Source organism: Sinohyriopsis cumingii, chromosome 2 (assembly GCF_028554795.1).
Source record: "Sinohyriopsis cumingii isolate HCF-2022 chromosome 2, ASM2855479v2, whole genome shotgun sequence".
In the NCBI taxonomy this organism is placed as follows: domain Eukaryota; kingdom Metazoa; phylum Mollusca; class Bivalvia; order Unionida; family Unionidae; genus Sinohyriopsis; species Sinohyriopsis cumingii.
The window spans coordinates 69,072,956-69,216,829 of record NC_142962.1 but is presented as its reverse complement, the minus strand read 5'-3'; the positions used below and the strand labels follow the sequence as shown (position 1 = coordinate 69,216,829).

At 35.4% G+C, this 143,874-nt stretch overlaps 3 protein-coding genes and 1 long non-coding RNA gene across 5 annotated transcripts; 2 read left to right on the top strand and 2 right to left on the bottom strand.

The window, feature by feature from the left end:
- Positions 1–6,026: 6,026 nt before the first annotated feature.
- Positions 6,027–24,940, bottom strand: LOC149805109 (splicing regulator SDE2-like). Its single transcript, XM_089947434.1, has 7 exons — positions 24,726–24,940; positions 19,336–19,450; positions 17,710–17,821; positions 17,082–17,251; positions 14,658–14,817; positions 8,357–8,726; positions 6,027–6,673 (listed from the first exon to the last, which is right to left on the bottom strand). Exons 1-7 carry the CDS (start codon positions 24,828–24,830, stop codon positions 6,449–6,451), a joined length of 1,257 nt encoding a protein of 418 aa, XP_089803560.1. The 5' UTR covers positions 24,831–24,940; the 3' UTR covers positions 6,027–6,448.
- An 11,335-nt stretch (positions 24,941–36,275) lies between these two features.
- On the top strand, positions 36,276–38,944 carry LOC149805108 (disintegrin and metalloproteinase domain-containing protein 10-like). The gene has a single exon (XM_089935923.1). The coding sequence runs from the start codon at positions 36,342–36,344 to the stop codon at positions 38,709–38,711; it is 2,370 nt and encodes a 789-aa protein (XP_089792049.1). The 5' UTR covers positions 36,276–36,341; the 3' UTR covers positions 38,712–38,944.
- A 27,119-nt stretch (positions 38,945–66,063) lies between these two features.
- Positions 66,064–132,143, bottom strand: LOC149805107 (phospholipase DDHD1-like). 2 transcript variants are annotated; one of them, XR_016417606.1, is made up of 15 exons: positions 131,559–132,143; positions 127,245–127,403; positions 126,026–126,154; positions 118,495–118,633; positions 115,799–115,914; positions 107,084–107,190; positions 104,952–105,063; positions 103,753–103,829; positions 100,905–100,972; positions 94,183–94,258; positions 91,579–91,728; positions 79,048–79,294; positions 77,925–78,080; positions 66,643–71,027; positions 66,064–66,609 (listed from the first exon to the last, which is right to left on the bottom strand). XR_016417606.1 is itself a non-coding variant. In XM_089947415.1 (14 exons), exons 1-14 carry the CDS (start codon positions 132,019–132,021, stop codon positions 70,879–70,881), a joined length of 2,148 nt encoding a protein of 715 aa, XP_089803541.1. In that variant the 5' UTR covers positions 132,022–132,143; the 3' UTR covers positions 66,064–70,878. The 2 variants fall into 2 exon arrangements, 1 of the variants encoding a protein (XP_089803541.1); XM_089947415.1 differs by having other exon boundaries at positions 66,064–71,027.
- Positions 132,144–138,922: 6,779 nt separating this feature from the next.
- Positions 138,923–143,470, top strand: LOC149805106 (uncharacterized). The gene is made up of 2 exons (XR_016417605.1): positions 138,923–140,603; positions 142,805–143,470. It is a non-coding gene; the product is annotated as an uncharacterized LOC149805106 (long non-coding RNA).
- The last annotated feature ends 404 nt before the right edge of the window (positions 143,471–143,874 follow it).

The window sequence follows — 143,874 nt, the reverse complement described above, 5'->3', positions numbered from 1 at the left end:
CACCTAAATTAACAAATCTGTGGATTCTTAAGTGGTGCTAATTTATTCCTAATCTTAAAGAAACCGACAATGATGAAGTAGACAAATCTTTTGCAAGGATTCTTGAGACATTGGAAAAATTCACCAATGCAGGGCCATAATAGATAGATGCATGGAAGTTCAGCTGCATATTTTCTAGGGATGAAATGATACACAGCCTGCAATACATATCGATACACTTGATGGTCTTTCCATCTCTGAAATGGAGGTGTGCCCCTTTATGTATGTTGACATAATGGTTGTATTTCCAGTATGCAGATTACAGATAGAGATATAGTTATCATATTTTTATTTGCAATTCTCATCAATGACAAGAAAACAAAAATACTTTCAGACTACCTGTTGGGTGTCAGTGAGTTTTATTCATTGTTTTAGGCCATTTAATGGTGGCTCCATTTAATTCACTTTAGCTGTCAGGCCCATTCTTTTGCACTGCATGAATGCTTTGAAAACAATTACCAATTTCATGTCTAACTTAAACTTGGAAGGCATTACAATGTTATCTTCAAAACAGTATAAATAAAGCCGTTTCCTTGTGCAAAGAAAATCTCATCTTGAACAATTCTGGGCATGGGAAAAAGGATGAATACCAGCAAAATCTATGATAATGTACTTCCTGCAGATGCAACAGACTGATGTGGCCACAGGTACTTGTATTTATTAGTGATGAAGGAAAACTATTGAAAACACCCAGTCATAATCTTTAATTTTTAAACATTTGTTACACAAGGTGATAAACTTCAGCTCTTTGAAATCTGACCCCTTGCTGATTCTGTGGTAATTTTATTTATTCCATCAGCACCTTCATTCACTGGTTAAATATCCTGCATAAAAAGAGAAATTCCAAATTTGTTCATCATGTACAATTTAAGTAGAGATGCTGCCAGGATTTTATCTTAAGGGGGACTTTGCCCTTTGTCAACGAAAGAAGGGGAGAATAGAAAAGAAGGGGGGGGGGGAGAAAACAGTTTTGGTTCAGTATTTACCTAACACTTCAATATCCACTTTTTCAGAGCTCTACTGAAATCAAAATCTTTAAAAGATGTTACCTCAAGTTGCATAAGTATTAATCCATTAATTGTTTCTGAGCATACTCTGTTCCTTATCTGTGTATGAATGTTTTTCTGTGCTTCCTTCTGAAAGGGCATATGCATAGCTAGCTTGGTCAGCTTGAAGATATTGGGAAACCAATCTTTGTGGCTGTTATTTAGAATTTTCCAGAGCTCACAGATATTACCATTTGGATACATCTACTCCAAAATAGGATTTTTCACTAACACAAACTTATTACTTGAATCATTAGTTTACTGACAACTATGCCAGATTTCTCATCTGTTCCATAACGTTGTATTAGGGCTTTTAGGCAGTCAGTGCCATAGTCTGCTTGTGTAGATTGAGGTATTCAAATAAATATCTTTACTTTTTAATTTAATTTTTTTCATCCTTACTTATTAAATTTATCTTAACCCTGATATGGATATATGGTTTTGTAGCATATGATTCACTGGGCTAAATTGATTGATAAAAATATGTAAGTTGCATTCTGCTTTTAAATTGTCTGTATTTTAATTAGGCTCAGTATTCTGCCCTTTCTACATTTAATTCTGAAATGCCGCTGAAAGGGAGACTGTTATGCCCTCTATTTTTGTCATCCAACATGTACATCTGACTCATATTTAACAACATTTTTGGGCTCAAAATCACTCACTGGTATCTCTATTAACAATTTCCAAGCTCCAATAATCCAATACACTTCACAACTTTAAAAATTATTGTCAACATCACTATCGCCAGCTGGTATTTGGCGAATGAAAACTTAATGAACCACACCAGGAATCAGACATTTTTTTTTTTAAGGTGGCCTGTATTTTATACATGCATTTGTAAAACTTATTTCATGCGAGGTTCCTACTACACCATAACACTTATTCCAGGACACAATGTGCCAATCGAATTAAGTTTAACAACGATTTTAGTCTTACTTGAAGACCACTGATGTGTTAACTGTTGCCTACCCCAGAAACAAGTCACAACAAGAACAGTTAAATAAAAATTGTATACTTCACCGAACACATTCTCATATGTGTGACTTTTAACTAATTTGTGGGAGTTCTCGCTCATCACTGTCCTCCAAGTGTGTGAATTCGTACATATTTTGCACGATTCACACAATCATACACCCTGATAGCATCTCTGTTTAAGTACGTTATATCACAATGACTTCAGAGCAAAGTTTCTTTGATGCTTTGCTAGTACTTCCTGTCTGTCATGCAGGGAGTAAGGTACACTTATTCCTAATTGGTAGTTATTATTTAACCTTGACCAGAACAAGTACAACCACTGTTAAGATCTGAACCTAACATATTTCACCATGTGATACACAGATAGTGTAGCTTTCAAATCGACCAAAGTAGACAAGATCAAATTAAATGTTGAAACTTTGCATAAAATTGGTTATTAAATCATGAGTAAAGTACTTTATTATATTCATTATGTATGTGGAACACGTTTGGAATGTATCCTTTATGCTGAACATGCTGTTGGGTTGAGATAATTAGCATGGAATTGAGGGGGGGGGGGCCAGATTATGAACTATGTCACTTTGTTTGAATTTGCAGATGGCGAGTATTCCCAATAGTCTTTTTCATTTTTACTAATAAAAATGAGTGCCTAGGACTGCAGATGCTGTTTCAGATGAATTCTTTATTTAAAGAATAAGAAAGCGAACTATTATAATTATTCATAACTGCTGAAGACTAAAATATGTTGCATATGGTAAGTATCACTTTTTATCAATTTTCCTTCGCTTGTATTGTTCCAGCAGAAGTATCAATGCATCACTATATCAATGAATTGTTTCACCAGTAATAGTATCCTATCATCCTATTTGCGGGTCAAGTAACAATGCAGTGCAGGCATGTATTTCATGATGAGTTACGATAAATATAAGAAAATCCAGACAATCAATGTTTTGAATGGGTGTTCTCATCTGTATTCTATCCTGTGATCAATAACCAGGACCAGCTGGGTGAACTTAAGTTTGGCAACATTAAATTCCCTTTGCAAATTACTGACATTGGTAAGTTTGTGTGACTTAATACATGTGGGTCACAAATTTGAACAAATAATATACAGGTTTAGTAACTATGATGATGGGAAATTTTCATGCACATATAATGGATGTATGTTTTTAAAAAAACAGCTAGTTGAGGAAAATAACTGTTACTGCAGTCAAATCCATGAAAAATTGCAGCAAATTTTGATGACAGAACTCACTAAGAACTTTCTGAAATCTGCTGAAGTGTGACAAAGAAAACAAAAGTACCATATACATGAATCATTTAGAATGTCTAAAATTCGTGCGAAAAATATTCAGTCAAGTACACTGTACACTTAAGCAGCAGAAAAGTCCCATGCAAATTGTGTTACACTGTAGTCACATAAGAATAGCAAACTGAGTCATGTTTCTTAACTCACTTGAGGTTACAGCAAAACGCATCAGACAACAGTTTTCTTTCCCCCAAGACATGATTATGATATTTGATAACAGTAGTGAATTTTCTGTGGACACTTATTACTGGATTTGTGATGGAGCTTTTAGCTACACTAATACCAAAGTTCAGGATCACTGTCACATTACTTGCATGTCTAGCACATGCAACCTGGAGTTGCAAATATGCCCAAATAAACAAAAATCCCTGTGGTGCTTCATAAATTGCGTGGGTTTGATGGTCACCTGATTGTGCAAGAGTTTAAGTTTTGCTGTAGCACTTAGATGGTGACATACATTCAAATGAATACAAACCTGTGTACCACAGCAACCAACAAGTTTCAGAAAACTTTTTCAAACCCATGATTGTTGTTGTTGTAGGGTTTAACACCATTTTTCAGCACACAATATGCTATACATGGCGGCCAGTATTAGTGGTGGAGTAAGAACCCGGGAAAACCCCGGAAAGAACCACCGACCCACGAGAAGCTACTGGCAAGCTTTCTCACATACCCACATTGACTGAATCCGAGACTCGAACCCATGCAGACAGAGGTGAGATGTCAGTGATCTGTAACGGACAGCGCTTTAGACCACTCGGCCACTCGGGGCACCTCAAACCCATGAACAATGCTGTGTTAAGCAATACTATGGAGAATCTTTAAAAACGGATTTGTGTTGGCCTTGTCTGTGATAGTGAATAAGTTAAGCTTCAAAAACTTATTGATGATGCAGCATTTGACCCAGCTTATTGTTGACCCAAATCTTCAATGGCAGACTCATTGCCATACACAGTAAAAAATTTAAACTGAAGCTGACAAAGCCTGTTTACACTGGTGTGTCTGTGCTAGACTTGTCTAAACTGTTCGTGTACAGTATGGTGACAACATGCGGGCATGTGTAAGGCATCACTGGTCAATGAGTTTGACATCTGCAAGTATCAGCACTGTTTAGTAATGAATATAAAAGAGTTGTTGGTATGTTCAAAAATGTGTGCTTAGGCAAGCCTATCAAGGAATAAATGGGACTGCATCCAAAAGTATACTGAATTGTTATTGGGTCTGGTCTTCCCAGTAGATCTGTAGGATCCTGCAAAAACATCAAGGTGGCAAAAGTAGTTTCACTTGTGATTGTGCAAAAGGATGCTTGGCATGATATACAATTGTATGTGGAATATCCACACAAACAATGCAAATTTGCACACACAGCAATCAGCCAGTCAAAGAAACATCAGGTGGGTGTGCATCATTGCACTAAAGTAAGTTTGTCCCCTATGGACACCAAATGGTGGATATTCCCTGATGGAATTACTACTTATGCAAAAATTAAATTTGGTGCTTGTTCAATTTCTGCAGAATGATTTCAATTCCTCTTGCTCAAATTGGGTGGAAGAGCTTCCAATGGCTGGACCGTAGGTACCAAATGGCAACATGTTAGCTGCCTCCGAGTATCATCCCAGTCCAAGACTGTAAATACATTGATGGACTGTACTGGGTTAGTAGCATATTGAACACATTCAAACTCCCACTGTTCTTACATATACTGAACAAAATTGTTTCCTGGTGGGTCTAACAGTGGCGGGTGTAAAATGATTTTGTATTGTAAGTAAAACTGGTAGTCTTTTGTCAAATTGCTTCAGCAGGTTAATACAACTGTAGATGTGCTTTCATTATTTAGTTCTTGTATGACTAATGGACAATAGTTACTTAAGTACTGTACAAAATCTTTCAAGTATAAAAAGTTGGTTATGGAAAAAAGATTAATATGGTAGTGTAATACTTCTCCAAAAAACTCCATGTATAAACTTATATGACCATGAGATAAAGCCACAAAGAAAATAAATAATTATATGAACTTGTCCCAAAACTTAATATGTCCTACACTCTTCATAACCTCTAATCCATCCGATCAGCAAAGTTACAATATATTCCATCCAGTCATCATTAATAAGAAACAGCCCTGAAAGGAATGCACATCATAATTTGGTGATCTGACAAAAGTAAAGATCATATAGGTATCAATAAAGTCTTGCCTTAAAAACCTGATCCTGAAACCAAGTTCCAATACATACACTGTAGGATCCTACAACGCTACCTGGAGTCAAAATGTGATATATTCTTGGGTAAGACATTGAAATACTGACAATAACATTCCTAACAAAAAATCAATCACCCCACTAATGAAATGAAAGAAAAAGAGATAATACGACTATGAACAGCTGAGCTATGCATGTGTGCACTGGTGCTTTATGCCGAGTTAAAGTTGATCTACTATACTGTGTACTTCTTACAATCTTGTATTAAATACTGTTTATCTGCAGGATTTATTTGCAAGATATTCTCTCTACCCAATGAAACAGATGATTGTTTGAAGGTGACACTTTATAGGTTTACTACAGTATATATATATATATATATATATATATATATATATATATATAAAATACATGAAGGAGCTTGGAAAGGATACATGCATAGAGAACACACAATTCATGACACTGTTTTAGGTGACCGTTTTATTTTACTGATAAGGTATGAAGTGGCATGAATTTTTTTTTTGAAAAATAGTTTTTATCACACATTGGTGTCTTCACTTACATGACCATTCGATTCACTCAAGTCCTATAAAAACTCTAATGAATTACTGAAACTTACTGTAATAAGCGATGTTACTGACGGTGAAGCAGACCAAATCTTAAATTTTTTAGAACCATCCACCAGTCTGAGACTTTGGCAACAGTAAACTTCCAAATGATGAAAAATCAATGGATATTAAGACATTTTTAAGAATTTAATTGTAGCAGTTTGTCTACTAGTTCGGTCCTTAAAATCTTGTAGAAATTTAAATGAGATGATATCCTTAATCCAGTCCACTTCAGTTCAAATATCACCCATGTTCAATGTAAACATTCATCACAGATCATTTCTTTTTGCCCTTTGTTGCGTTTGTTGGTTTAGCCAGAATGGATGGGTCATACTGATCTGGTGTCAATCCTTTGACAGAGAAAAGTCTTTTGCCCCTTTCCTGTATGGTTCCACCACATTTAAGACCCCGAGACATCAGCTCAGCTTTTAACCTCTCTAGGCCAAGGGCTTCCAAATCTTCAGGGCTACCAATGGCTTCAAGATCTATTGGTCCTGTGTCCTGAAAGAAGAAGAAAATACATCAGTGTGCTATAGCACATATTTATAAAAAAACATTGGATTATCTTTCTCCATAGTCATTTCTCAGGATTTCAGTTCCCGCATGTCATAAGAAAAATGCTGCAAATTTCTATTGTAGAAAAAAGTCTGGTTCCAAAAATTGTTTCACTATCTGTAATATTAAAATATGAATTCCATAGAATGCAATGTTTCACCTGCTCTGCTATGCATATCCAAAACCCTTTAAGTACAGCATGAAAAGTAGATCACTGTGACTTACTTTTGCCCGTGGTAACTAGAATCCTCCAAAATGAATACAACCATCATGGCTCAGAGCTGTACGTACAATAGTGTTAAAAAATGCAAAAACTCAGTCATGGAAAATGAAATGTATTCTCTGTGACCCACTGTTGCCTGTGGTCAGTAGTTCCCCACAAGTTGAATACACCCAACAAGTTTTATGACAGTATATACAACAGTGTCAGAGAAACTGAAGCAAAATGCAAAAAATTAGGTAATCACTACAGTGAAAAAATTGTTCACTATGACCTACTTTAGCCATGGTGGACAGTACCCTCCAAACTGAGTAAGCCCATCAAGTTTCATAAATATATAGTCGGAGAAACCAAAAAAAAAGAAAATATAATCAATGTAGCACAAATGTAGGTGACTGTTATCTACTTTTGAAAGTGGTATAGAGTATCCCCTAAGATAATTACCCCAATCATGTTTCATGTCAAAACCTATAGCAGAGAAAAACAAAATGGGAAAGTTTAATGTTGATGAAAATACCATCTGAAAAAGATTTCTGTTTCAACTAAGCAATGTAGGCAAAACAATAATTATGCTGAAAATTAAATCATGCATACCAGAAATACAACCATCTGTGATGTTTATATTTATCCTTTGATTAAAAATTACTTTGTGATCTTAAATGTGTCTATATAAACACTGTCCCAAGCTCTTCTCTAATTTATTCATGTACAAGAGCATACAATATCAATATCGTTGTAAGAGATAGAAGACAGGATGCAAAATAACCATTTTAGTTTTAAAATTTAACAAATCACGAACATTTTATTTTTGAAAAATAGTGGAGTAGTTCCTCAAATTTGAGGAAATTCTCATATTTTGCTCAGAGATAAAACTCATTTAATGAAAATTAAAACATTTTATGACTTTTACATGCTGAACTGTTCTGTTAAAATATAACTGTAAACAAATAAACAATAAGAAAAATATTCAACATCTCAATATAAAGAAGAAACTAAGAATTGTTTAGTGAAACTGGGGTCAAAGGAGAACACAGTTCTTCAAGTTAAACTTGGCATTATTAATATTAAGCCAGCAAAAAAAATCAAACCAGAACAAGGAGAATCTTTGCAGAGTTATAAAATCTAATTCTTACTTGAGATAATTTTACTGACTCTATTCCAACCAATCAAAAGTGTCTGTTTCTACAATCTGAGTTACATTTCCAAGTCTGGAGTAACATTCATTGCTTGAAATGTTAAGTAAACTTTTAAGATGGAAAGTTATGCTGGACTTAAACTTTTTTCTTTTGTTGGTTTGGATCTTATTTTATATACAGGACTCAGTTTTTTAAACTATGTTGCCCTGGGCATCCATTTTGTAAATTTCATAAAGACCTCTGAAAAATAAATATCTTTTTAAATAATCATACCTGTGATGCCTTGCCCTCTTTACTGGTTCCAGTATTTGTCACCTCTCCTTCTAGAGTATTGTTTTTCTTCTGCAGTATTCCCTCAGTGGAGTTTATTCCATTTTGTTCTCCAAAAACAGGAAGAAAAAATCCGTGTTTCCTATCTCTTTTTTCAACGATGTGTTCTGTATCTTTTATCATTTTTTTGTTTGACTGTGACCATAGCGATTCATCATCCTGCTGAGGTTCAATGTTATTCTGAGACCTACTTTTGGTACTATCTTGTCCCAAGTCATTACTATGGTCAATGAATGAAGCATTTGAATCATTTCCCTTGTTTTCTTCCTCCTCACTCTCTAATTCACTTAAATTCTCCACATCAATGCCAATCCTGGAACAAAATAAATGAAAATTCAGTTTATAACATCCATATTTATCTGGAATTAACAATTTAATAACTACCTAAACTTTACAACGGCTTCAATAAGGCTCCCCTCTAATCTCCATTACATAAACTGTTGGCAGATAGCTCAACTTTTCTATACACCTATGCCAATGGTTAACATTTGACCAAAGCAAAAATGTCTCACCAAGCTTTCTTAGTGATAAACATGAGACTTTAATGACAAAAATGTAACAATTGTTCAAATTTTAGTAACAGCATAGCTTGCCACTTGGAGCAAAGTAAATGAGATTTTACACTTGAATTTTAACAAATCCTAGAAACTGGAGTGACAGAAAGAAAATTTGTGAAAGATTCAATCTGGAAAAGCTCTGAGTTTTTCCCTAGTGGAAGCTGAGCAAACCATTATTTAGTTAAATCACATAATTATCAAACGGTGAGAAGTCAGAGTACATGTACTAAAAAGACTGATTTAACAGAATTACGTATATATGAAAATCAGAATTTGATGTGACTCGTCATGCTGAATGTTTGATGAAATATCGTAATGCTACCATTCCTTGTTGACATTCACCTCAGTTCAGAGATAGGCCAGACATCTACATCAATATATCCTTATATTGATAATTACTCAATATCATTCAATACTATTTTAATACTTGATGCATCTTCTATTGTTGTGACTTTGATCAAGAGATTATACCATACATGCCAACCCCTGGCGAGGAAAAAGTGTAATCCAAGTGGACAAAAGAGTAGTTAGAGCAGAAAAAGAGTAATCCATTTATCCCTCTGGACTTTTAACATCAATTACTGCTTCAAGTTTTCGTATATAACACTTTGAGCTTTAAAAAGCAATAGACTCTCATGAGTTGTATTGCATTTCAAAACACTTTGTACCAGCTGAGACTATGAATGTTTTGCACACTAGTAGAGCACTAAGTGCTGGGTTACTGATCCTGGATCTGAATTCAGTTTTATTTTTGTTAACAATACTGAACAATCTCTCACAATTATGTTTATTCAAAGCATTATCAAGCAAATAAAAAAATGTTTTCTCCAGTGGAATCTACTGTTAATTCTGGTAATGAAAGAAGAGCACTCTTACCCTTTTTGTTGTCAAAGTCTCTTACACAGACTCTAAAAAGAGTATGGCTATTTAGCTCTTTGATACATATGTAGCAAAGTTACCCAGTGCAGTGTGCTATAAATAGAAAACATGTTACCTATTCTATTCCATACACGTAGGCCTGCCCGTTAACTGTGCAGTGTATATTACGTTTAACAGCAATTTTAACCATTTTACATTTTTGGTACACATCTTTTAAGTACAGAAAAATTTAAGAGTAAAGTTCGATCGTTATAGCTGTGTAATTTTTTTTCACGGAAGATTTTTTTTAATGTGCTTTAAAATCTTGAGAGAATTCATTCACTGTCAAGTCAGTAAAGCCGCTTGATCAACCGTAGCTGCCATTTCTCATACTCAAAATTGACAAGTTCTTTGCATCTACATCACTAAGTCATCTGGGTCTGTCGTATTATTGGGATGTTAATAAAAATGAGAAAACAAATTATTACTTATTTTGGGAGGGGGATATACCGAAAACGCTTAATCCGAATACAGCTACGTGTAATTTAATGGAAAAAAAGCGTAATGGTTGGCATGTATGGGTAAACCCATATAGTTTTCTAAGAAGACATTTACCCATGTTAAAAGTGATATATACAAACCTCAATCACATGAAAGCTTATTATTCTAAGCAGGTAAATGAGTTCAATTTCACTTAGAAGTATGATTTGTAGCAGATGATGGCAAATGCAAAATTCCTGTACAAAGAGGCAATGTTTGCAAATAATTATGGGTATTTTTCTGCAGAAGCAATTTTTTTTTTCTAAAAAAAGAACTACTTCAGGGAATGATTTTTTTTATAGAAAAAGGCACAAAACATTACAATATAAAAAACTACTTTATTGAATTATTATCTTGTAGCATTACTAACAAAATCCAAACCTGACCACTCCAGTGGCCTAATGATCAGAGCACCCGCCTCGAACGCGGGAGGATGCGGGTTCAAATCCCGGCCAAGTCGTACCAGACTTCTAAAAATGATAATAACACCTGCCGTACTAGGCGTCCAGCATTAAGAGGTTAGTGTTAGGCCTGGTGTCAGGACACTGTGACTGGGTGGGACATCATGCTACATGTCTGCAGCATGATGCTCCAGTGCTAGACATTACTATAAATTGTCAGACTGCAGACATCGTAGTGATAGGCCTGAATTGTTTTAAAAGCTACATTAAAAATACAAATCACACACACACATACATCAAACCTGATTGTTAGACACTCATTACTGGTTACGTCAACTATTCATACCTGTATCACGTGATAATGTGTGGATTTCAAGCCCACATGCCAATCAGAAATGGGAATTTGCATTAGTATTTATCCCACAAAGAATCTATACACAAAGCAAAATTACAGGAACTTTTGGAAGAGTCAAATGTGCATGTAAGAGTCACAATAATTGATATATAAAGACAATATAACAATGTACAACTTAGCAAGAACCACCGACATGTAAAGGTACCATGCGAATAACAGTTCCTATTAAACTAGTTAAAACAAATTTCTTAACCAATCATTGAAGCATAAATGAAGTCACAAGGACCGACCTTTGATTAGGAAAGCCTCATCACTGTTCATTCAGTGTTGTATTAGAGAGTGACCAGATAACAGAAGTTGCTCTAATCCGAGATGCAGGTTAATGACCTACATTTTGCAATATGGCGCAGTATCAGCCAAGCTGGATCCAGGGCCGTAGAGAGCTATCATTAAAATTAAAAGCTGTTTGGCCCAGGCCCCAGGGATATATCCCCAGTCCGCTCCCCCCCTTCAGCCCTGGCTGGATCCATACAAACAAAAGCACATTACCCTACAAGTATTAGTGCATGAGAAGCAAGCATTAAGTAACACAAGACTGAACCAAATTAGAACTGACTGATGCCTGAACAGATGACAGCAACATCATGAATCCTTCCACATATGGCATTAAGCTCACAATACCAAAGAGACCCTAGTGAGGAAAGATGATTTATCTGACTGATACCTGCCTTAAAGATGAATTCATTTGGCCACGAAATCTAGTTAGCATAGCTGACAACCCTGGAGTACAAAAATACTGACTGCTTATGATAAAATACTATTTACAACATCTACAACCATTAGTAAAATAGGACAGTACCTTCCATAATTATTTAATGTCAAAGATGCACGTGCTGCACTCTTGCACCTTCTGAATGGGCACCCTGTTCCATTCTGATGCCCATTTAGAAGGTGCAAGAGTGCAACACAGACTAATATCTCCTCTGCCATAGTGCAGTAATGTGTCAGATATCATGGAAAAATAACTTTTGATGTTAAATGGTGCCAACTTTTTCTCCTTGCAGAGCCAGAGAAAAAGGTTGGCCAGCTAAGAATCTGAGGCACTCAAAAGAACAATGGTATTGAAAACCAAGCCCTGAAAACACACCACTTTCTCTCATAAGCCTTTAGAGTGGAGGCTCTTTTGCTCTTGAGATTCTCTCCACAATCAAGGGTCTGATTTCTTTCTCTCCCAAGGCTGTCCTGACAAAAGCCAAGCATTAAGGAGACGTATGCCTGGATAGGGGTGAAACTCCTGTGACCTTGTCTATTTGAGAAGACTTAGTATGGCCACAATCTTACAGAGTAGGTCTATCGCTAGCTCGAGTAGATTAATGGCTCAGAGTCTATCCCATCTAAGATGGGCTATCAGAATTATCCTAATATTCTGACCCCATATTTTCTGTAATAATATCAATAACAAGACCATGGAGGCAAGCAAAGACCCATAATCCCCTCCCAACTGATTGACAGCATATCCACATCAAAGCTTCAGGTCCAGAACCAGTGAGAGCAAGGTGGGCTGCTTGTGGTTCCACCTTGTTGCAAACAGGTAAATCATGAGACACCCCCAAAGCACATAAATCCAATGAAAAACCAGTGGATGAAGGTTCCATTCCATATGAATAATCTGACCCTGTCTAGACAGAATATCGACTAGAACACTGAGGCTGTTGGGAATGTGATTTGCATATCGATCTGAAGTTGGTAATACCAACAAAGAAACTGCTTAAAAAAGCATGCAGAGACCTAGCAATTCGATGTCCCCATTTGAAGAATTCAGGTACCATTAGAGTTGTTTGAAATAACTACCATCAGAGTCAATCCTTGCAGAGCTGAAAGGTGTTTATGGCAGCTTTCACTTCAAGAAGGTTGATGTGACGAGGCTATTTCCCCAGTCCCCATTAGCCACTGACCCAATCAAAGCCCAGCAGCAAGTCAGCTCTCCCAACACTCATGATGTCATTTGCAGTAGGAGTTTCTCCAAAGAATTCCTGTCATGAGCCAACCATGGTTGGGCCACTGACAGGAATGACTGTACTTTGTTCATGATACTGACCTTCTGGTCAAGTGTATTGGAAATAGAGTGCCACTGAGCCATCCAGAACTCTCTTGCTGAAATCCTGTTGGAAATGTACTCTACGAGTTTGATGATCCATAGGATGCAGACACAAGGGAGATGTACAAGACTGCAATTGGTTACAAACTCCATATACAGATGGACAAAATATTGGGTGGGTGTAGGTTGGAATTTTCCCAGTTCACTAGAAAACTGTGATGATTCAAAAGGGACAGATCATTTCTGTCTTTGAGGAACATGGTGACAATGCAATCCATAATCTTGGTGATGACATAAGGGCTGATATTTAGCCAGGAGAAAGGCCTGCCCAGTTTTCAGAAGTGCTGAAGCCAGTCTGGTCAGCTTCCGTACCAGTTGCTAGAGAGATATATTCTACACTACAATTTCCGTCCCAATATCCATGTGTAACTGTTGGCTTAATTATACTGATGGATCCTTCACTAATATTCCATCATTATGTATATAAGAAGCCATATGTCTGGTAAACAGCTGGATCTATGACTAATATCCCAGCAATTGAGTCTGGGATAGGAAGGCTCAACTGGCTTTGGCCTGTATGGCAACATGGTACTATAAAAAAAAATATATCCCATGTGTCATGTCTTGCAGGCTGAAAAGGCCAAACTAGGACTTCACTGGGTGACTGGACTCCTAAACATAGGGGAACAATTCCAAATTGTATCCAAATTTTCTGGGATCATGAAAGATGGAAAGAGAAATCAAATTTGGACTGGTCAGAAATTGCAACTCTGTCTCCTGCATCAGTCAACATAAATTTTGCTGAAGGGCTGATGTATCCAACAAAAGTATGTTGATTTGTGCTGTCTAAACTGACCAAGTCCAAGAAAGTGATAAATTTCACAAAATATTGCTAAAGTAAAAAAATAAAGTTCCCACCTGTTTGTGAATAAATATGAATCCAAACAGATCTAAAACTTTCAAGGAATGGCTTGAATTTCACACCTCAAGACTTGGATTTAATAGAAGGCTTATTTCTTACTATGCTGTGTAGGAAAATGAAGCTTAAAAACTGGCAACACCTAGCACTGGAAAAAGGTCACAGACAAGAGTTACTGCTCTCTGTACATATGATACAGACAGAAAATACATATTTTCATCTTTAAGTAGGTCTGGATTTGGGAGGTATCAGGCTTATATATATCCTAATGTTAGTGTAATTGGGGAATACATTACAAGGAGAAACAAAATCTTTCACACAGCTGAATTTAGGTCATTAACATTATCAATTTTTATATTTCTATAATGGCTGTTCGAGTACATTTATTTTGGTCCAGTAAATAATTTGTGTATTTGCCTAAGCAAGTGGATTTTAGAGATTTTTCAACCAAGGCAGACATGCCATGAAAGTCTAGTGGCTAAGTTAAAAATAGCTGCACTGAATTTCTGTACATACCACTCTGTCTGTGTCTTCAGCTTTTTATTTCCCCTTGTGTCTAATTCCTCTTTCCCATTTTTTCTCTTCAGGCTGTGACTCTGATCTTCTTCAGATGAATCCCCTGATGATGCAGTGATCGTAGCAGTGGCTGACCGTTTATGCTGGAATTTCTGTAAACCTGGTGAAAAAATGTAATCCTTATAATGAATCAGTTATAAATGGATCACCAAATGTCTTCTGATACACGAAAACATTTGGCTGATTCTGTTTTCATCACTAGTCTAGTGTTCACATTTTAAACTTCAGTATTTTTAAACTTTTGTGAAATAAAGATTGGAACATTAAGGGAGTAAACATTGTTATGCATTTTAATGTTACATACATTAGGCATAAGAAAACTACATGTTCATTGAATATAAAGACCTACAAGGAAAAACATGAAGTAAAGCCATTTTCAAATGTGAATATAACAATTTCTAATCATGGTTTTAACCAGTGACTTTTTTTGGGTTTGCCGCCCTGATTCTATTTATTTTATCTGACAACCAGACATTCTCACCCACCTCCACCCAGGATCTTCTAAATACCCCCCCCAAACCTCACAATGTTTCTGATGTGACCTGTCCTTCATTCACTTGTTTGGTGTTACATGTATAATCATTAAAGAGCTTGTCTTTCATTGTAATGTCTCTTAGAAATTTACTAAACACAGATTATTTAGGACATAAAAATGACTACCTGGCTACTAAGTGCAAATTATATTCTGCTTTAAATCCTGCAAATGCAACTGCACAGAAGCAAAATATTTCATTACATTTTTATCAAACATATTAACTCAAATATCAGTATGTTTAAGACCACTATTATTTCCAAAGTAATATAGTGTTTCAGCAGCAAGTCAAGAAGCTGTTTTTTATGTTCAGGATTATCATCTGGTGAATGAAAAATTATAAAACAAAATGGTAATATGATTTAATGACCCTACAGTTTACTCAACATGAAGCTGGAAACAAATAATTAGTATGAAGAACTGATAGATAATGTGGCTTTGTGCTTGGTACTCTTGATCTATACCTGAGAGGTTACAAGTTTGTGTCATCTGTTCAAGAGGCACTCCACTGGCACAGATGACAATGAAGCAAATGAAAGGCTGGAATAAGTATTTGTCTATCACACCTTCCCCACCAACAAGCAGAGATTTATTCAAACTATGAAGACATTTTGTAATTTAATTTACTCTTCAAAATGAAATACTGTTGCTGGTCAAGTAACTCACAATAAATGACTACATCATACTGTGAACCAAATACCAAGCATTTTTCTTCAATTCAGAAGATTGATGTCTCTGTGTAAAAATCCAGTCTAACAATATTGTCTGTGCCTCATACTTTAATGGTAAGAAAAACTAGAAAAAGCATATGTGCAAGATGTAACAAGTATGGCAAACTAGTCTAACTTCTACTGTAGCAATTGACAGGGTGCTTGTTTGTTCATTTTTTATAAAATGAAGCATTCAGATAATAACAGACATTAGCTTTTCCAGCGAAATTACAGTAGCGAACATTATTTGTGGAGATAATTATTACCATGCCTGGAAGTAATTCATGTTAGTGATGTAGAGTAAAGGGTTGAAATGTATGCATGGTACCAGATACAAACTGAAAGCTGTTTTGTCTGGTGAGGGTACACTGAATGTACAGATGTGCTCGGTGGACTGTATTTATATGGATAAAATGAGTGCTGAGAAACCTTTTTGCTTGAGAACATGAACAAAAAGTACCCAATTAGTTTTGTAAAAATCTTTTATGAGTGAAATACCCAAATGTTATATGTGGTACTGATATACCTACCCTGTGTTTAAAAGTCATTAAGTAGATAACTGAAGTTGTATTGCAAAAACTATTTTCTTTTTTCAGTCATAGTTACCTTGACCTTACAGAACCAGCAAAACCAAACCTGTCTGCATTTTCATCCCATCAAAAGATGAGGCTGAACTCAATGTGTATTTTATTTTCTGTTTGGATTTTACTGCTGCTTTATATTTAATTCAAGTAACATTCTTCACTGGCTAACAAATCTACTCTCAAAAGAGAAAATGGATAAAAAATGTTATGATTTGCTTAATGACTACAACAGGCTGTAATAACAACAGATTGCCAAAATTAAATTAGTGATACCTATATGTATGAACAGCAATGGCTTGAATATGCATGTACTTGCACCCAATCCATGAAAAATGAAAAAGTAGATGAAAAAAAATGGAAAAATGATGAAATATAAAATTATAACAAAACAAAAAAACCAATAAGGACTTTCAATCATTTTTTTCAAGTGCTTCTTTGCAATTTATTTAATATAGACAAAACACTGTCCATCAAAGGTAAAAGTTGTTTCACCATGTATATTGTGCCAAATATATGCTGCAAGTATGCAGTGCAGTACCTGTCTGCAAAGCATCCATTTGGTTCTCAGCTACAAGTGACTTCTGTTTATCATACTTGGGATCATCAAACTTGTGATTCTGGACTGCTCTTCTGCGTGAAATTCTCTCCTCTTTCTGTTGCTGTCGCTCACGTTCTCTTTCAGCTTGTTTGGCTAGCCACTCTTTTAACCTAGAACATTAGGATCATGTAGACTTTTAGTTTTGAAAAGAATCAGATTTTTAAGCCTGTCTTTAAACTATGAGACTTGAATCAAACATAACAAAGGGATTGATGTCCAAAAAAGACTCTACTACAATCCAAGGCAAGTCCATTTCTCTTATTTTTGAGACTGTTGAGTGCTGAAACCATCTCTGATATTCTGCAGCTTTAGCTTTAACAACATGTTTCTTCCACAACAAAAGAACACTGATATGTGAGAGATTTGCAATATTTACCTGAGAGACAAATATTATCCTTGCTAAAGCACTTTTGAACTAAATTTTCTATACATAAAATTTAAATATATGCAAACTATCACTATCAGATTCACAACTGACAAAAATATTTGTTGAAAACATACACATTCTGTAATAAATAACGAATACAAATACTGGTGTGTTACAGTAACAGTACACTGCTATACATACTCTTTTTCATTTTTAACATCCCGCATTCTTCTTCCACTCAGATCACGACAGGCTTCACGATTGGTGGTTTTTTCTATCTGTGCACCAATAGCTCGCAGCATGGAGCCAAAACCTGAAAGTGACATTAACAGTAATTAACCATCTGACAACATTAACACTGAGCTGCCTAATGCTTATGAAAAATATACAAAGAAAAGAGAGTAACACCAAAACTTATGCAAATTATCTGTGCCAATGTCATTGATCAAATGGGAGTTGAATGGATTGTCTATGACTTTAACTGGTTTAAGTCTATCCTTTATCAGATGCTCTCTGATAAAATGCAATTTACTCAAGTATATGAAAGCAAACTCCAAAAGCAAAAAACAAAATAAAAATCTAGGTTATTCAAACCATTTTTCCATTGTTATTTTAACAAGTAATCACTGTGATACTCTTAATGACGACTTATAAATGTCATTTGAGGTAGAGAAAAAACTCAATAACACAAAATGACAAAACAATCTGCAAGTACCTTAGTAAAATAGCACTTAGATACCAGATGTCTGTATTTCTCTGGAGTAGAGAACTAGATACAGTGAAGACTACACTTTATGAAGAATCTCAACCATAATACTTTTACAACAACCCTTTCTTTTAGAAGAAAGCACTTATAAAATCTGAGTCCATTTTTAAAAAATCTGATACAGAACTAATGTACAGACACAATTTTCAGATGGCAAAACATTTAAACAAAAACAACAAACTTCATAATAAAAACTGCAATTCTTTGCCATGATTCACTGATGTTTGCCTTACAATTACAGGGTCCAGTCTAGAACTTAATGTCAGGAGGGGATTATACCTATCCCCATCCATTTGAAGACAAAGGTAAGTTTCTATGTATTAGAGGGATTTATTGAAGAAATAAAGGTAGGGTTACAAATATAATGTACATTTTCATGTATTCTGTTTATTTTAGGGGAGTTTAAAAAAAATTTTTTTTGCACAAATTGCACAATCATGCTCTCTAGAACAGACCCTGTAGTTAAAGTTGAAAAGCAGTGTAATTTATAGGGATTTATCTACCAGTTTTAAAATGAAGACTCTGATTGATGGAACTCAGAAACTGAATGCATTGACAAAAAAACATTTTAATTTTAAAAATGTTTGCAGTTAATTCACACAAATTTACAAAACATTTATATATAATTATCTAGCGTATGTTACTTTTACTCCTGCTGCTTTAGTATTTTCAAGGCAAATCACTTCGAATGTTTTTAAACATTCTGACTAGGAATTTGTTACTATCACATTGGAAAACAGAAAATGTTTGACATTTTTTAATGAACACAGGAAAATCTGCTTTATTTTCACGGTTCACAAACTAAATAAATGTTCATTTCTGTGTTAAATCAAATATTTACATACTGAATGAACAATATTCATAGAAAAAGTAACACTGTTCAATAAGCAATAACAGTCAAGGAATGAAGAATTAAGTTTAACAAAAACTAAATTCCTTAGTGCATCCCTTAACTTGTACACCCAATAATCACACATATTTTTCCATGTGAGGAACACTGAAACTACATTTAACATTCGAGTGCCAAAAAAGATTTCTGAATTTTTACTTCAGTTACTAACCTCCTTTTCCTCCCAACAATCTGGGTACAATTTGGTACACAGCATTTGCCTGAACAGGATCATCATCGGACACCAATCTGCCATCCTTGATGATATAAACATCATCATGGGGTACCTGAAAAAAGAACATTCTTGTTTACAAATCTGTACTTTTAACACTCTACAAAATGTAGCTACTTTGTTAATAAATTAGCATACTCTATTGTATAACCTTCATTCTTGGTAAATTCAACATGTTTGGATTTGAATACTGGCAATTGCCAGGTACTGGTCTAATAATACCAATACTATTCAACTCTAGTATGGATTCATAATTCTGCTGATAATATTTCTGGTGTCAAAATTATGACCTGGAAAATCATAGCCCAAATTCTGTTTCATATACAGTATATATTAAACATTTTCCTTATATGAATACACAAAGTCTGGTCAAAAAATATTTTAAAAATATTAATGTAATTAATAAGATGTGCATTTAACCTCTGACACACTCCAAGGGATGGAAATAAAGAAAGACAAAAATTATACCCCTCTTACCAATGATTATTATTTGTCAGCATGATTACAAAGTTTTGTGAGATTTTCACTTAAAGGTTTCAGCTTGGATGTGGTAATATATGTACCTATATATGTATGTGTGTGTGTTGTTTTCATTCTCTGATTTGAATGATGCCCTCTATTTCCCAGTATGCATATTTGCATTTAACCCTGGTTTTGAGCAATACTTTATTTTCAAGTAGAAATTTTTCTATCTATATTATAAACACATTTGGTGCATGTTTAAAAACTATTCATATGCAGTACATTTTGGCAGTATGACTTAAAAAGAGAACAACAAAAGCTACACATTGTAATGAATTTTAACTGTAACTAGATTACAGTATTATATGTGCAAGTTAATACAAATGCTTAATCAACTACCTTTAATCAATAATATTTCTTTTTACTTTCTAAAAGTTCACCATAAAATGGCAGTTGAAAAGATTTCTAACCTTGTTTAAAACAACCCCTGTATCATGTACAGGAGAACAAATGCATGTCTTTCAGATCATAGTTTGTTCTAATTTCTTTGTTGCCAACAAAACTTTTCAGTAACTGTTCACAGACAAAACAATGAAGAATTAAAGTCAATATACAAATGAACTCTTCCCCCCCCATAACAAATCAACACAGCCAACATGCAAGTGTATGTATATTTAGAAAGAATGGTTTTCTTAACGTAACCACATACTTTATAGCCTCGTTACACTAATCCATTGATTGGATTGAAAAATAATGTTTTATTATTTGTCTATGTACATGGTGTAATATTAGGCATTGGTTCAATAGTATTTGCTGTTTTTAACTTTCTTTGTATTTTCCCAAAAAGAGGGAATTCAGAATAGAACCCTGACCTTACAGTGTCTCTAGAATTCCGCAACATAGCATTATCCTGCATGTTTCTGACAAAAAGGAATGCATTTAAAGCCATGCCTTTAATAACGTAATATTTAGACTATGCTTTTATGAATTGTAGATTTTAATGAATATATTTGCTCAATGGTTCACGAAAAGAGACAATCTAATCAAGTGGTACTTTCCAGACACAGTGATGTCTGCCATTATTTCCAAATTCCCATGACAGGTTCACTTACAGTTCCAACCTAAATTTAAGAAGAAAATAATGTCCATGCGGCAGTTAAAATATTCATGCTACTGATTCTATTCTAAAAACCCAAATTACTATTTACTTAAGTTTAAGTTTTAAAACACATATTTGGATGTTTTTATCATCAAAGGATAACTTGCAGATATCTGGCAATACTTAAGTTGCTGACTTGCTCAGGAATAGGTTGATGGTCAATCAGCTATCAAAACTGATGCTGGTGAATGTGCAAGAGTTGGTTTGTCTGCAAAATTTATATCAACACCAATTATTTGATGGCCTGAAGCCTATATCTTGCCTTGTGCTGTAACTTAACACTGTAACTAACCTGGTCAAGGCAAGAAAGCATCTCAAAAAGGACAGTCATTCACTTTCACATTTTTTCATTTCCAATTTAGTTCAAATACAATAAACTAACTAAAACAAGAAAAGATAAATAAATGCTGCCTACAGTGCATCTTCACTCAATGACCATCACTTTCCAAACAATTAAAACCAGTCTCAAAAAAAGCAGAAATGCTATTTCTTTATTTATGTATATAAAAAGACGATTCTGTATCCTTTAAAAAATAGACACGTTTATCCCATGTTTTGAAAATCTGTAACTTGGTTTTACATATCAATTTGTTGCACGATTTACAAGTTAACTTGCCCAATGGTCAGGACAAACTCAAATTTAATTCAGGCTGCTAAAGTTTGTAAAGTACTTGCCCATGGACAGGTTTAAAATAAAAAATGAGAGAAAGAGTTCAGTTCATAAAACTTTAAGTTATGCAAGTTGTATGAACTGGGATCTTGGCATAGTAGATATATCAATATCTTTATCCCACTGTTCGCAAATATGTCACTAAATAATTCATGAAAATAATCACTGTCAACAGTAGCATGTGGCTGTACAGTTATTGTTTACATGCTACATGTACTCATACTGACCAAACTGAAACAACAAAATGTAATCATATTGCTGAGGTTACCAAAGGGATAAGACTATTCCATAGGGAAATGAAAACCCATTCAATGTAAATTTGTCAAATACAGTTTTGCAATATGCCCTACTTCAACTTCCTTCACCGCTAGATACTCAGTTTCAAGAGATTGTAATGTAAGTTTCATCTGCATTTTATATTACCATTGGTAGCCATTATAAGCATAAAAATAAAGTTACTTTTTCAATCTGAAAAGGAAACTTTCACAGCACAATCAATATGTTCCAATCACTGACCACTTTGGACAATGCAACAATCAATCCAAGTCCATTGTTTTTATTCAAGTCTGACTTCCTTTGATGAATGGTGCACTGTTTTTATTGACGACTGTAGCCAGCTCACTTTGATGAAGGGTACAGGCATTACTGAAGTCACCACAAAAATGCAACTCTGGAGGACCAAATAAATGCCAGTTTGTGCAAGTTATGGCAACATTACAGCATGGCAGCAACATCAATAATTGTTTAACCAAGGTGGGGTTGGAAAAAGGCAGGTTTTCAACATAAACCATTAGAAAACAAGGGACTGTTCTAGTTGGGACCCAAGCTGTTTATATATGTAATAGGTGGATGGCAAAATTCAAAGACTTGCCAGTCTTGCTTCAGCCACCTGCTTTGTGGAAAAATGTGTTGATCAGTTAGCTGTGCTGATATCTACAATGAAAGAATTCACTGGCTGAAAGACCCCTTGATGCACATGTTGCCATTAAAAGAGTACATCAAAATAACATGATGCAAAAGCTGGGCGGGCAAGTTCAAAGACTGACTGGCGGCTGGGTGGGAAAATGTACTGATATTTACAGTGACTGAATTCAGAGGCAGAAAGACCCAGAGATGTACAGTACATGTGGTCATTTATAAGAGTACATCAAATAAACTGCTTTAGCTTTCATTATTGTGTTCATTTCTGAATTAAGCGGAATAAGCAGTGCACGTGACCTCGGAATCAAGATATATTGACACTTAGACAAAATGCCATTCACAAATTTGGATAAGTATTTTGGGGTTAAATGGCAAACTGACGAAGATTGTAACGAGTTCAGAAGAGTGCTAAAGTTCTTAAAACTGATAGTTTGGATGGGACAGTAGCACAGTGTAAGAAAGTGTGTGATGCCTAGCTTAGTGTTTGGAATAAGTCCTTACTTGGATTGACCAAAGTCAGTCTCACTCTGATAGACAAACAACAGCTATGTTGGTGTTATAAAGAATGTAGAAATGAAACTCAATGGTAAGCAATAGTTCTTGTAATTTCATAGCTTTTTTGGAGGGGACTGCAAATTTTGCTGGTGGAACTCCTATTTTTACCAAAATGGGAGTCCTGAACTCATAGTTTTAAAATCCTAGCAAGACCTCTGTATACTTGGCTTAGGTGCAAAGCTGAAGATTGTAAATCTGAAAAGACTGCAACAAAAAGGTTAAATCTTTGGGATAACTCTGAATGCATAGCTTTCACTACTGCAAATTTAACTCAGGACCTTCACCACCCAAGCCAGTGCACATACATATGATATCCAGACTGGCTTAGCTACTGAAAAAGCAAGAGAGAGAGAGAGAGAGAGAGAGGGAGAGAGAGAGAGAGAGAGAGAGAAAGATTAAGTGTGGTTAATAGAAAATCTGCTGGGAATAACGAGATTTGCTGGTTTGGAATGGTCTGCATGGTATTCATAACAACATTCCCAAAAGCTGCTAAAGAGAAAGAGAGTGAAAATTGTTACAAGAAATAGTCAAGTATTACATGTGAGACCTCAACACTGATATTTGTTTTGGGCATCAGGGTCTTACTGTCTAACGGTGCTGTGTAGCGTGTTTTGATGTTGACTAATATTGTAATGAAAGCCACATTTTCAGAATATCTCACACAACTGACAACTAAAATAATGACACTTTTCTACAAAGTAAAATCATAATGTCTTAGTGAGACTTTACTTACTCTGATGTCTTTTCTCTAATAAATTCAAATTCTCAAAAGAAATGGACCTGTTTTCAAGTTAGTTTCATTGGCCTACATTTCAGTTGGCTGTAAAATGATGAAAGCCAAAATCAGGTAAGTTGAAATATTATTTAACGAAATGAATACAAACATATTATGACAACTGGAATTGTAAGCAATGTTTTGTTTTGTTCAAGAAACATCCCACACATGAACCTACTTTCGCATACCTCAACTACCATCGCATTTCAGCAAATTCAAATGTCAATGGAACATGAAAATGCAATGTTGATATGGGCTGCCACGTGTGTGAGATATTCCTGAAACTGATTACTCTTTCCAATATGTCAACCGATATCAGAACACAGTCTACAAGCCCCTTATTTGGGTTGTAAGACATAGGAATAAAACAAAAATAACGTGCTATTTCTTACACTGTAGGACTAGAAACATACATGAGATGACATAACTTCTAGTACAGTCCAATTTTACATGGAATCAAGAGTAAACCAGGAACTATAGTTTTCTTTCCATGTGTACGTTAGTACTACAATGCAAGACATCGACCATTTGCGGCAGCCTAATAAAAACTCACAAATATCAGGATTGGCGTATTACATTGTAGGACCACAGGAGTCTGACGTTTTATCAATAAAGTACGGCGAAATCTCTGACATGAAATTACCTTATCGGCAATATAAATGTTCATTTTGCCGTACTTCACTGATAAAAAGTCAGACTCCTGTATTCATAACGTTTTAAATAACATAAAGAAAAAGAATACACCATCCGAAATTAGGGAGAAGCAAAAAATAAAATACAAGTGTTACCTTATCCAAGAAAATTCCACTTTTGAACGAACCTATGTTATAGTAATCACTAGTCGGTATACAAACTAGTTTCCCTGAGAAAACATGTCGCACAAATACTGACATTCTAAACAATTACAGATACAATTCAGGCGTGGTAAAGATTCGTTAAAAAGAACTTCCTTCAACTGCGTTTCACTCTCACTAAAATTTATTTTTTTACCAAACGACAATCGGAATATCCTCGGTTATTTCTGCATGACTAAATTTAGACTGGACCCCTACATGGGTCTCACCTAAACACATATTGTACTGTAATGGACAGTAATGGGAACAAAAATACAGTAATGTCCATTAAATATTGTAATTTTTATTGTATGGGACTTAAATACATAAATCATAAATAATAAATGTGGTTGTTATATTGTTTTATTAGTGTTTATACTACGCTTTAATGAAAATAATGTCAACAAAAATGGAACAACTGTCTCTCTCACTTTCTCTCTTAGGCCCGAATAAACAGTACCACAGAAAGAGTGAAAACAACAACCTTTTTAAAATTTAAAAAATAATTTATTTTCCTGGAAAATTCTGTAAAAATAAAAATAGAGAAGAACTTACGGTTTCAAGAACCAAATCCAAAAATAATCTAAGAATAATCCACGAATTAAATTGCAAAAGTCATAGTAATATTTGTTCTAATAATTTCAAATTCGAATCCTGATGTAAAATCGAAAATGGATGACGATGACTTATGCTGTAGTCAGTACTGTGTTTATCTACAGTTCCTTGTAGAAATACAAATAATGGCACTCCAGTGTTCGAAATCCAAATTAATTTTGTAAGCAATGTCTTTCCAAAATTTATGTGAGCACTCCTATTTCCAGAGAATAAAGAATTAATCCTTTTGAAATCCAACTGATCTGAAGAATTATTATAGCTCAAATCTGGCTACAACAAATTAACTTGACATCAGTATGAAAAGCCCCAAACTGAGAAATCTCTCTCAAAACAAAGATTATATTGTATCATAAGACGCAGTTTCGAAATTCCCCCAAGTTGAGAAATCAGAGGGGCGTCACATGATCATGTTTATATCACGTACGCAGAATATGGCCTTGATTAGACCAATGATTTTATTCCCAGAACAAAATAAAAAAAGTGTTTACTGCTTAACCCTCGTAGTCCCATCATGACCTTGACAACAACCAATCATTTTAAAATAAAATATAACTTTGTTAACTAATTTTGAATCCAGGTCAGAATTTAGATCAACAGTTGGTGTTTATAAACTGACAGTCAAGGTCAAACAATTTTCTGAAAAAGTACCATCTCTAGTGAAATACTTTCCATTATAATAGAATAAAAAATTTAAAAATGACAAACAATTATATATATATATATATATATATATATATATATATATATATATATATATATATATATATATATATATATATATATATATATATATATATATAATAAATTACAAAAATATTAATGATATTATTTCTGCAAGTAAAAAATTAAAAAGACGGCATAAAAATTCAGCTTGATCTAGAAAAAATCATTTGTGTTTTTGAGTTATTACAAGCACGTAAATTTGAAGATAGATATACACTACCAGCGGAGTATACATTTATAAAGCAGATCCAACAGGCTATGTTCCAATCTTTGGCTATTGTGAATGTTACAGAAGTTACAAAATTCTTACCTTTCTCAAATGTGATTGAGAAAATTAGATCAGAATTTGCTCAGGAATATGAAACGAAAAGAATTAACACGTGTGTGAGACAGTTGAAAAAGTTTATGTCAGATAACAAGGACAAAGTTATTAATGAAATAGTAAAGGGGATTTTGAAAGTGAAAGTAATGAAAATTTTACTAATGAAAATGAAAATTATGGCAACTGGGGTAATGGTTAATTATCCTTTGACTTTATTCTACCTGAGAAATAAAAAAATATAATTTGACTAGTGTAATTTGTTTCTCTCGATAATTTGAATATACCCATGAAATCGTTAAGATTTTACGTAGAGATTAATATTCAAATTTTTAATTCATCAATTAAATGTCTGGTCTGGTCAGTAAGTTTGAAATTTATTATTGATAATAACGGATTATGACATCGCAAATATACTGATTTAATCGGTTCCTGTACGATCAGGAAGTACATGAGGTGTAAATGTGTATGAAATATATCCTTGCTGAGCCTAATTAGATTTTTCAAGATCTATTTGATAGCTGTCATCAGTTGCATCACATACAAGATTGACTGCGATTGGTGAAGTGAAATACAACGACATCCACCGTACGGATCATTGTTATGTTTGAGAATATTTGCTGTTAGGGCTATTTTTGGCCACGACTCAACAATTTTTGTAAAGTCTTCATTAATAAGATGGTTGACTGATTTTTGTTAGTTCATCAGTGAAAAATATTATGATCGAGAATTTTTTTTTTACTGTAGTATTAAATAAAATATTTTTGGGTTTCTCCACTTACTTCATCAAAAATCACATCTGCAACATTAAGCCAGTTGACATAGTCAAGATCTGATATAACATGATGTAGATGTTGTATTGGTTCGATGTTTTGTTGTTTTACACCGTTATTATAGCATTGCGTGATATTAGAAAATAAATATCGTAGGTCACCAAGCACACGTGTGTATTCAGGCTTAATATCGTCAGAAAAATAAGTTCGAAAAATCTTTTTTCATCGATAACTGATAAAAGGTTTCGTCTTCAAAATCATATATTGTTCTTGCTAAATTAAGTAGTTCTTTTTACCATCAGATGAGGTAAAATAATTTCCAGGACGAGAAGATTATCTCATCTGATTCATCTATCGTTATCCATGGGTATTCTTTTCGATATTTTGGAACAATTTAAAATATTTTCTTATCCGTGAGGAAATCAGCAAGTTTTGGTTCTGGCGGTCCTTGATAAACAGGTGTTTTCTCTAGCCATCCTAACATACTTCTGATCGATGATTGATATATATCTACAGCATAATCTTGTGATTTTATTTATATTGCAGTTGATAATGTTGGTTCATGAAGGTGATAGCTATTTTTGATTCTTTTCCTACTTTAGATTTGATTCTGCGCTGGAATTCATGGTTGATTTGTTCGATTTGATGCTACCTGCATTTATACTCACAACTTGCCAATCGGGAGTTCCATCTGGTTTATTTTTATTTGCAAATACCAGTGAATTATTTGCTGGCAATCCACCAAATGATTTTGATCTGATATTTAGCCAACTGTAATATACTCGTAATGGTGCTAGCGTTATTTCTTTCGCTGGAATTGCAGTTGGAAAGTTAACACTAAATTCTGGATTAGTTGAGCTCACTGATATCATCGTAGTTTTTGACGGAGTTGTATGAAGTATCTCGTTTTCAGTTGAGATTCTTATTTAAATCCTGATTTTCTAAATCAGATGCCATCAAATTATTACTGCGTTGTAAATTTTAATCATCTCCGTGAACTCAAAATCTGATATTTTTCCATCACTATGGCTTGTTGATAATACCGAGGATAATCTGGTGTATACTAACGACGCTGCACACAATTTTACTGTGTGCTCATGCAGTTTTGGGTATGTGCATGTACATATTTCTTTGCGATGATATTAAGAAGGTCAGCAATTGTTGTTGCAGCTGAAACACAGATTGTTACAACTGCTGGTGCTATCACTAGCGATGGTGTTATTGTTAATAATAATACACCAATTCCAGCGATAACAACAGACGCCCAATATACAATTATGTCAATGACAACTACACTTTTGCGATATTTTTTACTTTTACTGTATAAATGTCAACCATACTTGTTAGGTTTTTTTGGGGGGGGGGGGTTTGCCATTCACGTGCTTGATTGCATCTGTAATGTTGAACGTTGATTGGGGACCTTATTTTATTTCAAATAGGTGGGAATTTAGCAACTAATTCAAGACACCAATAACAAAACACGGGGTTGCACCACTTCAGGTTCCACCACTAATATTCTCGTCGTTTTGATCCAACATAGCTAACACACATCCAGTAAACTCGTTAATTGGATAACGCCGTGGTATTGTGGTGGATATCGTAAATGTCGTAGTACCAAGTACTGATAATCTGTATAACCCGTCACCTCAGCGCAATGTTTAATGGATTTATTGAGTGGTGACCATAATGATGATCCAGATGTTACCGTATATACTATACGATCGGTAGTTATTTTATATAAGAGAGCTTAATGTCGATGTCTGGTGGATTTCCAAAACATTCGTTAATGGCTCTATTTATGTTTCTACGAAAATTTGTAAACTCTTGTACATGAGTAGAGTATTCAGATCTAAATGTGGTCATTCCATTGTTGATTGTCATTAATGAGTTCATTATCGGAATGTTGCTATTATCGACATACTTCTTTATTGCAGCATCATCGCTTGATTCTGGTTCTCCAAGACCAGTAATTTTATTATTAGTCATATCGAGAGAACCAATCATTGTATCACCTTTGGTTAATAAACGATCATTGATCCCAGTTCTGATCATGTTGATGCTGTCTACATGACTTTTTGTTACCACATCATCATCTGATTTTGGTTCTCTCACATTAATAATTTTATTTTGGCTCATATTGAGATCGCCATACATAATACATCCAATTCTTCTGATACGTCCAGCAAATTCTCGCATGACTGATATACTTGATTCACTGCTTCCTCCAAGTTTTTAATTTTTTACCGATTTTAGTAAACACTAACAAGTTATCTTCTGTTGCATCTGGAACCCGCAGAACAGTATCTGTCAACGGAATATTACTCGTCTTTAATCATCCTTTTTTATCTTGAAAAACAACGAATTCATTTTAGTCCACATTTGCAAGACTCGAAAGATTAGTGAGTTCATCCTTGACCTCGTCAAGATTGCGTATTTAGGTAAGTTGCCTTGCTGAGTCTTACTCGGGCGAGAAGATCTTCCGTAAATATCTACCATTATACTATAATATCTGTTTAAAACGATGTGGCTACTAGTATACTCGTGCACGACTTCATGAGGTGGTATTGTTGATGATGACACAGCGTCAAGTACAGCAATTACTTCACGACCACATATTGTCGGATCAGTTATTGTTTGTGTTGGTAATGTTGAATACCATACTGGAGTTTTTATTGTGTTTACGCAATTTAAAAATTCTTTTGGTGGAGCCAGTCCATACGAATCAAAATAAATAATTCCAAGTGGATAAATTGCGTATGCAATCCAATGAGTACCAGGATCAGAACTATAGTCGAGATTAATGATACCTGTTTCAATATTGTTTGGTAATTGATGACGCATAAAAACACCTCTGAAAATTGTAATATTTAATTTTTTAGCAGCATAGAGCAAACAAAAGTTGACATTGGACGGATTAACATATCGATAAGGAGTTCCTGGAAGTCTTAGATCTTCCCTATTTTTTAAAAAATACCTTTCCTCTTACTGTATCTATTGCTTAGTCGGCAAGTTTACCAGCAGCGGCTCCAGCAGCACCAAGTGCAACTGTTTTTGCAATAGCTGGAGCATCAGCAGCTAATAAAGCTGGTATAACTGCGAGAAATGGAAATATTCCGCCGGTTTTAATCGATTCTTTAACTGCACCAGCAGAAAGATTGAGTTTAACGCCTGTTTTTGATTGCTTGGCGATTTTGAAATATCTAAGTTGACGTTCTGACGATGATAATTTATTTTGACCACCTGTGATCTGATCTTTTTATAGCAATATTTTCATTCCACAGTTCTTTGCTGAATATGATTGAAGTTTTTGAATCTGACCCGGAGTCAGACTGACACTTATATGATGATATGACAATAAATATCGTAAGTGATTTAATTACATGTTTTCTACAGGAGCATCAATAACTCTCATTCGTCCACCAACACCTTCAAGTAGCATTGCTTTGTCTGAAAGTATAACAGCGATTGCTCTGTAACCAGCAGCAGGCCGTCGAGCTACACGGGCTCGAAAATGTATATCAACGACAGATTGCCTGAATAAATCTAAATGTTCCAATGGAAAGTAATATACTGGATATAATGCTGTGAAATCCCCGCTGAGATATCTGCAAACCAGTGTCAACATTTTGATCACGCCCCATAAATGTCATCAACCGATGATAAGCACGTGCAACATGATTTTGATCAAAATAATTACAAAACTTTTCCAGACGGTTCTTGATGTTCGTTTATCCCTAACGCAACTTCAGAAACTCCAAGTGTGTCAGATACCATTGGATTTCGTTCCTGAATCTATTCTAGCATTTTCCTGAAAAGCACTAAATATATGTCTTGGTGCAGAAACTCATTGCTCTGTTGCTACTTGCCATGTAAATAACCAGCCGCATTACTTTGAACGCTATATGTTGTCATTGTCAACCATGATAACAATGATTTACAACCTTCATTCATAAAAGCAAATAGTTTTTCTTCTTCAGCAAAAGATGGAATCATTACCCGCATCCACTGTGACAGTTTTTTAAGTATTACTTTACCAGCATCAACTGCGTTAGGTCGCCAGATTGCTTCATTGTCGGTGGCTTTTCTTACAAGTACCACAGCGTGTTTAGCTCCAAATATAACTTTTCTAACATTTCTACAAAATCCAAGGATATGTGATAATGGAATCACACATAAAAAATGTCTTCTCCATTTACCATTGATCTACGTGCGGCAAATCCTAAGTTGAAAGTTTCGTTCATCGATTCATCTTCAGTTCCAGCTGCATTTAGTCTCACGTTTCTACCCTCGGGGTGATCAGTGGTATCCTTTGCAAAGATCACTGACGGGCTAGCTGATCTTGTATAATCATATGAATATCTTGCAAGACTAAATATTGCTGTGGCAACATCAAAATTTTCGAGACACGATTCAATATTTTTTCCGTCAATCATGTATATAGCACTGTTAAATAATGCCATGACACCATTATTAATAAAACCAGGTCGATCTAAAAGTCCGTATGCTGTATCATCTGCTTTCAAAAGTCTACCTTCTACTTAAATAAACCAGAGGCGTAGCTTTGATATTTTGCGCCCAGGGACGAACTATAAAATTGGCGCCCCAGCCCCCTCCCCGTTTAATCACATTTTTGAATATTACCCTTATTTACTTATTATAATGTAACGTTGTAAGCCACATTTTGGCGCCCCTGTACCTTGGCGCCCGGGGACAAATGTACAAATGCCCCCCCCCCCCCCCAGCTACGCCTCTGAAATAAACGCTTCAGCATGTAAAAAATATGTTTTTATCTTGAACTTGTAATTCGATTCGACGACGCTGATTTGGTACACGTGCGTCATAAGAATAATACCGATAATCGCGTATAGATTCATCTTTAAGAACTGGTACATCCATATCAAACGAAGGATCGAATATACACTTGAATATTTTATTATAATTATTATCGTCTAACACGAAGACCACTTCCTGCTATTAAACTTGCTGTTGTATTTTTTTCTTTTTCTGACTTGGGTATATTAGCCAACTCTGTTAGGTTTTGATTTGCAGCTTGATTCATTATTTTACAGATATTTGCAGGCATAATTTCAGTACCGGGTAATTTTACTGGCTGTGGTTTTCTTTGTACTAATCGAGCTAATCTTTCTTTGATTGCTGAAAATGCTTTACCAGTAACATTACCAACAGCACTGATACCTTTATCCCGATATATCATGTTCAGGTTTTAAAATATCTGTGTTTGTAACTATAATTCGCAGAAGCAAATGCAGCAAACTCTTTTAATTTTACAAATCGTTTTACTGTATTAATTGTTTCTGGGGTAAATTTATCAAGCATTTCAACTTTTTCTTTTGGTTCTGGTTTTCCTCCAACAGCGCCTTTAAGTTCTTTTTCATGAGACGGTGGTGGAGGGAGAGCGGTGCTATTTCAGCTTGAAGATCTCTTAAAATCTTTTTTGTCTGTTTGCTTCTTCTTGCTATCTTTTCAGTTTGCTCAGCATTTTTTTTTTATGCCGGAAGAAAACTCTTAGTCACTTCTGCAACTCTTTCAGTAACCTTTGTAACAGGTTTAAAAAAGTGTTCTTTTTCTACAGCATATTCAAGTTGTGCTTCTTGACGTTCTTGCAGTTTTTGTTTAAGAGTCATCCCAAAACTCTCTCTTCATTTAGTGTATTGTTAACTATAAAGAACACGTTTTCCTTTATGCCAGATGGTACACGTGGGAGTGCACTGTGATATTCATTTGGTTTTACAAGCATCAATGTAAATGTTATGTCCATAAACTTCCCATTCTTCAAAGCCCCACTGTGATGCCCAGCAACATTAAACTTTCCAGAATTCTCAAAAATTGATGCTGATACATTATTAGTTACAGAAACACTGTCCCAACTGATTCTAGTGCTAGGTCATTGGCGTCATATTTGTGAAATAGGCTGGTATATCTGTTCGAACAATTGACGTATGTTGAAACATTGTTCCTTGAATGACCACGAGAAGCCACGGCGACGTTTCGGAATCTGCCAAAACCCGTCATCTGACTGACGCCTAGGTGTGGACGTTTCCGTGTTAACGTAACGTTCAGGTGTGTAATTACTGGGATGGTCATTGATGTCTAGGATACTAGGTAACGCTGTGAATTTACTTTAGGGTCACTGACGGTTGGGTTTTTGACTGGCCGTTCACTGACGGTCGGGGAAATGATTGGTGGTTCTCTGACGATTAGTGGTTTACTGATTGGTGGTTTATAGACGGTTGGTTTTTCACTGACGGTCTTGTACTGATGGTCGTGTTAGTGACTGATGGTTCACTAATGGTCGTGTTATTTGATGGGTATGTCATTGACATTGTTTTCAACCAAAACCACGAAATGGTTAGGGGTCCATCTTTTTTTAAATTTTATTTCTTTATATTTTTTACCAAAAGAGCGCTAGCTGGTTTGATTACATTGCTCCACATCACTGAAATCACTGAATTAGCCAATGGAAATGCAGCTTTCAGAAATTTTAATGGAATCAAATCGTTCGGCATACATTAATGCTCCTAAACCATACTGCCCTGTCTCCCAAACGCAAATATATTGGACACCATCTGATAAAAGTAACTATTGTGCCAATAACATGTCATCAGAACGTGACCTGTAAGAAATAGCTGTTCACGTAGGATAGTTGAGATTGGTATTAGGACCAGTCGACCTGTCGGAACCTAAATTCATACTATAAAATAATACAAGGAAGGACACTTCTCTCCTTTCTCGCGCGACCTATTTAAGAATCAACCCTGACATTTTTTGCTAGATTTCGCATAGCGTAATAAATGTGGTACCGATGTTTAGCTCAGGTTTTCGACTTTGTATGTCTATCTAAAGTTTGGCTTAGTATCCTATCTTTAAGGAATGCCAGATATGGCCATGATCTCGCCCGCTTAATATGCCAATGAAATCCTGCTGAATGGAATGCTGTTCTCTCATTGGTTAAAAGAAAATGACGTCATGCATATAATTATAACTTATTTTCAGTTAGCTAACGAGAAGGCAGTATTCCATTCAGCGCGTTGTTCTTGCATATTAAGCAGGTTCTATCATGGCCATATCAAGCAGTAGTGTGGGAAAATGGTCTGCAATTCCTTTAATAAATGAGCTTCCTTCAGGAAAACTGTTTTAGTGTAAAGTTTGTTAGTTAGGTATGTAATATGGCCCACACTTATTGGTATCTCAGAAATTAAGATCTTGTAGAGGTTTTTGTTCGAATTAAAATTTTGTATTATTTATATAATTTCTCAAGGTAAACTTGTTTAAATTCATTATTTGTATCCTTGTTACTATTGTCCTTAATAGCCTTGATATTCTTTTTCTAAAAATTAAGCTCTCATATACCTACTCTTTAATTTATTTTAAAAAAATTATATTCTTTATATAGTTTTCACAAGATTTGCCTTATTTATACAGAGTGTATTGTGTAAACGTCATATGCTTAGCATATATAGCTTTGCTTAGTGCTTTGTTGGTATAAGGTCATGGTTTTCTACGCGGGTATGTATGTTTTATTGGAGCATGTTTGTTTATAACATTTAACAGAACTGTTTAAAAATTAATGTAGTCAGAGTTGACAGATTCTTGGTACTGGAAGACAGGCAAGTCAATGTAGCATTTTGAAAATCATTTGCAAATCATTCACAAAAAAATCCTTGACAATTCTAGATATTTTTTAGGGCTGCGGAGTGCATTGTTTCTCGTAGCCGAGTAAAGACCATATAATGAAAATCGCTAATACCAAGAGCCACATTTAGGGTATTAATACATTGGCTTTGTTTATTTGTAACGATGAGATTAACACACGATAGATTGTTTCAATTCTTTAAACACGTCTGTTCTCTAAATAAGTGTGTCTGGCAAAAAATGTTCTCTAAATAAGTGTGTCTGGCAAAAAATATCGCAGATATCACATAAGCATCGAGATTTGCAAAGGTTATGGAAATAAAAATTTAGGTCACCAGTAATAATAAGTTTTCATACTGTATCAAACTTGTTATTGATGGGGGCCTAGACACGCTAAAGATGAACCGTCTAGTCTTATTTAGATTCAGTTGATAAGTAATCTGCTCCGGGTGCTCAGATTCTTGTACTTTGTTTTGCAGTTTGTTTTTGGGATTGCTGTGAACTCGGTACATACTATGATCATCATTTAACAATGCACATATAAAAAAACTCTGTGTGGTTCCAAGATTTTTCTAAGATTTATAAACCGTTTCGATTTATAAGGTATGACAGAATTACGTGAGTGCTTTGCAGTTTATAGCGGATTGGTGCTAAATTCATTACATATAAAGGTTCTCATCAGAAGACACACATGTTGAAAAGTGATTGTACTTATACTATTTTTTTTTTAAAGCCACGTTAGATGATGATGATGATCAATAATAATAATAATAATAATAACAACAATAATAATAATGATAATAATAATTATACTACTGCTGCTACTACTACTACTACTACTACTATTATTATTATTATTATTATTATTATTATTGCAACTTTGTCAAAAGAATGAGGGTAAAGGATTGCATCAAATTTGGAAGATTAAACTGAAATTGAGAGAGAGAGAGAGAGAGAGAATATGTATTTAAAAAAATAGTAGTTTTAAAGATGTGCAGTATGGTGTCTGTTGCGGATTGCCTTCAGAGAGTACATGGTTAAACACTATACGATGATTAAGAGGCATGATTTCCGTGTACCGAATTATTCTGTTTAGGGAATTAATTTTTGATCGTCTGTAAGTGTCGGTGTTGCATCTTGGACGCATTGATCAAGAATACTGTTGGTCTATATGGCATTTCCGCGTCAAGTGATTAGATGTTTTGTTCGGGTACCGTTTAGTACTCGTTCTTCTTTGTGGTAGAAAATTAGCTGCACACAAATGATTTTACAGCGGTCTTTTTTGCTATTTACACCGTTTCGCGTTCAACCGTGAACTTAGACAGGTACCCCGACTTCTTATAAAATCACATATAGGATGGTTATCTATAGACGGGCTGGGAACCAGGCTACAGTGAATTGACTAAAAAGTTTCTTCCCGGCTAAAATTTTAGAACGCTGCAGTAAACTTGTTTATGGATATCGATAGACAGCGTGTTGATTCTGATAATGTCGAGAACACACATATTACTAATAATCCTATTTGATGCAAACATTTTATTTTCGCAACCAGATTGGTTACTGAACGGCACCGTTGCCAGAGTGACGGTTGATAGTGTACATATTTACATAGATGGTCAGTTATATGACAAGTATCTTACATTCGTCGCATTCGATACAAACTTTTCCTTTGTTCTACGTCCGAGTGACCTTGTAGATCGCAGGACGTCTGTGTCTGTTAGTGGCGAAAGGGTGGAGATTTCCAACTCTATTTTTGAGAAAGGAAGAACTTATAATGGTTTCTCGAGTGGAAAAGAAGAAAAATTGCGCGCGTCTTTCAAAATAACAAATTCAGAACTCGATGGCATCATTATATCTGGAAATGATACTTTATTTGTCGAACCTTCTTTCCGATATGGGGTTGGGAAAAATACGAACTTGAAATGTATAGAAGCTAACACAGTTGAGTCTTGTACATATGAATCACTTGTTTATCGTGCGCAAGATGTAAATGAATCTTTTAATTATTTGAATGAATCAAGTAGTAGTTGTGGTGTACAAGAAAGTACAGGACGGCATTTAGACGTAGGAAACGTAATTCAAATGGATGAGCAGCAAAGAGTACGTGCAAAAAGAGCTACACAACCGACACAATGTACCTTGAAAGTTGTAGCTGACCATTTGTTTTTCCAGAATATAGGACAATCTGATGTATCAACAACCATAGCTGAATTACAGTTCCTCGTGTCTGAGGCTGACGTTATTTTCAGAAGCACCGATTTCGATGGCAACGGCAAAGGGGACAATATTGGGTTTTCAATTGCTCACATTGAAATTTATCGTCATGGCAATACATACAACATGGCTGATGAAAGTATGGATGTTAACAAATATTTGAACAAATTTTCAGAATATGACTTTACAGATGTTTGTCTTTCTTTTGCATTCACGTACAGAAATTTCCAGGGAGTTCTTGGCCTAGCATGGGTGGCTAGTTCGAACCCATATGGAAATGTTGGGGGCATTTGTCAACACCGGGTGTCCATACAAGGTGTACATTACAGCTTAAATTCTGGCGTTATTACATTGAACTCCTATGGAAGTCGCAGTTCCAGATACAAAAGTGCACTTACGCTGACACACGAAATGGGACATAGTTTTGGAAGTCCTCATGATGTACCCTCAAATCCATTGTGTTCACCAGGTTCAGAATATGGGAACTATATCATGTATCCTTATGCAAGTGATGGATCAAAACCAAATCATATTGAATTCTCTCCATGCAGCATTAGCTACATTTACCCAGTGATACTGAACAAGGGGTCTTGTTTTAAAGTCAACTTTGGACCTGTTTGTGGAAATGGTATTGTTGAAGGTGGAGAGGAATGTGATTGTGGAGACCAGAATATTTGTATGGACACGTGCTGCACTCCTTCTGATGTCCTCCCGAGTCCTGGCTTTGATCCGCCCTGTACTTTTAGACGTTCGAATAATAAAGTTTGTTCACCCAAAACTCGTCCCTGTTGCACTGAAAACTGCCAATTTACTTCGCTGACTGAACAAAAGGTATGCCGCGTCAAAACAGACTGCAAAACAGAATCTTTTTGTAGCGGTAACAGCAGTACCTGTCCGGACTCTGACGTAATGCCTGAGGGGACGCTTTGTGACAGTGATACAAGGATTTGTATGTTAGGAATGTGCCGTGGCTCGATATGCTTAACAATTGGACTGACCGCTTGTCAGTGTGTACAACGTCGATCAGACTATTGCCTTGTTTGCTGCTTTTCCAAAGATTTGCAGTCCTGTCAACCGATGTCTTTTTTTCGAGGTCATGATATCTACAAGCACCCTGGTGAGCCATGTGATAATTTTAAAGGATACTGCGATAGTCAAGGATCTTGTATTACTGGTGACATTGATTTTACCATGGACAGGGTGACTCGTATGTTCTCAAAGGAGGCGATGGAAGATGTGAAGAAGTGGTTCACGGAATACTGGATTCACTTGGTAGTTGGGTTAGTCACTATTTTTGTGTTTACTGCTATATTCGTGTTCACAGTTAGGAAGCCCGACGATATCCACACGAATGCATACCTCTATGGCAGACTCGCTAGGATTCAGCGGGAGGCCCAGATTCAGAGAGAACGTCTAGCTTCTGCCATGAGAATTTTGGAGAAGGAATTTGACCAGAAAATGAAGACAAGAGGACCGATGAATCATGTCCAAGCTATTTCAAGGCTTTCAGTATTTTTCCCCACTGCTGAAAAGGAGAGCTTGGAACATGTGATCAGAAAGAGCTCATCAGAAGACATTGCTGTCAAGACTTTGCTGATTCAAGGATACCCGTTGCGTCGCCTCTGTGGGCAAATAGATATTTAACAGACGGTTATTAGACAAGAATAACATCACGTTTGTTTTGTGGAATCAGCACGAAACTAATTTTATCTGTTTCGTATTTTATCTTTTTGTATGTATGTTGCTTTCTTATTAAGCAATCATAGACTATCGCGCTGTGCTTCATGATTGCAAAGAGAATGATTAACTAGAAGTACAGATGGGTTAATATTAACACTTATACTGCTTGAACATACTATAGTCCTAAATCTCCAATATTCGATAAGTGTTAAATATTTATTTTATTAAAAGAAAAAAAAACTAAACAACATGTCTGTTGGATTATTATTTTCACATATAATCCAGTCAACCAAAATGTACTAAAATGTATAGATGTTTTTTTTCTTATGTGTACGTTATCCATGTACACCGTGGTGGATCGAGCAGATATTTCTGTGCTTTGTCCTCCGATATCTATTGGATTTCATCAGTTGCGTCCATTAGTATGTAATGGCAGTTATTTAAACCTCTTGGGGGGGGGGGGAACTTGACGGGGTTGTATATTTTCGTATATAGGCTACATCAGTTTTACAGCACATGCAGATTTGTTGCCCCCGCCCCCCATTCCAAATGATGCAATTGTGTAACAGCGGTGCATTGTACATCGGCCGACAGTAAGTTTAATTTCGAATGTATGACAACGTTACGCTGCATCCAGTGAAATTCACACACCCGATCCACAGGAAAATCAGACGATCTATCAAGGTGTAGATACGTTAACATAACTGAAATTTGGCTAGCGAAGATGATAAGAAGTGAGAATATAATTTGCGTGTATATATTATAAAGGACTTATATTTTTAGTTCACTCAGAAATAAATTATACACAACTGAAACAGTGCAAAATTTGTCAAGTACGACTTCTATGTACGCGAATGTTTTGAAGTAAGACCAGTCTCTGGAAAACTGGTATTGTGTAAATCCGTCATCGCTTGCAGAAAAAGACATTGATTACGCAAACCACTAAACATGTATCCAAATTTCACACAATCTAGTTGAAAAATTTCTGATGTTAATATTCACATGTAATTGTTGAAAACAATTAAATACCATCACCGCCAAAAACGTATTGAACATAGGACTGCAGTTGGTAGTGCATGCTAAAGTTGAAACAGAAAATGAGGCATTTCTTTTAATATCAAGGCGTTAATCATGCAGACTTGAGATTAAAGACAAACAAGGAATATTTTTATATACGAAGCTGTCTGGAATTTATCTTATCTATTTGTTTACTGGTGGAGGATAATGGTATATTATTATTTTACATGATCGCAAGTATTCAGCTGTATTGGTTGACTGGAAGCTTAAAATCTTATTGGAAGAATAGAAATTGTCCTCTAGGAGACTTTCTATATTGATTACAACCTATTACATCGACTGTAATTTACACTCTTGTGTGCTGAGTGTCATATGTAGTGGAATTCCATATAGGTTCGACTTAGGAAAGTACTCGATTGTATTTAAACACTTCTTGACCCACCCACCACAACAATTCAAGAAACAAAACAACCAACTGTATTTGGAAAAAAGTGGGAGCATGATAAATTTACTGTAACATGCAGGTAGAGAGTGAAATAGAGAAATTTACCGTAGTAATCATGTAGAGTGGAAGAAATATTTACTGTCGAATGGAGAATGTAGCATTCATGCCCGGCAGAGGGGAATAGACTGTAACGTATAATCTGAACGGAAGAGAGAATTATTTAGCCTGTGGAGAGAGAGAGAGAGCGACTGACAAAAGATTTTCTTCGATTGAATAATATTTAAAGTCAAGTTTGCGAACACATTACATGACCCCACAAATATCTGCATGCCACATTAAAATTTTTAAAGCGTTTTGGCACTAAACTTTTTATATTCATGTGGATGGATAGGGTTTTACTTTAGAGCTTGAATGTTATGAGTCTATTCATGATTGAAATATGGATAGACAGGAAGAACGTGTTTAAACATTTTACGTTCCGCATACATTTTTTTCCACACAAAAAATGAAATAAAATAATAATAATAATTCACAGCACACCCTTTCTCATCCCGGCATGCAGTGATCAATGGAGCCAATATACAGACATAATCCTGTTGTTTTCTATATTACATTGAAATAGTACCACACTGTTTTCCATTTTTTAGTAGATACGTTACGTTTTTTATTTTTCGGATATGCAGTAAATTAAATTATTTAACCATGTCAGTGCTAGGATCAATTTGATTATTCTGCTGATAACTTAAGAGACACTATCAATGAAATTATTGAATGAAATTATTGCATAATAAGATTGAAGACGCTGCACTCCTTCCACATTTCTTCTGCAGTACTTTAAAGACTGGATTCTTGTTTATTTTTTAAGGTTATGCTTTGATAATAAACCATAAATCATTTTAATTTCGCACGTGAAATATACAAATTATATAATCAATGTTAAGTCTGCGTAAGATAGGACTGAAAGCGGAATTTGACCCAATTGTAATATATACAAGCAAAGTATGTCTGTCTCGCGCTGAATATTGTCTTATCTCTGGCGAAAGGTGCAATAACATGTTTCTGATCACTACATTGACGGAAAGTCGTTTAATTTTGTAGTTACTGTTAACTGCTACTTAAATTAGCACGAAAAAGTTTGGCGGTTGGAAATATTTAAGAAAAACTGAAAGTAGATAAGAGTAAATAACGATAATTTAAAAAGTTCTAAAAAGTATCGGATTTCTAAGCTTTTTAATATTTTTTTTAAATTCCTAAAAATTTTAATCGGCGTGTTCAAAAGTGCAGTTTTCGGCTTTTATGCATATGTTCTGATAATCCCAAGATGGAAAAAATTTGGTTTGGTTTTGTGGGGTTTTACGCTATTTATCAGCACATACTAGACCTTACATGGCGGAAAGTATATTTTGTGGAGGATGAACAACCCCTCTCCCAAACCCCCGAAAGAACACAGATCCACGGGAAGATACTGGCAAGCTTTTTCACTTACACTTGTTGGCCGAGTCGTGACTCGAACTCGCGCAGACAGTGGTGAGATGTGCGAGTGATTTATAAAGGCGAGCGCACTTGACCACAACACTGTGATATCTTTGGTGTCAAACACAGACTGGCGTTGAAATCGCCATATAGCAGCTCGCCAGATATGATCTGATGTGATGTGATTTGGATTTTTAACGTAGCTTTAACAATTTTTCAGTCATATCGCTACGATGTCTGCAATGTGGCAGTTTATAGTGATGTCTAGCACTGGGGCATCATGCCGCAGACATGTAGCATGATGTCCCACCCAGTCACATTATCCTGACACCGGGCTGACCAGTCCTAACACTAATCTCTTAATGCTGAGCGCCAAGCGAGGCAGCTGTTAGTACCGTTTTTGTAAGTCTTTGGTATGACTCGGCCGGGGATCGAACCCACGACCTCCCGCATCCGAGGCGGACGCTCTAACCAGTAGGCCACCGGAGCGGTGCGCCAGATATGAAAAGCGTGATTTTGAATGAGATTGTCACATGGTGGAAGCTCGGTTTTCCAGCTAATGAACATATACAATATTAAACACAAAATGTAATTTAGTAAATGAATAATCAGACTAAAAAGTATGTAGCGATGCATGGGGATACGTTGAGAAAATACACTGTCGTTTTCAGAGCCGACAAGGGGTGGGGTGGGGGACCGGACATATATCCGAACAACAATTTTTAATTTTGTTTAAACAAGAGCTAGGAGAGGTCCGGGTGCTTCTTACTCTAGGGCCCGTGATCTCTCTCTACGGCCCTAATCGTATTGTTCACCAATAAAGAACTTTACTGAACAAGGCACTCATATTCACAATTTTTAAATGCCACGCGTATATATATATATATATATATATATATATATTGTAACACCCCGTGTGTTATATATCGAAAAGAGAGTTCAAGACTTTAAATGCTTTTTATAAATAATAAAGGTGAGATAGAATATGCTTTTCAATATCGCATAGTGACTTTACATAACCACAGTGTCCGTCACAACACTGTCAACTTTTGTTAATATAGATCAGACTTAATTGTCTAAATGCCAAAAGACAAACGTTATAATACACCATATTATGGTGAAGTTAATTCTATTATTAAATTCCTGTGTATATTAACAGCAAAAATTATTAGATTGATTGTATTACATTTTGGCACAGTAGCGTGATCTCAATAAAAAAAAATCTCAATAATTTTTTATATAATTAGTACTAGTGTACTTGAGCAGTGTGGTGGGAGATAGCAGTGGCTTTATAAAGAATTATATAATAATTATAAAGCATTTAAATTCAATAGCAGTCATGTAATAAATCTATTTAAAATTTCTCATAACACTTTGATTCAGTTTTTGGATTTTAAAGTGCCAAAGTTAATATCGGTTATGTAAAAATGTATAAGTGATGGTTTTAGAATGCATGTCCGAAATTCTTTTCTACTTAGATATTCATACTTTGCCGCTCTGACAGCTATCTGCCAGAGCACTGTCTGCGTTCATATTTACAGGCTGCTATTCACGTCACATGACCTTAACCAACCAACGTTTGTCCTTCTCAAGGTTAGCCATGGCGGTAACCGAGTCAGTTGTTTAAACTGCATGGAAAAATCCCACTGCACACAAACTGTAGACAGAATTAAGTTGCCCTCTCAATGTCCGTGGTGTGCGTTTTCACTTTTAATCTGATTTATATATTCATAATGCGATTAAGTAGAAGTGAACGAAACGGACAAGTGAATTTCGATGCGAATCGAACCAGAGTACAACGTACTGATGATGAAATGAGTCGTAATAAGGTTAGAAATAGACCCTACCAAATACATACTATTTCGCACATGAAAGTAAAATAACAAGTTCTACATCACCAAGAACTTACAAAAATGAACAGTAACATTAGTTCTAACTTACTGTTCAACAAAAGTCTGACAAGATAAATGTGATTCTTCGGCTGGGCACATTGATTTCATCACTATCCTGCATCTCCGCTGTTTCGGCAATAAAACTCCACCGGATGGTTGAAGTCTCTAATTTATGGACTAATATCATAGTTCTGGCTTTGATATTCCAAAATCATGGAGGGTAAGATAATTCATTTCCTAAACTATTCATGAGAAATTTCAGCACGACACATGCATGGTCCAACATAATAATAAATATGGCACAATAACTGCTATTATGCGAACTTCTTTCCACTTAATGATGATATCCCAGGGCTTGTAGAACTGTTGATGTCTCTAGATGAATTCATTTACGATTTCATTAATACTTACGACAAGAGTGTGGCAATGCGAGGACCAGAATGTCACGGAATTAAAACAATTTATTTATTGAATACATGTATTCGGGCTTCGTTTTTTGTGTACAACGATGCCCCAGGGTGATTTATGTATATTGCGTCGTATTTCGAAATAGTTCAGATTATCCCATGCCGCACGTGCGAAGTGTTCTCGATGGGACGAACCGATGCCTACAATGCACAGACTGTCTGTCTATAAATACCTCACCGTACGTAAATTTCTTTACAATACGGATGATCTTGTCAGCCAGCAGTCTGCTTTAAGGACTTGCACATATTCAGCTGTAGAGCTGTCTAGTGTCTGGAGTGTCTAATGTCCGGAGTGTCTAATGACCGGGGTATCCGGAGTGTCTAATGTCCGGGGTGTTCGGAATGTCTAATGTCCGGAGTGTCCAGAGGGTCTAATGTTTCGAGTGTTTCGAAGTGTTCTGAGTGTCCGGAGTCTGTAGCAGCCGCGGAGCTGAAACAAAGTGTACTGATGGCGGACTGTGTCTCCGTACATGTAATTTGTTAGCCGTGGGCTAATTTTGGGGTTCGTAAAACCCAGTGTATCTTTCGGGACTGTAAAGATAAGTTGTACATCTGTCCATCTTTTCATCACCATAATTTCGCTACCTGAGTGAATGCATTTTACTACATGAGTAAAATTTTACATCGTTTACTACCTGAGTAAACTATCCATCGTTTCATTGTCAAATCGTTGTGAACCATTCACCCCTTGTCTTTGTATTTGCAAAATTTATTTATTTGTATTTTTCATCTTTAAGACTGTGCGTTCTCATGTTAATTAAATCCAATATTTGGATTATATATACACGCACATATTCATAATTAATTGCTCATGCAAGTCATCCATTATTAAACATATTTATCTCATGGTCAAAAGTGTTCTGTTGTGAATCCGAAAATCCCACCCGGTTATCTTGTTACACAGAGCATGGTTTTATACTCACATTTAGTATAAAACACAGAGTACACATTTATAAGAAATGCAAATGGCGATCTGAACAATGGTGGGTGGGTGGCATACGTTCAAGAATGGAAGAAGTAATTCACACGCGGTAGATGTTTTCAGTGACAGATAAAAATGACACTATCAAATACGCCAAAGTCTCGTATGTCAAACATCATCTCACATCTCAACGTTTAACATCAAATAATCTTCACATTAATTCAACGATGTTTGTTCAAGCAAAACTCCATTCACAATACCATTAAGGTATTACAAAATAGTGAACTGCCTCGTATTTTTCTGGCATGTTTCATGTTTGTACATTATCATTATTAGTATTACTATTGGAAAAGGAATGTAGTTCCTATCTTCCAGCGTTGACTTCTCAGAGAAACCATTCACTAGCATGTGATCGTCTCCTTCTCTTGGAATTTCTTAAGCTGCCCTCTTAATTTGCTGCTCCTCTTGGCTCTTCATACCTGTCGAGAAAACTGAAATAATTTTAACACGCACATAGTTACTGCTACTCAATTTGTGATACGTCTACTTCTGTGCTGGAACCAAACTGGCATCTTCATTACTCTATACTGCAACATACGGCCAACGTGATAAGCTTTTGCTGGTTGTTTCCTCGATTTCTTAACTAAATAAGTTAAATTGTCTATCTTCTTTGTGATCAGATAAGGTCCTTTCCATTTTGGAACGAACTTCTGATAGATTCCTACTCTTCTTATTGGATTGTGCAGCCAAATTGCGTGTCCAACTTCAAATAATCTCTTCTTTGCCTTTAGATCCTAGTATTTCTTCTGGTACTGGGAACTGACTTTACGATGGGTACGAGCGATGTGGTGTGATTCCTTCAACCTCGACTGAAGATTTTTGACATAATCTGCACTTCCAATTTCAGTTGTGTCCAAGTTGTTAAACTCCGTCGGAGTACCTATTCCTGCCTTCGTTGGTTATGTAATTTCTCTTCCCAAGGTCATCATGTTTGTTGTAAATCCAGTACTGGCATTAACGGATGACCTATAGGCCATCATTACTTGTTGGAGATACTCATCCCAACTGTGTTGATTCTTTTTAAATACATTGAAAGCATAGCTTTGAGAGTCCGATTGAATCTTTCAACAGTTACATTCGCTTGAGGATGCATGCTGCTGGTTCTCGTCTCTTGATGTGAAAAAGAGCACACATTTCTTGAAATATCTTTGACTGAGTACCCTGATCAGAGTGTACTTGAAGTGGGGTGCCAAACCTACTAACAAAGCAGTCAACAAAGGCCTTTGCAATAGTTTGAGCTTCCTGATCTGGCAATGGATAAGCTTCTGTCCATTTTGTAAACAGGTCACACATGACAAGGATATATCGGTATCCATTTTTTACTCTTAGGTAATGTACCCAAAATAAACAATGCTACTCGCTCCACTGACTCTCCAGCTAAATATTGGCCTAGTGATGCTCTGAGCGATCTCTTCGGTGTTTTCATTGTCACGAAGATATCGCAGGTTGTGCAGTAGCTATCTCCCTTCTCATATTTGGCCAGTAAAAGCTATGCTTGATTTTCTCAAGTGTCTTTTTCACACCCAGATGGCCAGCCGATGGAACGTGGTGAAAGTACATGAGTACATCTGCCCTCATTTTTGTCGGGACAACAAGCTGGTAATGGGTGGTCTTGCCATCTTCACTTATCCATTTACGGTACAGCAAGCCATCCTTCAGGTGTAGCCTATCACAACTGCGCCATAACATCTTCAGCACTGCTGGAATGCCTGAGATATTTGACCAGTCAGGTCTGCCAGAACCTTCTTCAGCTTGAACCATGATGATTGCAATATTGGGATCCTGCAGCTGATCTTGACGTATGTCGTCGCTAGACCATCCCACCATAACACACTGAGAAGGTTTTGGACCATCCTCCTTACGTGCCTTCTAAGCTCGAGCTGTAACCCTCACGAAGTCTAAATCGTTATCTTGTACAGGGAAAGAAATCACATCTAAACTTTTCTTCTGACTGTTTTCGTTCGGGGAGATCTGAGCAACGTTGGAGGGAGTACCGGATATCTGAGATATTGGTGGTGACTCATTCTTGTAATTTGAGACTTCAAAATCATCATCAGAAATTCCGTCAGATTATTGTTGCCGCCGGCAAACAGCGCAAGGATTTCAGGATAATGCATCAGCGTTAGAGTGCTTCATACCAGCTCTATGAGTCACATGAAGATTGTAAGTGCCCAGTTCTTTCATCCATCTTGCAACTTGCCCCGTTGAACATTTCAGATGTTGTATCCAAACGACTGCAGAATTATCCGTGCGTATGAGGATATCATGCCCATAAAGATAATGATGAAATTTCTTTTCTGGTCACACAGTTTGAAACTTCATGCTTATTAAAGGCTTTTGTCATGCAAACAATTACCCTCGCATGTCTATCTTGCTATTGGGAAAGTACAGCTCCAACTGCATCTTTACTAGCATCAGTGTCTAAAATAAAGCGAAGCACAGGTTGTGGGTAAGCAAGGATTGTAGCAGTGGTTAGTGCTAGTTTCAAAGCACCATAGGATTCCTGGCACTCTGTCCACGCAAATTTGACGTTTTTTTCCCCACACAACTTATGCAAAGGTCTAGCAGTATCAGCAAAGTTCTTCACAAAGCGTCTGTAACAAGAGCATAAACCTCAGAAGCTGCAAACTTTCTAAGGATTCTTTGGTTACGGCCACTCTTGAACAGCTGATATTTTATCTGGGTCAGTATGCACGCCATCTTCAGAAATTGTATGGCCTATGAAGTTTGCACTGCGTTGGAACAAGATACATTTCGATGGTTTCAGCTTCAGATTTGACTTCAACAGTCTCTTGAAAATGTGTTCCAAGCGTTCCAAACTCTGAGAAAAGGAAATCGTTGGTGTGAGAATGTCCTCCATGTATATCAAGCATTCCTTCCACTGCAATCGCCTTAATATATCTTCCAATAATCTTTCAAATGTTGAAGAATTTCCAGCAAATCCAAATGGCATTACAGTAAATTGGTATAGGCCAATGCCGGTTGCAAAAGCTGTTTTCTCTTTATCGTTTGGGTCTAAGCCGATCTGCCAGAATCCTGAGTTGAGATCCATACAATGAAACCATTTCGATACACTTAAGGCATCTAGGCATTCATCAACTTTGGTAATGGATAAGCAGCTTTGACAGTTACACCATTCAGTTTTCTGTAGTCTACGCAGAAGCGTGTTGATCCATCTTTCTTGGTAACCGAAACTACAAGGGAAGCCATGGGACTCTTTGATAGCCCAATAATTGTCTGTTCCAGCATTTTCTGTAGCTCTTGCTCTTCGACTTCTCGTTTCCCAACTGGTTGTCTTCTTGGTGGTTGGCGTATAGGGGCTGCGTGAAAGGTATTGATGCGGTGCAACACTCTGTCAGTGCGCCCTAGATCATCTTTTGATTTGGAGAAAACATCCTGATACTTAATTTGTATTTCCAAGAAGGCTTGTTTTTCATTATTACTCAAATGTTTGGATCTTCTTTGCAACAATTCTTCTAGATGTCCTGGCACCTTTCCTGGAGCATCATCTGCACTGTTCGTAAGAACTGTAGCACATCTCTTGTCTGTCGTTTCTTCTGTGTATACTGATTCACAAGAGCCCAGCTTCATATTCGGGTTTACACTTTCTCGACGTCAGAAGGGTGTTGTCAGTAGTTAGCTTAAAGGGGGCATCTAAGACAAACTCCTATTTTGTATTAGGACGACATCATGATTACCCCTTCCAGCCCCCATGATAGTCTAAATAAAATTCGAAAACAACTTTTATTGAGGTAACAAAATAGGGTTGGCTTAGATAACGCCCCTTTAAGCTAACTACTGTGCTTTTATATATACTTGAATTCACTGGCTATTTATATTATTATTTTACACAAAATTACTATTCCTAGTATTGTCATAAAATTTCAATCCGCTATCAGTAAATCACTAGGATTTAGAGGTCACATGTCTGACTGCTAACGTGAATGCGTTATTATAACTCGCTGCAATTTTACCAAAAAATCGATAATTGAATATTTCACACACACGCTGTAAGGATGGTCTAGTATAAATTTTAGATCATTCGCAAGAGTCTGCTTTCACAATGGAGTGTCTCTTCATTGTTTACACAGCCAATTGCAGCGATATTTTTTAAAAAAATTTCAGCTTTTGATTCTATATATCTTTCATCGTCATGTTGAAAGAAGTACATATTAATCTTACCACTAATGAGAGAGCTAGGCTCTAGCATTTTGATAAAATTTCAGTGTGAGACTATTGATTTATCGGCATAACATTTTCTTAGTTTGTCATCCTCTGTGATCTTTTTGTATTTATTCTTTGATATTGGGTTATAAAGATTATCAGCAGCACAAGAAAGCCAGTCTGTAACCCAGCTTACTAAAATAATCTGAATTTTCTGTGCGAACCAGAGACAGCTTTATCTTATTTCTGTTTTTGAAATATGTCCAGTACTTTTCATTGCCAAGCATAATCTTAATATGCTTAGCTAGGTAAAGAATTCTTTTCATCTCTAACGTGGTATCTTCCACTGTAATATCTTTCATGTTTCATATTTCACACAAAATTTTTACTATCCTTATTTTTTAAATGAAATCGCTAGCGATTTTACATAAAATTTACTGAGTATCATTTTTTTGTATTTCGCAACTCTGTTCGGTATCATATATACGAAAAAATTGTCGTTAACTCGCAGTTCCTGTTTCAGATCTAACATTATAAACTTTTCACTATTGGTATAAGATCGAAGATGATTAAGAATTGTATTATAAGTAATATAGTTGCTATTTTACAAGGCATATTTTTGTTCTCGTATTTGGCCCGATCATTTTATTCACCGCTGATAACACAATACATATTCCTGGCACTATGAACAATAACGGAGTTAATGGCCCCCCAATGAAATAATTCCGCTCGTTGTTAATATCATAGGAATATAATTCAGTACGCTTATTATTTTACTATAAATTTTCTAGCTTGTCTGACACGGTAGAGTTTTTAATACGGTAATATTTATAGTATTTGATCAGATCGTTTCTGTCTTTGTCTTGGAGACCAGATGAAATATGATTGATGTCTATGATTTCTTTTTTCGTCATTATGAAACTGTTTCAATAATTATTTAAATTGCCGTAGTACAAGTATTTTCGGCGGAAGGTTTATCAATCAGAACACAAAATGTTTTATTGACAGGATCGGCAAGAAACTCTGTACTTACCATACACTTCAGATGAGATATACTCATATCTGAGATCTGTTAAAACTGAAGATGAAAATGGAGGTTTTTTAAATGTCGGTATTTCGGTAATATTATTTACTCTATCACGATAACTATGTTCTGTTTCATCGATATAACTAACAACATAACATCACTGTCCCAGCTTAAAATTTGTAAGTTCTAGATGCTGCCTGAGAATTGAATATGCTGTCGCAAAACTTAACAGACCGCAAATATCTCCTTGCTATATATATATATATATATATATATATATATATATATATATATATATATATATATATATATATATATATATATATGACGGGTACGTTTAGATATCCAGCAATCAGCTCTTTGACATTTATGTATTTTGCTTCGATCAGCAAATTTCCAGCATCTTTTGTACAATTTTTCAACGCATTTGTTTCAGAAATATTATGTATTTCATAATTTATATCAATAACAGTTTTTACAGTTATAATATCGTCAATCTCTTGATAAAATATATCTTGTTCGACATCATCATATAACTCAATTCTAGACTCAATTTCTGATGCTGTGTTTAGTGCAGCATTAATGTGACATATGTCATATTTTTTTTATCGCCTGTGAGCGGGTCTATCGGAATTAGATATGCTGTTGTTAGCAGGTTAGTGTAAGTAATGTTATCTACAATTTCTAACATCGTCTTTTTATCGTAAGAGTCCATACCGAGTACTCGAAATACTAGACGTTTAGCAAATGTGTCATTAAGCTAAGAAACTTGTGTTTCCTTGTTTCAGCCAGTTTGTCAAGGTCGTCATGAATCTTCTTTAGTCGCTCTTGCTCTGATTTCTTACAAACATGAAATTTTGTTTTTACAAGGTTAGAGTTATCGATCATCAAAACATTTTCTTATTTAGCTCAATCAGTTTATTTATCAAATATTTTTCAACTTTTAATCGTCTTTCCTAGCACTCACTTACAGGACATAATTTGCTAATTATTTCAAAGTCTGATCGCGTATCTCATTTGAGGGCCTCTCATTCATGAAATTCGGGCAAAGTTATTGCTGTTCTCGTTTAAACCGGGTGACCATAAAGTTATTTTTTTCATTCTAGCAATTATATTTATCGTTCTTGCCTCCTCAACACGTTCTGGGTCTAGCTGATCAAATCAGCTATTTCCATCTCCGTTTTCGGGTTTAGTATGAAATTATAACGCTCGTTTGCGGCTCTGATCGAGGCTCTGATCGAGGCACGATTAATAGACATTATATATTACGATCATATTAAATCGTCAAGTGTATATATCTAAACATCGACAAACATAAGTAAGGGGTAAGGACCTCTAGTGAATACAACATAAATCCGGAAATACGATTTCTTATTTGTCGTAAATTGCGGAGAAGTAGTAAAATGACTACTTATTAAATTATTCAGCGTGGTCCAGGTCGAATCATCATTTGATCACTGTAACTGAAAGTTATAAATACTTCCAAGACTATAATTTAATTTATTTTGATCCTTGAGTTTGATGTTTCTCCGTCTGTAATCCTCTATAACCCGTCAAATATAGGGTTGTTAAACGCAAACGCATACTGAGGATCATTTCCTTGATAATAACTTAACGCACGTGCAAGTAAAACCCCAACGATTATTTATAGCATCAGCCAGCTGTGGGATATGACCGACACTGTTTTTAACTCCTTTGTACTACCACCGATCGCTTGTAATTTGGTAACACTGTCCACGTGCTGTTTATTGGTAAGATCGGATGTAGAAACGGGTACATACGTAGAAGTTATTTTGTTAGCAAACATATCGATCGCACCTGTAATTGTGCCTCCATATTTTTTAACATAATTAGCATCTGTTATAGTAATTGTACTCGCTGATGATGAACTTACTTCAGCGTCCACATACAATTTATTTGTTAGATCAACTGGGAGACTGAACTATAAGTCGTTGTTATTTTATTCGAGCTCATGCTAAACATGCCAGTCATCATATCACCGGATGTTGCTACTCGTGATGCAATATTCGTTGCTATCATATCGTCGATGTAATTTTTATTTGTTAGATCTGATACCGCTGATGGGATTGCCGTGATTATTATCTTTTTCGATTCTATATCTATTTTTCCCACCATACTATCACCGGATTTTATTACAAAGTTATCCTTGACAAACTTTACATTTGTTACAAAATCGTTATTAGCAAAAGTTGTTTGATCAAGTTGACTATTAAATATTAATTCCCCCCCCCATATCTATGTTTCCAGCTATCGTCCCACCAGATTTTTTTTTATACTCGTGTTGATATTTCTAGTCCTCTTTCCACCAGTTATTGACAATTTACTATTGCTGACCCTGTTAAGTTGGGCAAAACCTACTGCTTGTTAGTTATCTGCGTCGATAGGTGGGTATGTTGTCTCAAAGTCTTTCCACCCGACAATGATAGCTCACCATTACTGACACCATTAAGTTGTGCAGAACGTACTGCCTGCTAGTTATCTGCGCTGATAGGCGGATATGCTGTTTCAAAGTCTAGCACTCGCTGACCTGATATACTTAAGTTACCTGTCATTGTATCTCCAGAATTTTGATATAATTTGTTAAATTTGCGTCGGTCGTAGTAGCTGTAGTTTCTTTTTTCGTTGAGCTGTCAATTAGTGTACCATATGTTGTGTAATAGCTCATTCTTATTATTACTGCGAAATAAAATTTTGTGAATACCTGGTATAGAATGAGCATTATCAACTTTGACACGGAGCGCTTAATCAGACATCAGTATAACCATGAGCTACCGGATTGCCATTACCTGATAATAGGACGAACTGGATCGGGAAAAACTAACTTTCTGACGAATAGGAGATCAAGCTGCTCAACAACTGTAGCATTATAAAAAATTGATGAACATGTTGATGGTAATGAAGAATATCTGGCCATGATGCATGAAACGATTACTGATTTAACAGGGGAAGCTAAATATCAAATAGATATTACCGAATAAAGAGACTTTGAGGAGAAGTTGTTTGGCAAGAACAAAAGGACAGTTGATGGTGTAACAAATGGGTCATGATAAGATAGATAATTACAAGAGAAAAAATAATGAAGTGGCTTTTGATAAGCTCAAAGAATCTACTAATCACGATGACGCATGAAAATATTTTAATATACACAGACAAGGTATTATTGCTGATTTTTATGATAATATTTTATCAGGCATAAGAAAAAAGGAAAAGGTTTTAACTACAAAATAGCGTTATTAGAAAACTGAGCTAAATTTTTTGACGAACTTAGAATAGAAAATAAAACAGCCTATGGTCTGAGGATCTTTAACTCAACCGCTGCAATAGTTGACCAATTGCTATAATTAATATCATCAAAGGAAGCCGGAAATATAAGCACATAAATCGACAAGAAAATTATTGAAATTTTAGATAATCTCTGATCAAACGGTTATCTAACATTGGATGAATATTATATCTTACCTCGTGATTTAATTTACCTATCAGAAAAATAGGAATGTTATCAACTATATTACTGCTTTATTCATCACAGACTATAGCGGACAGTGCAAACTTCTCTGTTATTTATACTCCACCAATCGAACTAGACTCAGGGACGCAAACGTCCCCAATGCAAAATGAAATAGGTTTAGTTTCATCTACTGCTTGGCATGCTGTGTCAAACATAAGAACTAATGACGATTTCACAAATTTAAAAGATCCAGCCAGCTGACCCGGTTTGGATTTCTGTCAAGATACAGCAAGCGCTTATACTGTTTCAGATATAAATAAAGTAATAAAGTTATTAATTACAGCTAAGGTTGAATCTGCATCAGACAATTTTGAGCTCATTCCAAACTATATCACATTGCGTACCAGAATCACGTTGATAAACAATTTTATTGTTGATAACAGTACCGCCAATAGCATGGGGCCGTTATTACGTTTTGCTCGAAAACAATAGTTTCTAATCACAAAATGCTTCAATTTCATACGATAGCGAATTACCCGTTGATATAATAGAAGTAAATACGATTTTAATAAACTGCTGTATTGCCAGCGGGTCCCACAAGGCACGTGGAGATGTTACTTCAAACAAACTGAATTATCTTAATGCAATTGCAAATAGAGCTGATGCTGCTGCTGATCTAGCATAGTGAGAACTTTTCTTATTACAAAGGCTTTATCTCTTGGATATACTGCACCATCTGCAGCCGCAGATGAGGCTACTAAAAGACTTCTCTGATATTTGTTTGTAATTTTCTTAGAATTACTGCATCAGCTGGTGCAGCTGATGGAACTGCAGTTTTAGCCATAGTAAACAGGATAATAAATATAATAAATATTAGAAATGGAGAGTATAATGAAGGTTACAGTAAAATAAGAACGTTTACAGATAATTCACATCAGATCACAATGATGCTTCCGCTTAACACACTATTTGTATTTTGTAGAGACTACAATAAGGTATTTATAAAGTTTGATAAACATACACTTATACATGACCGAGCTGATCAAAACTATTGTCAGATGCAAGATGGTGGTGTTGATGCTCAGTTTGTAATTTCACGACAGGCGTTGTGGACGCCACGTGTAGTTCCATCAGTAGAAACTGAGACGATGCTAACATCATTCACAAAAAAATACATTTTATGCAGAATAAAGTTTATCAAAGCACAATACCGAATTCGATCAATAACATATGGCGGATAACAACATCACCAAGTGAGCAGTTACAAAGGAATGCATTTATTTTGTTTCAACGACAGAATAGACGTGGAAGTCAGTTTCAGAACAATTCTATATTTGATAGTCCAGATGTCAGACGAATATTTGTCAGAATAAATTCTATGCAGTATCCAGAACGAGCAATTGAGTGTAATTTTTCAGCTAATGCTGCTGCACTAGCTGACAGAGACGTATCACGTGCATATACCTATGGAAGCTACGCAAAAAAAAAAACAAAAAAAAAACATGACGCTGATAGCTGATCTAAACTTTATTTCGAAGAATTTAGAACACTTTATCCTATATTTCAATTTCATGTCAGTAAGTATAGCGAACGAGCTATCGAGTCACATTCAGACATAGAAGTCATATGGTTACTTGGACAGGCTCCAGCTTTTGAATTATTATGCTTACGCGCTAATTGTATATGACAGATTCTTAACGATAGATTAGACCAAAGGCAGGTAGACCGTCCAAGTCTAAATTCTAAATCCTAAGCACGTGGATTATAACTTTATCAAACAAGCGGTGGAATGTATTGATTTTCTGATCAAAAATGACTACCAGGTGTTAGGTCCTCTGCACCTTACAATTTTACCAGACAATCGGGCGGAATGTATTGATCCCATAACAAGCGGCAGACTGACTGAATTACAAATTTTATCGAGCAGAAAAAAATAAATACAGAATGAAATACATTGTGCATGAAGTGAATTTATCGCCAGGACAAAATAAAACATGAAAACAAGGTATTATTACAGTCTGTTTCGCTGAGGATATATTTCCGAACAAGATCGCAGAGCGATCCACCGCCATCAAAACTAATGCTGACACAGCGGAAAATCAGTAAAATACGACAGGAAACCGTTTTATTTTAAATTATCAGTAGCGCAAGTTACTGCCATGTCCAGATCGCAATCAATCCGTGGAGGATTTCTGGGACCGGCGCTGACAACTATTGCAAAAACGGTATTCCCCAAATTATGGACAGTGCTAGGTACCCTGGGAATAACTGCTACCTCGGGTGCCATAACCGGGGCCACAAAGTAGGCTGTGTCGGGTGACGATATCAAAGCATTTTACTTTTGTCTAATGATTATAAATAAAAAATGCCCAAAACACGAAGTGTTAGAAACGTAAAGCAGCAAAGAAATACAACACAACTATAAAAAAATAAACGAACTGAAAAGCGATCCAAGGTGGATTCAAAGGTCCGTTGCTAGCAGGAATAGTGGGAAGTCTACTTCCCAATTAGATGGAAATATGATGTGGAAGAGGATTAATGCTACCCTGTACCAGGAAGTAGATCGATCTGCGGTCCATCCACTAAACAACTTTGAGATCTTAGATAAACTTAAGGATGTCAAAGGATTTCAATGAGTAATTTCTAAAGATTAATTATCACCTCTCTCTCTCTCTGCCATCTCCAGCAAGCTGTGTAATAAATATCCAAAATTTCAACGACGGATCTGGCAAGCTCTTTATCAGTACAATTATTTTCATTGGTTTGGGTTACCTCCCTCTGAGTGATATTATCTAACAGTACGTGATACGTCCCAAAAGTAAAAAAAAATATTCAATTATTCGTCTTACAAACTACAGCCAGTTGGAACTGCGGCTTGTGGACAGTACTGTGTTATGTTTATCAAACAAATGTCCCAGTCCGCTGGCGGACCAAGTGATTTTCTAAAATTTATCTTACAATTTACACCTAAACAAAGCCTGGAAAACGATAAAAATGCAATTGTATCTAACAAGCAAATATAAAAATGATCATGTCTTTCCTGAAGTGTCGAAGTATAACGGAAAATGCAAACGTGGGCTCGGAGAACCCCACCATAGAAACTACTAGGAATAACAGACTAATGCTGAAATATATCTGTACTAAATGTGGCGGAAAAAAGAGTATGTTTCTCATACGTGACTCACTATTACCTGGAGATCAGGAAAAATGCCCAGCATTCCAAAAACTATTTTAGTCGACGATTAAATTATAACAAAAATGCAAAGCCAATTTGCAAGCAAAGCGTGTATATGTAAAGCTGACCATGATCTCTGTATAGAGCCGGATAAAATAGTAACTTATTTTTAGTGTTGTAATCAATGAGCTGTAATAGAATCTGGCCTAGATATTTACAAGTTAATTGGAAATTACCGAAACTCAACCATTGATGGACCTAGGGCGATAAATCAGCCCTTCACCCGTGATGAGATTGATTTTCGGGTGAGGGGCTGATATCACTTATTAATTAAAAACTGCAATTATATGCAATCAAATTTGGCTGCACACATTGATGTATATTTTATACACTTACCGGTATTTCTCGTGGCTGTGCAGATACCATCGACTGAAGGGTTCTTTTGGTGACATGTATATTATTTTTCCGGAGAAAATCATGTTTAGTGACTTGTAAATCCACCTGGAATAGCACAACCATCAGCCATGTGGCCATTTTGAATTTCGCGCTTGATACGGCTATTTAAGTGTTACCAATTACCGGCATGTGTCTAAAGTGTATGCGGGTTTGTTCCGAAATGATTTGCATGCAGCAGAATTGCATATTGTAATGAACAGATGAACTCAGACTCACAACATCGTCCATCAGTATCAACACAGATTTGTGGGGCTGATTTATCGGACTAGGAAAGACCCTGTCACGCCATCGTTATTCAGGGCCTTGGAATCCGCTCGATAAGCTAGATGAAAAGGGTAATCCTATCATGGGGGAAAAGCTGTACAATCAGGTCGATGAAATTTCAATGCGTCATGATATATGTTACCGTGACAATGAAAATGATAAATCTGATTGCGACCGTATTATGCTTGATGAGCTGAGTAATATTAAACCTAGTAAAATAAGAGAGCGACTTGATCGTAAGCTAGTCCAAGGTATCATTGGAGCGAAATATAAACTTGGACTCGGTAATTTACTATATGATAATGGAATGAAGACCGGTCACGCACTGGAGACGCTTGCGTCTCAACTTCACAGACCAAAAAAAAATCTCGACGGAAGGTTGTCGCAAATTCAACCGATGGCATATGGGTAATAGATCTAGATGATATGTCAAATATTGCTAAGCACAATGAAAAAGGTACCTGATGAATATAGTTGATACTTTTAGTAAATACTCGCTTAGTGTACCTGTTACAGATGAAACAGGGAAAACTATTACTGGTGCGATGCGAGATATTATTGTCAGCAGAGAAAGAAAACCGAATAAAGCATGGACAGATCATGGAGCAGATTTTTTAAATAAACAAGTCAAGTAGTTTCTGGAACAAAATAACATCATCAATTACATTACCGGAAATGAACGGAAAACTGTCGTCGTACGCTAAAAGAAAAGATTTACAATCAACTTATAGCCAAAAACAAAAACAGGAATGTTGCCGATCTGCCAAAGATTGTGTCGGATTACAATAACACTAAGCATAAAACACTTGGAATGTCACCATATGAAGCTGTAAATAACCCAATACTGGCGAACGAGATTATGTACCGAAGACAAGTTTAGCGTGGGTGATAGAGTTGGGATTTCGTTAGTGAAGAAAACGTTTGCAAAAAGGATTCACTCCAAACTGGTTCGAGGAAGTATTCGTTGTGGATAAAATTTTAGCAACATTACATATAACTTATAATTTGAAAAAATCATTAGGAGAAGAAATTATAGGAAGTTTCTATGAACAGCGGACAGAGCAGGATATATTTATCATCGAGCAATGCAAGTGACAGCAATAAACGATTAGAAACGTTTGGTTAAATGGAGATTACGGCGACAGCTTTAATCGATGGATACCTACTTGTGAAATCAAAAATATTTGATTAAATCGCTAGCGGTTCAATCCAGTCGCTATAAATCTTTTCGTATTTCAAAAGGACAGACTTACATTTCACTGGCCTGCACAACGTTATCATATATTGTCTTCTTATTGTTGCTAGTGAGCACCATCCCATAAGTTAAAATTCTTAACAGATAATCAAATTATATATTTTTTCGACGGTCATAAACTTTTAACTGTCCACGGTTCATAAACGGCTTTAACAACTCCCAGAATATCTGATGCTCAGAGACAGTAAAATTAAACTTTTTAATCTTTTTAGCGAAGTGATATTTTACATTATATCGTGATTTTGTTCATACATAAACTTGTTCATCTTCTTGTACTTTATCTAACACATCAGAGAATTTATCCTCAATGACAGGATACAGATACGTTTCTATATCAAATTTGAGATGTTAAACATGACTGTTATTGGACTTAGTCGAATTCTTATGCGCTGGCTGATTCACCGTATCACAATCGATATCAGTGTAAAAATCTAACAGTCTTTTTGCAAACAAGAATTTTTTGGAGACATCTTATACATACGATGTTTATTTAAATTACTGTAATAAAATACCGGAATAAATAGGAAGAAACTTCAGAGCTAAAATCTTAAATATGAAATTGCTATTCAACGCTGTCAAGTTGTTTATTATTTTAAAAAAAAAACAAAAACCAGACAAAATGTATGTGAATTTTCTAGTTGAAAACAAGCATTTGTTTGAGACATCTTATACATACGACGTTATCTAAATTACTGTAATAAAATACCGGATGAAATAAGAAGAAACGTCAGAGCTAAAATCTTAAATATGAAATTGCTATTCAATGCTGTCAAGTTGTTTTTTTATATATATATTTTTTTAAAAAGACAAAATGTATGTGAATTTTCTAGTTGAATACGGTCCTCATTCGGCGTTTGATGCGTGCTTACAGATTCTGAGGTATCAGAACTTGAGAAATATTTTTTAAAAAAATATTTCTTAGATATGATAGAGATCCTATTATGAAATAGGCTCACTGCTGTTTGACAAGATCTAAAAATTATTCTGAAAATTGATATCTGAACAGCTCTGCTGTTTCAATTTTATGTTAATTATCAAATAATCGATCTATTTGTTACTCGAGCTAATATTTTAAATCGCTTTCAGCTTGTAGAGGCTGTAAGAAACATGTTTCGTGTTGATGTTAACGTTGTAGATCGCTTTTAAGTAGAAAGAGTAAAAATAATTTGATTTTGTTAAGCAGCATAGAACTTGATCACATACTTCAAGCTGGAAATATATGTCAAATACGACAAGGAAACTTTGAACATGTATCTCAGTTCTGCTTGACAAATAGCGATGTCGAGACTATTTTAAATAACAGGTGATTCATATTGAAAGACATTTTTATATCATGTTCGTTTTGACGTGGCAGATTTTGTAATTACCATCGGCAAGATACTTTGAAGCTGATGTAATAGAAGGAAACCACATTTCTTCGTTAGTTTCTGAGTTAGTTGATACTACCGGTCTTAGATTTTTGAAATTGTCAGGATTTCCAACATTACCTCGCCATCTATTTTCTTTGTAAGCGACAAGATCAAGATTCTGAAGTCTGTTGTCAGTTCAAATATTGTTAAGATGATCAATCATAAATCCACTAGGAATCTGATCATGAAACAATTCGAAAATAAATCTATGTGAGCTGTAACAAACTTGTGTAGTATTTGTTCATCAAATTACAATTTAGATATCCCATATTACTGATACAACCAATAACTTTTTGTTTTAATATTTCTAATAATTCTTCTGTCGTTGGCATTGAATAGATCGTAGACAGGATGTGGTTGAAACTCGTCTTGCAATGAAAAGTTGCTCATGTTATTGTCTGTTACACTGCCGTTTACTTGATAGACTCTCATTCCGTCTGGAATCTCAAAAAAAACAGTGTAAATGAAGCCTTGATTAACATTTCAATATATTTATCATCATTCTTCGCTTCAATCATATAATCAGCCGGAGTTCGAATTCCAAAGAAGAATTAGTTTTAAGATTAATTACCACTCCTAGCATATTTCTTGCATAACAGTTGTACTTCTGACGAATGCAGAATATCTCCGGTTCGTTAACTGTTGGTATGGATCCACTAATCATAATTCTGTCCATTATATAGTAGCAATTTCGTTTCTTTAATTGACAAATTGCACAGCACACTCAGTTAAAGAAATATGAAACGGTAGATATAGAATGTTGAAACTTGCCGATATCACAAAGAAAAGTGTATTATGATTAGAAAGATATCAGCCCATAAAAATCGCAACCGCATTTTCTGGTCTTGATAACAGTTAGTAATTTAAAAATTAGCGTTTGCTAGCAAATTTCTCTGCCTTGTGCACTTATATAATTTGCTTTAGCCAACAATTAAATCCCAGCTTGCCACGCACAAGGGTCTAAAGATTATAGTTCAGTTACATAAAAAGCTTTCTAAGCTAAATATGTCTATGGAATCTCAACAGAAAGCCAAACACAGGCTTATCGATCAGACGCCTACGTTTGAGCAGCAAGCTGCCCAGAAACACGAGGAATTTGCCGATCCTTATACTACATCAAAATCAAGTCGAATTCTAACAAGGACATATTTAATATCGCTGTCAGATAATATATTTTAGGAGATATGGAAGAAAATAGATGAATATACTACATCTGGTTTTGGCTGGAAATGTGATAAATAAATGAGATATTGATTCACACCCTGAAATACAATCCATTGCGAGGTAGTTCATGTTGAGCTGCCAACTACAATTAAAAACTCAAAATGTTGTGTAAATATCCAGAACAGTGACAAATTATGTTTTCAATGGACCATACTATCGGCATCATTTCCATCATGAGATCATCCTTATCAAGTATCGAATTATACTGGTCATGTTAACAACCTAAACTTTAGCGGGACTGTCTTTCCTGTTTCTGAATATCAAATTCCGAAATTCGAAAAGCAAAATAAACAGCTGTTAACAGGATGTATTAATGTATTTGTTATCGATGACAAATAAAATATATATCCCAGATACATAAGTGATCGAGCATCACAAAAACAGTAAATTTACTATTTTGTAAAGATAATTACGCGTAGATAAAGAACTGTAATGGCTAGTCGGAGGTCAGTATAACAACCATAAAGAAAAACAAATATTTCTGTATCAGGTGTTTACACGGATGTAAATCCCAACATGTACTTGATAGACATCTCGAAGACTAATCTACTGTACTGAAAATATATATGCCTGGCGAAGACGAAAAAATTAAAATTTACAAATTACAGATAAAGGTGCCTTTTATAATATATGCAGATTTCCGATATATTTTACTTCCAGTGCAACGAGCAGGAAAAAACCCTGATAAATCTTCTACAAGAAACCTACAAGAGCATATTCCTTGCGGAGTGTCTACAATGTTGATTGTGCTGTTGATAAATCTTTATCAAAACCAGTACAGATTTATCCTGATCCTGCTGTCTGGTTGCTACGAAACCTTATCGACGAGATCGATGCTATTATCATGTTACTTGCTAAGAAAGAAAAAATTAAACCACCAACAGTAAAACAAGAAGCTAAATTTACCACAGCAGAAATATGCCATATTTGTGAGAGGATGCTTTTACCTCAAGATCTAGTAGAAGATCACTGTCATGTTACTGGAAAGTATCGTGGTCCAGCACACGATAGATGCAATTTAAAATATACTGCACCAGATTTCGTTCCTGTTATCATTCATAATTTCAGCGGATATGACGCTCATATTTAAGTTGAAGCATTCAGTAATACAGATATAATAAACCACCTAAAAATTAATAACAATATAAAGTGCATCCCAAATAACACTGAAAAGTACGTCAGTGACACTCGGCAAGTTTAGATTTATTGATAGTCTTACAGTTTATGGCAGTACCACTGGACGAGCTAGTAAAAGGCTGCAGTAAATTTTTCTGAACATTTTGGTGATAAATCAAGCTTTATGACACGAAAAGGTATCTTTCCCTAAGAGTCTCTTGATAACTGGGATAAATTTGATGAAACGTGTCCACCTGACAAAGACAAGTTTTATTCTAGGTTAGATCTTGAAAGTGTTAGTGATGATAATTATGATTATGCTTGATCGATTTGGGATTCGTTTGGCTGTAAAAACTTAGGAGATTATCATGATTTGTATCTTATCATAGACGTTCTGTTGCTCGCAGATATATTTGAAAATATCACAGATGTCAGCGCTGATAACTACGGACTCATCCTAGCTTGGTATTATTCAGCACTCGGATTAAGCTGGGACACATTATTAAAACATAACAAAATAAAACTCGAGTTGTTAACAGACTCTGACATGTTCAACTTTATAGAACGTGGAATCAGAGGTGGAATAAGTGTCATAAAAAATATGCAAAAGACTAATATTAAATATCTACCAAACTATGATAGTACAGCTCCATAAAGTTTTATAACCTATCTAGATACAAATAGTTTATATGGTTATCCAATGTCTGGGTATTTACTAAAAGTATCAACTACATTCATCCTAATGAGCTTTATGATGCACATAATGACTATCCATTTTGTTCAGAATCAATGCTGACTGATTACAGTTTATTATCAGAAAAACAGAAATTACTTGTCTAGTGCTAGTACTAGTGGTAAATCTGTTGTCCAAAAATTAGTTCCTAATCTGCTTGACAAATGGAGATACATTTTACACTACAAAAATCTTAAGCAAGCAGTTGATGACAATTGTTCTATGAAAAGTGTATCAAGTGCTAAAATTTAATCAATCACCATGGATGAAGGGTTAGTAGCCATTCAAACACATCACGATGAGCAGCTGCCAAAACGGAATTTCAAAAAAACTTTTTCAAGCTTATGAACAACTGTGTCTTTGGCGAGACTATGGAAAACATCAGAAAGTGAGACAATATTGAGATCATCAATAATGTGGAACGTCATAATAAACTTGTAGCATCTGATGATTTTGTTAGTATGAAAATATTTAATGAAAATTTAGTAGCCATTCAACAAACAAAGAGAAACTTGAAGGCAAATAAGCCAGCTTATGTTGGTATGGCAGTACTTGAGATATCAAAGTGGATAATGTACCAATTTCATTATGATTTTGTTAAGGTTAATTGGTCACAGATAATGTAAATTCATTTGATTGCTCTTTGTAATTGAAACTGGAAGTGCTTCAAGAGAAAAGCATATTGGGTTGTATTTTTTAATTTTTATCAAAAGCCAAGATAAAAAATATGCATTGGAAACAATTTGTGAGTAATTGCACCAAACATATGAAATGCCTTAAAATAATGCATAATACACTTGGTAACATATAAACAAATTTTTCAGCTACTCGAATATGACAATAGCAACAGTCAAACTGTCTAATTAAACATTGCATTTACATTAGAATATTTAAGAATTACAAATGTGGTCAAGGCTTAACAATACTTATCTGCAAAACGATTTATAAACTCTGACAGATCTTCTGTAAGAAATATGTTCCTTTTGAAACAACCTCTTTATGTTGCACATAAATATGCAAAGAAATTCTGAAAGACACATTTATTGGTATGCATCAGATGTGTGTTTATTTCTTTAGCAAAGAGACTACAGTGCATTATTAGTAAATTCACCCACTGATATTTTTTATCTTTGTAAAACTCTCTATACCAACAAGATAGTAGTAATTCATAGGTATGTTGCAAACTAGTCTTATAAATATCTAAATTATATTTGTTCTTCTATTTCAATTATAATTCATTCATTACAATCTTTATGTTTATTATTTTAATTAGAATCAATTGTTACTGAAATTTATGCATTTTGTATAGTCTTTTCTCCTATAATAGTAAGTACTCTGTACAACCCTGAATCCACGATTCTAAATAGTCCTTATCACAGGTTACGTCCCTTATTTTTTTATTTTTTTTTTCTAACAAGAAATCTGGGTAAGTTAGATATTTTCTTTAGAACTTTCTTTCAATGCTGTTGATTGCATATGTTAAGAAAACAACTGTTTCAAGATTTCTTGTATCTTCAGCCATATTTGGTGGCATGTCCAATACTGTAAGGTCCTTTTTGGGGGATTCTTTTGTGTCAAAGTATGTAAAATTCTGTTCAGCTGTTATCTGGGATAAAGTTGTGTAATTCTTTTCAACTTTTACTTATCTCATGCATATTTATTTGATGGCGGAACAACATTATTTGTAGAACTCTAAAGGCAATGACAGTCAAATTTAATTGAAGTCTGTTAAATAGCCTTTTAGAAGTTGTTAAAGGTTGGGCATCACTTACTTGTATACATGTAATAGCCATATGTCATAATGTGTGTGTGTGTGTGTGTGAGAGAGTGTGTGTGTGTGTGTGTGTGTGTGTGTGTGATTTAGAGTTTTAACATAGCTTTAAAAAAGTTCCAGTCATATCGCTATGATGTCTGCAGTATGGCAGTTTAAAGTGATGTCTAGCACTGGGGCATCAAGCCGCAGACATGTAGCATGATGCCCCACACAGTCATATTATCCTGACACCAGGTTGACCAGTCCTAACACTAACGTCTTAATGCTGAGCACCTAGCAAGGCAGCTGTTAGTACCATTTTTAGAAATCTTTGGTATGACTCAACCGGGGTTAAAACGACATGACCTCCTGCATCCGGGGTGGATGCTATAACCACTAGGCCACATGTCAGAATGCTTTCTGTTTAATTAGATCATATTTAGTAGCTTTTCTTTAATTATCTGCCGAGATGTTTCTGAAAAGTCCTATAAAGTTTCATCCATTTTCAGTAATGACAGCCATAATTAATTGTGGATTGGCACCATCTGTAAAGATACGAAGGCTCTTTATGCCAAAGATACTTGATGTCAAATTTGGTCGAATTTTGTTGAGTAGTGTTTCAGAAGAAATCGTTTTTAGGTTTTTCTATTTTTAGTAACTAGTGACTAAACTTACTTTTAGTAATGACAGTCATATCTGATAGCAGATACACATTATTCAAGCAAAACTGAAAAATGTTCATAATAAAATGCTTTCTTTCATATTTGGTCAAATTCTGCTGCTGTATGCAGTATTTTAGATGTCATATCAATTTTTAATCTTAGTCATATCTGATAGTTGATAAGCATCCTTTGAACACAATTTAAAGACCTTCATGCCCAGATTCTTTTCTTTAAATTTTGGTCAAATTTTGTTCAGAAGATTGTAGATCACCAACCATAAGTCCTGGTGAACTTAGTTCATCTGGTTAACAATTCTTAACATAAATATGTACATCTAGATAACAACTTTAATCATGAATATGTACATTTCAATAACGAATCTTAACAGGAGTATGTACATCTAGATAACAATCATGAACATGTACATCTAGATAACAATCATGAACATGTACATCTAGATAACAATCATGAACATGTACAAACTACTAATACATTTTAATATGAATATGTACAAATTGATAATACCTTTTAATATGAACATGTACAAACTACCAATACATTTTAATATGAATATGTACAAATTGATAACACTGCTTAATATGAACATGAACAAACTAATACATTTTAATATGAATATGTACAAATTGATAATACCTCTTAACATGAATATGTACAAATTGATAACACTGCTTAATATGAACATGTACAAACTAATACATTTTGATATGAATATGTACAAATTGATAATACCTCTTAATATGAATATGTGCAAATTGATAACACTGCTTAATATGAACATGTACAAAATAATACATTTGAATATGAATATGTACAAATTGATAATACCTCTTAACATGAATATGTACAAATTGATAATACCTCTTAACATGAATATGTACAAATTGATAACACTGCTTAATATGAACATGTACAAACTAATACATTTTGATATGAATATGTACAAATTGATAAAAGCTCTTAACATGAATATGTACAAATTGATAACACTGCTGAACATGTACATACAGATAACACTTCCTAACATGAACAGGTATATCACAATGAAAACTCTAAACATGAATATGTACAACATGATTGGAAGAAATACAGCATTAAGGCAATCAAGTATTATTTATAAACTTGCAGGAGTACTTTGAGGTTATACCACCAAGAATTCCTTCCCAAGCAAACTAATTGAGATGAATAATAAAATAATACAAAATGAGGGTATCACAGCTATTCCGAGTTCATGAAAGTAATATAAATGGCTGTTTTTACCATTTGCTGATATAGTTAGTAATAAACATCAAGAAAAATATATGAATTTCTGGTATGAAAACTTTATGTCTGACTTGAAACATTTTTATGTTAATAGAAAACAGTAACACAAAATACTTTGGAACTATATTCTCTTCAGTTGTTATATTTTAAAATCATGAGCTAGTTGTTAAGCAAGTGTGTTGACCGTGTGTGTGTGTGTGTGTGTGTTTTAAGGTGGATTTGGACACATATACAAGTGTATGCTTCCTGCTACTATCTGAGTGAGGGCAAGATAGGTTAAATTGCCCAAAATTTTATAATTTCACAAAATGTGAAAAATTGCTATTTTGACAAGAACATTTAATCAGGTCATCTGCATAAATATTTAAACAAGAATTACCCAATTTCATTTGTCTGACTTGCATTGTATATTAAATCATGCTACCAATTTTTTCCAATGAAGATCTGGTGTAATGATACATATGCATGGATTGTAGAAAATCATGCTAAATGTGGCTATTTTTCTGTAAGTTTTTAATTAAATTTTACCAAAAATATAGGTGGGTGCTTTTAAAGGCATGTATGCATATTAGTTTGAATATAGCAATAAAACTGAAACATTACTTAGTTAGCTTGGAAATCTAATACAGTTGATGCTCAATTTATGCTACAGATGTGTTCTTGAGGATATGGCATAAATGCAAAGTAATGTAAATGTACATACGTGGGATGCACCTGAGTCACAGTACATGGAGCCAAAAATGGAATAAAAATGAGCACAGTGGTGAAAATGTAATCTTATTTATTCATTATAATGGGCAACAAAATGAAAGCACATAAACTGAATTGGCATAAAACAAGAGTCACCTGTAAGATTATTTACATATGGATACAAATAAGCCTACAAAATTTACCCCTAAAGATCATGGTAATAATGTTTTCTCAAATTTATCTAAGTTAAAAAGTTCTAAATGTTTAAACAACAGAACTTATTTTTGTCCAGCCTGGCTTTCTTTAAGTAGAAAAGACATACATAATGTGACAGTAACATACTTTATAACTAAGCTCAACTTTAAACAAACTGTAACAATGTGCTTAATCTAGGGTGTGGAAAGATGAATAGATGTACACACGAAAACCAAAGAGTTTGTAATGTCAAGTTTCTGCCAAGGCAAGATCAAGAAAAATTAGCAAGAGGACCAAGTGGGCCTAAAATTTTAATTTACAACCCTTCTTGCCAAATTTCTATCTGGTAAATGGCAAGATTCGACAAGGGTTCATTTTGGACCCCAATCAGATTCCTATGAAACGTACAAAGATAAAAGAGGTCTCACTCTCTTCCCACAATATGTATTTAATCACTTTTAATAAAGAAAATCAACTATTAACAAGGTAAGTGCTGTTCCATTAAAACATTACAAGAGACCCAGGGAAGGCACTTTTAAAATGGGGTACTCACTGATAGATGCAATTTAGAATTTTCTTAACATTTTAACATGAAATCTGTGAAATTAAAGTATCCTGGCATTTTTTTTTTTAAACTGACTTCCCTGAGTACCATTTATGTTTCAATTGAACAGTCCTAATGGTTTTATACTCAGTTGTGTGACCTATTTTTTAAGGATTATAGACAGTATGGCTAACAAGCCCATATGAGGCTGGCTGCAGAAAAGAGATGTATCTAAAATTCTGCATTTGCACACAACATGCCTAATAGTTAACAACAGTATGTAGAAATGTCTTTTTATTTTGAAACATTGTCTCAATAATGAATATTGTTACGTTAAGTACAAATGACTACGTCTCATTTGTACTTAACATAACTATATACATTACTGAGACATTGTGAGAGAGAGTACATTAGATGTAAGGCATATGGCATGCGATGCACTTGTTTTCTGTATAGTACAGTTTTGTTATAGACCAAGGATAGCAATTTTGATATATACATTGTCAAGATGACTGGACCTGTTTCTTATTTTATGTTATGGGCCTCCAGAATGAAGGGAAGGAAAATAAAAATAAAACAGGAAATAGATTGTTACAAATGTAATTGCTCCAATGTGTACCCAACCCACCTCTCATCCCACCATTATTTCATCAATGTCATTACTGTCACTGAACCAATTAGAAGTCGTAAAAATATCTGGCTAGCAATTACTTAGAAAAAATATTCTTACTCTGATTTATAGAAGTATAAAGAACCTATTAAATTCATTGTATTAGCTAAAAAAAATCTTGAGATAAAAGAAAGAAAATACACAGACTTGGAAAAAAAATCCAACAAACCTTGAATAAAATTACACCAACTACTGAATGTTCAATTTAATGATGAAACAATAAAATAAGCAAACTTTTAGGTCTGAAAAATGTCAAAAATGCCTTGATTGGGAATCCATTCAAAAGAATTTATAAACACATGCAGCATACCTGAGTATAAATATAATTTATACTGAATTTTAGAATGGCAATTAGCCTATCAATTTATCATATGATCTGAAATAATGCAGCAACTATGGTGGACAAAGTTGCCCAGTACTGACAAGATTTCTGTTTGCATCTGCGCACATTCACATTTGCACACATTTACAAACTCTCTCTCTCTTCATGGATGCTCTGTAACCTATCGATGGAAATATATATATATATATGCATGACAGAACCATTGTTCCAGTAGCCTACTGAGTAGGTTTATTTAAACCTCGTCTACAGATGATAAGATAAAGTTAGGTACAAAATAATAATTCAAGAAATTGAGACAGCTCTGAACAATGGTACAGTACTAACAAATACTGCATTTTTGTGTGTGCTGGATTTAGTGCTCATTTCATGACTTTAATGTATGGGCGTGATCATATTATATTATAATCCTGTTTGCCTGAGTGCTAGTATATTTGAAATTATAGAAGAATAGAATAGAAATAATAAATGCAACTTAATCAGGTAATGAAAAAATACACGGTAATTTTATTTCTTACCATCATTCCATTTTAATAGATAATTTTAGTCAGAAATAGCATTATCAGCTGCTGCTTTTATCTATTATTGTGAAATGTTTTCCTCAATGTGTCTCTTCTATACTTAGCCACTCTCATCTAAATATTCTGATTTACACCAAAGTATACCTCAAAATGCAGCCAGAAACACTTCCACTGATAATGATATGTAAAACCATTTCATAAATTTGTGTCATAAATTATATATTTGGATTTTAACTTCTGAAGTGGCAAAGTGATGGCATGGATGTGCATGCAGATTTGGATGAAAATATAGACAATTTTGTGTGGAAAATCGAGGTTTTAAGCAGTGCAGGTCATGAATTTGACAAAATGAACAGAGATGATCATAACTGGTAAGTAGAAAATTTTATTTCAAAACTGAATTTTAATGTAATAATAAAAATACAGGAAAATAAGTGTGCATGGCTTGTCTTCCAGTATTTCCGTAGCAAAAAAGTATTTAATGTGCATAGCAAGTTATTTTGTTTGTTTTTGTTGGTTTTTAATGACACTTTTAACACATTATTAGTTGTATTCATGCCAAGGAAGTGGGAGCTAAGTGCCATTTCCTAGAACACATGAAGGCAGCAGACTTGGACTGGCCTGATCAAGTGTCCAACCTGTGACACGTAGATTATGTAAACATAAAAAATGAACTTTAAAAGTAACTGTATCATGGTCCATTTTACCTCTGATAAACACATAATACTGTCACTAATTTAAAGAGTAAGTGCACATTTATTATCCAGATTTACTGGTAACTGTAAGAACATAAATATATGTGAGAAGATAATCAGTGCTGATTGTCAGAAGCACTAAAACCAATGCATACAAAAACTGGCAGGAGGAAAGACTTGGTAAGTCAAATGCATTTCACCTTGAAGGCTGCTCAATCCAGTGTCTCTGGATGGAGATGGGTTAGAATGAAGTATGCTACATCCTTGTTAGTCCAATAGGCTGTATGTGAAGTCAGCATTGCAATATAAGCACTATAAATACCTGTTTCCCTTAACTGGTAGTCAAGGCGATACTCGAGATCTGCAAAAAGATGTTTGATGAATTACATGCTAATGGTTCTTTTTACACAATTTAAAACATGTTTATCATTAACCACTTGGGACTCACAAATTTACTTTGTTCTATCCATAATTCATTTTATTATATAATGATAAATGATACAAAACTTCAACTAATAACTTTCCAACACTCTGTTATGGATATTTGTATCACCTACTACAATTTATAGATCCAAACAGCTGGAACTACATTATCATGTCAGATGAATAACCCACACCCAGCACAATTTCTGAGAAGTTAACATTAGTTACAGAATCAATACAAGTGTAGTACTGAAATAATTATGTATAGTTCTGAAAGTCAAACAGCAACAAAGGACTAACAGTCTTCTGGCAATGTTTAAAGGTATACTGTACTATCCACTTGTTTTCAAGTGTCATGGAATTGTATAAATCTATTGCTTTGTTTATATTAAACACATGTACTCAAATTTTGTTTTTTGTTTACAGTGTTACCCAAGGGAAATTTATGTATATCACATTTTATTTCGAAACAGTGAGTTTGGTTCATCCTTTGCTGCACAAGCAAAGTGCTTAAGCTGGGAAAACCAATATTCCTCAGGCACACAGACAACATTGGACTACATCGTTAGTGTATAAATTATCTCACCATAGAGCAAAATGGCACAATACAAGAAGTCTTGTCAGTGAACAGTCTATTTTAACAACTTGCGATTCCAGCTGTAGAGCTGATTGTTTGGCTGACTGACTGACTGGTTGATTGACTGATTGATTGATTGGTGGAATATTTGACCACTGACTGACTGGTGGGTTGACTGACCAGTGATTGACTGATGGTTGATTGACTGGTAACCAAGTGTTGTGCTGTGCGAGTGTAGGAGTGATATGCAGTATCTCCATATATTAACCGGATCGTAGATGTCATTTAGCCATGGGCTAATTTTGGGTTCTGTTATACTGAGATGCTGTCAGAGAGGATTCTGGCTGGAAGAAGATTAAGGTTGTTTATTGTGAAGAACCAGGACTTCTGGACCAATTGGTTTGAGAGAACAAAAGATTGTACGGATCTTTAGGCAGACCAGGAGAAGCAGACCACTGGTGGTGGCTCCTCCACCTCCCGACATAGTGTTGGGGCTGAGAAGATATTTCGCATTTCATTATTTGAATGAAAAACTCATACATTCACTATTTGAGTGAAATGCAACATTTTGCTATTTGAGAAAAGCATATCATATTTCATTAAACCATATCATTTATTACGATTTGTGTGAAAATTGTTGATGTCTACATGAATCATTTGATTTCATTGTGTGAAATCACTCTGAATCATAAATCTATGTACTATTTAAAGTTCTTTTCTTACGTATCAATTCACATTTCATTTACACTGCATCACATTATCAGGTTCACTTATATTAATTGTCCAACATTTGGATCTTGTATGCGCATGAATTGAACATCATCTTTTCAACTGAATGATAAATAAACATTGCATTTTTGTTACCATCATTAGTCTTTATAATCTGACCCCAACCCAGCCATCTTGTTACATCAAGTAGGGATCACAGATCATTGAGTTTCACATTGTCTGAATCTAGTCTGTACACTAATAAGTCTGTACAGCCTAATCATCTAAATCTAGTATGAGCACTAAATGTGTACATCTTAACTATGAATCTAGTCTGAATATTAGACTTGTACAGCCTATATGAGTCTGGTCTGAACCCATAAACTTGAACAGCCTAACTGTCTGAATCTAGTCTGTATACTAAATTTCTACAGCCTAATCATCTGAATCTAGACTGAGCACTAAATGTGTACATCCTAATTTGTTTGAATCTAGTCTGAATATTTGACTTGTACAGTCTGTCTGAATCTAGTCTGAACATATAAACTTGAACAGCTTAATTGTCTGAATCTGGTCTGAATATTAAACTTGTATTTCATCTGAACACTAAACTTGTACAGCCTACTTGTCTGAATCTAGTCTGTTACATGTTTAGCCTCCAATAAAAAGTAACAAAAGAAAGAGTGAAAACAACAAGCTTTGAAAAATATAACAAATAATTTATTTCCCTAGAAAAGGTAACAACTTATGGTTTTTAAGAATCAAATTAAAAAATAATCCAAGAATTATCCACAAATTAAATTTTAAAAGTCCTAGTAATGAAAAGTTCTAAATAATTAGTTTGAGTGATGATAAAAAATCCAAGATGGAAGGCGATGATGTATACTGTAGCCTTTATGATGTTGTAAGGTCTACAGTTCTGTGTTATTCACAAACAATAATCTAGTGTTTGAATTTCCAAATAAAATTAAATGAAATGTCTTTGTCCCAGATTTCTGTATGAGCACTCAAACATTTCCAGGAAAAAGAATCAAACCTTTTGAATCCAAATAATTTGAATAAAAATTAAAATATAACTCCAAAATGACACAACAAAAGAACTACCTTTGCATGCCAGTGTTTAGAAGCCCAGCTGAGAGATTTCTCTCTTAGCATCACTATTAAAACTAACTAATGCACAATTTTGGAAAGCCCAGAATTGCAAAACGGAGGCTGTTTACATATTTTAAAAAAATCATGTAGCCCCAGTATGACCTTGATAAAAACCAATCATTTTACTCCGAGAATAAAAAAAAAAAAGTTGTTTACTTCTCTCACTGTTTTCTAAATCAAGGTCAGGAACTAGGTCAGCTTTAGGTGTTTACAACTGAAGAGTTGAGGTCAAACTATTTTCTGAAAAAATATTGAGCTCCTAGTAAACAAATCTACATTATTTTGACATGTAATGAAATTAAAAATATAAATATTTTAAAACTGACAAATAATTAAATCAAATATAAATTAAATCAAATAGACGTAACAAGTCTGAATATTAAACTTGAAGAGCCTGTCTGAATTTCATCTGAACACTAAACTTGTACAGCCTAATTTTCTGAAAAAAGTCTGAATATTAAACTTGAAGAGCCTGTCTGAATTTCTTCTGAACACTAATCAACAACAGAAATAACATAAGACTATGATCTGCCATTGCATTTTTTTAATCAGTAACACAAACAACTTAGACCCTGATCTGCCAGTGCATTTTTTAATCAGTAACACAAACAACATAGACCCTGATCTTCCAGTGCAATTTTTAAATAATACAAACAACACAGACCTTGATCTGCCAGTGCATTTTTTAATCAGTAACACAAAAAACTTAGACCCTGATCTGCCAGTGCATTTTTTAATCAATACAAATAACACATACCTTGATCTACCAGTGCATTTTTAATCAGCAACACAAATAACATAGACTCTGATCTGCCAGTGCATTTTTTAATCAGTAACACAAATAACATAGACCCTGATCTGCCAGTGCATTTTTTAATCAGCAACACAAAAAACATAGACCCTGATCTGCCAGTGCATTTTTTAATCAGTAACACAAAAAACATAGACCCTGATCTGCCAGTGCATTTTTTAATCAGTAACACAAATAACATAGACCCTGATCTACCAGTGCATTTTTTAATCAGTAACACAAATAACTTAGACCCTGATCTGCCAGTGCATTTTTCGGACCTGTTCTCTGCATTCTGTACACTCAGCTGCTCTCAAGTGTTATAGATCATCATCCAGTGTCTCACCAATTGTATGCTGATGACACCCAAATATACAAATCTAGCCACCCAACTGAAGTTGATGCTACTATCCAAGGTGTAGAGAGGTGCATTTCTGATGTGAAATCATGGATGACATGTAACAAGCTGCAGATGAATGATGATAAAACTGGCCATTCTGATCACAACACAAAGACTTTCTCATTCACATCCTTTACCTCAAACAATAAATATCAGCAACGCCAACATTAAATTCACACAATCAGTACAAAACCTAGGTGTTACTCTGGACAGTACTCTCACATTACACCAACATGTCATGAACATATGCAAGACTGCATATCTTGAGCTGAGACGCATCAGCTCAATTTGCAAATATCTTTCAGTTGATGCCACTAAAACACTTGTGTGTTCATTAGTACTTTCAAGACTGGACTATTGTAACTCAATTCTGTCTGGTTCATCTCAATATCTACTCCAGAAACTTCAAAAAGTTCAAAACACAGCTGCTTGGATCATACTTAGAGTACCACAATCAGAGCACACCTCCCCGCTGCTCTGTACCCTACATTGGCTATCCATTCGATCCAGAATCAAACACAAAGTTTGTTCTCTGTGCTACGTTTCGCTGTCAGACTCTAGTCCAACATACCTATTCAATCTCACCCATGTGTACACACCAGCAAGATACTTATGCTCCTCTTCTGACAATCGTATACTAATTATTCCCACTATGAAAACAAAGTCATATGGATAGCGTTCTTTTGCATACCAAGGCCCAGCAACATGGAATGAATTGCCCACTGAACTTAGACACAAAGACACAGTGATCACATTCAATACGGCTCTCAAAACTCACTTATTTCGACTGCAAGAACAAACTTAAAGATCTAATAATGTTTCCTACCTGAAATATTCTCAGCATGTTTTTTATTTTTTAATGTTTTTCTAATTTCATGGTGTTTGTTTTTGTAATAATATTATTATATGTATTTTTATCTTATAGGTGTTGTCTAATGTTGTAAAGCGCTTAGAGCTTCTAAAGATTATGCGCTACACAAAGTCCTCATTATTATTATTATTATTTTTATTTTTTAAAAGACAAATAACATAAGAATTTTATCTGCCAGTTCATTTTTGATCAGTAACACAAAAAACATAGACCCTGATCTGCCAGTGCATTTTGTAAAGCAGTAACACAAATAACTTAGACCCCAATCTGCCAGTGCATTTTTATGTAATGGCAGATCAGGGTCTATAATGTTTGCAGTTGGACCTGGCTTATAAGCAATAATATATGACAATCTGTAGTGTTTTTCATGATGCTAACATTTTCCATTTCCAATCTGACACTTTTGCAGTATTTTTAACTATGCATCCATCCACTGATGTGGACATTATTTTTACTAGTGAATACTATTATTTAACTTTCTATTGAATTTTCACAGATATTTCATTTTCAGATAAGACTACTTGATCCTCAATATAACCATTATTAAAATAAATCTCTATGCAACTGTAGTATTTACTCATTTGCTTTCTTTCATTGAACTCAAGTTAATTTTTTGGGATTATCAGTATGTGAATCTGAAGTCCATAAAATCATCTGTAAAAAAGCTTAAAAAATCCCACATGATTATTAGTATTTTTTCATCCTTGTTTGATTTGTTCCAAATTACAATGTATAGTATTGTCTAGTCAAATGAAGTCTGTGTCTGTGTCAAGGTATAGGCTTTTAGCATACTTCAAATCCCATTGCTCAAACTACATGTAGTGTCATTGCCTTACACAAGATCACAAAATAACTGATTTCTTCTCTTTGTCATATATCACAATTCTGGTCTTTGTTTTTTTCGTTATTTACAGTGCAAAGCTGATGAGCATTTAGGCCTGTGATATGGTTATTTTTTGTAATCACTACCAAGGGATTCCATCATTTAAGATATAATTGTTTTGTTTCACTCATTACACTATTATTGTCTTTTTTGGCATGAAAATAAATAGTACATTTATTTAGGTATTTTCTGGGCAAAGTTTAAGCATAAACTTGAGACATAAAAAAGTGATGTTATTAAATTGAGCTTACATTACTTAGAAAAAGTGATTTTTTTGCTTGCAGGTCTCCCTCACATATTATAACATCTTCAGGAGTTACTTGCATATTCTGTAATTGACCAACATGCATTATAGCATTGTTTTGGGTCAATTTAAAGACCCAATGTTGCTATTAGATGAGAAAAGTCGTATATACCAAATCATCTGAATAATACTGAATCTTGAAAGATATTGATCCTAAACATTGTTGGGTTCCATTAAAATCAATGTGTCATCACATTATGAGCCATGTAATTTCTCCCTCGAACTGAGAAACCCTGTCATTTTTCATGTGTACAAATTAATCCAGTGTTGATCAGTGACATCTGTAGGTCAACTGATTTCAGTCGAATGCTGGAACACAGATTCGATGATATCACAATTGTAGAAATATGATGCCAACACCACATTATGTTGGATGGTCTTCACCCCAATTTCATTCTTCAAGTATTTCAGCACATCAGCTGATCAACAATATTTATCCAAGTATTATTTTTATCTAATGCATGCTTCTTCTTCTCATATCCACTTTAACAATCGGGCTTGCCTCTCTTCATTCCTTCTCAAATCAATATGTGTACCATATGCAAGTGCTGTAGTTATTAGATTAGTCACTTATGGAATTTGTCGAATATATCAGATCCCTACTTTTGGATCACTCCCAAAAAAGAACAGAATTATGAACGATTTCATTAAGGGGTGGCACATTTTTAATTCTAAAAATGAATATTTTATTGCTGTCTAAACCTAACATCTTGATTATTTCAAAGAATCATTTAGGTCAGTTTTTTTAACAAATCATTTTCAGCCTTCCAAACTTTTGCTAGATTGGAAGAATGATGAAATTTATGATAAGCGGTGGTACTGGGGCTTTAAGATTTATTTCTACCCTATCAAGGAACATCAGTTTTTAACTGCTGCATTTTAATGTCCTTAGATTCATCTATAATCATAGGTATGTGTCATTTGTTGGGAATCAATCCATACATATTTTCAAATGATAAAATAATATGTTAAACAAAGAAGGGAAATAATTGCTTTCATGGAAGATGATTGCCTCCACCTTTTGCAATAGATGAATTCCCCAATATCTGATGGGGTTGTGGAGAACAGATGGCTGGAGGGACAAAAAGAAAAGTGGAGACCTGTTTCATATTTTTGATACTACATACAAATTTGGGTGTTAAACATTCACCTGTGAGATCTATGTCATTTATATCGGACTTTGGAGAAAGTGAGAATTTTTCAACGTCTTTAGCCTGCCTCTCCATCTTCTTCAGCATCTTTAGTTCTGCACTCAATTTGTCTTCACCTTCCATACTTCTAGCAAAGCTGGAGAATATGCTTCCCACTAAAACAATTAAGATAATTAAGTAGCAAGATTCCAACACAATCAGATTATTCTTTCAGAAAACAACTTTAATATTCATACATGATCTTGATAATCATTACTAATAAAATATTAGTAGGTGAATATATTTAAACTTTCTACTTACATCTGCATCTCATCAAATGTGGATGCAGACATTCTGGTTTATGACAACTTATATACATTGCAGAATAATAGGGGGCAAAGAGGGATGTTTGCATTTATCAAGATGTAAAAATATAAAGGCAACCAAGTATTCATTATCTTCAAATTTTTAAGTGTAGAAAGGATATAGTTTTTGCTTAATCACCTTTAATAGGACAATTTCAAACAGACATTAGTGATCTATGACAAAAGTAACAATGACAATACTAAGAGAGGCATGGTTTTGGCAAAGACCAAGTGAGTGTATAAAAAGTGAAATGTCAATGAATGAAACATATTAAAGTTTGATCTGAGATTAGTTTAACATGATAAATTCTTGAGTTCTGAGTAACTAACTACAGGGATTAAGTTTTACATAGTATATGTTTCCTATGATTCTGGGATGTTAAAACCAGACATGTCTTGTTCCAGTGGGCACTACTGCCATGTAATGATTTAAATTTTGTATTGCCTTCTCCATCAGAACTGTTTTTTAACAGTTTTGTAGCCTTTGACTTCTTATGAAAATAAATTATGCTAACTGTTCCCTTAGACTACAGCAAAAATAAATTTATAATGCGCAGGTTCATGAATCAATCCACCATAATCTAATGCTGAAAGCACACTTGTAAAAATGCAATATATAAATGCAAAGGTTTAACAGAAGCTGATTAAAGAATTCAAAACTATGTATCAAATGTGCTTTTACTGTGGAAAAGTACTAATTGCTGCATTCAAGTTCATCTTAATATGAATCAAATTAATTTCATGGACTAAATAAGCAAAACAATCAAGTATCATTAACCTGTTTTTAAAGATATTTTCTTTCTCTGGGCTTGTGAACCATTAGCCTGCTGCCCCAAGCTATCAACACTTTCTTTATCAGACTGCTCAGACTTCTCACAAACTAGTTCTTTGGAACCAGTAAAAGCAGCATAAGCCTTGGCTGCGATTTTGGTGTAAGACAACTTCTGTGAGGCATCATGGTGGTGTATTGTCAGAGGCATTAAAGTAGAGTAGTGCTTCAGGACCAAGGGTTCTAATCTGTAAGCCTGAAAAATACCAATTACTATTGAAAATATTTTTCTTTGGTAATGCTTACCTGATCATAACACTTAGGAATACAACCATTACCTTGCAAATCCAGCTTTCCAGAGTTAAATTTAGATCTAAAAAAAGTAAAATGTTGTCTGTCCACACAAGTTGGAGTCAGTCTAGAATTATCTGTCCTTGGATAATAGTGACTGGCACCAGATCCTGTTCATACTTAAGTTACTACTGGAGCAGATATTATGCCAGTAGAATATAACTAAAGAGGGCTGCAAGGATGTATAGATCTGTATTATGATAGGGTAAATATTACTGAATAAACAATTTACTCAAAAAATTGTTTTCTTCTTTAAGTAGGTTACCTGATATAATACATTGAGAGAAAATGTAAGAAGTAGGGGTTACATAACCATACCCCAGTAAAATATAATTACTCCAAAAACTGAGACATAGCTGACTGGGAAATATTTTACCCCACAAAACCAGTGGACAATAGGCCACTGGATCTGAGAATCTGCTGAATGGCCTGATTAGTTAGCCTGTTGGGCTGCTGCTACTAAGGTTCCACCAGGTTAAACTGATCCTTCTGGGATGAAAGATCTCATAGGTAAAACCCAAAAATACAGATTATATGATGTCTGTTAAGGAACATTTGCACTTGAATGCAAAGTTTGTGGTGAATGTCCTAACTCTGGGAGTCAAAATGCAGAATAATTTAATTTGATCTGGGTTAGTTCTCTATATACAGAATGAAAAACACATTGTATCCAGGAGTATAGAACCTGAGCTGACATATTGACCTTTCCAGCTTTCAAAGGTATGAATAACTGTGATCTCCCTCTTTGCATCTGCCCAGTTTGTTTCAGGTACAACTTCAAATACTCCCTGGGTCCTGTAGATGACACTGAGGTACATGGTCTATGATGATAAAGAATGACATATTGTCCATGAACAGAAGCCTGTTTTTAGCAATGAAATTGGGGTGTAATGAGTGAAACTGAACCACTACAGTGGAACTGTTGACAGTCTGGATCAACTGACATGACATGCATCTATTTCACTGATTCTGATTGCTCTGGCTAGAATGACAAGGAAGCAGGTTTTATATCAGAGATCAGCCAATAATACTCAATATCATGGTTTAAATGGAGCCATATTCAACCATGTAAGAACCCATTCACAGTAGATTCCATTTGGGGTACAAATCTAGGGTCTTCTGTCTTATTTTGTCAAAGTTAACCAGAGTGCCATAAAGGTCTTTGTTTTGTCATATATCCTCCCTTCCAAGATGCTGAAACATGCATGGGATTGTGAAACAGAAACTTTTTATTGTGATGGGTGCTAACTTCTTTACCTCATAAAGCCACAGAAAAAAATTAGCTGACTGGGGTAATGATGCTTTAAGCAGAGTGATGTATTCTTGTTTGCACCATTGTAAGAACAATTTGCAATTACCCTTGTATGCTTTTAGAGTAGTGTGCTTTCTTGCCTAAGCAAATCTGTCCTCCAAATGTTCCAAGAAATATTTGCCCCTGAGGGCTTGTTTGATATGATGCAGACATGCAGGGTGAACAGATTTGGATTCAGAGGAAACTCCTGTCATCAGGGTTAAGCAGGTAAGGAAAGACCCAAGTGTCATTTAAGGGGACTATTAATATGAGGCATTCACTTATCGTTTGCATGATCAGATGTATTAGAGGATAAGCATATATATCCATACAATTCCAATCCATAGAAACAGCAATAACTATACAGGCCTTTACAAAAGGGGAATGGAGAGACAAAGGTTGGGAGTTTTGCATTCCACCTTGTCACAAATAGATCCACAAGTGGTCAGCCCCAGCAAGTAAATATCTGATTGAATATTGAGGAAAGAATCAACCCTATGATTTGGATTTGCAGATTTTGGTGGGATGAATCATTCAATAGTGAACCTGTCTGGGATGTTCCAGACTTTAATGTGGATCTGCCATTGATCACAACACCTGAGAAAATCTTAAATAAGGAGGCACAGGTCTGGGAAATTTTGCTTTGAGAATAGTAATCACAGTAGAGTTGTAGATAGAATGAGTATGCCCTGTCCTACCACCAATGGCATGCATTCACTATACCTTTCATCTCTTTGAGACTGATATTCAAAAGTCAGTTTAGAAGAGGCCACAACTCACAGGTTTTCTTAAATGATGGCATCTGTACAAACTGGGGACACCCACCATAGTCAGTTTTCTCATTTGCTAAGATGTGTCCTCATATAACAAGAGACTAGGTCTGTTTGCTCCAGTGTGCAAAGGAACAGGATCATTTGCAAAGGTCTAAGAGATTCATTGCTGCACTGATGCAATCCAGCAGTTGGAGAAATTCTCTTGCTGGGATGTGATTCTTTGCTTGTACTGAAGACACCATTGAGATGATGATCAACACTTATTCCTTAGGAAGATGGACCTTGTTCACGTGCATTTTAAAGTCGATCCCTAATTTGAAATGTTGACATGGGATGATGTCTGATTTGCTCTTGTTGACAAGGAATCCAAGGTAGAGGATAAGAGAAACAAAGTAATTCATATCTTCACTTAAAATATAGCTCACCTAGTATTTTTTGAGTATATCATTCAGGTAGCTAGATGAGTGTTTCATACAACCTCTACCAATTTTTTTCTGAGAAGACTCTCTAGCTGCATAACTTTGTCCCTAAAGGATCTTTTGGAACATCTCTATCAGTGGCAGCCCTGAGCAATGGGAGAGGGGTGCCAAATGTTGTCTGGAACCCTTCTGAGATGATTTGCATGATTCATGGATTACTGTGGCAAAGTCTTCCCATGATCCAAATTGAAAATGGTTACTATGGGATTTCCATTATGGCCGCAACGACTACCATCTTAAAAATATTGTTATCGCTCGTCCTTCCGAATAGATGATCATAATAACATGGCTATCTTAAACATTCCATAGCAAAGTGACTGTCTCCCCCTCCCCACCTTACAACTGGATATGTGACAAGGTCAAAATAAGCATGCAATTCCATTCAGGACAAAGGTTCTGATGGAGAGAAACTAGGACAAAAATGATCCCCATCTTTCTTTTTTTTTGGCCATCAGTGACCCAACCAATTATGATTTCTTCGAATTGGATGGTAATTGTTGCTGAGAAAAGAAATATCTGTTGACACTCAAGTCTTGTAATTGCCTCTCTAAACAATGTAGTATGTTTGCCACTCTGCCAGACTGTGATAACTACTTGTTTGCCAAGAAATCAACTGATGCTGGGACTTAATACATCTCTGTTGATGGAGCATGAGGAGGTGGGTGAAATAAAAGTGGAAGCAGATTAACAAAATTCCTTGAATGATGGCTGTAAGACTGAGTCATTGTTGAGTCAAGAAAAGTTGGTAGAGCTTGTGAGCATAATTTGTCATATGGTGAGGAGAGGAGTGATGCAGATGCCTCCTGCAATAACTGAAACAGTGTTTGTGAAGCTTGCTGAGACTGACTGCAAATTATACGTGAAGTCCATCAATGTGATATCTTTGCTTGCTGACAATTGTTAGGCATTGTTTCAGCATCTGGGCCTGAAACATTACCATAGACAGTACAGTAATAATAAGTCATGTTGGGCTATCATTTAGCCTTTCAACATTGATTGTGATGGCATTGAGTTGAGCTGGATTCATAAGGTAACAGGCCCACTTAGATCTGTCACAAGGATGAACCACTTCATGACCAAGGACCACCTTGGGTCCATAACAGAAACTGGGTGCCATGGCACCAGACTGCATACATATAACAATGTATACTAGGTTGGTTCTACCCAGTGAGTCCCAGAATTCTACTGCTGGGACAGGACACATGCTGTTGGCTCACTGTCAGTAGTTCCCTCAGGCACTGACCGCTCTGGTGGCCTAAGTTGTTAGACCATCCACCTCAGATGCAGAAGGTTGCAGGTTCAAACCCCAGCTGAGTCATACCAAAGAATTATAATAATGGTTCTAGCAGCTGCCTTGCTTGGAGGTCAGCATTAAGAGGTTAGTGTTAGGACTGGTTGCCTGGTGTCAGGATAATGTGACTGGGTTGGACATGATGCTACATGTCTGTGGCCCCAGTGCTAGACATCACTATAAACTGCCACACTGCAGACATTGTAGCAATATGACTGAAAAATTGTTAAAGCTATGTTAAAAATCCAAATCACACACACACACTCCCTCAGGCAGTGATGCAGGCTTGATTCAGATTTGGTATTGACTGTCAGCAGCCTATATCTGATTGCAGAGTCCAGTCTTGGCAAAATAGCCATCATTTCCCTCTTTTCATGATGGGTTCATTATGCTGAGATAGGTTGAATCCTCGTGACTTGTCAATGACTACATCAGATGGGGCCAAATTTGAGCTTGTGCTGACCACTGTTAGACTGCATCAAACATAATAGGATGGGCTGTCATACCTATTTGGTATTTGACCTAACAGTATCACCCAAAACAACTTTTGATTCAGTTGGGGAGGTGATGGTGGAACTGAGGCTGTATTTGACACCTTGGTTTGCCTACTTTTCTTTTCCAATGGAGTGCTCTCTGCTTCCATAAGGAAATTATTCACTGAAGTGGCATTAGCAGCTCTGCTAATGATGTCCTCCTCTTTGATAATGTGTTTATTTGCCTTCTGATTGCATTGGTTTGGTCAAAATTGAAGCCCACTGATATCCTATCCAGTGTGAGCAAATTTTATATGTATTCCTGAATCACATCCAATGTATTCAAGGCATGTCATAGAGGAATCTTCCACTAATTTAAGCTACTAACACCAAGTACACTTTGTCCTGCCAATTATTGACACTATAAATGCAAAGAGCCAATAGATCATATATGCCAGTGAAATGAGTTAAGATGCGCCTAAATTACCAAAAAGCGGGTGCTTGTGAACAATACAAATAATTACTAAGTGACCAAAAAGTTTCAATGGACGCTAATAGGCAAATAAATGTAAAATGAAATCATCTGCATGATTTTTCTGGTATATTAATTTCTCAGTCAGTGATTGCAAACTTAACAGGTCATCACACATTACTGAAAGAATATACTTGTGACCACATCAGGTTATAACAAAATGGCACCAACATGTGTCTCATACAATGAAGTTGTTCTTGTAATAAAGTTAGAGAACTTAATCTCAGAAAGAAAACAATGAAAAATAGTTAGAAATAAAGATGGAATATGCTTGATTTGTGTTTACTAAGGAACTCGTTTACCTCACTCTTTAGTGTGGAAAATATTACATGAGTGTGCTTCCTAGCAAAAGTGGAAGCAGTAACTGATGTATGGATGGAATCTGGCACCAATTCCAAGGAGAGATCAATCTAGTCTGACTCCCAGGTATGTGAGAAGGTGTGACTAGAAGTCTGCTGCAAAGCATCATAACAGTGCTTTTATATGCTATTCCTACACTCTCAACCCACCCACCCATTATTATCCTTTTAAGAAGAAAGTCATCTCCATCCCATTCCCAACAATCATAATTTTAATGTCCTGTATAGGCCATCTCCAATCATATTTGAAGCCTGAAGTCAAATTCTCAATCAGTATAGTAGAACTTGTGTGATGTTAAACACATATTTACTCACATGTGTACATATGAGTAGGATAAAATTATCCCTACTCCCTCTTTGAAACAATAAATGGATAACAAGGCATTTATTCATAAAAATAAATCCCCTCACCAAGAAGAAGACATCTGAAGTAACCAACAACATACTGACTGGTAAATAAGAAAATACCAGTCTATCACAGCTGAAAATTTTGTTGTAATGACCTACATTTTGTATGACTCAGATATTCTCCTAAGACACACCCAGATGCCAATTTGTATGAGTGTAAATGAAACAGGAAACCAGATACTGAGGATATAACACAGCTGAAAATACAAAGGTTACTCAAGCATGAAACATAAGATACAATGGCCAAGTTTTTATATGGTAGGATTACTCACCTTGATATGTGTCCACATTGCAATTTTCATGTGCAGCTGAAATATTATCTACAATATTGAGGATATAATGACACACAGCTTAAAAAAATCACAAAAGTGTAAATATCTGGTGTAACCTTGACTTAGTGAGTGAATTTTTCTGAGTGTAGATGATCAAGGATACAAAATAATGATAAAAGTATCAAATGTTCAGCTGAACGTCACTCATTCAAATTTGGTAAAACTGACCAAATTTTAGTATGGCTGTCACATTTATGAAGATGTATCAAAAGTGTAGGTTAAGTAGAGTGCATGATATTGAGGGTGTAATAAACTAACAGCTGAAAATACAAAAGTCACTCAAGCATGTGAATTAGGTCACAATGTCCAAGGTTTGGTATGGCCAAGTCTCTCTTTCTGAAATGCATCCACATAATATTTTTCATAAGAGAAGGTAAAATGGAGTCTGCAAATAAATGAATGACAATCTCATCAAGAAATGGGTAAAACAGTATCACCTCCCAATTTCACCAGTGATGGGATACTAAGACCTCTATTATCTTAAGTTTACTAATGGATGTCAACAAGATCATCTGTGGGCCATCTGCTGACAATAATTATAAAAGTACTAATGATATGTTTTAATGTGCAAAACAAATTTTACCCCCACACTAACAAGTCTCTGAAGTAAACACAGTTTTGGGATAGAAAATTCAATCTCCATTACCTTCCATTAAACGTAAGATTTGAAGCTGTTGTGAGAGACTACTTCAAGTTCAATTTTGTTAGCAAGTGAAAGTCTAACTATAACTTAAGGATTAATCAGAAATGGAGAGGCATACATTGCAACTGTGTGAAACTATCACCAATTCTGAACAATGCAGAAGTGTGGTTTGTTTACTCAGTGCTGTAAAAATAGAGGCAAACTTTATTTCATTTCTTTCATTTTTCATGTAAATGGTAGAAATGACGATAGTCTACACAGTTTGTATTCCTTATAATAATACCAGTTTCTTACCACTACTGTGACCACAGGTCATCTGACACTTAGTTTACCAAAGTCCTGACTGGATCTGAAATTAATCTAGGCACAGCATAAATATCCAGTGTGTGTGTGTGTGTGTGTGTGTGTGTGTGCATGTGTGTGCCTAGCTCTTGAGGTTTACGTACACTACTTAAATACACTGGCAAATGGTCACAAGCGCGCAGGTCATTACAAGCTTCCCAAGACAAATCAAGTAAATAGAGATTGATTACAGATATTCAGATCCAAGGATAGGTATGTGACTTATTAAAAACTCAAAGACTTTTGAAACAAAATCATCTGTTTTCTTTCCTCTCTTGTTGAAATCTTGGCAGCCCCAAATAGCATGGTGGCTATTCTCCAAGTAGAATACAAGATGCTGGTAACTGTTCAATAAAATGGTCTTGGGGGAAGATATACTGAGTATTTGAGGCTTGTTCATGGAGATGTTAATGGCTACAGACTGTCATACGGTATCAAGAATCATTGGGCTGTTATCAGTTTTGTTATTCATGTTGATGGACAATATGTCTGCATCCTTATCAATATTTCTTGAAATGTTGCAGATTATGAAATATTTAGTTCAACTCTTTTTTTTTTAAACTGAAAGGTCTACTAAAGGCAGAGACCTATTGGGTGATGTTCTTTTGACACAAGACTTATTACATCCTTGGGAAGTCCATTCTATTATAGTATCAGAAATAATTAAAGAAGTGGTGGAAGCACTGGAATTTTGGGATGTTTCCCTGGCATGGTTTCATGAGATTTTCCCTTATGCATACTTTCCAGACTTCTACATATATCAAAGAGCTTGGTAGGATCATCAGATCATTCTACAAGTCTAACAGATTCTTTAACTTGCTATTTGTTCAGTTTGGAGCGTGTGTTATCACTGGAACCAGCAGTCTGCTGTGCATTTGTGGGCTTGATCTAACCAGTTTTTCATTAGTAGTGTTGGCTTGTATTTGTCACACTGTTATCATGACTACAGGGACAAAAGGATTGTTTCTCTTTTTGTGGACTTGATCTAACTAGTCTCTTGCTAGTTATGTTGTGATTCCTATTTGTCACTGTTACATTGATCACTTACATTTTCTGCTTTTCTGTTGCCTTGACTGTCTGGTCACAAATGGCTTGGTAGGTATCAAGACTGTAAAGATGATCAAAGCCCTATGGTCAGGTAATGTCTGTTTGCGTACAGGCATGGTCTTGCCCTACAATAAGGTAATGTCTGACTGGGGCCAGGACATGGTTTTGTCCTATCACCGGGAATGTCTGTTGGGGCCAGGCATGGTCTTGCCCTGTGGTTAGGTAATTTCTGTTTGGGTACAGGCATGGTCTTATCCTGCGGTCAGTTAATGTTTGTTTGGGTACAGGCATGGTCTTGCCCTGTGGTTAGGTAATGTCTGTTTGGGTACAGGCATGGTCTTATCCTACGGTCAGTTAATGTCTGTTTGGGTACAGGCATGGTCTTGCCCTATGGTTAGGTAATGTCTGTTTGAGTACAGGCATGGTCTTGTCCTATCATCATGTAATGTCTATCTGGGTACAGGCATGGTCTTGCCCTATGGTCAGGTAATGTCTATTTGGGACCAGACATGGTCTTACCCCATGGTATTTTAATGTCTATCTGGGTACAGGCAAAATATGTGGAAGTCACTTTAGCTGCATTTTGCAAAGGATTTTCCAGCAGTGTTTAAGCTGAGTTGTGGTTTCCACAAACTTTCTGGCATTAGGTTATCTCAGATTCTGTTCATGATATATCCATAGTCTTTCCTTCTTCTGCTTCAACTTAAGGCAGTCTCTGGAGAAAAAGTGGTTACCCTGGAAATCTACACAGAAGATTTTCTCCATGCCTGATGATCTATCATAACACTTCTGCCAACATCTGGGGCAGACAATTCCCCATGCAGCCATCATCATAATTATCATATTTCTGGCAGTTAAAGTACTATTACAGGTGAAACAGTTAGCTGAAGATATTCCAAAAACAGGATGACTTTGATCAATGCTGGAATGGTGGCAGTCACCTGTCAATATGCAAGTGTTTATGGGAATGAACTTGTTTTCTGTGAATGTAGATTGACTTCACTGGGGAGACCTCTTAGATCAGATATTTTCAAGTATCCCAGACTCACTGCAGACATCGACATTTCTAAATCACACTACACTTCTGCAGGAGTGCAGAGATTTATATGATGATGACTTGATGGGTATATCCAAAAAATGTTTGGGGCAAAGCAGATTATCAGAGTGAGCTTTACAGATGCACTTAAACAAAAACAGTTGCAAAAGAATATGTTGATTGTTATCTAATTAATAATATCTATGTCTTATTTACTAGTTAAACAAAAGCATAAAACACATGACAAAAGTATAAATTTATTTAGAACAAAAGCTGACAACAAATAGATACATTCAAACATGATGGTAAAAAAAAACTATAAAAGAAACTCTTGTACAAGCACCTGGCTTTGTATGCAGGAACCATATAATTATGGTAAAATGTTATCTAGCTTTGTGTGCGGATAGCATATTTTTATGGCATAAGCCAGTGATGTCTATGGATGTCCAATTATGGACAATCATTAATCGTGTGCTAATAAAAGCTGAGGAGATAGCACATGAAATAGTTCAGGAGATCAATGCTCTGTGTCATTTTAACAGAACATCAATGAAACAAATATTAAAACAGACTTATTTGCCCTGGAATGTCTGTTGTCAACAGTAGACCCTGATGCAAACAAGATGGTGGATGTTAAATAATTGCAGTCTCACAGCTGTCTCATAGCCTTGCTGCTGATTACTGTATATATGTATGAGATAGTCCAAATTAGAATAAAGTTCAATAATTCTTTGTGTGGAAGTGTAGAGGTAAAAATAGCAACACAGTGTTTTCCAAATTTGAGAATTCATTTTCTGTATGAATATACCATATGTTGATAAAGTGCTCTGATACTATCACATGTATAAAAGTGCTATGACATGGCCATCCCAATCAATAATAACTTGAAGTTCCGCTAAACCGAGCTTTAACTAGTAGCCAAGTTTATCAACAAGTCTGTCATGTACAGAGCCTTGTCAATATTGGGGGTTACATTGTATCATCAAGAGTGAGAACTGTACAAGCTTGAAAGGGACCAACAATTCATTTTTTGGGGGTGTCAGGTGTTGACTCTGAAGTATTTCTCTCCCAACCTATCCAAATTGTTTGAGATTTTTTTTCTTCTTTTTTTAAAAGATAAAGCACAATATTATTTTTGTATTACAAAGTTCATTTCATTCTGCTTCAATCTCTTGCTCTCTCTCAATTACCCCACTCTTATGACAGCAATGTGAAATGTATGTAACTTGGTAATCTTAGTGTCAAGACCTATGTTCAATTACTGAACTTTTGACCTGATGGAATTTTTTTTTCTTCCCCTTTAAGTTTTTTACACAGCTAGTTTCATAGTTAGGCCAATGAACATATAAAGCTTCTACTTTTTTTTAATTTTCCTCAAATGTTTGACAACATAGAAGTTATATTATGTTAAGTTTGTTGCTGGGAAATCTATTTTATTTCAAATACTGGTAGCAAAACATTAAAAGATGTATTAGAAATAAGATTTTAAAACAACTTCAGTTGTAAAGCTATATGTGCTGTCATATATTAAAGAATGCATTAATTATAAAAGCCATTAAAGAAATCAAAGATATAATGTATGTCATACTATTAATATGCATTCAGTTTCCATGTTAATAGTAAAGGAAAGTTAAGACATACATAAGATTTAATAGAAGATTATAAGATTTAGTGAATTATAAGTGAATAGAATTATATTTGATATGGAGCAAATTTGTGAATGATAGCTACATAAATATTGCATCATTTAAATATAGTAACATACTGAAATGTACAGACATGTTTGAAAGTAAAGTTATAATTATCTAGCATAGGCCTAAATGAAATGAGCTTGTGCTATGTAATATGTAGAATAAAAATAAACTGTCCATGTGCACATTCAAAATAACTAAATGTGATGGAAAAGTATATGCTATATTCGATTTCTTTTATAAAACAATACTTTTCCACCCTTTTTCTCCATTTGGTTGCTATGGCAACCATGAACACACACTAATTCAACTGACATTTTTAGCGTTAGCAATCTGCATTCATACATGCATCACTTTGTACAATTTCACAGCAATCTGACTATAAATAATAGTTCTGAAGCTGTTATATGGATTTGGCCCTAAAAGTCTGTATTGTTCTGAAATAATTCAGAATACGCAGACAGGGCAGTTAGAAACAAATCAGCACTGGTTTCAAGGTCAAGCAAAACAACACAGCACTACCAAGGTTAATGAAGACAATATATTAATTACCTCAATATCACATCTTGTGGCAGCATGACATAAAAATCAGATTAAGATAACATATAAACATTCTATACATTAACTGAAGAGAGTCAAACAAGAAAAAGATGAACAAATAACTGCCCCAAGTTGATCATTTTTACAATCACAAAAGGCAAAAGATTTGTTACATGCTGGTTCCCATCAGTGGATTCTTTGATGAGAAAGTGTGGTCAACTGTACTGACTTGGAAGAGTTTTTTTATCTGAATCAATGGTCAAATTATTCCAAGTTCATTTTTGACCAAATATCACCTACTGATTGTTTATTTCTTTTTCTTTTTCCATAATGGAAAAGCATTATTTCATCACCCACATTCCTCACTCAACTCAGAGACCATCATGGGGACAGCTACAATGATTTGTTGCATTTTCCATGCCAAGGCAACGTAAGATTATATACTCAAGGAAAGCAAAATCATTACTTGACTGACCCATGCCATCAACCTCAGAAGCTATGCCCTCTGTAAGGCTCTCTTGCTTATCAATCAGACTGAGCACTTCTAATTGCCCACCAGCTTGCTGGGACCAGAATAAAGATGGCACCTCATAAAGTATATTGCCAACAGAGCTTTGACAAAGATGGCTACTCATGGGCAATCTTATAATGTCAATGACCTTGCACTCTATAATCATTCTTTGAAGTGATTCTATGGAAACAAATTCTCTTATACACTGTATCAAATCTTTGAATGACATTTTAAGACCAGGCTAAGTAAAAAGATCACAGAAAAATACATTGATAATTTTGAGTATAACATTGTAAAAGTGGTACAATGTTCTCAAGCTGGCATTATATTACCACATTTATAACACAAGCTGGCATTTATATTACCACATTTATAACATCATGGCACTGTTCTTAACACAATTATATGGTAGGGCAATGTCAAATGATTTTTGCAACTTACAACTGGATCAGCAGGATGGTAGATATTGAAGAGTCGCTTGCATGTTGCTTTTGGTATTATATGATCAGCAGTTCCCTTCCCTTGTGGTCTTATTCCCCTGAGGGCCAGAAACACAGCCAGAGGGGAACCCAGGCAAAACATGTTCTCAACCTTGAATAAGAAAAGGATAATATAAATAAGAATTCTTTAGCAACGCTAAACCTTAATAAATCTTGAACATTTAGTAAACAATATATTGCATACTTTTGTGTAAGTATTTTTTTGGTGGCTTTTTTGGGGCAGTTGGAAAATTTTGACAAAACTAAAATACCTAAAGTTTCAAACACAATGTCTTGGTGCATTATATATGTCATTCTCAAATCTGCAAAATAAAATGACAAATCTGAACAAAGAATTAGATAAATTTTTCAATGTCCCCCCCAAAAAATACAGTATTTCATAACGCATAAAATTTTCTTAAAAATAATTATAAACTTTGTATACATTATATATATATATATATATATATATATATATATATATATATATATATATATATATATATATATATATATTAACACTACTTGATCTAACTGTAAATCATCTTTTTAGAAATTAAGTTTCATAGTTTAATATGTAGAAATGTTTCACTGAAGAAACTTATACAATTTACATTATAATTAATGTGAAGCCAGAAAGAATGGAAGAATGATTACAAGACCTTGCATGGAGGCAAAAACTCATCAAACCGTAAGTTTCAAGAGTCATAATTATACAATAGAGAGAAACAAATCGATTATATATTTTCAACCAATATCCATTCATTCTGAATTTAAAGTAACTGTTCAATATTTTCCCATAACTGAATGTAGGTAATATCATATTGTATTTGAACCTTGGCAAACAAGATTGTTAACCATGTAATATAGGCATTCTTTTGTTTATAAAAACATGACATTTGCAGGTAATGATGGTAGAGAAATTAAAAACAAAACATTGTAGAGTTTTAAGAGAATTTTTCCATGTGCTGCAAATAGAGGTTGTTGTTGTTGTTGTGGGGTTTATCGCCATTTTTCAGCAAACGATAGGCTATACATGGCGGCCAGTATTAATGGTGGAGGAAGAACCCGGGAAAACCCACTGACCCACGAGAAGCTAGTGGCAAGCTTTCTCACATACCCACACTGGCTGAATCCGAGACTCGAACTGGCGCAGATAGAGGATTGATGGCAGTGATCCATAATGGAAAGCACTTTAGACCACTCAGCCACTCGGGGCCCCCCAAATAGAGGTAGATGAGTTAACATGATAGTGGAGAGGACAGTAGCTACTGACAGAGTCACAATCTCAGGTTCAATTTAGCTGTTAGGAAAATTAAATCATAAAATCATAAAATCAGTAGATAAAAATATCCCAGAAGACTCCCAGATTTCCTACCTGAAAGAAATGGAATGTGTTCAAAAATCCTTAATGCTTACAGAAACAGTGATGCTACATTGATTCATTTACTCAGAATGTATGATGAATGAAGTTTTATAAATGCAATTGCATAAAGATGAAAAATTGATTTTTTAAAGCTTTTAAAAAATAAACAAAATTTCAATCATGGTATATAAAATAATATTATTTACGTCTTTTTTGGTTTAAACTATAAAATAAATAGGTTATTCTAAAAAACATTACTTACGTCTCTTTTGGTTTAAAGTATAAAATAAATAGGTTATTGACTTTTTTGGTTTAAAATATAAAGTAAATAGGTTATTGATTTATTGATTTTGTAGTGAAAAATATTAGTGTTTTGTTTTGGATTCTTGGTCACTATGAAAATAATTCGTTCACACAAATAGTTTTCAGTACAACTTTAATAACTCACATATATGGAAAAGGCATGTGTGCATTTATGCATAAGTGACTAAAACTGGTTGCAAACTGTAATAAAATCTTTAATAAGTTTGACATAAATCGCTCATATACCCTGAGTCATGCCTTACTCATTTGCATTAGGCAAATTTTATTACCATTTTTATCATGTCTTTAGAAGCGAAAGTTTTTTGCCTGACCCAAAACATAGAAAAATATTTTAAACAGTGTTTGAAAACAAACCAAAAATCCTAGCACAAGCAACAAATTACTACATGTACATGTATGCTATCAGGTCAACCCTTTAGTCAAACAGAAAATTAATCACAATTTATGTGTATGGTCATGAATGAAAGTACATTACCTGCTTAGGTTCGTCTTATTTCAATCCAAAAGAAAATGCCAACAGACAATATTACTCTAGATATGAAGGAAAGATTCACAGTGTGTTACTCTCCTTTCATCATCAACCATCCATGAATTTCTTCACAAATATAATGAAGCATTGTTCTCCTAATTTCCAATAATCACTTATCAGGACTATTTCTGAATAAAACCAAACTATTCCTCCGTTTTCTGAAAATTATATTAGTCGTTTCATCTTTACTTATTTTTGGCAAACAACAACGATGTCTGCAAATATAAGTGCATAAATAAAGCTCTTTTAAAATCATGTCCAAAACTTACAAGGCATGAAAACATTATTCTGGCAATCGGTGTCCAAAATCAGACAGTGTCCAAAAACAAAAACAGCAAGTATGGTACCTTAAAATCAAGACGTGTAGAACTATGTTGCTGTTTGCTGTGTATTGCCATCAAAAGTGATTCAAGCTCATTCACTCTGGAAGAAAAGAATTTATGCATGTATTGAATTAAACAAATCTAGACCAAACCAAATAAAAAAATACAAATACTGCTGAAATTCTAGGCATCACAATACATGTACAAAGGAATCAAAAATACCTTTGTAATCAACATCCACAGCAGTATTCAAAGCAACACATAAGAGTTCTTTTATCATAATGTATTAATTACCCTCCTTAGACCTAAAGAAACAGCTTGCCATTGCAAATCTCCATGCTTTTCAAAAATTGTCTGCCTATACTACACTCACAAGGAAGACCCATTACATACACAGGGCCAGTGCAAGCTGTGTGTGTGCAGTGTACTTGCACTGTGATATATTTTCTGAGCTCTGCAAAAAAGGGAAAGAAAAGGGGAGCAAAAATCAGACAAGGGAGTTTAAATGAAACAAAACATTTGTTTTTTCTTCATATGAAAATCTTTTATTTGGTCATAATTCCAATTTTTATAAATGAAATGGATTTTCTGCAATACAATTGGCTGTAAATGGTCCTGTGATACTGACTTGGAATTTTTTACACATCGATAAATTCTGGGACTACTTTCAATTTTTGTACTGTTTGCAATATAAATAAACACTGCAGACATGTCATTGTGAATAAATAAAAATTATACCCTTTTTATACTTTTTCAAATTTTTTTTGATTGAAATGCATGGTTTATAATTTGGCATTTGTCTGCTACATAGTCGCGCAAAATGGCCAATTATGGTGATTTTTCACTGCAATTTCTGCAGAGTTTGTTGAACAATTAGATAACAAGGAGTTAAAATAAATAATAGCAGTGACTGAAGCAGATAAAGATGGATTTGATGATAATGAGATGGATGTTACAAATGCTGAAAATGAAACAGAACAACAGAGATTGATAAATTCCCTCACACAGTACCCCATGACCTTAGTCACCCTAGCCATACACAACAACAACAACAACAACAACAATAGCGTGGGAACTGGGCCAGTCAATTTTTAAGCCGCTGAGGGATATAAACCAAGATTCAAAAAAATATCTGATAAGTACTAAAAAGCTATTGAAATAAATCAATACTCAGAGGCTACTAAATGAAACACAAAATAGGGAAATGGCATTTTCAATAGTAATTATAATTTTTTATTTTCATTTTGTTTGCTTATTTAAAAAACATGGGTGGGTGTTGGTGGTATGGTGAATATGACCACTTACACAAAAATAAAAACAAATATTTATGAGACCATTATTCAAAGACTGAATAAAGTTTTCAAAATGTAAAACTACCATCTCCACCAATGTGAATTAACACCATAGAAAATAATAATCCATAAAGGTAATTGTTTTGCTGATTTAAATAATTTTGAATGTATAGTCATTAATTCCTTCCAGCACTCCACTATGCAACCAAACAAAACATACTGCCAGTTTTGCAAGCAACTCTACATTTAACAACTGCACATTTAATTTCACATAGATAACTGAAAGAGTATTGTTATTATTAATGTTGATGAAAAAGATTTAAATTGTTATTTCTGTACAGGACATAATAAAATTAAAAAAATATGTTATTTTTTTACATGAAAAGAAAATGTGCTGACACCACGGATAGCCACTACCTAAGATGTTAAGTATGAAGTTGCCAAATAAATGTAACTGTGACAGTAGTTACATTTCATTTGACATTAGATCACTGAACAGGTCTTCACAAGTATTAACACGGTTGAGAATGATATAAAATGTTAAGCCTTTATACATTTTATTTAATTATTACCTATATGTTAGCAAGGATAGCGTCATCTTGTTCATATTTCCATGCCATTCATTGATAAAATCCACTATGATTTAAGGTTTGATTGGAAATTTAATTCAGCACACTTTTTCATTCCATATCAGCTGTGATTATGTAAGGATGTGGTCATCTTAAGTAACAGATGGGACTGACTAAAACTGAACAAAAATGTTGTAAATGAACTAAATGTGTTGAAACCATCAGTAGCCATTGCCTATGATGTGAAGCATGAAGTTTCTGAATAAATGTAACTGTAACAGTAGTCAATATGTTCGTGTGATTCTGTACAGGTTATGTATTATGGGGCAATGTGAAGCGGCAAACAAAAGGAAAGTATGCGCCACTTAAATTGGAATGTATTATTAATGGAATAAGTTGATCGGATGAAAGAAAGGATGAAATTGGAATTATAAAGATTAAATGATCATGGTTGTGTATTTATCGATGTGTAAATTTTGAATAACACTCATAAAGTTAACATAAAGTCCTTTGAACTTTATTTACATTTTGAGTGATTAGGTAAAATTTACACATTGATCAATACCCAACCATTATCATTTAATCCTATAATAACCTACATCAATGTCTTATGAGCTTTCTTATCAGCAAATATTTAATAGCATGGGGTAGAGATGCCAATCATGTGTTTTTCACAGGTGCCCTGCACTGACCCTGATAAACAAAAGGAGTATTACATACCAAAGCACACACCAACAAAAATGTCATATTTCCAGGACAAAACCCACAATTTAATTTGTTGCAGGAAACATGAACTGATTTAAGCCAAGAATATAAACAGATGTTTCTAATGTTACAAATAAACCTTATGCAATGTTATGGTATGATATTTCACTTGGTAATATGGGGCCATGGTGGCCATGTGGCCTAAAGCACTTGCCGTTATCACTGCCATCTCACCTCTGTCTACATGGGTTCGAGTCTTGGGCTCAACCTATGTGGACATGTGAGAAAGCTGCTGGGAGCTTTCCAGGTGTCAGTGGTTCTTAACAAGGTTTTACCCAGGTTCCTTCACCAGTTATACTGGCCACCACATATAGCCTATCATTCTCTAAGAAATGATGTTAAACATCAAAACAAACCTAACAACTAACTAGTTAATAAATACAAATTCAGAAATTGCTCAAAGAAAAGAAACATTACGGATGAAGTCTAAGGCTGAAAGTTGTACATGAGCAAACAGCTTAACTTAATGTACTGCCTGTAAACTTTTACAAAATCAGCAACTGTGTAAGCTGCCATGCATGTGGCATATCAGATCTCAGCAGATGCACATGTCATAGCACTATGTCTAATTATATATCATATTTTTCATAATGTACGTATATGTAACAGTACAAAACAATATCATGACAATCCCAAAGATGTTTTACCTAAATTGTCAGATATATTCGATAAAGTCACGTCAAACAAACTGAACCTTGTCCTAATAAGATGTAAACAATGTACAGCAAATGTAACAATCACAATTTGAGTTAGGTAAAACTGATGTTATTAATACCTCTCTCTCATCCGGGGAATTCCCATCATTTTCAAATCTGCCATTGTAAAGCATCTGCTGAAGAAACCAACACTAGACCATAATGATTTAAAGAACTACTGCCCAGTTTCTAATCTCCCATTCATATCAAAAATCTTAGAAAAGGTTGTTCTATCCCAGCTTGTATCTCATCTGAATTCAACCAGTCTTTTTAGCAATGTACAATCTGCACATCACCCTCGCCACAGTACTGAAACTACTCTTCTAAAAGTAGTTAATGACATTCTCTCTGCTTTGGATAGCGGAAAGATTACAGTCCTCACCCTCCTTGATTTGTCTTCAGCATTTGACAAAATAGACCATGATATTTTACTTCACCATCTCCAGCATGTATTTGGCATTCATGATACAGTCATACTGTGGTTCAAGTCCTACTTGGTCAACAGGACACAAATTGTATCTGCAAATGGAACACACTCCAGCTCAGTTGATCTATGTTGTGGTATTCCACAGGGGTCTGTTCTTGGACCTTTCCTCTTCATTCTGTACACTCAGCCACTCTCAAGTGTCATAGATCATCATCCAGTGTCTCACCAATTGTACGCTGATGACACCCAAATATACAAATCTAGCCACCCAACTGAAGTTGATGTTACCCATCCAACGTGTAGAGAGGTGCATTTCTGATATGAAATCATGAATGACATGGAACAAGCTACAGTTGAATGATGATAAAACTGAGGCCATTCTGATCACAACACAAAGTCTTTCTCATTCATATCCTTTACCTCAAACAATATATATCAGCAACACCAACATTAAATTCACACAATCAGTATGAAACCTAGGGGTTACTCTGGACAGTACTCTCACATTACACCAACATGTCATGAACATATGCAAGGCTGCATATCTTGAGCTGAGATGCATCAGCTCCATTCGCAAATATCTTTCAGTTGATGCCACTAAAACACTTGTGTGTTCATTAGTACTGTCAAGGACTATTGTAATTCAATTCTGTCTGGTTCATCTCAATATCTACTCCAAAAACTTCAAAAAGTTCAAAACACAGCTGCTCAGATCATATTTAGAGTACCACAATCAGAGCACACCTCCCCACTTCTCTATACTCTACACTGGCTATCCATTCAATCCAGAATCAAACACAAAATTTGTTCTCTGTGCTATGTTTCACTGTCAGACTCTAGTCCAACATACCTATCCGATCTCACCCATGTGTACACACCAGCAAGATACTTATGCTCCTCTTCTGACAATCGTATACTCATTATTCCCACTATGAAAACAAAGTCTTATCGACAGCGTTCTTTTGCATACAAGGGCCCAGCAACATGGAATGAATTGCCCACTGAACTTAGACACAAAGACACAGTGATCACATTCAAGAGTGCTCTCAAAACTCACTTATTTTGACTGCAAGAACAAACTTAAAGCCCTAATAATGTTTTCTGCCTTAAATATTCTCAGCATGTTTTTTATGTTTTTCTAATTTCATGGTGTTTGTGTTTGTAATCATATCATTATATATGTTTTTTTATCTTATAGGTGATGTCTAATGTTGTAAAGCACTTAGAGCTTCTAAAGATTAGGCGCTATACAAAGTCCTCATTATTATTATTATTATTATTACATGGCTTACATATAAAGAGCTGTCAGCAGTAAACCTAATGAGTCAAATGGTGAAAAGCTTGGGTTTCTAATTGGTTTGATTAAATAAGGCACTATTTTGGTTATTGTCTAATGTGAATATATTCAGATATTGTAGGAAACTGTTGGATCCCTAATAATGTCATATGATAAAATGCATCTTCCTACTAGGCATATGAGATACTGTTGAAAATCATTTGAAAATATTTAACAAAAATTTCAGTATGTTTGAGATTTTTGACTCAAAGGAGAGGATACAAATGTTACAATCTTTCTGTTGTTGTTGTGGTTGTAATGGGGTTTAACACCATTTTTCAGCACAAGATAGGCTATACATGGCGGTCAGTATTAATGGTGGACGAAGAACATGGGAAAACCCAAGAAAGAACCACCAACCCATGAGAAGCTATTGGCAAGCTTTCTGACATAACCATATTAGCATTAGCCGAGTCCAAGACTCGAACGCACACAGACAGAGGTGAGACAGCAGTGATCTGTATATGTGAGTGCTTTAGAGTACTCGGTCATGCGGGGCCCCCCAATCTTTCTGTACATGGTTACTGAATGGATAAATAATCCATGAAAGTATGGTGATTGTCTACTAACTGGTTTAGCTGAAGACTGAATTAGGGTCTGATTGATTGCACTATGTTCAGTCTGACAACAGAAATTTAGGTTTGAGGTTTTATACTTAACTTGAGAATTGATACAGTTGGTTGGATGGTTAAAAGAAACCACACTTAGCAATCAACGGGAAATAACTTCATAACCATATAAAACTTGCAGTCAAACATACTTGTTTTGATTTAATCCAGACCAAATCCTAATAACCCCCCCAACCACACACAAAAATGAAGAAACGATAAACAGCTCTTACCAAAACTGCCAAATGTAAACAAATGAACAATTTGGGAAAGTAAAAAAAAAAAAATACAATTATTGCACACAAAGTCTGAACAATGGTAAATAAAAAGAGAACAAAGGTGGGCAAATTCCAAATAAGGGTCTGATTCAGGGGCATTAAAATAAAAATTAAAAAAGAAGCATAAACTGGACTCACTAAAAATAATCCAAAACTGCCATATGTCTATCATTAAGTAGTTAATAAATCTGAAAGATTACAACTTTACTCTTACAATAAACAATTACAACAATTCATTGATTTGTATGGTTAACAAAGTCATGATCAAATTAGCTTAGTACATATTTAGCAAAGTAAGACCATATACATGTGACAAAAGTAAGAGCATGCTTATGTTATGAAGTGCAATAAAGTCTTGGACATAACATTTGGTTTTTTGATGATTATTCTGATCTCAATTAAGAGAAAGGTGCTCAAATAATCTATGTACAGTACAATGTTCTGTTACTTTTTTAATTTTGCTATCTTATTAGATTTATTTTCTTCATAAATATACTCTAAAAATAGGTTCTTAAAATGGGTTCTTAACTGTATCAAAACTTTATGAATAGCTGTATTTGAATGCATTTGTCTATAAATAAGGGCATATAAAAAGAAGAACACTTTTCACAGCCCAAAGAGCTAAATATATCCAAAAGTTCCTATTATTAGAAATAACAACTATTTTTAGTAACAGAGAGCAGACATCATGCCATAGGCTCAAAAGGGATAAATCTATCTAAATAAAAGCCTGTAGGCTTCAACCCTACTCATTACACTTCTTGTCACATACTTACCTCTTTTTAGCTTTGTCTAATTCTTTAATTAATTCTGATGATCCACCAGCTTGCTCTTTTTCCTCATCCTGTGAGTAAAACAACATATGATATCATATTCATAATTATGGTGTTTTGCATTATATGGCACAGTAACATAGGTAGGTTATTTAGTGCTGAGGTAACTGGTGTGTGGTGCCTTGCCCAAGGACACACCACCATAGCTGATCTGTGCTGATATAATAGTAGGATTTTAACCAGTACACTTTTGGTCACAAGTCTGGCAAGATAACTACAGAGCCACCTTGACTCCTGCCTCCATGAGTTCCTTCCTATGACATGCAGGAGGGTGCATCTAGCCTATTCTACATCTCAGAGCTGACTGGAGGTTCATAAAATTCATGAATCTCTGTTTTACCTACACATGTACAAGTTACAGGAAATTCAAATTTCAGTGCATCTCAGGCCAAGAAACTTTACTCAGACTCCCTCAACATAAATATATTTTCATGTGTTGATATTCCATTTAACACTAATCAACTTGACAGTTAACTTAGACTTGTGCATGAATAATAGGCCGCATCTCGCTTTTAATTAACAGTACATGAAATGGTGGTGGTGGTGGTGCTGGTAGTGTACTTTTCTAGGTATTAATATAAATATCTGAGCATAATTTAGGATGGCTGATTTTAAATTCCTTTTCTTAAACCTTGATAATTTTGTAGTTCTACAAGGAAATTTTTGACAATGCTCTACAAAGCTGAACTCTGAATTGATAACAGGTGCTTAAAATAGCTGCTTTCTGGTTAAGTGAAATTCAAACATGATGTAATTAATATCAAATTAAACATTAATTAAAAATTAACTAAACATGACACTGGAAGTAAAGTTTTGTCTCTTTTACCATGCCTCTGTTTGCTTCAATTTATGGAAATGTTTGAGATGCACCCAGAACAGATACATTACTATGAATAATAATACAGTGTGACTCCGCTATAACATGGTAGTTGGGAGCCATAAAATCCGACCGCATTATATACTGAACCGTGTTATATGCAACCAAGTCAGTTAGCTGAAGCAAATGTACCCCCCCCAACAAAAAATTGTGTGTGGTGTGTGTGTGTGTGTAATAAATGTGGGCGGTAAAATACGTGCTTCGTCGGCACAGCTACCATCTTGAATTGATGCATATTAAATGAGAAATACACCTGTAGTGAAAACAGAGAAGACATAATAATATAATAGTTTACTTTATTTAGAGAACCATGAATTGGTACATATACATGAATCCTGTTTATATATAAATGTCCAATGTATAGAATGAATAGTATCAAGAACATGTACTCACCTGCTAACCTCACCATATACATTGAATCCACAATACAAGTGATTCCATTGAAAATATGCACATACAGATTTAAAATATTCATTAATTTTGTAAAAGGTCATATTGGTCTGAATTAAGTGGAAAAACATAGCACAATCACGTAACGAATGACGAAGCACATTTACTTTAAAGTACGTTCCAAGTTGGTAAAAGTTAGTTTGCGTTTTAAGCCGCTGTTAAACTTTTTCCCTACAAAAAGGAAACTTTCACAGCACAGTTAAGGTGTTCAAGTCACATTGGAAAATGTTCTTTGCTGTTACTGAAAGATTGTAGTCGGCTTTCTTTGATGAAGGCTGCATGTGCTACTGAAGTCACCGCTAAAGGACAGCTCTGAAGAACCATATGAATGCCCATTTTTTATTGTGGCGGCATCAAATAATTGTATTGCATGATTGAGACTGGTATTTTTTCCATTTGCTGACCACGTTTTCATAACAGTCGGTGCTTCAAAGGTAATCGGTTTCCTTTGAAATTTCAGCAAACTATTTTATCTGGGTACATTTTTAAAAAGAAATTGGCCATCATTTAGACTATTCTAGTTACTGTCCCTCCATGCCTACTGAATAAACCAATAAGTACGAATTTTAATTTTTTTAAATTTTTTTTTACATTTGTGGTACCAGTGCGATGCTGCCTTCCATGCATGCATCTGAAAATTAACAAAGAGTCAACCGACGATAGAGACGCAGGTGTTCTGATGACAGGGATTATTACAGAAAATGTGAGCGTTCTGAAGAATTTAATTCTGAGTGAAACAAAGAGGAATTTTACTTACCATCCACATACAAATGTCAGTCTTTGTAAATATATTAATTACTAGCAAGCGGCCAAAAATCTGAATTTGTGTTATAACGGAGCGCGCTATAGCGGGGTCACACTGTAATAATAATAATAATAACTTGAAAACTTGATAACGGCAGATATATTCAATAACAGCATATTAAGTGTTACAAACAAGATAGAGTATGTTTTTTCCCCCAGTATAGTGTGTGTGTTGGATTTTCAATGTAGCTTTAACAATTTTTCAGTCATATTGCTATGATGTCTGCAGTGTGACAGTTTATAATGATGTCTAGCACTGGGGCATCATGCCACAGACATGTAGCATGATGTCCCACCCAGTCACATTATCCTGACACCAGGCTGGCCAGTCCTAACACTAACCTCTTAATGCTGAGCGCCAAGCAAGGCAGCTGTTAGTACCAATTTTGTAAGTCTTTGGTATGACTCGGCCGGCAATCGAACCCACAACCTCCCGCATCTGAGGTGGAAGCTCTAACCATTAGGCCACTGGAGCGGTCTCCAGAATAGTTTAATTTCTATTCAATGCAAAGTCAATATTGAAAGAAGTTACTTGTAACATACATATACTTTTATCTTGATAATATATTCTACATCATCAATAAAGAGATATTTATTTTCTCCTAAGGCAAAAGCCAACATTAAACTTGTCTTATTTACAATATATAAAATAAATCTTACAATGAGGGAGAGGACAAACTGATCATACAAATGAAGTGGATTCCATCCTGTCAAAATATCATATGTTATGACGCAACCTGTAATAAAGAAAAGATCTTGAAGCAGATGCACAGAACATCAACAAAGTTTAATTGTGTACAGTATATTTCTTAGCTATTTATAACACCAATGATCTTATTAGTGACATAAACTTATACAAAAGAATTTGAAAAGTGGATGTTTACTATGGGTCATATTCCGTTTAAGGTGAGATACATTTAAATACATGCTAATGTCACCTGCTTGGTGTGCATAGATGGTATTATAACAAGTGCTGTTATTTTACTCTGCCATTGAAAATATGAATGTAATGACCTTTACATTTATTTTCTAATTAACAATTAACAATTAAATGTCATTGATATTTTGAACATTTAAAATAAACTGTCATTTAGATGGATGGATGCATGCATACATGCATGCATGCACATAAATACATCTGTACATATGTACATAATAGGGTTTATCAGCACAATTCTGGTAATATAGTGCCAATTAAAAGTTAGGTTTTAAAATTATAAGATAAAGAAATGCTAATAGCAAGATTAAGGTAAAAAGCAAAATTGTTAAAATATCATGTATATTGATAGTGACAATACTGTACATGTAAATGAATGCACTGTACATGTGCAACCTTGAAGATGTCATGTCAGTCATGACAAGTATATGATATTTGGAAATAGTCGGTGTAGATTTCTTCAATATGGAATAAATGGAGAGATAGAGAATTCAAAGTAAAAGCATTATGATTAGCTGTGCATGTAGTTCCTGAAAATCTCTGACACTGATCCAATAAATGTTATAATGAGTTAATGCAACAAGCAATACCAAAATGATTATATATTAAAATTTAAATCATTATGTCTGGATTATGTATCTATACTTTTAGGTACTAGTACCAGGCATTATTATAAATGAAACATTTTCAACATCAAATCACATTAAAATAAACCACCATATTTTATTTAAATTGTTGCAAATTTTTATAAATATTATTAGTAAACTAGATGTACTGTTCCTTAATGTATAAAAACTGAAATATCAGATTCTCAGTTATGACACATTTCAGTTGGAACCCATTAAAGCTTTTTCACTAATAAGTGTTTTTGTATAAACTAAATTTCTGATTTTCTGTAACATATTAGATCACAAGGCCTCACCTAAAGAATGAGCAACTATGGAAACTTTGCCTCCATTGGGAAGGAAATAGGGGTTTCTGGTGCAGAACATTTGGTACAGCCTATTGAGTTCCACAAGAAGACCCGTGGTGATCTGAAAGAAAAAAACAATTTGCCAGAAATAAAGAATGTTGCTATATTTTGCATCCTTGATGCATTTACTTTAAGGAACTAATATTTGGTCTTATATAGAGAATAAAAATGATATACCAGCTTGAAGGAAAATCCATAACTTCTCCAAAATGAAAAAATGGTTGATGCCCTATATAAATTGTAATTAGCATGAGGAAGTCATATATAAAGGATCTTTCATTACAGATGAAGACTATTCAAATCATTAATATCCGGAAATCATTTATACTGATACAAATCAAAGATTAAACAGTTGTAACAGTCACTGGATAAATGCAAAAACTTAATTAAATACTTGAGTAAGAAAAGTAGATCAGTGACTTTATTTTGCTCTTGATGAGTAGTACCTCCAAGGTGAATACAACCATCAAGATTTATGGAAATACATAAAACAGTGTAAAGAAACTAAGCTAAATGCAAAACCTTAGTGTAGTCATTGGGGTAAGAACAGTAGGTCATGTTGACCTAGGCTTGCCCATGTTGAGCATTACACTCCAAGATGAAAAGTTCTCTCTGTAGGCATCAACAGCCACGATTGACTGGAGATTATTACCTAGACCTTTGGTCAAGGTATGCAGTCTTGAACTGCATTTACTGTGTAGAAACCATTATTTTCTCTTTAGACTTACCATGACCATGACCTTTGATATTTAAATCTCAAAATCTATAGATGTCTTTCATGCATAAGTACAAGCCATCCAGTAAGTTTGATCAAGGAACCTATATTAGAACAAAAAGTAACTCAGCAAAACCCCATTTTTGTTTCAGCTTATTATCCCAAAATCAACAGCCATCTTCCATACTTTGAGTGCACGCCCTCCACAAGCTTTGGTCATGGTACATGGTATAGAACAATTTTTTTTCTCAGTCACAGTGATATAGATTTAAGGCCTCATTTGGATTAAAAAACTAATAACTAATAGGCTTCTATCTGGCTCAACATGTAAGTCATCTAAAAATTTGGTGAAAATACATGGCTGAGAACTAAAATTCACATTCAGAAACCATTTTTCTTCTTTTAGTCACACTAAAATGTATCTATGAAATTTTGACCGAAAAGATCAATATATTCTTACCTTACCCAAGTGCAAACCATCCATAATTTTTGCTCCAGGTCTGTGTTAACTACTAACGTTACTGTGCAGAAACAGTTTTTCTTCTTTCAGTCACAATGGCATTGACCTTTGACCTTTTTGACCCCAAATTATAGGCATCTTCTTTACCCTACATGTGAGTCACCCACAAAGTATGAGCTCAGTCTGTGATGCAGAACTAATGCCATTGTGCAGAGACATTCTTTTTAGTCAGTGACCTTGACATTTCACAGTTTACCTCCATATGAATAGGCTTTTTCCTTACCCTAAGTGCAAGCCATCCAAAATGCTTGGTCCCAGTCTGACATTTAGAACTAATGTTATTGTGCAGAAACAATTTTTCTTCTTTCTGTCATAATGATAGTGTCATTTGACCATAAAATCAGAAGGTTTCTTCCATAACCCAAGTGGGATTCCTGGGGTTGCTTTACACATCTCGTCTTTGTCCATGTGAGGGTTGAGTCTCAGCTCAATCAACATGGGTATGTGGTTCTTCCTGGGGTTTTCCTCCACCAAATTTACTAGCCACCATGTATATCCGATCATGTGCTGAAAAATGACATTAAACTACACACAAACTAAATTTACTCCTGGTGAAATTCATCAACAAAGTATGGTGACTGCAGAGGGTGGGGAACTTAAGTAAATGTGCAGAAATAAAACAGAACAGATAGATAGATGGACAAAACAGTAACATAATATTTTCTGCCCTATGGAATGTATATAAAAACTTTATTTTGATGCATATAGCAATGAAGTTAGAAAAATGATGCCATTGTCTCACCTATGCTTCACAGGCAAGGTAAAAAACCTAACTCCTTTCTGTGACCTATCACAATGTGTGGCAGAAAATTACTTATCAGCAGTTTTGTCAAGACATATACTGACCTCTGACCTGTATAGAGGGCTTGTGTAATAGAGAATGTCCATGGCACTGCTATTTAGGATGGTTCTGACACCTTTAAGCTTCTGGGGAGTGATTGTCTCTACAATATCTGGAAATAAAAAGAGCCTAGTATACTTCTTATTTGACCTCCATTCCAACTAGCATCATTCCATGTTGGGACTGATTTACTAGATTACACCACAGTGGACAGAGTAAATCCACATGCACTGTCAAATAATGTGCCAACAGATTCACTGTTACCATCAAATCTTGAGGTACAAAAACTGTGTCAACCCTGACCTGCTGGCAAATTATGTCATGGCTGATCCATTAGAATACTGCCTGCAACTGACTATGTTAATAAAAGTCATTCCAATACTTGCATATTTATCTAACAGTCCAGTAAGTGTAGTGTTTTATTTTACTCTGCACTTGGGGATGTAGGATAGATCTGATATACCATTGTGTGCCATAAAAGACGATTAATGAAGGCAGAAATCACAGTGAATCCGTGGTTAGCATGACAGACTCACAAATGAATGGGTATGCCTACCATCAGATCAGCCTGGATTGGTTACCAAGGTGTATCCTTGGGCAAGTTACTTGACTCTACTTGCCTCAGCACAAAATTACCTAAACCAAAATTACACTAATCCAAATCAAACCTAATGTTATATTGGTAATAGAATCGATCAGATTTATGCAATTACAAACTAACTAATGAATTAAACTGGAGTTTTATAATATCTGTATACACATATATTTTTACTAACAAGAGGTCCAGGTGGGCCTGAGATTCCTCATCTGCTGACATCTAACTAAAAGTAAAAAGCAAGGGCAGATGGCAAAGTAATCTCAGTTAGTATGATGCTCTCTGACATTTAAAGGTTGTTCTATTTAGTAACATTAGCCATATTAACATTAAATACATTATACCATGATGCTATCCATGAAATTGGGTCCACAGAAATTAACCCAATTTCAGAGATAGCATCATGGTACAGTAAAGATTACTCATAACATTTTACAGGGAACTGGGACATTATATCTAAATTCCAGAAACATTATATCTAAATTCATTTGCTTTTTTAATATTTTGTAAATGCATATGTACTTGTCCATGTTGATGATGCTGGACCTACATCTAGTAAACTACTTAATATATGATTATGGTCAAAATCTCTATGGAGTGGTATGGAATGGTAATAAAATTTTCAAACAACATGTATTCATATAAGAACATGTTATCATAAAGCAAATTTTTAGTAAATTATGTTTCTCCGAGAATACTTACCCGATCACATTAACATTGGGATATAAGCCTGCTACCTCTCGAATCCAGCCCTACTAAAAGACAAAAATTCGTCTTTTCTGTCTATCTCATATAGACCAAAGGGCAATAACTCTTGCCCCTTACCTCCCCTTGCCACCGCCAGGTGTCACTAGTTTTTTAAGCTGAGCAATATATATTATACGAGGATGCTCACATAGCGGGGTGGTTGGGACGGTTTTTAAGTAATGTGATCGGGTAAGTATTCTCGGAGAAACATAATTTACTAAAAATTTGCTTTCTCCTTCAAATACGTTTCCTGATCACATTAACGTTAGGAGAATAGGTAATAGGAGGAGGGAATGCTGAGCATCCTACCTCCACCCCAGGTACCTTCTAGGGAATGATGGCTGGATTCCCCATTTGAAAGATAACCCATTCTCCTAATTTCATCAGCAACACAGCCTAGGGTCCCATGATATGTGACCCCTATATACGGTTAAGAAGATAGTTATTGAAATCTTCTTACCTATGAAATTTCACTGGCAAATCCAGCAAAGCTGATAGGCTGTGCTGATTGTTTTAAATGGGTCTGGTGGTCATCTGGGCTGCTGACACCGGACCTACCAGATTCAAGGTTTGCCTCTGTGAAGCCAAATCTCTGAGATAAAAACTGGAGAAGGTTGACTCTGCATGCCAGCCAACAGCTTCTATTATATCTCAGATCGAAACATTGCGTTCGAATGCAAGGCTCGCCGAGATTGCTCTAATCTCATGAGCTGTAATCTTCATGAGGCGACTCTGATCTTGTGAGACCTCAGAGTACGCTGAGCGTATAACCCACTTCAGCCATGAAGCAAGGGCTTGAGGGGTGATATCCCGTTTACCAGCTTTGACCGGAAGAAAGAGGCGCTTATGTGTGTCCTGACATGCCTCTGTGCATTTTAAATAGTGCTTGAGTGCACGAACAGGATCTTGCATGGCTGTTGCTCTTGACTTATCTATGGAAGAGAGGGAGTGAATGACGATTCTTTGATTGCCAATGGATGGTAACCTATTTTTGGCTACAAAGCCTGGTTGCGTCAGGAGGACCACCAAACCATCTGATCTGAACTGAAGAAAGTTCGGGTCACTGGAAAGGGCATGTAACTCGCTCATCCTGCATGCTGAAGCTAAGGCTATCAAGAAACATGTTTTGTATGATAGTAGCTTTAACGAAGTGTGGGCTAAAGGTTCAAATTTGTCCGAATTGAGCCATGTTAAAACCCAGGACAGATTCCATTTTGGAAACAGGGTGAGGGATTTTGGTCGATTGAAATCAAAATTGGCTAAAAGATCTGATAGATCTTTGTTATGCCCAATATCACATCTACCATGATGGCAGAATGTGTCTGATATCATGGAGCGGTAGCCTTTGATAGTAATTGGGGAAAACTGTTTCTCCTCGAAAAGCCAGAGAAAAAAGTCGGCCAGTTGAGGGATTGAGACACTCAAAGAGACGATGTTATTGGTATGGAACCAGTCCTTGAAAACACGCCACTTTCCCTCATAAGCCTTCAGAGTGGAGGGCTTTCTTGTTCTTGAGATTCTCTCCACAATCGAAGGTTTAAATTGTTTGTCTTGCAAGGCTGTCCAGACAAGAGCCAAGCATGAAGAAGAAGATGGTCCGGGCAGGGGTGGAACACCCATGACCGCGGTTGTTTGAGAAGATTTGGGCTGGTTGGAATCTTCCTGGGTAGATCTATCGCTAGATTGAGTAGATCGGTGACCCAGGACTTGTTCCATCTGAGAGGGGCAATCAGAATCATCCGACAGTTCTGACTCCTTAACCTCTGGATTATTTTTGGTACCAAAACCGTGGGAGGGTAGGCGAATGCCCACAACCCCTCCCAGCTGATTGACAGAGCGTCCACAGCCCAAGCCTCTGGGTCTGGAACCAGAGAGATGAAGATGGGCAACTTGCGATTCCACCTTGTCGCAAAAAGATCGATCATCGGACGCTCCCAAAGTGTGCAAATCCGAAGAAAGACTGATTGATGGAGTGACCATTCCATGTGAATGACTTGACCTTTCCTGGATAGAGTGTCGGCCAAGACATTGAGTCTGCCAGGAATGTGTCTGATTTGTACGTTGATGTGGAGGTTGTCGCACCAACGTAGAAACTGCCAGATCAGAATGCACAGGTCTGGTGATTTGGTGCCCCCTTGTTTGAGGAGGTAAGTCACCACCACAGAGTTGTCTGACATAATGAGGACAGTTTTTCCTGAGAGTTGATCCTTCCAGAAATGAAAGGCATTGATGACAGCCCTCATTTCTAAAAGGTTGATGTGGAGAGGTCTCTCCCCTGGCTCCCACGTGCTGCTGACTGTAGCGAAGTCCGGCAACAGGTGGGCACCCCGACCGTAGGTACTGGCGTTGGTACATACCGTTATCTCTACTTGGGGCATCTCCAGAGGAATCCCCATGGACAGCCAACCGGGGTTGTGCCACTGATGCAGGAATGGTCGTATCTCGGGCGTGATCATTATTGTTTGATTGAGGGGACTTGAAAAGGGGCGCCATTGTGCCAGTAACGTCAGTTGCATTGAATAATCCGAGGAGTTGCAAGAATTCTCTCGCTGAAATCCACATCCTGTTGGAAACAGACTCGACGAGTTCGACGATCCAGATTACGCGAGTGCGAGGAAGCCGTACCAGATTCAGATCGGTGAGAAACTCCATACCCAGATGGACAAAACGCTGGGATGGATGGAGATCGGACTTCTTCCAGTTCACAAGAAAGCCTAGATGATCTAAAAGTGCTAAAAGATCGTTTCTGTCTTTGAGCAGAATAGAACTTACCATATGTTTCTGGAGGATGTCGTCCAAGTACACTGCCGTCCCTGTAGATGAAGTTGAGCGGAACAGGGTGACGACGCAATCCATAACCTTGGTAAAAGCCCAAGGGCTGATGTTGAGGCCAAAGGGTAGGACCTAGAACTGATAAACCGCGTCGCGGTAAGCGAATCAGAGAAATTTCCGTGACGCGGGGTGGATAGGGATGTGAAAATATGCGTCCGTCATATCTAGACTGACAGCATACTCGTCCCGCCGGATGGAAAGACAGATTGATCTTGCCATTTCCATCTTTAATTTCGGTGGTAAAATGTATTGGTTGAGGCGACTCAGGTCGATGATCGGCCTCAACTTGCCGTTTGCCTTCTGGATAAGAAACAGCCTGGAATAAAACCCTGGCGATTGCAGTTTTTTCACAATCTCCACCGCCTGTTTTTCTATGAGCGACTGTATCTCCTGTTGTAGAAAGGTATCCTTCTCCTGATCGGACGGTACGTCTGTGAAGAGGGGAGAGGAGGACAGGGAAGGGGGTTGGATAAATGAAATCCGAAGCCCCTCCGATATGACCTGGATCACCCAATCATTCTGAGGAAAAAAAGGTGGTCCAGTGGTCCTGAAATTGCAGGAGGCGGCCGCCCACAGGTAGGCTGTCCGCGGGTGGTGGGGAGAGTATGTCAACTTTTAGAGTTAGGAGGCTTGAAGACGGAGAAACTTTGTTTCTTACCGCCTCTGTATGGTTACCTCCTAGCTTGATTAGACTGTTGTCTCCTGGCATTGGGTTGGGATCTATACTGCACATTTGATTGTAAGGATCCCTTGTCCCTGGTCCGCCAATCAACCCTCCACTGTGGCAGGGGATTTTTTCTAAACGCCTGCGAGGGTTAGGCGGAGAGTTGGAGGGGCAGTTCCTGAGCTGCCTGCTTCCGAACTTCTTCAATTTTTCCTCCAAAGAGTAAAGGTGACCCAAATGGAGTCATCCGTAAAGCCAGAGTATGATGGGGCTTGAGCGACGTGGACCGCAGACATGCGTCATGTCGTATCAGGTCTAAGTTGGCAGAAGCAGTCAACGCATTAGCCATGGAATGGTGAGCTGCCCTGTTAACAACTCTAGCAATCCAGGCCGTCGCTTCCCAAGTGTGGTCACTGTCAGATTTTTCTGCGAGTCGGAAAATGGCTAATGAAGCCAAGTCTAACATTGAAGACGTAGCAACTACGTTCCGGACTAGCTTTGACGTGGCATGGAACACATTTTTGTCCACTTTGTAAAACAGTGGAGCGGACATGTGAACTGCTGCCATATTTTTGTCCAGGGCCGAAGATCCGTACTGAAGGCGTCTGAATGAGTTTTGTACCAGTGACACGAGAACGTCGCTGGGACTTGGCTTTCTGAAAAGAACGCCTTAGCATTCCCCGGATCACCTATTCATCCTGATAGACGATCATTGATCTCCTTAATTTTTACCGACTGGGGAAGGAGCCGGAAGGACGGTGTCTCTTCCTCCCTGTCAAGATCTGCAGACGCCTTAACTCTGTAGTCTTGAGTGGTGGTAGGAGGTGGAGGGCATTCTGAAGTTTCCAACACCTTATAAATTTCTTCCACTGCCACCCTGAAGCCAAACTCAGTCCGTTCCATGGTTGGATCTGTGTACAGCTGATTTGCAGGAGTTTCGTCACCCTCACTGTGTGCCGAGTTGTGTTCTGGAATAGCTTGCATTTCTGGATAGAGCATACCAGGTGGCATAGATGACACGATTCCGTCATCCTTGACACTGTCACTAACTCTCCCTTGTGGATAAGCCGAGAACATATGTTCAGCTGTCCCTGTCGGTTGGTTTGTCTGGCTTGTGGTTGGCCTGAATGTTGGCGATGGTCCTGCTATCACCGGTACTGGCTGCTCCAATGGTCTGGCTGGATGGACAGATTTCTCACTAAAATCTCCACCATAGTATTGGTATGTTGCTGGCGGTACAGATTGACGGACGGATTTATCACTAAGATCCCCATAAATCATATTTGGTCGGACCGTTTTAGCAATAGGGTCCCCATGCTGGGACAGCTGGATGACCGGTGACATAGAGGTTGTATAATGAAATGGATCCGATGGATCCGGTACAAAACCCATGCGTTCTGACTTACAGGCTTGAAGGCCATGCTCGGACATGTGGGGGGACTTACACCCACTGGGAAACCTAAAATTGGGGGAACATTCCCCCAATGAGTCAGAAAAAGCTGTGGAAGCGAGCAAGGGAAATAAGGGTAATATCTGGCCTGATGTCAATAGCTGCATCATCGTTTCCTGGACCAAACGACGCATCTGTTCAAAGGTGGACTGTTGTACCCTGTCAACATTATTTTCCTCCATTGCCGCTGATGTTACTGTGGCTGACGGTTGCAAACGACGAACTTTAGGTGGAGGGGGGACCCCAACGTCCCCCACAAGACTCGCAATGGAGGCTGTCTTCAGATGTATACTGAGGACGTCAATGCTATCTTTCTTCGACTTATTCCGTCTATCCCTCCCTTTTGCTGCCTTCTGGACTACATCAGCCCACATTTGCTCTGTCCAAGTATTACACACGCTGCATGGTATAGATGATGTACACTTGGTACATACAATACAAGAGTCATGGTTGTCTTCTTTTGCTTTGAACTTTTGCATTTCATGCATTTGGTTGACATTTCTACTGAAACGACACAAGAAAAGAAAACAAAGCACAAATTAGCAATTCAGCATGTTATTAATTTGCTAATACCACAACCGTTACTAACGGAGTAAGCGAAATTAGTCAGTGTTGTGTTAACTCTTAATTGACAACACGAGTTCAGCAATAGCATGTGTAACATGGTCTTCAGTAGACGAAATCCATAAGGGTGACAAAGTCACTCAATTTTGAAAAAAAATTTAAAATAATGGATACAACCTGTAGAAGAATGATTGTCCAACGCAATAAATCCAAATTTAACTTCGGATGGTCCAATTTAACGCTAAGATGGCTTGGATTGTTTGGAGGTATAATGTACGTGTTATCAGTACAAGCGAAGCTTAAAAACTAGTGACACCTGGCGGTGGCAAGGGGAGGTAAGGGGCAAGAGTTATTGCCCTTTGGTCTATATGAGATAGACAGAAAAAACGAATTTTCGTCTTTTAGTAGGACTGGATTCGAGAGGTAGCAGGCTTATATCCCAATGTTAATGTGATCGGGGAACGTATTTGAAGGAGAAAAAGAATAATAAACCAGCAAATTTCAGCATCTGATGAAAAGTGTCAAAATACATGTACATGTACCAACTGGTGAATCATAAAAATCACTCTTATGTGAAAATGTCCTTATTCTATTAACTGGGTTGTTTCCTGGTGATCATTATTTACATTTCAAACATATTTATTGTAGGTGTTGCAGTGATACTTTTAGAATATATATAATACAAAAATTCAAGACCAATGTAGGCATCATACACCATAGGAAGGGGAACATCAGCAGTTACAGCATTGCTGTCACTGGTAACGACATATGTTTGGTTACTAAATCCTGTCTGAACAAAACAATTTGCCACTCAATGGGTGGAACCATCACACCATGCATGGTAAATCATACTGTTTGTGGATGTTACATTTATTACATGTTCCATTTTTTTTTATATCAAGGCCTGTAAGGTAGCAATAAACAAGATTTTCAAGAAAGCATTGTGGCAGCCATATTGGACATCAGATCAGCACCATTTTAATTTAGGACCAATTAAACATAATAAGTCTTCTGGTGAAAAACCCATGTCAATATGGCTATTTACTCAGGAATAGCATTAACAAGATTTTTAAGTCTGTCACTGTGGTGACAATACTGGACAAGAGATTGGAACTATTTTCATTTATGTCTAACATAACATCAAAAGAAGTCTTTCAGCCAAAACCCCATTTTGATATATCCCTTCCAAAGGAGTAGCGATAACAAGATTTTCAAGTCAGCTACTCAGACAGCCATACTTAAAGTCCAAGCAGCATTAATTTCATTTAAGTCCAACTAGGTGTGTGTGTGTGCATGTGTGTGTGTGTGTGTGCACATGTTTGTGTGTGTGACTGTGTTAACTTGATGTCAATCCTCCAAGCAGTTTAGGAGGAGTAGTGATAACAACAATATACCATCCCATAAACTCTTGTGGTGTATTACCAGTTTCACTAAAATTATCCATGTACTGTGATTGTCTGCTTGATAACACATGTAATAACATAACTGATAAAATGCAAGAATGTAGAATCTAATAATAAGTGTGCATACACATAATTCTTTAAAAAAATGGAAGTTCTATGTATGTATTTCTTTATGTATTTATATTAAAAAATGCATCAGATGGGAGGCAAGTGCCTTTCCCAAAGACAAGAAGGTAGCTGATCCAGGCTGGCCTGGGCTGGTATCAGACCTTTATCACCCAGATTTTAAAGCACAGAACATAAAGATGATTCAATCAAAGACAGAAGAAATAGCAGTAACAACACTATGTACCATAAATAAATACATTCATTAATAGCTGCAATAATCACATAACTATTTTGTATATATGTTATTTTTAAAGCAAATGTTTAATTCAGATTTTACAGTAGCTGTGCTAGCATTACCTCCATCAAGGCTGAGAGATGACCTCCATTCAACAGGCAGGAACTCTGCCCGCTGATTGGAATCATGCAGGTCAGGAAAGTGCTTGGTCTTCAAATAGTTTGCACACTCTCTAAGGCTGAAAAAAGAACCAACACGGTATTTATCTCAATGTCCATCATCAAAGACACTTCAAACCTTAACGTTACATTCTTCTCCTTGCAAGATTTTTTTAATGAAAATAACAAATTCTTCTGAATTTACCTTCACAAAACCTTAAACATATGCTGCCATTGACAGTAAAAAGATAAAAACTGGCTTCTGCTACCTGACAAAATGAAGAACAAATAATGACAAAACTGATGACCAGATATCAAACTAAGCTAAGCAGGAATATCTAGCTGCACTACAAAATACAGATAGAAAAACCTCATTTTTTGGACCCGACTTTTTTAAACCCAAAATTCACCCATGATTGGAATCCGATTTTGTGTCTGGATTTTAGACTTTTTGGTCTCAGATCTAAGGCAAACCGGTATGAACTGCAAACAGACAGATGAGCCTTTGCAAAAAGTAGGATAAGATGGGCATTTGGAATAAAAAGTGGTCTCCATACAAAAATAATGCCTCTGTTCAGCAAAAAAAGTAAAAAAAAAGTCCAACTTTTACCCTTCTGCTCATGTGCGAGTCAAATAGCCAACAAAAATCGATGTTTCTAACACCACTAGGCAGTGTGTTATTGAAAGATGACCGGGGATTTGGTGTTTTTGAGTCTATTCAGAAATAGCTTTCAAAATGTGTTTCCTACTCGATTTTCAGGCAAAAATGACCAAAAGCTCCAGGGGTTAATGTGTTAACCATGTCAGAATTTTTGTCTAATAGGTGTAAAAGGTGGTCTTACTTATATATAATACAAAAGATCAGCAGTGACATGGAATGTGGTAACTATATTTCAATATGTGACAAAAAGAATAAATGAATAAAAAAGTGGTGCATGCCTTAAATCTATAACGTCCATGATGTCTGAAGCAAAAGTTATTTGGGACCTAAAAGTAATATCAGTTCATTTACAATTTTTTGTTAATCAAATACTACCTTGATGCTAAAGATGAAACACACAGAAGTAAAGAAAGTTTCCATAAACACTTAAGGTTTTCTTTACAAACAGTACCAATAATGACGGATGGATGTATGTGTGTATGTATGCATGTGTGTATGTATGCATGTGTGTATGTATGTATGTATGCATGTATGCATCTATGTATCTATGTATATGCATGTGTATGTGCGTGCATGCGTGCATATGTATGTATGTATGTATACATGTATGTATAGATATATACACAAACAAACATACAACTTTAACTTTGAATCTTCAAAATTGTTCATGACAATGCTAGTGATAATCCTTTAGCCACCAAACAAGTGATGCTTAGATCAAAAAGTATTTTAAAAGATACATAACAAGACCAGCATGTTCAGCCCACAATCAATGTATAGCTGTAAAATATTTTACTTTGATGCCAAAGTCACAGTGCTGAGTAAACATGAAGGATGTATCATTTTTTGCTTCACAAAGATTTATCCTAAGTATGAATAAATCCATCAAGGGTTTATGAAATAAGTAAATGAAACAATTTAAACCCAAACCTTCTGGTAAATTTAGAATGTCTGACTTTAAGACCAAGGTCAAATGTGCAAGCTTGCATGTCTCAGAATTAATCATCTTAGCTTCATCATGATTTATGCCAACAAAATCCATCAAGGGATTTAACCAAAACATTAATTCAAATTTTCTCTGACTAACATTGATCCCAAGATCAAAGGGGCAGGTGAGTGTATCACAGAATGAATTGTCCTAGTTTCATATTGATTCAGGCCAATTATGCTTCACATCTATCAAAGTGTTTAAGAAATACATGCAAATGAAATACCTTAATCAAATCTTAGGGTAAAATAAAACAAGACTCGCAAAATATTTGTCTTTTCTTTCATCTTCAGCATCACACAATTAATGCATATGATTTAATATTATGCATTCTCATTAATCTATTAAAGAAAATGACATTTTGCTGTTAGAGCACGCAAAAGTTGTTCCTATTCTTAGCTAAAGAAATGTGAAAAGTTTTAAACAATTAAAATAATCAATATTTTTGTTCCATACTACACTGGTTGTTGGGTACTGGCACCTGAATAGACAAAACTCCCACAAGGAAAGTTTATAGTTACCTGATAGTTTAGACTTTATTTAATAGCATCAGATTTACATAGTAATATTGGTGAAAAGATATACATAAAATGTGAGAGGTTTATGGCCTGGGGTGGCTCAGCTGTTGGAATGCAGATGATAATTTATAACACATTAAAAATAAATCTGAAAATTGTTTGATTATCTTTTTTTGGTGATCTCAGATTAAATAAGTGTGAGACTTGTGTGACACTTTTTTCATTACCATCTAGAACTAACTCATGTTATTCCTGTGTGTATATATATAATGCACAAGTTGTTTAATAATAAGTTTAATGACATCAATAACCTGGGGCAACTGCAACTGCTGGGAAAACAGATTTTCAAAGCAGCTCATTCTGGGTCAAGCAAAGATATTCAAACATTCCCTAACCACTGAAAACCTGAACAAACTTGATAACACAAAAAAGTGACTGCTGTTTTGCCTACACCCCCACTAATGTGGTATCAACAAAAAAAGTCACCACTCACTCCTTGCAGCTTTTTACAATACTGCTTGAGTCCATCTTTTGCCCAATGCCATGTATGACAAACACAAGATGGCTGATTTCTGCAGGCTTGTCATCCATCACAGCTTCATATGAGTAGCCCCGACACAGACGAGTTCCGGCTAATAAAGAAGAATTCAGTATAGATACTTTACATGCTTTAGTGAAAATATAGCGTACATTCATACACATGTTTGCACATCACTATTGCCTTTTTTAGCTTCTTTGATGCTAAGCCTCCTTGTCTGGAAACCTAGAATAGAGACCCCAGAACCAGTCTGACTTACAATGTCATCAGCTCATGTAGGATACTCTTTCTTTCTGATATGGACCCAGTCTACATTTAAGCCATCAAACTAGGGTGGGAGGAAGGAAAGTATTAAATTATTAAAATTAGTCTACCCCTACCCCAACACAAAACTACATTTGAATAGCATTAGTACATTATGGTACCAGTGACTATTGCCCAGCTGAATTTGCAGGTACAGAGGGAGGCTGATGGCCTAGCAAAAACGGGTATACAATTAATATACTTACCCATACAGTGTCCACTACTGTAAGTTGGTAGAAGATTGGGCCACCATTTGTGTCATAACTATTTGGCTAAAGGAACAAAATAACTTTGCTCTGGTATGCCAAAGATAGAAGAAAAAAGAGGAGAAAGTGTGACTGCCAATATGAACCTCTCATAACACCCTCCAATGAATAATGATTAAAAAGGATACAGTAGCAATAGCCCTGAATTCATGGGCTTTAATTCTCATGAACAAAGTCACTATCAGTGAGGGACCAATAAACTCTCATGATAGGATAATCCGCCTAGTAATGGTGAATGCTGAGATATCAGCAGGACCCCTTTTGTTTTGGTCAAAGAGAACTGTAATGTAATGCCCTAACTGGGCAGATCAATTTATCTGATCATTCCCAGCACAGATATGACTGAGACTGGGGATCTCTATAGGGAGCAGGGTTACCAAAGGAAGCTGGTGTTTCACCATGAAACCAAGTTGTCAAAGGAGAGAAACAGACACATAATTTCCACTTAACCACTATAGATATGGGATGAAGCTGGCTCCTTCTTGCAGATGATGACAGCAGGGTAAGATTATTGAATCGGGTTTTGATAAAGCCTTCAACATGTACAAGAAATTCCAGTGTGGCATTAGTGAGTGAGTAACTGGTCTTTCAAGATCAAAATACTTAATAAGATCAGAAAGATGAGAGTCCATACCAACAGCTGGACCATAAAGAACTTTGGAAATGTTGAACAGGGTTTCACTATAGCTCTTAATACTTAAAACCAAACATTCTCTGTCTTCTAACAGAAAGAGAAAAAGGCAATGCTACTGCACTATGAGAGAGAAATCTAGGAATAATACATTCAATACTGCACCAATTACACAAGAATCTCAACTTTGTATCATAGACCTTAAGCACAGACCTTCTGGCATGGACAATGCAGTTGGCAATCTTGAGTGAAAACTTGTCCTTGGTGGACAGATTGATCGAGATGAGCCAAGCATACAGGTTGAGAAACTGTAGGCTGTTGTGGAGAAGAGACCCCTTGTGCTGTAACAGCAGGTCCTTATTCTGAGTTAATGTCCTCAACTGGTCAACCAACAGGTCAAGTATATCAATGAACCATGACTGCTGGGGCCACAGAGGGGCTATCAGAATGTGCAAAGTCATGATAGACCTGACTTTGTGGAGTGCTTGCAGAATCGTTCTGAAAAGTGGGAAGGCATAAGTGAACAGAGATGATCCTACCTAAGACTAAAGGTGTCCACTGCCTAGGTCCTCTGATTTGGGACTGGGGAGACAAAAGGGAGCTCGTTGTTCAATCTCATTGCAAAGAAGTCCACCAAGCATTTTAATCACCTCATTTTAGCTGTCACTGAAAATATCTATTGTGTATGAATTGCTTTTTCCCTTCCTGAATGTAAGTCCCCACCCCCACCCACCATCATGAGATCACTGTCACACAGTTTCTATGGATCTATACTCTGTGCTTTATACTAAGCATGAGTATAAAAATTATTCCTTGTAATTTCATACTGTTGTCATGATCATGGAATCTGTCTAATGACATCAACTCCACAAGGTCAATTTTAAGTGGAAAGATGTTCGCATGGTAGCGGTTATTATGTCCTATTAATTTCCAAGTTGGATCATGGGTCATGCTAAAATTTCTCATGAATAGTTCAGGAAATGAATTACCTTACCTTTCTGAAATATGGCTTATCAAAGCCAGAAATATGATGCTAGCCCACAAATTAGTGACTTCAACCAACCGGTGGAGTTTTGATATGGAAACAGTGAGACACTGGATAGAGATGGAATCAATGTGCCCAGCTGAAGAATTACGTTTTGTTTCAGACTTTTGCTTTAACAATAAGTTAGAAATAATGTTACTGTTTATTGTTGTAAGTTCTTTACTATGCAGAACTTATCTTATTTAGATTTCCAATATAGTACGCATTTGATATGGACTACTTTGAACCACATTTCAAGTAAATGCATCAACAGTACATTGCACATTTGCTCAGTTCATATTGAAATTCACTTATCTGTTTATTTCAGTTCTAATGAATCATAGGTTATAATCACTGTATAAATAGGATTACTTTTAAATATGCACACCATGGACACTGACAAGATAACTTAATTCTGTTTAAATGTCTTCAAAGGCATTTTCCCATGCAGTTTAAACTATTGACATGCCTACCACCATTACTAGCACTGAGACAGACAAGCTCTGATTGGCTAACTAAGGTCATGTGATATAAATAGGAGTCTATAACTATGAGTCCAGAGAGCAGTCAGTGTGTTAAAGTATGAACATCTAAGTAGAAATGAATTCAAAATCCAATGAAAAGCCATACATCATTATCAAATAACCAATATTAACTTTAACTCAAAACAATTCCAAAACTAAATCAAATTGTTTATGAGTTATGTTAAGTAGATTCTTCCTACATGACTGCAATATGCAATTTAATTTAACTGCCTTATAATTACTATATAGTAATTCTTCATAAAGCTACTACTACCTCCCACCATACTGATCAAGTACACTATCATAAAACTTAAATTCATATTGAGAGATCATGCTAGTATGTCAGAATGTCTTACAGTCAATCTAATAAATTTAACTGTTATTATGCATAGCAATGAAATACATGTAATATAATTAACGTCACCATAATATGGTGAACTATAACATTATCTTTGGCATCTAGATGATCAAATATGCTCTATATTATCAGAAGTTGATAGTTTTGTGACAAACACTGCATTGATGCAACAGTCACTAAGCTATACTATAAAGGATGTTCCATCTCACTGTTACTATTTATTAAATCACCTAAATCTTGAACTCTGGTCTTTTTCAATATAACACATGGGGTATTACAATATGATGTCTTGTTATTATTACAATATCTACTGCTTTTCATTAACAACTAAATAATGGCCTTTAAAGCACATAATCCTTAAATAATATTATTAGTGAGTGTTCTTCATCAAGTCAGTCAACGTAATAAAGCACCAATTGTTTTTAAAAATGAGTTTGGAAACCAATTTATGTCTTTTATCAAGAAAAATTTATACATCAGTACACATGCAAAAGTGAAGTGGACAGACGATTGGTCAATTAGTCTTTTGATTTCATAATACTGATACAAAAATAAAATATAAAAACCTTGTTCTCTATCCTAAATGTGAAAATCATTGACTCCATCTCTGTCTGTCTCACACACATACATCCATTAAAACAACATAGGTTTTTTTTTAAATTCTTTATTTTTTGTTGCAATTTGGTAATGAGGTTACTGCTGTTATAAAAACACAAGCTGCACTTAACTTTCTGATGACAGGGGATCATATTGTTTCTTACAATTAACCTGTAAATAACACATGTACTGGTCATCATAATAATTTTGCCAACATAACCCACTGTAAAAGCTACAAAGAAATATGCTCTGAATACTTATCTGACACAACATTATTCTTTCATCCATCTCTCTTCAGTCACCCTCTTTCACTCATAACAACTCCAAATTAGTAATAACTATTTTTTACATAAAATGTTTTGGTACTTTGAAACATATAATATATTTTTGTGTATAAAACATCCACCCACAAAATACAGTAGAAAGCCTACTGTGCTCTTCTGTAGAAGGATGTGTACATCCTCCCGTAACCGAGCCAGCAATGACAGATGATGAACAGGGGTCCTGACAAGAAGAGAATATTCCTAGAAATGAAATAAATATCCTTTCTTTACTAATAGAAGAACCCACATATCTTCTGCAATGCCTAACCAAACCTCTGAAAACAGGGTTAGTCAAGTACTGATGAGCATCCTGGGAGGGCGATGAATGGCAGAAGAGGGTTCGAGCCATTTGACCTCCTCCAAGATTCCCTTAGGAAAAGGGAGGAGTCTACTGCAGGCTTCTTCTCTTGGCCATTCTGACTGCCTCATCTAACTAAGACAGATGAAATGGGGGATTGAAATAATGTTGGTTCCTGGACTGTTGAGGCTGCATCCTTTTACAGAACTTTGGAGAAAGCCTCAAAGGTGCAGTCAAAATAAGGATGCTTTGTAACTAGACAAGAAGCAGTCTATAAGGGTTCTTACTACAAAGTCCCTGGCAAAGTGGAGCAGTTCTACTTATAGTGCCATGGACATTAACAAAGCATGCTTCAAAGTTCTGGCAACTACATCAAGCCTGAGACCAAGATTATGCCTTCAGAAGAATGAAGGAAGCTGCAAAAAAAACAAGATTGGCATATGAGGCTATGATTACTAGTTTATGAGTTTAAAGCTACAGCAAGCCCAGGTCCCACAAACATACCTGCTTTCAACACCCTAGTGTTGGGCTATGGAGGGCTTATGAGGCCAAGCAGGAGAGTGAACCCTGTAGATGGATGCTGAAACCAGGAGTCACAGGATGGGGTAGGGAACAAGCTGTCCTTTTGTTGCCTGGTGAATTCCTGGAAGCAAATGCACCTATGACGATCTCTCCAAACTTGAAAGTGCATCCTCCTCCTCCTCCTGCTGCTTCAGTGGGAAGTTTGGAATTTTTGACCCAGCATCTCTTTGATGAGAGGAAAACTGTGGCATAGGGTATCCTCATCCAACAACTCCTCATATTCAGTGGTGGGACTGCCTGTAGTAGCAGACTTTATAGGAGGCTGGGAAATGCATCTTGTCCCTCCTATAGGGGAACCCACATCTTGCAAATGCTCAGATCAGTGGAGTAGTGGAACCACCCTTTGCCACAGATTTGTTTGGTGATAGGAATGGTTCTCATCCCTTACTGATCGTTTGGTTGGAGAGGACTTGCATGCCCCTCCCCCCCTTTTTTTTGTTTGACTCCACATGAGCAGACTATGTATATCCATGACCTGCCATATCTGAGGCAAAGACATGGCCATCCATGGCACCATTAATGAGGAAGAAGATTCACTTTCCTGGAATGTATGTTCCCACTGCATGTATGGATTGAAAGGGGGGAAGGTTTCAATCTCAAAAGACCACCCTTTCTGCCAAAATATAATGGTCTCTCAAGACAGGTGGTCTTTTATGACAGGTCATAACACTATTAAATCAATAAATCTGTGCATGGAGAACCTGGTCTCACAAGACAGGTGGTCAAAATTAATTAAATAGGTAGTAATACTTACAACAGGCTAAAAATATGGTTGAGTATTGCATTCAAGCACAAAAATTACCATAAAGGAAGAAATACTTACCCTAACACCAGCTAAGACAAAGGACAAGAATGGAGAAGAGCACAACTAACTGAACATAGTACAATAAAGTCCCCAAAATTATCAAGGCAGCTAAATTCACAGTCAAATAGTATGATGATGAGGGGATAATACCTGAATTAAAACAGAGAATTAAGATAACTTTGAATTTAAACATGTAAATGAAGGAGCAATTTTCTGAGAGAGTGATTTGAACATGTCTTAGCTTTACAAGCATTCAAGGTAAATATGAAGAGTATCCAATGACACTGTAGTCAGACTGTTTCTGGGAATTATGAGTTTGAATGAAGGGGCTTGGCATTCCAGAAGGTAAGCAAGGCAACAGTAATAGATAATATATTACTACCATTAAGTTAAAAGTTACCATGAACCAGTGCATTCTAAGCCTGGCAGTTCTGTATGCAATAACAATCATAAAGGCTTGTATATAATGTTTGGAATGAATTTTTAAAAAGAAGAAATGTATTGAACAAGGTTCTCTTGAGTCAGCTTTAGCTTCTGAAATACAAATGGAGCCATTAAAATTCAATACAGTATTGAATGCTTTTGTTTGAAAAGAATTTTAAAAACCTTTTGCATTCATAACTTTACCAACCCATTGTTTTCCAGCTTTGAATTTGAGTTTTTGTGCTAACTGTTTCATTTAATGGAAAATCAACTCACAGACAATAACACACATAAAATTTAAACCCAATATGTTTGGTCTGGTTTGGTTTGGTGTTTTATGACACAGCAACACAGGGTGGTTGAATTTTGACAAGACAATCAGAAGAAAACACCTTACCCAGGGATGACCCACAGTGGCCAATGTGGGCTGATCTGGATTTGTATCCATACTCTTCAGGTCTGACATGCTATAAGCAACAGCATGCCACTGCAGCTCTCTACTGCCTATGCCTAATACTTTTTGACAAAAAACCCTCATATGAAGGTTAGAGTAGCATTTTTGTCTCGCAACAAGAAGATGAACAGATCAGATGCATTTCTATATACTTGCTTACAAGCTAGATCCAACTGTAAACTGCAGAGACCAAACACTAATCTTTGGACTAATCAGTAAAATAAACAACAACAACATAGACCCTGATCTGATAGCACATTATGTGATGACAGATCTGGATCTATGATGTTTCCAGTTGGTCCAAACTTATAAGCAAGTATATATGATAAGAATAACATGGGATATAAATGATTGGATGCAACATTTAACCATACACTGATGCAAAATAATATATGGAAAGCTAACTTTATGTCTCATTAAAATTAAAATTATGGACTGCATGTTAAACCCACAAAAACGTAATGCCATAAACCTAAAAGAGAATAGCAGGTGTGTCAGAGACTGAACTGTCTGTTTCATAATGAGACATTCCAAGTCTTACCAGACTTCATGAACAGGTCAACAAATATAAGCAAAACTTTAACCAACAACTAAATGCAAATTTTCAATGACTGTTACCTTGACCCCAAAGTCAAAGGGATGAGAGACTGTGTTGCAGAATTCTTTGTTACATAATAATTCATCCATATATAAACATAATCCATTGATAAAGGTGTTTAGATAACATTTGTGAATGAAAACCTTGAACTAAAAAAATAATGTGTTTCTGCAGACGCCACTGCCACCACTACCAGAAAAATGATTGCTATGTCTTGATATTCAATTAACATAGGCTCAACAAATACAATTTCAAAATGAACAGGGTATGGCAATTAGCATTTGGTGAAAAAAGACTTACACTTCTGGACACCCAATTTACTGCTGACAGCCCTCATAATTCTGGAGGAAGTAGAATCACTAAACATGTATATCTCTGAGGATGAATTCCAGTCAACATAGATATCACTGAATTTAATCCTGTGTAATACTGCAAATAAACAGATTTTATTACACTGGTGTTTATCAATATTATTTCCATAAAATGATAAAACTGATCAAATAAGCCCAAAACAATAATAATTAGAATCAATCCTGTTGAATTTATTTTGTATAAAAAAAGTCCTGCAATATCATGTTGGAATATGTCAATCTAAAGAAAAATATGTACATGTTAGACATAGGGAAGATTATTGTAAAGGTTGCATAAATTTATTTTATATCGCTATGATGTCTGCAGTGTAGCAGTTTATAGTGATGTCTAGTACTGGGGCATCATGCTGCAGACATGTAACATGATGTCCCACCCAGTCACATTATCCTGATACCAGGCCAACCAGTCCTAACACTAACCTCTTAATGCTGAGCACCATGTGAGGCAACTGTTCATACCATTTTTATAAGTCACTGGTATGACGCGGCTTGTGATCAAACCCACGACCTCCTGCATCTGAGGCGGACACACTAACCACTAGGACACTGGAGCTGTATTTTATAGAGTCACAGTGTGCAAGTAAATGATAGTTTTCAAAAGGCATTCCATATTTTCGTTCTGAAACCTACATTTCTAAAATAACAAATCTTAAAGAGATCACTTGCAAGCATTTAGTTGTTGCCCTTATTGTTGTCAACCATAAGATAAATGAATTTTTATATCTGTATATACTACATTTCCTTTCAAGTGAAACACATTGTGGACTCATGATTTCATTGTAAAGAACTAAATTTAAGAGATTGACACGGGGAAACATTAACTATCCAAACATCAGTTTTTGGAACTGTCAGACCATATGGACTAACACAGTGTCATCTGGACAGACAATTATGCATAAAATATATTATCCAGACAACCAATTATATGGAAAAAAAAAACCATATACTGATGTCTGAAAATACTTGACATTTTACTGTAAAAACATTATGAGGATAACAGCCTAGGAAAAAAAAGTAAAAGTATCAGATCATGCACTGCCAAGTTCTCTACTGTAAATATGACATGAAGCGTGCTAAAAGGGACCTCAGTTCAAGTCAAGCTGTAGTTAGGCAGTTTTCATCATCCTACATTAAAAGAAAAAGTATACCAGGTTTAGGTCCCTTAGTTTGCAGTGGTTGTTCATCCAGTCTGCATCCCAGGAACCTGCCAAGGTGCTCTGTCTCAATCTGAGTTGCATACCCGTCCTCCACAGGCTGCCAGGTTCCCTCATAGAACCATGTCCCCCTCATGATAACTGCCTCATCCTCTGTTGAAACAAAGTTTACATAACAAGCTAAAACTCTAGCTGTAAAAAAGTTGCCAAAGTGGTGAAAGTTATGGTCTCTGTGCAGAAGCAATCTGTCACAACATGATCCCTCAAAGGGACTGATACTCTCCTGATCAAAGAAGAGTTTTTAGAAGTCAACAAGAAGTCCAATTTTCTCCTCTTATAATTATTTCCAAATGATGAGCATCAAACCCATCAAAGATATTCATGGAAAACCTCAAATGAATTTGGTGTTAAAAAAATCTAGCTTTTTATTTGACTTAACACATAAGTGCAATACAAATATCTACGTTATGGCAATTGACCTATAACCTAATGTCATGTATGATCACTGAATCTGTTTTGTATTCTTTCAATATAAGCACACTCAAACATTTCTAGTCATTTGAAACTTTTTACAATTAATAATTACTATCTGCTTGAACTGTTGTAGTAAAAATCATTATATAGCTCAGAAATCCAAGTTATGACAAATGAATTGGCATTTATTCAAAGTATTTTTCAGATACACAAAACCAGGCTTGATAAAAAGCTATTTATACTTATTTGCTTCATCATACACATAATCATTTACACACAAACTACTGAGTATATTAATTTGTTTCATATCATGTTAAGTCAAAATAAGTTTGCATATGTACAAATCACAGTGTTCCTAAACTTCCTGATGTTACAAGTCTATGCACTTAAAGTAAGTAACAGAAAAGAGTGAAAATCAACAAGCTTTTGTAAAACTCAACAAACAATTTAATTATCAAAGTTATAAATGAAAACATGTGAGAGAAACTTACAGTATTATAAAGTTAATCCAAAGTAATTCTTATAAAGGTCTATAAAAGTCCTAAATGAATGAAAAGCTCCTTATAAACTTCAAAACCGAAAATGCACTGGTCCTCCAAGAACCATGACATTGTCAAGATGGCATTGTCCAGAATTACTTCAAATCATTTATAAAAGTTTCAGAATAATATTACAGTCCAAATAATGAGCACTTTCTACTTCCACTGAACAGTCCAACAAATGTATTTCCTCTCAAATAATATAAATGTACAATATAAAACATGTCTGTGGACTTATGACAGGAACACAATAAGTGTGAATGACTCCAAAATCAGAATGAAACTGCTTAATTCTCTCTTTATATAAAATGTATATTGCAATTGTATTTCACAATAGACCGCATATGACAGAATTCACTATTTATTTAGCATTGCTTTGGCCTATTCATGTGACCTAGCCCAACCAATAGGTAGTTGCAGAATTCTTCTATAAATGTCAAAACTGCAGCAGCCACTGAGAAATTAGGCCATAGGCACCATTTAAGTCTTATTATTAAGCTTAATCATTGTCAACAAATTCATAAACATCTATTTATAGATATTATATAATAGTATGATTATAAAAGATTCAAGCCACATATGCAAAATGAGTAAAAGATATTCTGTACAAATTACAGCCATGAATAAAAATTATAAAAATAAGATAAAATCATGTACCAGGATTTACAGAATAACATAGATAAACTGGTACATAACAATGAAGTACAAAACTCAGAAATATGTTACCTTTGAAAAAGCCCCCCCACCACAAGAAATCTGGCTATTAATCATGTACTTGCATGTAAAGCACCACAAAATGGGTCACAGTAATAATCAATTATAAAATGTATTCTCGATTAACAATAATATACAAGGGGCTTATCTGTGAATATTATCATATACCACAGCTGGTTCCTAGAATCAATGTCTGGGTATGGTGATTAAAAAGTCAGAATGTAACAGGATAAATGACACTGAAATGTAACATAATAACAACTGTACATATTTGTGGACTATTCATCCATTTATAATGTACAACACAAATCAAAATCTGCCATCATGCAGCATACCAATTTACCAGATATATGCTGAACAGAACAGCATGGTCCATGATCTGTTGGTGCATTCAATTACATGATGACAGATCTAGGTCTATGATTTCATAATTGGGTATGCATTATACACCATCAAATTCAGTATATTATACAGGTTAATTGCAAATGATGAGTAGATGTGATGCTGATACAAAATCTTTATAATTACCCAAGATGTTGCAGCTGTTCATTTTAACTACACTCTGAACACTTTAACATGCTGAGGAAATGGGATCAAAAGACACAATGTGCATATTTTTGAGGGGGAGGGGTATAAATTTATAGATTTTAAATTAATCAATGAATATAGTGAACAAAATATTGCTTCCTGCATGTAAAGACAACAGCAAATCCTGGGTAAAAAAACAACATACATTCAGAAATTCATGCATGGGTGACAGGAAACATGGATCAACAGTATTGACATTATTATAACTTGCTACAAAGTGTTGAAACTTTTGGCAAAATTCATTAAATAATTTGCTGTACTGATATACCTTCAACAGAGGAATATACATTTAAAAGACACCGCCTCCCTAACTGCATTTTCTTATACTGCTGAGAGTTTCCAAATTATCTTACACCTGTGTGATGATTCACTATGACTAGACAAGGAATATCTTGACAGAATATTCACCAGCTAGACAACTGTAATGAAAGTATTCTGTGTCAAGCCTTTTAGGTTCTTGGTGTGAATGGCAAGATATAAGAATATGATTTTGTGAAACTGCCAGCTTTTAATTTAATTAGCAGGGACTCAAATAACAGCTGAATTCATGTTGTGAAATCTGGTGTTCTTCACTTGGATCTGAACTCAGATGGCAGTCAGGCAAACACATCACTTGTCTAAAAGTGATTTAAATCATTCAGATGGGCAGAATCACCCTTCTCCCCCACCACACAAAGCTTTGTCACTGATCTTAACTAGGACCTGGTAAAATTACAAACCACAAATAAAAAAGCCCCAACAAAATATAACCCTGTATTGCTAATGTATTGGGGGGAGCAATTTTTTTGACCATGTAAATCTGAATCATATGCTAAAAATGTCAGTCATAATATTTTACAAAAATGACTTATTTCAAACAATACACTTTAAGCAGTTTGATGGGTATTTCTATTAAATACAATGTGTTTTAAAAACAACTGATGCAAAGGATATGGAATGGACATGGTGTTTAGATACATTTCAGTCCAAATAATTGAAATTTTGGTTAAATGCCTATAAAGATCCAAACTTTATAAGGATCACGCCATCTTAAACAGATCACTTTCATAAATCTGATCTCTGCAACAACCAGCAAATGTAAAGAAAAGGGTAGTGGAGGACAATTTGTCAGTAGTTATATATACTATAGCATTTGCACACTCTACCATTTGTTAATACCCCCTCAGGTTTTAAAATCAAAATGCATTAAGGATATAAAAAATGCACAAACTTTTAAACAGATCACTTTCATAAATCTGATCTCTGCAACAACCAGCAAATGTAAAGAAAAGGGTAGTGGAGGACAATTTGTCAGTAGTTATATATACTATAGCATTTGCACACTCTACCATTTGTTAATACCCCCTCAGGTTTTAAAATCAAAATGCATTAAGGATATAAAAAATGCACAAACTTTTCATTTCATTCATCAATTTATTATTTCTAACCCGATTGTTGCCAGGCGGTCCTTAACACTGTAAACTTACTTATGTTTCAAACTAATCAGAAACTCTCAATGTAACAAGCAAACAGACTGCTCATTGTCCTTTTCTTGTATCCAGATAACTCTATTTCATTTTCAGTTGTCTGAGTCCAATATTTGCAATGTTTAGTTTTAATATTTCTTAAACAAACTGAACAAATAAACAGGAGGAATTCTAATGTAAACATGTGATCAAGAGATGTAACTCCAAAATTTACAGGACTATTGAGGTTATCAAAGACAGTGAACTACATAATATCTCTTGCTTTAAAACAGAGACCCGCCCATGCAAATATGGCAACCGTATTACTAAAAAACTCCCGTTTGATTTGAAACACCAACAAGCTGACAGAGTTTGGTAGGCCTACACAATGACAACTGGTTATAAATTATCAATTGATGAATGAAATGAATAAGTTTTTTTGCATTTTTTAAAATATTGTTGATGCCGTATTGTTTATAAATTGGCGGTGACGGTGGTGGGGTCAACTGGGGAAGTATGCGAATACTATGACAATGACAATTTTATACCTGTCCAATACACTGGCTTACACTTGCGATTTGCAACATCTACTTCATACAAGCCACCTTTCACAAGGATTACATCAATGTCTTCTTTTTCTGGTTCTGATGGGCTTACAGAATCCTTAACTCGGTAACGACACTCTATCCGCAATGAGTCGTACCCGATAAACGGTGTCCATTTCTTGTCACCTTCGTTTTTAAAGAACCACCTGATTTCTTCAGGCTGTAGATGGTCTACGAATTCTTTCCTTGGAAACAAATGCTTCCTTGTCACAGGTGGGGTAGATCTAGATTCGCTAGTAATGGAGGCTGTATCACTGTCAATTTCCTCAAAAGAATCTGACCCTCCCAAAGAATCGACGGAGGGGTATATCCTATCGCCCAAAGGCGACGATCTCGAAACTGGACTTTCAGGTCGGGAAAAGGTCCTAAACATCCCATCCCCAGGTGCACCAAATTCTCCCATCATATTTCTAGACTGGGAATACTATTAGTGAAACACTTCACGTATCAACATGATAAACACTCAGTGCAGTAATACCACTGTACACGTAATTGTCATCTGCTCTGTCGTGTTTATATTGATCTCAGTTTGAACTTTAACCTTCTTGACAGATACCGGTGTAATCGGAATGTTTCATGGCTTTTCTATGACAATCTCACACTGCAATATCGCCGCTAAGGTAGCCCTCTACAGTTTCGAACTTTGCTTAATTGTTAAATTTTTAAACAAAACTAATTTACAGTTTTCCTCACTTTTTATTCTGGCTATTTATAAACGACATTATATAAATGAGCTTTATCAAAAATACTTAATTTACTTCATTTTGGTGTATGATTCATGGGTGTAATTTGGGTTATATGCTATGCAGATTGGCCTTACTTCGGATACATATTTCTGAATAAATGCTAGCTTAGCTTGGTTGTTTACAGTTTCTGGGACTCAGATGGTTAAACAAAATAAGTATTTTACTTTTTTTAAATAAAGAAAACAACACAAAACAAAACACACGAAACTTGTTAAAATTTTTATATTTTGGTAATTCATTCCTTGTAATTTCGTGAGTTTTGTTGCCTACATAGCCAAAATTCATCTTCCCTATTTTTACTGCTAAAGTTTTTCTATTTGACCAATTCAGGTTGATTTCTCGTGCAAACAGGAACAATTGTTTTGGTCAGCTGTGTGATTAAACCATATATAATTTCCACAGGTACAATATGTAATGCATTTCAGCCACAGTATATGCCACAGTACTGAAACTACTCTTCTAAAAGTAGTTAATGACATTCTCTCTGTTTTGGATAGCGGAAAGATTACAGTCTTCACCCTCCTTGATTTGTCTGCAGCATTTGACACAATAGACCATGATATATTACTTAACAGTCTCCAGCACGTATTTGGCATTCATGATACAGCCATACTGTGGTTCAAGTCATACTTGGTCAACAGGACACAAATTGTGTCTGCAAATGGAATACACTCCAGCTCAGTTGATCTATGTTGTGGTGTTCCACAGGGGTCTATTCTTGGACCTGTTGTCTTCATTCTATACACTCAGCCGCTCTCAAGTGTCATAGATCATCATCCAGTGTCTCACCAATTGTACGCTGATGACACCCAAATATACAAATCTAGCCACCCAACTGAAGTTGATGCTACCATCCAAGGTGTAGAGAGGTGCATTTCTGAGGCCATTCTGATTACAGTACAAAGTCTTTCTCATTCATATCCTTTACCTCAAACAATAAATATCAGCAACACCAACATTAAATTCACACAATCAGTATGAAACCTAGGTGTTACTCTGGACAGTACTATCACATTACACCATCATGTCATGAACATATGCAAGACTGCATATCTTGAGCTGAGATGCATCAGCTCCATTCGCAAATATCTTTCAGTTGATGCCACTAAAACACTGGTGTGTTCATTATTACTTTCAAGACTGGACTATTGTAACTCAATTCTGTCTGGTTCATCTCAATATCTACTCCAGAAACTTCAAAAAGTTCAAAACACAGCTGCTCGGATCATACTTAGAGTATCATAGTCAGAACAGACCTCCCCGCTGCGCTGTACCCTACACTGGATATCCATTCAATCCAGAATCAAACACAAAATTTTTTCTCTGTGCTACTTTTCACTAACGGACTCCAGCCAAACATACATATCCGACCTCACCCATGTGTACACACCAGCAAGATACTTACGCTCCTCTTCTGACAATCGTATACTCATTATTCCCACAATGAAAACGAAGTCATATGGACAACGTTCTTTTGCATACCAGGGCCCAGCAACGTGGAATGAATTGCCCACTGAACTTAGACACAAAGACACAGTGATCACATTCAAGAGTGCTCTTAAATCTCACTTATTTCGACTGCAAGCCCAAACTTAAAGACCTAATGTTTCCTACCTTAAATATTTCAGCGTGTTTTTTATGTTTTCTAATTCAATGGTGTTTGTTTTTTGTAATCATATCATTATATATGGTTTTTTTTATTACAGGTATTGTCTAATGTTGTAGAGCGCTCATATCTTCTAAAGATTATTCGCTATACAAAGTCCTCATTATTATTATTATTATTATTATTATTATTATTATTATTATTATTATTATGATTATTATTATATGAAAATAGCAAGGAGATGTGCCAACATTCTCGCCATTGTGCCTGTCGAAAATGCAAACAACTTCACTTGTAACTTTGTCACTCTCTGGAATACGTAATATCTATAGAGCGCCACCTACGCAAGTGGTTTTGAGAAACATCCGAACTTTTTGGTCTTGTTTCTGAATCCTATGTTGCTAACGAATAAGAAAGTACCATTGTCTCGCACGATTCTCTTGTTGGTTTGTGGAGCATCATGACAGGCCATTGTACCAGGGAAACCACTCTGGACTTGGGTCACAATTATTACTAAAGTAGTTCCAGTCCATTTTTAAAGCATTATTTTCCTCTTACATGTTGGTCGTGATACAAGAGTTAGATTTAAGCATTCTTGGCCTTGATTTAATGGTAATTGTGCATGCTTTAGAATTTGAGCGTTGTTGTGTGGTTGTTCATGGGGAATGACAGACCAGATGTATCAGATGTACCAGATGAGATTTTGGGTCAAGTTATGATGCAGGTCAAAGGTTAAATATATTACTATTTCGCAGCGATAAAATAATTTGATGTTGTTTTTTTTATCTATCATAAATAATAGAAGAAATCGAATTACATATTGAATTCAACAGTTTGCATCGTGCTGATATAAATATTGTATGTATTTAACACGAAATAACAATGTCAGAAACTTGAGATAATGCCTATTTGATTACATGTCTGGACTTTATAAAAATGTGGCCAAAGTTGGTTTTGTTGGATAACAACATTTAATATAATATAAATGTTGATTTGTTGATTACAACATCAAAAGAAGATATAAAAAATACTTTGGAAAAGATGCAGATTTACATATTACTTTCGATGATATCTGTCACGGAATTGTATAATTCCCTTTATTTATTAAATACATGTACTCAGGTTTCATTTTTTTGTGTACAACGATACCCGAGAGTGATTAATGTATACTGTACAATATTTAAAATCAGTGAATTCGGTTCATCATATGCCGCACGCGCTAAGTACTTTCGATGGGAAAAACCGATATTCATCAAGCGCACAGACGATTTTGGGATACATAGTAGGTTTATAAATGCCTCACCGTAGGACGAAATCGTTACATTACGGAACGTCTTGTCAGTGAGCAGTCTACTTAAGGACTTGAACATCTTCAGCTGTAGTGGTATGTGTGTTATTTATTAATTTCTTATATATACTATAAGTTATAACTATTGTACTACAACGTTTATTTTTGTATATTTTCTATGTAGCTCCGGCTTGTGTAGTATAATGCAAATATTTGTTATTCTTGTATGTGACTTAACAGTAGATCTATATTAGCAATTTTTATTAAGGAACGTTTAGTACCATATGATTCTTATCGGACATAATTAGGTTCGCTTCTGAACCTGTTTATTGCTTTGTAATGTTGTGCCGATAATGTAATTTGTGTAGTATACCGTATATAACGTCATTACGTGTTATCGTATATGCCCGTGTCATTCTTAGTACACGGTGTTAGATTTATTTTCCGACTGATCAGAGTCGACGGGGTACCAGCTGTAGAGCTGACCACAGAAGTTGACCATAGCAGCCGTAGAGCTGATTGATCAGTATGTTGCTGGTTGAGTAGCAGGTGACCGGGCGTTGCTGACCAATTGGTGGGCGCTGATTACTTGATTGACACAGGAATTTAATGGTGGTCGGTGACTACCTGTAATGCTGACTGCTTGATTGACCAATGTGAGTAAAGTGCCTCATTTCACTGCTTGAGAGAATACATCATTTTACTGTGGGTCAAGTACATCATTTTTACTATTTGAGTAAAACGCATCATTCTTTTAGTCGTGTGAAATTACCGTCAATCATCAACCTTTGTCCTTATACTGTGTAAGGTCATTTACTTGTATTCACATTTTATGTTACATTATTACGTTCGTGCGGATTGTGTTATTTTGTCCAATGTTTGGATCTTATACACGCACGTATTAATCATAATTCTTTTTCCTTTCAAGTCATTCATCAATAAACGTCGTATTTTGTATCGCCATCAAATGTGTTCTGTTATAAATCAGAAATCCAACCCGGTTATCTTGTTACAATATCAATATGATAATACCGAGATAAATATCATTAACCATGAAATTAAGATGATTAAAACACTGCAGTATGGGAAAAGAATAAATTATGTGACTGATATCGGTGGATACACGACTTTGCATTTGGCCTTTCCGTCACAGCTTGACGATCTCGTTAACTTTGAAAGGTCGTATTAGAATGAGTCAACAAAAAGCGGGGACCGAATATATGAAGAATATCTTTTAATAAAGGCACATGGTCGTTCAGTATATGAAGTAGCTGTTTTAGGATTCGAAAATACAAATGGTCAAATTTGTTAACAATCATTCATACGATTGAAAGAAATTAAGAAATGTTGCAAATTGTAGAAGAGTTCATGTTTCAGACGATGGTCCCTTTAACTAATTGATAGCAACAAAAAGAAAATCAAGCATATAATTTAGTTTTCTTGATTCCATTTTAAATGATCGACAAAGAACAGTATTTAAAGCAGTTTTCATTTGATACTGATAGTCGAGCTGCTTATGCAAATATCAGTCAATTGTGGGAACAATTTACACGGGACAAAAAAATGAACTGAAGTACAAAAAAATAACGAAACAGTATACCTGTACATTACACATGCAAGCAAGAAAAATGGTTGCATATGGGGTGTTTGTGTTTATGATAGCCACGTGGATAACCAGTGGCAGTCGGACAATGCTGATATGTAGTCAAATGAAAGCACATTTTGACAGTTATAGATCTCTCCTCAATATACGCTTATATTGGGGAAGCAAAGATGAAAAAGTGAGATGGCATAGTGAAGCTTTGAAATAGTCCCAGGGAAAACCAGAAAAGATAAATTTGGGCGAAGGAAAATAGTTTTACAACAGGAAAGTCAGTGGTTCGCTGGAAAGGAAAGTGACTACTTTTCAACATACTAAGACAAAACAGTATCTGTAGTGGAGAGGTAAAATAGAACTGAAGAATGGAATGTGGAAATATTTCATTTTGATTGAAACCATAAAATGGCTTGACGTTTTACCAAAGCTAACTGAGTAATACAATAGCATTCATCAAAGATCAAAGGTAACTCCTGTTGAATCAAACACAGAGGAAAAGAGATCAAAAGTATGGATACACTTATCCAATTATCCTCAACAGATACATTTATGCAATCATCTGGCAACATAATGGATTTGAAACACGTACATTTAAAACTGGTGAAATGGTGAGAATTTCGAAATACAAAACAATGACAAATGTTACTTTATTAATCTTACCGACGAAATATTTAAAATCAGGCAAGTGCATTGAAATGATTCAGCAGTTTACTAACTGGAATAAGCAAAGAGAAATTATACATAAGACATGTTTTACAAACCAGGATGGATTTCTTTTGATGCGACATGCACAATGTCATATACAAAGATTAACAGAGTAAAAAGAAAACAGAACGAACAAATAAACGGTAAAATGAAATGTACACTCTAAACGGAACGGATGTGATTAATCATTGACAGCCACGAACCAGCTGAAAACATTGTGCTGTTAAATCACTCGTGTGCCAGAAACACACATCTTCGTCTGATATAAATAAAGCACATTGCAAACAGAGCAGTATTGAAAGCATGAACACTTTGTCTTACCATATAGTGAGTTTGAAGAACATGGAAAACAAAGGGTGCAATTTAAAAAAACGAAGGACTTTAAACTGTATCACATGAGAAATACCAAAATATTAGCAAAAGAAATTTCATCCAATAAACATCACAGGTTAATAACAAAATGCTGCAAAATAAAAAGCTGCAATATACATAATTTCACAACGGAGTAATAAATAGCAGAGATGATATATCAAAAGAGATTACAAAATTTGAAAGTGATTAAAAATGTATAAAAAGCTAAAACAAAACCCAAATGCAACGTTACAGAATACATGCTCGAACTGTAAATTTTGAACAAGACACATGGTAATGATTTTACTGAAATTATATGGAAATAATTTAACATCTAGCAAAACTAAACGTCAGGCCTTTCGCTTTGCAGTCGAATGCTTTACACATAAACGGTGTGGCCTCCGTAACTGTATTCGTAAAACCTGTACACTAATATACAAGCATACAATATTTGGTGTTCACTTTGCTCTTTTTACTCGGCTTCACTAATCGTCCTGGTATCGTTATTCTTGCACTGTTTAAAGTTGTTTAAATTTGTCCATGTAATCGTTTATATATTTACTACAATTGGGCGAAAAGAGCGAGCAGTTATATTGAATTTTCAATGTGATCCAGCGCGTTAATTCCTACATTATTTAAAGGCGTGTGAGATTGGAGAGGATTCAGACGTAGGATATTAAAATACATTAATTAGATGCTTGCAATTTTAATTTCGTTCGAGGTCTGTAATTTTTCTATCATGTGATGAAAACCTCTTTAACTTCTCTAAAATCGTGTAAGATATTAACAATTAAAGAGTCATCAATTTTTTATTTAGAAGCTTCTCAGGGTAACTTGTCTTTTTCACTGTGATATAAAAGCAGTGAGTATTCTGCATCCTCCTCTCTTCCTACTTGGTCATTTTATTATTATTATTATTATTATTATTATTAATGCTCTTCTTCTTTTTGCTCTTATTGTTGCCATTATTATGAAGTTTAATAATTTAATATTATTTCTTACTGATGTGGCAATTAATAATAATAATAATAATACTAATACTAATAATAATTTTATTCATCATGATGATGATGATTTGCTAAACATTTCATGTGAATTAATGTCGTGTTTGAATCCTTGTCGATCAGTCAAGAATCTTACCTTCACTTTCATCTTGGAAATATTAGGTCTGCCTCGATTATTTTTTACTTTGTTCTCGTACGTTTAACTGTTCTGCGGGTATGACTGCATCATACGTACATTGCTGACACTTAAACGTGATTAACAAAAAATATCTGCGTGTAATTTGTTATTAATATTTATTAGAGTAAATTGATTTCTCTCCTTGGATTTTTTCAACTATAATTCTTAATTTATATCTGTTGAGCTTAAAAACAAGATTTCGATACAACTAACTAGTAATATGATCAATTAGATTAGTTTGTTTGCATGTATGCGTAAATGTTTTGTATGTATGTGTTAAAGTGTGTATATTTATTCATATGCACGTATGTATATGTCTGTATAACGATGATTTATGTAATGTAATGCTCGTTTGTTTGTATGTTGACGTGAATACATGAATTTATATTTGTTGTTTTTGTTACGTTCTTTGTTATTTTATTATTTACAGTCCCTGAAATATGAGCTAACGTTTCTTATAATATATACATTCAATATATTTTTCCGTTTTCTAATTTTTTCCGACGCGTTATTGCCCTATACTGTAAGAACATTTTTTTATTTTTATAAAAAAATATTATTTTATGTTTTTAGAGACAACCATAATACATCCTATATAAGCTCGGATGCATGAACGGTATCAATAAATTTGGTGGCGCCCTACAGTTTTGTATTTTGCATTGGCTAGAATTTTAAAGAAAAATAATATTCCCGACTTTCCTCACTGGTTATATTGGCTATTAGAAAAGACCTTGTATATCTTAGATATAATTCAAAGAACCTTTCATTCCCTTTATTTTGGTGTAAGATTGATGGGTGTAATATGGCCTTACTCCAGCTGTGCATCTTTTAAAAATGTGCTAGCTCCACTTGGTAATTTTCACTTCCTGAACTTCAGAGGTAAATTGTATAAAAAAGAGCAGATACCTTTGTTAACATTATATATATTTGGTAATTAATTCATTACACTTTCAGAAACTGGTATTGTCGAGTCAGGCAAAATTCATTTACCCTATTTTAATAGTGTACTTTAGACTAATTAAGGCTGAATTTTTTAGTATAAGGGAGCAGTCAATTTCGTTAGCAGTATGCTTGGATCATGTACAGTTTCCAAAAGTAGAATATCCGAAGAAATTTCAGCATTACATTAAATTGGCGTAGAGTTATGCCTACTTTCTCTCCCTTGTGCATGTTTTAAATGCAATCAACTTCACGTTGCATATGTCACTCTCTGAAAAGCACATACCAACTGGTGAGCGCCCCCTTTACAGATTAGATGCAGCTTATATTCGTATAAATTAAAACAAAAGTCATACTGTTTTTGAAATTCTATCTTCAAAGGATAGTAATATGTCACCAATAACAGAAATAGACGAAAAATATTGCAGAGAGCGAAACAACTAACAAAGCAGGCATTTTTTGTCTGGATTATTTATATTCGAAACTAATTAGCCCAACTTCCGGTCGAAACTTAAAGGCTTTAAAAAAAAACACCAAACACGCGAAACCGACATCACCAAGGGCCTTTATACATGTGCGTATTATTGCTTATACTTGTCAATACTTTTATTCGGCATATTTTTTCTCTGACTGTCTAGATACATAGTTCCTAATCAGTTTGTTATTTAAAGAATATGATAACTTTTAGCTGATCAGAAAGCAATACATGGTTTAATATAAAACTGCGAAATAGTTCGGTTTGCTGGCACAAGTACAAAATCTTTGTATTGGAGCTTACACTGATCGTGATAATATTTGTTGCAGATAGCACAACGGAGATTGTATTGGTTTTGGAATATTTTAGCAACATTTTCTATAATATCAGTAAAGAATGTATTGAAGACATTAGCGGTAAATTTTGAATCGCAAAAACGTTTTCTATATGTTGTTATGCTGGTATTAACGCGTTATTACCATGAGAAAACGTGCCCAAAGAAGTTTCACTATATTTACTTTTTCATTTTTTTATATCATATTTCATCATTAATCAGCGTGTAGCGCGGTTTTCACGGTGAATGATTTTAATTTCCGATCCATGCGACGGCCAAAGTTACAGTTATTCCGAGGTGACCTCTAAAATGGGGGTGGGGGCGTTAGATGAGAAGTTGTTGTTGTTGTTGTTGTTGTGGGGTTTAACGCCATTTTTCAGCACAATAGGCTATGCATGGCGGCCAGTATTAATGGTGGAGGAAGAACCCGGAAAACCCCGGAAAGAACCACCGACCCACGAGAAGCTACTGGCAAGCTTTCTCACATGCCCACATTGGCTGAATCTTAGACTCGATCCGCCGCAGACAGAGGTGAGATGACAGTGATCCGTAACGAAGAGCGCTTTAGACCACTCGGCCACTCGGGGCCCGTAGATGAGAAGTACAGTGACCATTGGCAGTACAATATCTAAATAAACAAAGGGAATAAAATCAAATTTGATAACAAAATTTCAACAGTAACTTCATAAATTTAATTAATTAATTAATGGTTGAGTTATGAGGTCATTTTTCATCCATAGTATATAGATTTGCACATCACAAGCACATGGTCAGTTAAAGTTGGAAACGGAGATAACAAGATTTAAGATGTATTTCTTTATAATAAATGTTTTTAACATTTAACAATTCAGTTATTGACCGCTCCGGTGGCCTAGTGGTTAGAACATCCGCCTCGGATGCAGGAGGTCGTGGGTTCGATCCCTGGTCCAGTCATACCAAAGACTTACAAAAATGGTACTAATAGCTGCCTCGCTTGGCGCTCAGCATTAAGAGGTTAGTGTTAGGACTTGTCGGCCTGGTTTCAGGATAATGTGACTGGGTGGGACATGATGCTACATGTCTGCAGCATGATGCCTCAGTACTAGACATCACTATAAACTGTCACACTGCAGACATCGTAGCAATGACTGATTTTTTTTTTTAAAGCTACGTTAAAAATCCAAATCACACACACCCAATTCAGTTATTGACAGGATAAATATCTTGAGCAAACTGTTAAATCAATAATCAGTGAATTTGACATAATTGTTATACTAAGGAAGTTTTTTTCTTCTTCATGAATCACAATATTTGAATTCTTGGTCCAGCTCAGAATCCTTCATGATGCCAGGAAGTATTTTTTAAGTTTATTTAAATATTTTGATAGTCATTTGGTTTTCACTATATTGATGATTTTCATAAATACTAAGGCGATGGTTGTATTATTTTATTTATTTTTATCTAATCCTGGAGATTTGAAGAGTTCTTGAATAATATAGTACAGTGATGTTTTGTACATACAGTAGTTTTATTTTTACCCAGGGTTAAGAAAAACACTTGTACATAACAACTGACTGCTAAATTTTATATGTTGCTGGGATATGCAGTCTGATTAAAGTCAAGATCATAACAGGGAAATTACAGGAACTGATAAAGTTATACTCTTTTGACCTTTAGAATTCCCCATCCACTTACTTTCACTAACCTCTCAGGTAAAGTGTTACTTTTTGTGTAATGGAAAGATAGTGTTAATATATGTTTGGAATGACGTTTTCCACATTCAGAAATATGAAAGCTGTGATTTGGTTGGTTAATTAGAAATCAACAGACCAAGACCTATTGTACCTAAGTAACGACTGGCTGTACTTACTATAAGTAGATCTCAATTTTAGTTTTAATTTAATCTTATTTAATTGAATTGATTGCTTTGATATATAGATACTGTAAGTACTAATACTGATTAACTATTTCTTTTCTTTTTTGATAGGCACATGCGATGATAGAATTCCCAGCTAGAAGAACTACAAACATCTACAAAAATGTGGCCTATCATTATCGGATTTTTGCGAACCTATGCAGTTTATATAACATGGCCTGTGGCTGCAGTTGTAGGATTTATTGGCTATAATACTGTTGAGCAATTTCGAAATGATACTCCATGGAGAGAGAAAAGTGTAGCAGAAGAAAGAGATGAGAGAAAATTGAAGGAACTTGAAAATATCAAGGATGTTACAAAATATACACCTCTAAAATTAAAGAATGATATTCCAAAAACAGTATTAGGAAGAAACGATATGCCAAAAAGTTAAAAGAAAGACACATCCCTAGATTGTATGCAGAAGTTTGAGATCATAGCTTTCTTTAAATGCATAATGGATATAGCATAGATCATCTGCATGTGTTTATTTATATCCATACATTAACAATTTTCCCCATACTACTAAACTGATGTTGCCACAGTTTATTGTATATATGCTGTAAATCATTCTCTTAAGGTTTTTGTTATTTCTTTCTCCAGATTGGTGTGAATGATATTTGTAAATGTATCTTTTTTTAAATGAACTCTACATCATCACCACACAAATGTTCACTTGAAATCACAGATGACATATTCTTTAATAAAATTATGGGCAGATTACATGTAACAGAAGAATTTTGTACTTTTTTATCTCCTTGCCAGTGAAACAGGGAGGGTATATAGTACTTTGCCTATTTATTTGTTTGTTACATCATATGTCTTGAACCCTATTTCAAGATAGATCTCAAAGAAGAGTAACTTGGCTATACAAAACCAGGCCACTGTGACTTATTTTTAATGCTCAAATGACTTTTGTATTTTTAGGCACTCTTTTGTTAAGAATTTGATATATTCAACCCTATTTTGCATACACTAATAAAAACTGGTATGTAAATGTATACTAGAGAAACTGACTATACTATTTTAAGCTAACTGTCCATTACACCTTCTTGGACCCTATTTCATCAATGCATATGAAAATTACTATGTGGATACATCTAAACAGGTGTAATTCAACCATACCAAAACTGTACCACTTT

Bases quoted from the DNA above. Each gene is read 5' to 3' on its own strand.
- LOC149805109 (XM_089947434.1), bottom strand. From the start codon at position 24,830: ATGTCAGTATTTGTGCGACATGTTTTCTCAGGGAAACTAGTTTGTATA. The intron at 17,252-17,709 runs GTATGTATAGCA...CTAATGTTCTAG, and splicing joins GATGTTAAAAATGAAAAAGA to GTTAAAAGAGTGGCTAGCCA. The intron at 14,818-17,081 runs GTACTGCACTGC...TTTTTTCACCAG, and splicing joins AATGGATGCTTTGCAGACAG to GTTTACAGAAATTCCAGCAT.
- LOC149805108 (XM_089935923.1), top strand. From the start codon at position 36,342: ATGTCGAGAACACACATATTACTAATAATCCTATTTGATGCAAACATT.
- LOC149805107 (XM_089947415.1), bottom strand. From the start codon at position 132,021: ATGATGGGAGAATTTGGTGCACCTGGGGATGGGATGTTTAGGACCTTT. The intron at 103,830-104,951 runs GTGAGGCCTTGT...TCTTTATTACAG, and splicing joins CATAGTTGCTCATTCTTTAG to GTTGCGTCATAACATATGAT. The intron at 78,081-79,047 runs GTTAATGATACT...TAATTGTTTTAG, and splicing joins GAAAATATCTTTAAAAACAG to TGGGAAGCATATTCTCCAGC.